The 144179-nt window shown below is 42.2% G+C and overlaps 1 protein-coding gene across 1 annotated transcript; it reads right to left on the bottom strand.

The window, feature by feature from the left end:
- Nucleotides 1–47462: 47462 nt before the first annotated feature.
- SLC1A3 (solute carrier family 1 member 3) lies at nt 47463–139706 on the bottom strand. Its single transcript, XM_048850011.2, has 10 exons — nt 139548–139706; nt 137503–137782; nt 117673–117810; nt 72848–73052; nt 71027–71069; nt 57858–58153; nt 54907–55140; nt 54302–54496; nt 52904–53038; nt 47463–50275 (listed from the first exon to the last, which is right to left on the bottom strand). The coding sequence occupies exons 2-10, from the start codon at nt 137681–137683 to the stop codon at nt 50071–50073; spliced, it is 1632 nt and encodes a 543-aa protein (XP_048705968.1). The 5' UTR covers nt 137684–137782; nt 139548–139706; the 3' UTR covers nt 47463–50070.
- Nucleotides 139707–144179: the final 4473 nt, after the last annotated feature.

Genomic DNA, 144179 nt, shown 5'->3' with positions numbered 1-144179 from the left:
GGGTGACTTACAGTGTGTACAAAGTATTATTTGTAAACTTTTTTTGTACTCACATTTAACTGTAAGAGCAAAAGGTTGTGTGTGTTGTCATGGTTGATGTTTGTTCTTAAAACATAAAAATAAAACTTGATACTTTTATAAGGTTAACTCAATAAATACTGCTTTCTTGATAGTAGTAGGCTACAAATGCAGAACCGAGCACATGTGTAAAATATACAGTACATACTAATGTAATACTGTAGCAATAATAAACACACATTGCATTTTTACAATTATAGATTGTTAGCATGTACTGTAGCTGTTTTATGAATCAGAAAAAGCAGGCTGCCTTCAGTGAGATAACACTTCCCATAACAGCAACAGCCACTTAAGAGCAACATAGCAAAAGGACACTGATATGTTGCTACTAACGAGCATCTACTGTATTAGGGAAAAACTTTCTAACTTCGTGGTAGTTAAGTTCTGGAGGAGGCTTCGAAGGGAGGTTGTGGAATCCACATCACTGAAGGTTTTTGAGAACAGGTTGGACAAACACCTCTCAGAGATGGTCTAGGTTTACTTGCCCATGCTTCAGCACAGGGGCTGGAATTGATGACCTCTTGAGGTCCCTTCCAACCCTACATTTCTATGATTACCACTAGGGCTGTCAAGCGATTAAAACATTAATCATGATTAATTGCTCTGTTAATAATAGAATACCATTTATTTAAATATTTGTGGATGTTTTCTACATTTTCAAATATGTTGATTTCAATTACAACTCAGAATACAAAGTGTACAGTGCTCACTTTATTTTTATTACAAATATTTGCACTGTAAAAAAAATAAGAAATAGTATTTTTGAATTTGCACTAGAGTACTTGTATGAGGTAATGTCTTTATCATGAAATTGCAACTTACAAATGTAGGGTTTTTTTTTTGTTACAGAACTGCACTGAAAAACAAAACAGTGTAAAACTTTAGTGTCTACAAGTCCACTCAGTCCTACTTCTTGTTCAGCCAATCGCTAAGAGAAACAAGTTTGTTTACATTTTTGGGAGATAATGCTGCCAGCTTCTTATTTACAATGTCACCTGAAAGTGAGAACAGGTGTTTGCATGGCACTGTTGTAGCTGGCATTGCAAGATATTTATGTGCCAGATGCGCTAAAGATTCATATGCCTCTTCATGCTTCGGTCATTGTTCCAGAGGACATGCTTCCATACTGATGATTCTCATTGAAAAAATACTTCGTAAATTAAATTTGTGACTGAACTCCTTGGGGGAGAATTGCGTGTCTCCTGCTCTGTTTTGCCTGCATTCTGCCATATATTTCATGTTATAGCAGTCTCAGATGATGACCCAGCACATGTTGTTCATTTTAAAAACACTTTCGCTGCAAATTTGACAAAATGCAAAGAAGATACTCATGTGAAATTTCCAAGCTACAGCACTTGACCCAAGATTTAAGAAGCTGAAGTGCCTTCCAAAATCTGAGAGGGCGCATGCTTTCAGAAGTCTTAGCCCTGGTCTACACTTGGGAGGAGTGGGGGGGCGGATCGATCTAAGTTATGCAACTTCAGCTACGTGAATAACATAACTGAAGTCGACGTACTTAGATCAACTTACCGTGGTGTCTTCACCGCAGTGAGTTGACTGCTGCTGCTCCCCCATTGACTCCGCCTGCACCTCTTGTGGCAGTGGAGTACAGGAGTTGATGGGAGAGCGCTCGGGGGTCGATTTATCACATCTAGACTGACGTGATAAATCGACCCCCCGCTGGATCGATCGCTGCATGCCGATCTGGTGGGTAGTGTAGAGATGCCCTTAAAAGAGCAACACTCTGCTGCGTAAACTACAGAACCCAAACCACCAAAAAAGAAAATCAACCTTCTGCCGGTGGCATCTGACTCAGATGATGAAAATGAACATGCATCGGTCTGCACTGCTTTGGATTGTTATCGAGCAGAACCTGTCATCAGCGTAGATGCATGTTCTCTGGAATGGTGGTTGAAGCATGAAGGGGCATATGAATTTTCAGTGCATCTGACATGTAAATATTTTGCAACGCTGGCTACAACAGTGCCATGTAAATGCCTGTTCTCACTTTCAGATGACATTGTAAACAAGAAGCAGGCAGCATTATCTTCTGCAAACGTAAAAAATCTTATTTCTCCGAGTGATTGGCTGAACGAGAAGTAGGACTGATTGGACTTAGGCTCTAGAGTTTTACATTCTTTTATTTTTGAATGCAGGGTTTTTTGGTACATAGTTCTACATTTGTAAGTTCAACTTTCATGATAAAGAGATTGCACTACAGTACTTGTATGAGGTGAATTGAAAAATCATTTTTACATTTTATCATTTTTACAGTGCAAATATTTGTAATCAAAAATAGTATAAAGTGAGCACTGTACACTTTGTATTATGTGTTGTAAGTGAAATCCATATATTTGAAAATGTAGAAAAACACCCCAAAATATTTAATAAATTTCAGTTGGTATTCTATTGTTTAACAGTGCGATTAATCACAGTTTTTTTAACCGTGATTAATTTTTTGTGTTAACTGCGATTAATTGATTGCCCTAATTCCTACATTACTGCAGTTCTAATGGATTCTGAGATATTTCTCTTCTGATTCTCACTGATGACCTCAGTCTGTGTTACTTCCACTGTGCAAAGCCTGCAGTGATATTCATTATTTCTCTCTTTCTCCTTGGTTGACAAGCCATTTTATAATACTCCTACATATATTAGTACTAATACAGATATTACATATCTGCACAAAATAAGCAGTTATACCTGATGTTTATAAAATGTAGTTGATTTAATCAGGCATTGGGAACCCTGCATACCCATCAATAGAGAGTGTCTTCCATTCTGACAGATAAGATATATTCCTATGTCTCATATTGTTCCCCTCCAACGTTATTCCCTTAATACAACTCTCATGTCTCACATGGACTTCAACTAAATCCTTGGGGCTAATTCTCCTCATTTACACTGGTATAAATCAGGAGTAACTCTACTGAAGATGATAAATTACACTTTTATTAAACTGGTGTAAGCAAGAGCTGAATCAGATCCCCTGGGATCCAAACACTCCCAAATTTTGGAGATTTTGAAGTGTGGATCTAAAACTTGATACTGTAGTCTGGGCCTATCTGTAGTTTCAACCCAAGAAGCCTAGAACCTGTCAGAGTGATTAGTCTTAAGTGAATTTCTGGCCCCAGTTGAGCTGCATGATGTAAAATGAATATCAAATCTATGTAAATACTGGTTCTGCAGCCCATCCTGCTTTCCTGATTATGGTGACTCACACCTTCCTCTAACCCCAGCATTCTTTTCTGGGAAGAATCTGAGTGCCATCTCTTCAGCCCTCTCTAAATGGCATTTCTTGATAATGCAATCTCAGGGTTTATCTTCACAGTAAGGTAATGTGCTCTACTGGGGAGCGATTTCTAAAGTGCACTAACGTGTTGCGCAGTAATTGGTCCATGTAGACCTTGCTGATGTCCTTTAACATAGAGCTGTTTGAAACAGTACATCATTAAAGCACACTAGAGAATATTTAGTGCACACCAGCAGGGTCTACACAGACCAATTAATGCACATATTAGTGTGCTTTAGAATGACACCCCAGTAGAACACATTACCCCACTGTGTAGACAAGCCCTCAGTCTTTCTAGGGCCTAAAATGGAAATCAAACTAGTCACTGCATACAAGAGAAATAAAGTGATGATTTAAATCAGCAGCAATGGCCAATGCATATTTTTCTATTTTTGTAAAAATAAAACCCAAAAAATTCACTGCACTTTTTTAGGCCCCAAGTTTCCCAATTCTAGTCCATCTCGTTCTTTCCTTACACAGCATCAATTTCCCTGCTCACATCTGAACAGTCATCTCTGCACTAAACATATTGCTCCAAGATTTGTTCTGCAAGATAGTGTTTGGGTGCACACTGGTTGAGATTATCTCTGGATATAAGTATCTTTACAGAGGCAGCAAAGGCATCACATGCTTCTGTATTTGATTGTTGCAGATCAATAAAAGTTAGAAATTAAAGATTACATTTTGCCATCAGTTACACTGGTGTCTCCGAGTAACGCCACTGAGAATTCTTTCCTGGGTATCTGGCTGGTGAATCTTGCTCCCGTGCTCAGGGTTCAGCTGATCGCCATATTTGGGGTCGGGAAGGAATTTTCTTCCAGGGCAGATTGGTAGAGGCCCTGGGGTTTTTTTTGCCTTCCTCTGCAGCATGGGGTATGGGTCACTTGCTGGAGGATTCTCTGCACCTTGAAGTCTTTAAACCATGATTTGAGGACTTCAATAGCTCAGACATGGGTGAAAGGTTTATTACAGGAGTGGGTGGGTGAGATTCTGTGGCCTGCATTGTGCAGGTCAGACTAGATGATCATAATGGTCCCTTCTGACCTTAATACCTATGAATCTGTGAGATCAATAGAGTTACTCTTGATTTATAATTGAGGGCAAATTTGGTCCTGAAGAAGAATATCTTATGTCTAGTGGGAGCATAGCCTGGGGAGTAGGCAGTAATTGATCTCTCTAAATATCTTCATAGACCCTCTGGAAAGTTAAGCACACTGAAGGGAGTGCATATGTAAAAGAGCCATAACAGCTATAAAAGAAATATATAAACAGGAAGAAACTTATCTGAAAGCAAAAGGGGTAAGAAAAACAGGAAAAGGGAGATACTGGAAGAAGAGACAAATCGAAAAAATAAGAGGAGATGGGGCAATTACAGAGTCAGATTAAAAGAAGCAGAAGGAAAGGTGACAGAAAGAGACAGGATATTCTAGAAGTGTTTGGGAGGGGAAAATGTTTCCCAAGAAATCTCACTGCAAATAACCACCTCTCCCTATGGATGCAGGTGTCACAACTCTCCTCAATGGGACTCCTATGCCTCCCAGACTCAGTTACTTACTACTTTCATCCCCTGATTATCTCTTCGGGATACAAAATCAGCAATTGGTCATCAGCAGGAATTGTTGCAGATGCCCTGTTTTTGTCATATCCTTGAGAGCCTTGAATGTCATCTTTAAAATACGCCTCTCAGTCCTTTGTCTTTTTACTTTTGTATATAGTATATTCACCTTCTAAAATGCCCTGTCAAGCCCATTTCTTGTTCTCTTTGGTCATAGTTAGAATGCAGAGCATGTTGGATAGACTTGAGGAAAAAGTATTTTTAAATATGCACAATTTTTTTCTCCTGGAGTAAACTCGATCATGTTGTAGCAAAGTTTTGTAAATCAACCTTATTTCATTGCCCTCTGGTGGTGTTTCTTGGTAATTTGAAATAGTTTCAATGTAACTGGAAAATACTTGCTTGTAAAGCAGAGTAAGGAATTCATAGGAGAAAATTCAGTTAATCAGTCAAGGATATTACAGTTCCCCTTCAGCATGGGATTAGCTAATCAGGATTTGCTGCTCTTTCTCTGAAGGAAATAACCACGCAGCTAAATCAAGATTCTGTTCAACTGAACTCCATTACAAAAATAATTTTAAAAAATTGTGATAAGTTGTTTACCATTTTGGTAATGCCCTAAATTTTGCTTTTGTAATATGATGAAGATTTTAAGGGCATGACTTTATTTAAAAGGCCAAAGTAATTGTTTCAGAAGAGTTCTTATGCTCCAGGGCAGAATATTACAAAATGCATCCTTGTCAGGAAATGTTATTAAACTTAACTAGAAGAGATTTAAACAGTTAGTATAAAGGCCCTGATTCTGCAGTGAATCTTATGCAGGCAAATATCTCCACTAAGGCAGAACTGATTGTGGGACTAGGTTGCAAGACTATATTGTTAATCATCTTTATGATTACAGGGCCAGTATTATAAGTAGTTTTAAAAATGTACATGTGGAAAAATATCATGTACATACAAGAAATAATAAATAACCAATGATAGTATTCGGGGAAGTATGAAAGATTATTTTATTAATTATATTGCATTAGTGCCCAAAATGTGTTAGCTGGTGCACAGATGTATATAGGAAGACTCAATCCCTGCCTCAAAGAGTTTATAATTAAGAAGTTTGTATAAACTATTAACAAATTCCTTATCTGATGATCAAATTGAAAGGGAATTATTTGCTAACATTTGATATTGTTCAAAATTAAACATGATTTTATTGTACAAATATATTTTCAATGATTCTCTCACTTACACTGCTTTTCTATCAGTGTTCATGAACTGACTTCCGTGCAGTTACTTGTAATATACACCAGCATATGGGAGAAAAGAATCAGTCATACTGTCTTCTCATTCTATACAGTGGAATTACATTGCTGGAATGAAAACAAGTGGATAGCCAATATAAGCCCTGAACTTTCAATCCCTTATGCAAGTACTTAACTTTATACACATGCTTAATATGATACCTAAGAGAGTGTTAGGCAGACTCAAATATAGGAGTCACTACTGGTCTGTCTATAATATAGGTTTATGTATTACACATAAAGATAAATATACATATTTTTCTGTGCAGATGGATATATAGAGTATATAAACAGTAGGCCAGATTTTGGCCCCCATTCCTCCTTTGTGGTGCTCCAGAAAGTCACCTTAGCCAGCTGTATGGTGATTTCCCCAGTATAGGAAAATCCCCAGCTGGCCCTGCTATAAGAGGTGTATTGAGAGTGTGGCCATGAGAAAGGAGGCATGGCTTGACCACTGATGCAATCTAGCTATCCCTGACACTTAAAATGGCCTGTTGAGAGCTGTTGTAGCCACATAAGGCTGCTCTAAGTTGGGCATGGGTCTGAACTGACACCCAGCTAGCCCCAAGTATCACTGAGAACATAAAGATGGCATTACAGCCATCTTTGTTCTTCCCCTGCCCTTACCCTTCCTCTTCCAGTTACACCAGATGTAGCTGTAACTGGTGTCATGGATGATCTGGTCTACATTTAAAAAATATTCAATCTTCTAAAATATATAACAATATTCAGCCAATTTTATTGAATCTTAACACTGTTATAATACCTTGAACCTTTATGGAACTTAAAACAAACATTTGTAGGGCATTTTGAGACTTTTGTTGCTTTTGGCAATGGTTTAATCTTTTTCTTCAGCAAGATGATCCATGAACTGTATAACGAATGTGGAACTGTTTCAAGACATCTAGAATTTAAAGAAGAAATAAAACAAAAAACTCAACCAAAAAACCTCTGGTTAGGTAGGAGTGAAAGTGAAACCCTCAAAGGAACCAGACAGAGCTGACATTGATCTATCTCTGATCAAACTTTATATAAGTTGTATGTATTCAGAATGTTGTATTACAGAACCCAGCAAGCTATTCCCCCCCCCCTCCCAAAAAAAAAATGAAATAAAAACATTTTCTGTGTGATCACAGAAGGTGAAAACATCTGCTCTGGTAACAAAGTTTTTTTTTTTTTTTTTTTTAATTTGGTAAATTGTAACAGAATATCTTTTAGTCATTTCTTCTTTTATGATCATATACATAAGGCCTTTTAGTATGTGGCACTTAACAAAAAAAAATCCAAAGCCTACTTCATAGTGTGCCTCCGAGCTGGGCTCAACACAGCTCAGGAAAGTGGGCAAAGATGACTTTCAGCCACACTCGCACTCCTCCCCCTGATCGTGGGGCCAGCTAGCTGCTGGTGTAAAGCAGAGCTGCCTCTGGTTGCTTTACAGTGTGCTGGCTGTCAGCAGGCCCTGATGGCCCTTCCAGGGTTTTATGGAATTGCCCTAATTGTGCTACTTTGCTCCTAGTCACACATTCTATGCTGGGGGCAAGTGGAGGACATAGTTGCTGTTACAGAAGCTCCTCATGGACCAAGAATTTTCCCACACAGGAAGAATCCTCAGGATGCTGGATCTGCTGGTTTTATAGCTTTGAAAAGAAGCTGGACCAGGGGCAAGGATCTAGTACTAAGTATTTCCAGCATTCTTAAAAAATAGCTAGCAAAATACTAAAACAATGAAGATATTTAAAATAACCACAAAATATTATCCAGGTATTTGGTGAGGCCATATATTTACATCTCTTGTAATTGTTTCATGTCTGCAAATCCATTTCCTTCTATCTGTTGCTGTACAGTTGATAGGCATAACTGTGGAGTTGAATATGACAGTGGTGCAGCCAGGAGTGAAAATATGAGACCTGGACTTGTCTCCCTTCTCCCCCTTAGGGGTTTCACCTATGGAGGTTGGTGCGAAATTACATTGCAGATTTAAGGGCTTGAGACAGGATGAGAAATACAGTGGGGTTGCCACAGGTGCAACTGGATTAGAATTTGGTGCCATATTTACCATGAAGCTGATTGTTTTGGAGGAGAAGCTCTGTAACAAGAATATTGGCTCTCACTCAGAACCTTGTAGGGTCAGCCCCTCAGTCAAGATATCTGATTCCTTCTACTGGAAAAGCAGAACGTGCCAAACAGCAGAATGATGTAGTTTGCAAATAAGAGTATTTTTAAAAGGAAATAAGGGCACAAAATAGACCAAAATAAATGTTTCTGTTCATGCCGTTTGTTACATTTTGTCTAACAAGCCTCTCCCTTCCCTATCCCATCTCTGTCCCCTCCACTCTGTAACCTCACCACCCTGACTGGTATTGGGCTTGAAGCCAGGATGAAAATTCTGTTGTACTGGAATCAGCTACATTCTTCCAACTTGCCTCCCCTTATTTTTAATGAGTTTTGCTTTGCTTACTGAACACTCTAAGCTTCACTGACTACAGAGCAGCAGAGGCTGACCCTGGCCTGGCCTGCAAGACAATAGTTCCTAAAGCACTCCTAGTACAAGCTGGCCTGATTCTGACCCTTTAATATTAACAGTTAAAATAACCCTGTGTCTAGACAGCACTGGAGAGAACCATGATTTACTACAGCATAAAACTGATTTTGTTAATGAGAGGAAGGATTTTAGGCAGTTGAATGTTCTGTGATAAGCAGTATGTCCAAAATCATTGTAATAGTTATTTGGCTAACTACCTGGAACTTGAAGGATCAATAAACCAAACGGGCGATTTTCTAAATTATTGGGGCTTTTGGAGTAGGTACTCACACAAGATTCAGATAAACAGGCCTTCACCCCACAATCCCCAACTATTCTATGTCAAAGTAAGGGATGATGGAGTCAGTGTCACTGGAGAGCACATTGATTTCTTTCTCTAGATGCACAGATAAAGGAGTATTCAGACCTTCTCCATGAAAGAGATCAGTGATGGAATGGATTCTGGATCTTGTGAATGCTGACTGCTTACAACTCCTGCTGACTTTAGTTTCAGCTGGGAGTTCTCAGCACCTTGCAGCATCAGGGTCTGGCTTTATACTGGAAACAGAGAATCCCAGACATAACTGAACAAGTTGACATAGAGCACACTGTAAACAAAATCAAGAAAAAGCAGTGTTTATTCTTTGCAGCTATTGTTCCTGGAATTTAATCAGAATGACACAACAACAAAAAGAATGAGATATGACACACATAAATCCTTTATTTTGATTTAAAGTACACCTGGGAACTTATTCTCCTTTTACATTGCTAGAGTTGTTATAAATGAGAATCAGGCCCTTTGCATATGTAATTTATGTAGCTCTCTTTTCTCTTTCTATGTTGTACTGCTATTAGTATTTATGGAAATGCCGAGGAACCCCAGTCAACTCTAACTCCCCAAAGAGCTTACAATCTGCTCTGCTTGTAGTGTTGCTTGTACATGATCAGACTGAGGTTCCTACTGCTCTGTTTTGTATTTTCTTGAAAATAGAAAAACAAAAGTGGGTGGAGAGAGGGGTGAAGTGAGAACATACAATCTGTGAAGCAAAGAGAATATGACAGCTACACATTACTGTTTTAGTCCCAGGTGCAACCTTTTAAAGTGAACAAGTAATTTTCAAGTAACTTGCTACTGTGAAAACAAGAATTTAAGTTTTGATCTCCTCAAAATGCTTATTTTTGGAAGAAGCAATGTAGTGACCAGTGGAGAGCACTATGAGTTTGTCTCTTTGAGGAAGAGCAGTCTCAGCATTGTCACTCCTGCTGCTGCCAGGCAACTTGCACCTTGCTGTGCTAAACCAGACCTTCTGGAAGTTGCACGCACCATAAACCACTTCTTTGGCACTGCTTTGGAGAGTAGGGGGACAATATATACAAGTAGCAACAATACAAAACCATTAAAATCTCCTTTGGAGCTGGACTGGGGATGCTTTAGGGTGACAGGGTTTATTCATCCTATTTTATGTCAGCTCAGGTTCAGTAATTTGCAGACCTTGTAATCTATCTTTTCTAGTGTGTTTGAACTCTATTGCATCTAGTAGTTGTCACCTACTTAAAGACCATTTTATTGTAACCCTTCTGCCTGTCAGAGTTGGCAGCAACAAGGGCCGGGTTCAGTATCTAGGGGTTCCGTTTCAATAACACAATGCAAAACTGGCTCGAGCCGCCACCCAGTGACCTGGGACAATTACATACCACCCCCCTGGGCGCCTCTAAGAGGCAATACTTCCCCTCTCGCAAGCACAGAGTCTGAGTGTAGCAAAAGCCTTTTAATAAAGGAGGTAAACAATGCAGCATTATGTTGGGGAAACACCACAAACAGGATTCATAACACAAAACATGAGCAAAAGACCCAAGTAAGTTTGGCAGTGTCCTTTTCCCCTCAGGGTCTTAAGTCCAGCAACCCAACAGTCACCCCACCCACAGTTTCTGACCTTGGTCAGTGCAGCCCCCAGAGTTCAGAAGTTCATCTGCAGACTTTACCTCCCAGCCTGGGTGGAAGTGGAGGGAGGTACAGGCGGCATCTTACATGCCCCATGACTCAGGTCAATGGCCAAGTGCCACACCTCTCCATGGGGTTCTGCTGCAATCTTTACCGCCAGCTGCGCCTCTCTGCCAGCCGTCCCACTGTCCGCTCCTCTCCACCAACTCCTGTGCTATCTGCTCTGCTACGCTCCACGCTCCGCACCTCTCCACTAGCCGTCCTGCTGTCTGCTTCGCACCTCTCCGCTAGCCGTCCTGCTAGCCGCTAACCAGCTTGTCTTCATGCCCCACCGCTACTTAACACAGCTCTCGGTAACTTTAGCTCTTTAGTGACTTCAGCTCTCAGTGAGTTTAGCTGGTAGTGGGGAGCCTGAGTGCTGGTGCACCACTAGCCCAAAGTAGGATGCTTAGACTTGGGTATCAGTGATTTCAGCTCAGCAGCATGTAACAAGACTCCTAAGAGAGTCAAAATTAGTTCTGTTATTACACAGTAAAGAAGTCAAAGTAGCACTACAAACCCTCAGAAAGAGACCTACACTATCAGATACACATACCTACCACCCCCACAATTCACTGGGTTTTGGAACTCATGTCCCTTGCCTAGCGAGTGCTGCTTAGATTAGGGCGAGTCCCTCCATCATAAAATGCCAAGTACAGTTCTACTGTCCTTGATTCACATAACCAGCATAACAACCCTTTATTACTCCTTCCCCAATAACAAAAGAGTGGGGATTCCACAGCAGCCAAAGTGACCATTTGGGCAGGCAGTCCATCATGTTAGGCAGGGTGGGTGTGCCCATGCAAACGAGATCAGCCCCTGAAGTCCTTTTCCATACTCACCACCAGATGTCAGGGTAGAGCTCATTCTGACTCTGCTTACACTATTATAGCACTCATTTAGGTATAAAGGGGTGAACTCTGTTCCCCTGCACAATGCCAAAGTAAAGGCCTTTAGGCAAGATATATTTTTTGTGTATGGGGGCCCATAGATAACTAGATAGATAGACATAAAAATGTAGAGTAATTATGGCAGATACATACTGGGAACAGGAAAGTTGGAGGTTTATATTTGATTATTATTATCTGAGCAACCCAGTAAAGCCAAACCCCAGGTAGAGTGTATATTTGGGTGACATATACTGTGTCCATTCTGTTAGGAGCACATTGGGAACTCCACCTGCTTCCAGAGTCCTGTTCAGTGGTTTGACTGCAGGGTGCAGAAAGGCGCTTATCTCATTATTTAAACCAGAGAGGTGCTTCAAACTCCTCTCAACAGGCAGAATATATACTGCAATTCCACTGAAATTACTACTGGCCATAAATGCTGATTTAGAGTACTATACCCTCCCAATGAATTTAACATTCTATACTTGTAATTGAATGATTAGAATATTGCAAGGAGCTCTTTTAACTTTAGACTCCATAATTTCATCCTTGGGTGCCTCGTTTGCTGACAGGGCTTTTATTCCCGTGGCTCACAAATCTACCTGCCAACTCCCGATCCATATGCCTCCATGCAATCCCATATTAGTTTATTTCTTTTACGTTTTGCCATGAACTTAAATGTAACATGGCCAACCCTGAACTCTTTATCTTTCCTCCCAGGCCCTCTTCACTCTCCATATTTTCTGTCATTAACAACTCCACCATTCTCCTACCTGAGTCATCTCTGACTCCTTTCTTTCCCTTACCCCATACATCCATGCTGTATCCAAATCTTGCAGTTTCTTCCTCCATAGTGTCTCAAAGTGCTGTCCTTTTCTTTAAGTCCAAATAGCTAAAACTCTCACACAGGCCCTCATCATCTCCTGTCTTGATTACTGCAGTCGCCTTGCATGTGGCCTCCCCTACATCATTGTTGGCCATCTGCAGTCCATTGAGGGTCACCTTTCTTGCCTGGGTTTCAGGTCACATCATACCCTCCCCTCCCTGTGAATTTATCCGCTTGTTTCTTATTTTCCTCCACGAAGACTTTAAGCTTCCGGATGTCATATTCAATACCCTTTGGAATTCATCACATCTCTAATTACTTGCTATTGTCTCTTATTGTGTCACCCCTTCTCCTCCAATCTGCTGATGCCTTGAAGACGTCTGTGCCTCTCTGATAACCATATTTTCCTATCTCTAATGCAAATACCTTGCCTGATAAATTCTAGCATCACATTAGCCTTTTTCATGGCCCATCACATTGCTTGGCTTATGGTCCCAAGGGATGTTCTGACAATCAGACATAGTCACAACCCCTCTGAACTCTGGCCAATCCTCCTTTCCCCCAGGACTCACCCATTAATCTGGAGGGTCCAAAACGTGGTTGTCCAGAGTAACTATGTTAGGTCTACACTACCTGGGAATTCCTTGTGCACTGGGGAAACTGTGTGCTATACCCTGGGGTTTATTGAAATCAATGGATTTATCACAGGGATGAATTTGGCTCTGTGTATATTTATGAAGTAGAGATTTATCCTAGGGGATAACTAGGATCTCACAGCTGGAGAGCAGTAGGATGCAGGACAACTGAATAATATGAACCATGCTGTTTCCAGAGACACGTTCATTTACAGTTTCTTAACATTTAATTTTCTAGCAAATAACTGGCTCCTTGTCCCTGGGGAATAGAAGTTAATGGTGCTAGGATCATTTGTTTCCCTTGGGTGCCGGGGAAGCATGCTGAGGAATGTGGCTGTTCCCTCTACCCAAAGGCCCCTCTCACTCCCAGCTGCTCCCTTGGCCCTGAACATGCCAAAGTAATTTCAGTCTGGAAGCATGCTGCATTGTCTCTGCTCTTCCTTCCTGCTGATTCCAGGTCTTTTCTGCCCTATTTGATTTTTATTTACTCCCATCCACATCTCACAGCAGAAGGGAGCAGAACAGTCTTAATCAATGTTTGTAAAGCTTTTCAAAGATGAACACCAGTAAGTATTATTGCTATTATATGTATCTAACTTTAACTGCCCCATCCCAGGCATGACATGTTCAGCATCCACCTGTTTAGGAGTAGAAATCCCAACCCCTCACCAGAGCCTGTCCCTCCTGAATCACAGTGCACAGAGCTGCTGCTGCCCTGTTGGGCCTGCTTATTGAAACATTGCTTTTTAAATTCTGACTCATGCATTTTTATACTAGTTGAATATTTATCCCAGTTCCGTTGATATTAAAATTGTGCCAAACCGTGTGTGGCAGAGCTTTCTTTCTTTAAATTAGCATCGGATGCTGTGAGTGTTCAGGGAAGGGTGGGCAGAGGGAGGTTACTTTGTGTCATGTGATCCCCACATCACATGGTACGACAATAATAAACTTCTTGGTGTCAGGAGTTGGATTCTTGGCAGGATTTCCCAGGCCAGCAATGGAAGCAGCTGGCTTGAAAACAGCCATGGAAAGAAAAGGAGTACTTGTGGCACCTTAGAGACTAACCAATTTATTTGAGCATGAGCTTTCGTGAGCCACAGCTCACTTAATCAGATGTGTACCGTGGAAACTGCAGCAGACTTTATATACACACAGAGAATATGAAACAATACCTCCTCCCACCCCACTGTCCTGCTGGTAATAGCTTATCTAAAGTGATCAACAGGTGGGCCATTTCCAGCACAAAGCCAGGTTTTCTCACCCTCCACCCCCCCACACAAATTCACTCTCCTGCTGGTGCTAGCCCATCCAAAGTGACAACTCTTTACATAATCAAGTCGGGCTATTTCCTGCATAGATCCAGGTTTTCTCACTTCCCCCCCACCCCCATACACACACAAACTCACTCTCCTGCTGGTAATAGCTCATCTAAACTGACCACTCTCCAAGTTTAAATCCAAGTTAAACCAGAATATCTGGGGGGAGGGGGGGTAGGAAAAAACAAGAGGAAACAGGCTACCTTGCATAATGACTTAGCCACTCCCAGTCTCTATTTAAGCCTAAATTAATAGTATCAAATTTGCAAATGAATTCCAATTCAGCAGTTTCTCGCTGGAGTCTGGATTTGAAGTTTTTTTGTTTTAAGATAGTGACCTTCATGTCTGTGATTGCGTGACCAGAGAGATTGAAGTGTTCTCCGACTGGTTTATGAATGTTAGAATTCTTGACATCTGATTTGTGTCCATTTATTCTTTTACGTAGAGACTGTCCAGTTTGACCAATGTACATGGCAGAGGGGCATTGCTGGCACATGATGGCATATATCACATTGGTGGATGTGCAGGTGAACGAGCCTCTGATAGTGTGGCTGATGTTATTAGGCCCTGTGATGGTGTCCCCTGAATAGATATGTGGGCACAATTGGCAACGGGCTTTGTTGCAAGGATAAGTTCCTGGGTTAGTGGTTCTGTTGTGTGGTATGTGGTTGTTGGTGAGTATTTGCTTCAGGTTGCGGGGCTGTCTGTAGGCAAGGACTGGCCTGTCTCCCAAGACTTGTGAGAGTGTTGGGTCATCCTTTAGGATAGGTTGTAGATCCTTAATAATGCGTTGGAGGGATCCTGGACACTACAGTGCTAATAAACAATGGCCACATAAACACCACCCTATACCGGAAACCTACTGACCGCTATTCCTACCTGCATGCCTCCAGCTTTCACCCTGACCACACCACACGATCCATCGTCTACAGCCAAGCTCTGCGATACAACCGCATTTGCTCCAACCCCTCAGACAGAGACAAACACCTACAAGATCTCTGTCAAGCTTTCTTACAACTACAATACCCACCTGCAGAAGTAAAGAAACAGATTGATAGAGCCAGAAGAGTTCCCAGAAGTTACCTACTACAGGACAGGCCTAACAAAGAAAATAACAGAACGCCACTAGCGGTCACCTTCAGCCCCCAACTAAAACCCCTCCAACGCATTATTAAGGATCTACAACCTATCCTAAAGGATGACCCAACACTCTCACAAGTCTTGGGAGACAGGCCAGTCCTTGCCTACAGACAGCCCCGCAACCTGAAGCAAATACTCACCAACAACTCTGAAATGAGCAAACAACCTGTTCAAACAGCCAGACAGTTATTTCTGGGTAGGCCAACAAATGCTTCACTGAGGACCTCAGAAATCTACTTAGAAAAATAAATAACTGTTGTAATGCTACATAACACTCACTGACAGAAACGGGCATTTCTGATCTCCAGCATAAATATGAGGAATTATAAGGGCATGTTGCCATTTATACTCCATTTTAGTAAGATACTTAAGATCATGTCTAACTTTAAACAGGTGAGTTGTCCCACTAACTTCAGTGGGGACTAACAGGCCAATCCTGTGAGGGGCTGAGCACCTTCAACCACTATGAATGTCAAAAGGAGATAAGGACACTGGGCACCTTTGGATGAGGTGCTTAGCTCATTGCAGAATCAAGTTTATTTGTTCCCTGTAAATACTACTCACTTTTTGAATTGTGACCAAGCATTGATTACGTGAAGGGAATTCCATGTAGTCCATTTTTGGAGATGGCCTTACTGTAAAAGCCCAAATAAAAAGTATTTCAATATTTTGTGCTTTTCCCAGGCTGCAGTGTGTCCTGAAAATATTTGTATACCCCATCTCTCTTCTACCACCCTTCTCCGCTTGATACTGAACCCAGCTTTCATAAATACGCTGCTACCAGTAGAATGGCAGCTATATTTGTTTAATGAACCCAATATGGTGTTTAATTGCTGCATTATTTCCTTTGTCAGCACTCCGGATAACAAAGTTATTGGTATTTGACTAATTTTTCATGCTTGGCTTAAAATATATCAGTAAATATGATGTCAGCTTGAAAGAGGAACTACCAGGCAAACTATGGGGGATTTAAGAATTGCTTTTTTCCCCCTGAGCAGTAATTACTGGAGGTAAATTAAACTTCTGGGAACTGTTATTTCAAATTGAATTGTAACTGTTTGCTTCCCAGTAGGAAAAACCTAAACTGTACTGTTTGAATGAAGCAGAAACGAGGAATAAAGAAGGAGGTTAAGGGAGATGTTACAGGGGAGGTGATGCAGGTAGAATTTGTGTGGAATAATAGTTTTTAAGACAATATATTTGGGTAGCAAAATCCATGTTTGAAATGATTAATAAGATCAGTTAATCTCTACTAATGTAATGGTGTTTATCTGGAGGAGGATCTTCCCTTCCTGTGGGGGAAGGCCCATAGAGCATTGTGTGAGGCTCACCTCTTGGAATTTCTTTCCTGTCGTCCTTGCATGAGGGAAGGATGCATAACCTGGCCCTGGGGAGAGGTGACCTAGGACTCCATCACAGCCTTAGGTTCCATGAAGAAAATGTGCTAAAATCCCATGGATATGGGATCTGTACAGCAGAGAATAAGTCTCACTCCTTTAGCATGGCTCCGTCACCACCTTAGTATGGCTCCCTCATACACAGCACACACAGGGGCTTGTTCAGGGCTGGGCAGGCACTTGACAACTGTTTCCATTCTGCAACCTCCTCTCCAGTTCCACCTACTTAGTTCCCTATGAGCAGTGCAGATCTATCCATAAAAGAAATACTTGCTTGGAAAACAAACATGGATTAAAGTGCAAACTGGGCTCCCCATTATACCTGTACAATCCTATTAAAGTCAATGTGGTCACACAGGTGTAACTGAGAGTAGAATTTGGCACTATTGACATTAATCAAACATGATTAAAATAGCAATTAAATTCAATAAAATCATGAATGAATAAAGCCAGGCCAGAACTGGGTGCTGAGCTGAAAAAAAGGCATTTTCAAACAGGGCTCGTCTCATGACAGAAAGGAGGGGATTTCACAGCCCTTTAGCTACAGAGGCAAAGATAGAGAAAGTATCCCTCCCTCATGCCCTTGCAAGTCCAGACTCCTGCAATCTCATTCCCTCGAGACATCATATAGCAGGTTAGAATAAAGCACCATATAGCAAGGAGCCAGAAATTCAGAAAGGTGTCTGGGACTGAATGCGTCCACACTATGTAATCTGTGATTACCACTGGACGCAGACCTGTGGATGTAGTACTTGTGCTTTCCCAGCTTGTTATTTTGCTGTACCATGCAGCAGAAGGAAGGTAAGATTATAACCGGTCACTGAAAATACTAGTGCCAAGCTCAGAATAATGTATATCCCAAAGAGTTTGCAGCATAATCTGGTACAAACAGGTTTGCACTAAGACATGGTGAATCAACTTGATCAGTCACTCGAGGACTACGTTCTTGCATCAGATAGTTAGACTCTTTCATCACACTGTGCTGACAATAAGATTGGAATCCAAGCTTGCAAACTGATGCAATAGCACTTATGGAGCTGGTAGCAAGGGAGTTAGTTAGTTACCCCTGTGACAGAAAGGACTGAAAGGAAAATTTATAAACAAAATATCCTTTAGGCTCTGAAATAAAAAATGAAGAAGCAGATCTCCTGATGTAAATCAGCTAATACTTTAAAGTAAATGTGAGATAAAGTGACAGAATTGTGAAAATGTCTTCTGTCAAAATGATAGGAGCACCCATGGGGAAAAACTGGGCTGGAGCACCCATGGGGAAAAACTGGTAGGTGCCCTGTACCCACCGGCAGCCAAGCTCCCCTCCCCACCACATCTCACCTCACCTTTGCCTCCACCTCCTCCCCTGAGCATGCCCCGTCCCCACTTCTCCGCCTACCTCCCAGCGCTTGCTGCTGCAAAACAGCAGTTTTGCAGCGTGACAAGCTCTGGGAGGGAGGGGGAAGGAGTAGGAATGCGGCGCACTCAGGGGAGGATGTGCGGAACAGGCGGGGCCGGGGCGTGGATTTGGGGAAGGGGTTAGAATAGGGGCAGGGAGGGGGCAGAGTTGGGGCAGGGACTTTGGGGAAGGGATTGGAATGGGGGCGGGGCAGGGGCGAGAGGGGACAGGGCAGGGGTGGAGTCGGGGTGGGGCTGGGGGCAGACGGGGGTCGAGCACCCACCGGCACCAGCACCAGCAGAAGTTGGTGCCTGTGCAGACAAGACTTTCTCACAGTAAGGGCAGGTGGTAGGTAGCAATGTGCCTCACAACCCTGGATACTCCTGGGAAGTGTCACAGCCACCAAGGGTAGGGAGAGCCTGCTTGAGGCCAAGAGGCCAGCTCAAGCGAAAGGGAAGACCAGCAGGGAGACTGGCATCTCAGGACCCAAGGCATGAATCTGCCACCCTCAAAATACCCCAGAAGATCTCAGGACGGAGAGTGGGGTTTGCCTTATGGGGAAAGATCAGCCAAAAGCATTGGGCCAGACTCTGTTCTCGTCCATCATCTGCTTTTCAGGGGCACCCTAATCATCTTTGCTGAGACTATCCATACATGGAATCTCATATCTTACCTTATCCCTCCAACCATACTCAAAGCACAACACAGTGTGGGAAAATCACACCAAAATGAAGATTTCTTTTCTTGGGGAAGAGGGGGAAGTTGACACCTGCTGACAGTACCCTGGGTACTGTCTTGAGCGGGAGGGTGTATGATGGGGTATTCAAACCCCACACTGGAAAGGAAAGTGTTAATGAGTTGATGTGGGCTCAGTCAGCCCCGCTTTGCTAAACCTGCAGTTGGTGTCAGGCTTGGTATCAGGGAGAGTCCAGCTTCATTGGGTCTGACTGGGAAGGGGGCCATATTTCTAACTCTTACTTGTGAGGGAGGCCTGACTGTGGCTAGGAACAACTTGAGAGACTGCTGACTGCCAGAACCTCCCTGAGGAAAAATAGGCCCGAGTGGGATTACAGCTTGATTTGTTACCAGTGACCTACCCACTCACACTGAGTAAGTCTGCTGCATGCAGGCGGTACTCTGCCAGAAGGGGGCAACAGCTAGCTAAAATATCTTTTCCTTAAACCCAGCCGGGGGCCTGGCGGTGGTTGGTCTTGAGCCCAGAAGTGCTCACACTCTGCTTTTGCTGACACCTGTGCAACTCCTCAGAAATTATCTTCCTTTCCCTAAGAAAAGGGAGTTGCTCCAGTGTGTGTAGAGTGACCATCTTTGCTGTATTTTAAGGGACATTTGGTGCCTATTGTATAGGAACCAGTTCCCAATTGGCAGTTATACTTTCATTTGATTTAATATCTCTTAATATTTTCAAATATTAATCATGCAAAAGACAATATGGCCAACTCCCAAGGACTTAAAAATCATGGGTCCAGTCTCAAAAAATCATGATATTTGCTTAAAAATCATGAGGGTTTTTTAAAAAAAATAAATTATAAATGTGAGGTTCTTTTTATTGGCTTTCTGCATCTTTAGGGTGCACTCTGGTCACATTTTCAATTTTTTATTTGCATCCATGAGGTCTAGAAACTTACTTTTTTAAAACAAAAGCTGAGATTCTCACTAGATACCAGGAGCTGGGACTGTATTAAAAAAGAAAAGAAAAAAAAGCTAATGTCATGTTCAAAAAAACCTCACAATGTTAGAAGCTGTTATGAAAGGGATAAATAACAAGAGAGTAAATATCATAATGCCACTATATAAATCCACGGTACGCACCCACCTTGACTACTGTGTGCAGTTCTGATCACCCCATCTCAAGAAAGATCTATTAGAATTGGAAAAGGTACACACAAGGGCAACAAAAATGATTAGGAGTATGGAACAGTTTCCATATGAAGAGGGATTAAAAAAACTGGGACTGTTCAGTTTGGAAAAGAGATAACTAAGGGGATATTGCAGACGTCTATAAATGATGAATTTTGAATTCTCAAAAAAACCCAACCATAACAAAACTCAAACCTTGCAATGAACAGTTATGCACAGTCTATTGGCTGGAATTTTTTCACATAAACATTCACTGAACAATTCTAAACAGCGAATCTATTGGTAAAAATGTCAGTCCATTCATGGACAAATGTAGAAGAGGATAAAATGCTAAATGTACTTAATAAATGATTTGGACAGCTCCATATATTCCTTTTTCTAGTATAGATTTATGCATGTGGGTAACTTTATTCATCTGAGTCGTCCCAGCGAATTCAAACATTCTACTTATGTGAGTAAAGTAGCTCATGTGCTCAGTAGGATCAGAGTTTTAGATACAAAGGTGATATGAACATTATAAATATCTCAAATAGGCAGAGTGTGTGTGTGTATTGCTTAAGGAAACAATGGCTATATGGGGTATCATGGAATTATTCATATGTGGAACAGGAATAACAGGTCTGTCAAGAGTATACTGTAAATAATAATAATAGGTTAGGACAAACAGCTTAAATATTTTAAAAGTTGCCATTAAAATGTAACTTAATACATAATTGCACAGGTGCATTTGAGATGAATGTAGTGTGCATTCATATTTTCTGTTCCTTAGCACTCTTTTACATGCAGCTGGCAAACTTAGGAACATAGGAATTACCAGACTGGATCAGATCAGATCAGTGATCCATTTAGTTCTGCATCCTGTCTCTGGCCAGTACCAGCTGCTTTAGAGGAAGATACAAGAATCCTGAAGTAGGTAGTCAGGGAAGAACACACCCAAAAGGAAAATTTCTTCCAACCTGCTTCAGTTAGATCAGGAGTGGCCAACCTGAGCCTGAGAAGGAGCCAGAATTTACCAATGTACATTGCCAAAGAGCCACAGTAATATGTCAGCAGCCCCCCATCCGCTCCCCAGCCCCCAGAGCCTCCCGCCTGCTGGCAGCCCCCACCAATCAGTGCCTACTTCCCCCCTCCCCCAGCCCACCGCAATCAGCTGTTTCACGTGCACAGGAGGCTATGGGGGATGGGAGGAGCGAGGGCACAGCAGGCTCAGGGGAAGGGGCAGGGGCCTTGGTGGAAGGGGTGGAGTGGGGACAGGGCTTGGGGCAGAGCAGGGGGTTGAGCAGTGAGCACCCCCCAGCACATTGGAATGTTAGCATCTATAGCTCCAGCCCCGGAATCTGTGCCTAGGTAAGGAGCCGCCTATTAAGCTCTGAAGAGCCTCATGTGGCTCAGGTTGGCCACTCCTGAGTTAGAGGTTGGCTTATGCTCTGAGACCCGAGGATTTATACCTTTTTCCAAACCTTTTTTGTAAATAAGCCTATCTAATGTACCTATGGATGTTTTTATTGTCCGTATAAACATCCAGTCTTTGTTTTTAAATCTGCTGAACTCAATGATACTGTGGCAATGTTTTCCACGGGCTAATTATGCATTATGGAAATCTGATGCCTTTCTGTTTCATCCAATGCACCCTTGTGTTCCTATTGTGAGGGGGGTAAATAGGAGTGCCCAATTTGCCTTCTCCTTACCATTTACTGTCTATATTGCATACCTCTATCACATTTCTTCTTTATCTGCTTTCTAAACAGTCTTTTCAATCTCTTTTCATGCCTCTAGTCACTTTTGCTGTCTCTCTTTGAATGCCCTTATGGCCTTTATGGGTGACCAGATACAAACACAGTATTGCAGGTGATGGGATACCATTTACTATTTAACAGTTTCACTATTTTCTCTGGTATCATCCCATCTATTACTTATGTATCTTGACCTGTTCGCTTTTTAGCCTGATTTGGCACATTCAGCAACCGTTTTCAGCATCCACAATGACGCCTCTGTCTCTTTTTTGAGGTGGACACTAAAATGTCATTAAGAAAATTAAAGTTGCAAGGTTAGACACATGAAAGCCTGGAAATGCCAAGATAAAAGGTTGTACATCTTATGTGTGTTAAAATGGCATAAGGCAGTATTGTTATACAAGAAAATCTGTATCCTGACTTGTTTTCAAATACGGATACTGTGACAATGCGTCTCTTTCATCATGTCAGGACTCAGCTTTTCTCCCATGGGTGTTGAGGAGGCCTGGGGCAAATCAGTCCCACTCCAGAGGCTTAGTATTTCACATTGGTTTATTTACAGTGTTTTACAGGGTAAGCCTTAGGGGTGGCCCGAGGGCTTCTTTAAACAAAACCCAAAACATTACATTTCCTAACTCCCACTGGAGTACTGCCTCTTCTTATGCTGGCTACCAGTCCCCAGCCATTCTCTCTAACCTATGCCTGGCCTCTCCCCAAAGAGAAATAAACACAATATTTCTCTTTACAGGAGAAAACAGCTCTTTACCTAAGAAGCAGCCTTTTCTCTCACTTCACACGACCCTTCTACACTTGCTTCCCATCCCTCCTCTCTTTTCTGTCTCATTGAAGAGGTTTTTAAAGGTTACAGGCTGCCCTTGATTTGACGCAGGTGTCCATAATTAACTTGAAGTAACCTCTTTCAGTTTATAGGAAAAAGACCTTTAACCATTCTAAGACTGATATACCGGTTTCAACCACTCTTCCAGAACTGTCAGGTCTGACTTTGTCACAATACAGTATGGATAGATATTATTTCACTTTTCATGTATCCAGAGCTGCTTTGGTTTCCATTTATGTGCATGTGTACCTTGTTTCTGTTTTGCATGGATTTGCATTCCCCTGAGTTTTAGTCTAAGTTTTTGGCTTCCTTTGAATTCTAAGTGAGATTCAAACCAAAATGCTGTTTTGCCTGAGCTGGGGCAAAAATATGAAAAACCACCAAGTTTCAAGTGGTTTCAGACTAAAACTATAACTCAACACAGGTTCATGTGAAACTCAGTGCAAGCCCAATGTCTCCTGATTTCTAGGTTTAATTATGAAGGCTTTGCACAGATCTGAATCACCACATCACTGAATTTCCTCACTTGATCAATCCTTATTCCCTATGTACAATTTAATGAAATCTGTAGGAAACTTTCCTCTAAACTTGTACTTTAAACATGGGTAAAACTTGAAACAAAAATAATTTGATTTGTTTAAAACAGCTTTCTACTCATGTCCACTAGATGTCAATGTAAACAAAGAATTAGCACTTCATGAGTTAGGGTGGACTTAATCCCTATCTACTGGGTTGGTGCAAGGCCTGTGAACCCTCTTAAACATAAAGAGGGAGATAAGAGCATGGTCTACACAGTAGGTCTACGTAGCTCTAGTGCTCAAGGGTGTGCTGACCTAATTCCCAGTGTAGACACAGCTAGATAGATGGAAGAATGTTTCTGTTGAGTTAGCTCCCATTGCTCGGGGAGATGCAGTTCCTTCAGTGATGGAGAACCCCTTTCTATCACTGTAGGAATTATCTGTACTATACCACGACAGTGGCATAGCTATAGAGCTGTAGCACCCACAGTGTAGACCTTAAATCATTTGATTGGCCTTCTGCACAGGGATCCAATTCACTCATAAGGAACAAGTGCCACATCTCTCCCAAACACATCCACTATTTCAGTGGTCGATATGGAGTTCCACTTTATTATCAATGATAATAGTAATAATTATTATATTTGTTTTACAAAAGGTATTCTTAGGAACATCAATAAAAGATCAGAGCCTCATTGTGCCAGGTAGTAAGACTTTCTAATCTGCACCCTAGCAAATGATTCCATTGTAAAATGCAATATTGCCAAGTCTGAGTCTCAAAAAATCATGAGACTGGTTCGGGGGGGCGGGGGTGTCAGGAGGAAGATCTTTCTTTCTTTCTTTCTTTCTTTCTTTCTTTCTTTCTTTCTTTCTTTCTTTCCAGGAGCTGAGGCTTTCAGAAAATCACTAAATATTGAGAGACTTGGGCTAGATCACAAGAGTTGATAACACTAAAATTGATTGTGTAAAATCTTCATCAGAGGGCAGTAGGGTGACCAGACAGCAAGTGTGAAAAATCGGGACGGGGGTGGGGGGAAATAGGAGCCTATATAAGAAAAGGCCCTAAATATCAGGACTGTCACCATAAAATTGGGACATCTGGTCACCCTAGAGGGCAGAATTATTTTGTGATCATAGAAAACAGCAGGTTCAACTATTCCTTGACTTACATTGGTGCCATAATTTACATGTCATAAAGAACACCCTCGGAACTTTTCACATCCTGTCACATTTATTACAAACAGTTCAAATGTATTTCGGAATGACATCACTGTAACAAGGCTAAATTAATAACAAAAAAACCCCATGCTTCAGGGTATAAACAAGTCACTGAGACTGGTCACAGCAGGAGCTGGGAAGGAATCTCCTCCTTCCCCCCACATACAGTATTGGCTAGGTGCAGCATGAAAATGTTTCATTTTCTGCTCAACCATCAGGACAGACACGTCATCCCTCCAAGAGCACAGAAGGCCTGACAGGCGGCAGAATCAATGTGCATTCACTGTGCAGGGGCAAGAAGGAGATGAGTGGAGCCCATGCAGCAGGTCCAAAATCCCTCTATATGTCAAAGTTTTGCTTTACAGGAGTTCATCTATATTACTTAGCACCATTTTAGGATGGGTTAGAGCAGGCTGGTCAGGATAGCATGGGGCTAAGGCAGGCATGATCACTTAGGGATCTGTTTCTATACAGTTTCATCAATCAATCCCACTCATGGAAGCAACAGTCTATCATGGAGGCTATTACAACCCTGAGGCTGTACTATTGTCCTCAAAGAGGCCTAGAGGAAGGATTCCAATCCCCCTGTCCAACACAGAACCTTCCTGTACCAACCTCTTTACTCAGGTTCGGTGTAGGGACTAGGAAATGGGCCACAGGTGTGATGTTGGTGAGGGACTAATGGTCTGATGTGGTGTGGGAAATGGCATTGTTCCAATGGCATTTTGGGATGTATAAGTAGGGGCATAGCGAGCAGATCGAGGGACGTGATCGTCCCCCTCTATTCGACATTGGTGAGGCCTCATCTGGAGTACTGTGTCCAGTTTTGGGCCCCACACTACAAGAAGGATGTGGATAAATTGGAAAGAGTCCAGCGAAGGGCAACAAAAATGATTAGGGGTCTGGAACACATGATTTATGAGGAGAGGCTGAGGGAACTGGGATTGTTTAGTCTGCGGAAGAGAAGAATGAGGGGGGATTTGATAGCTGCTTTCAACTACCTAAGAGGTGGTTCCAGAGAGGATGGTTCTAGACTATTCTCAGTGGTAGAAGAGGACAGGACAAGGAGTAATGGTCTCAAGTTGCAGTGGGGGAGGTTTAGGTTGGATATTAGGAAAAACTTTTTCACTAGGAGGGTGGTGAAACACTGGAATGCGTTACCTAGGGAGGTGGTGGAATCTCCTTCCTTAGAAGTTTTTAAGGTCAGGCTTGACAAAGCCCTCGCTGGGATGATTTAATTGGGGATTGGTCCTGCTTTGAGCAGGGGGTTGGACTAGATGACCTCCTGAGGTCCCTTCCAACCCTGATATTCTATGATTCTATGAAATGCTACGTTTCTAATCTAATTTCTTCTAGGAATTCACTGAAGGGAACGGAGGGTCTATTATCAACTTGATACTTGAAGGATTTATATATATAACTTCTGTTAATGTAAAAGGGAGTTCTCTACATAAATGTTCTGCCCACCAAGACAGTAACTGTCACCACAACTTGTGAGTGATGGAATTAATTAATTAATTCCTTAGCCTTAAGCACACTTGGTTACTACCCTTTACAATTTGCAATATATACATGGCATTATTCTATTTGGCCAGCCAAAAGAATGCTTGTGGGTGAAATAATAGGCACTGGAGTCACTGCATGTTGATCTCTGCCTTGTAACCAGACTATTAGCCTTTTGTAATCCTGACCCACATAAGGTGAATGGGTGCTCGTGTGTGTCATGGCCTTATTTGATTTTGATTGTGATGGGGTGAGCACCCCACACTAGCCCTGAAAGGGTTAAGGAAGCTGAGAAAGGGCTAGTTAGTGAGACAGCTACACATGAGGGGATTAGGCTGGGGAAGCAACCCCTGTTTGGAAGATGGAGCTCAGCTGAGCAGGTTTTGGCAGGCTAGTCTAAAGCTAGGGAGCTGGCAACAGAAGTGGCTGGATTGAAGAAGTCTGCAGCCATCCTCTGTGTACTAGAGAGGGAAGGAGGGAGTCTAGGAAAAGAATAGGACCCCAGGAACCTGGCCCTGAGGAAAGGAAGTACCCTGACGAGACAAGGGTGGGGAAGAGAGCTTGTGGGGAGGCGAGTAGGAAGCAGGCCAGGGAGAGAGCAGCAAGGCTGGGGACTGAGCAGATCTTGGCTGCATGCTGTAGGGTCCCTGGGTTGGAACCCAGGATAGTGCGTGGGTCTGGGTTCCCCTACCAGCCACTGATGGAGTGGCATTGCCCGGACATTAGCTCCAGTGAGACTGGAAGGGGAAACCACCTAGTGACCTGGCCAGAGGGCTGAGTCATGAAGAAGAAGCTGCAGCTCCCAGAGTGAGAGAATGGCTGCAGAGTGAGTGAGAGAGAGTGAGCCCTGGTCTACACTAGGAGTTGAGATTGAATTTAGCAGCATTAAATCGATTTAACCCTGCACCCGTCCACACGACGAAGCCCTTTTTTCGACTTAAAGGAGTCTTAAAATTGATTTCTTTACTCCACCCCCGACAAGTGGATTAGCGCTTAAATCGGCCTTTCCAGGTCGAATTTGGGGTACTGTGGATGCAATTAGATGGTATTGGCCTCTGGGAGCTATCCCAGAGTACTCCATTGTGACCGCTCTGGACAGCACTCTCAACTCAGATGCACTGGCCAGGTAGACAGGAAAAGGCCTGCGAACTTTTGAATTTCATTTCCTGTTTGGCCAGAGTGGCAAGCTGCAGGTGAGTGCAGAGCTCATCAGCAGAGGTGACCATGCAGAGCTCATCAGCAGAGGTGATCATGATGGAGTCCCAGAATCACAAAAGAGCTCCAGCATGGACCAAACGGGAGGTACGGGATCTGATCGCTGTATGGGGAGAGGAATCCGTGCTATCAGAACTCTGTTCCAGTTTTCGAAATGCCAAAACATTTGTCAAAATCTCCCAGGGCATGAAGGACAGAGGCCATAACAGGGACCTGAAGTAGTGCTGCGTGAAACTTAAGGAGCTGAGGCAAGCCTACCAGAAAACCAGAGAGGCAAACGGCCGCTCCAGGTCAGAGCCCCAAACATGCCGCTTCTATGATGAGCTTCTATGATCAGCCACCACTATCCCAACCGTGTGCTTTGACTCCTTCAATGGAGAGGGAGGCAACACTGAAGCAGGTTTGGGGAACGAGGAAGGTGATGATGATGATGAGGTTGTAGATAGCTCATAGCAAGCAAGCGGAGAAACCGGTTTTTCCGGCAGCCAGGAACTGTTTCTCACCCTGGACCTGGAGCCAGTACCCCCCGAACCCACCCAAGGCTGCCTCCCAGACCCGCCAGGTGGAGAAGGGACCTCTGGTGAGTGTACCTTTTAAAATAGTATTCATGGTTTAAAAGCAAGCGTGTTTAATGATTAATTTGCCCTGGCATTCGTGGCCAGTACAGCTACTGGAAAAGTCTGTTAATGTTGTCTGGGGATGGAGTGGAAATCCTCCAGGGACATCTCCACAGAAGGTTTCTGGGGAGGGCAGCCTTATTCCGTCCACCATGGTAGGACACTTTACCACGCCAGGCCAGTAGCACGTAGTCGGGAATCATTGTAGAATAAAGCATTGCAGCGTATGTTTGCTGGCATTCAAACAACATCCGTTCTTTATCTCTCAGTGTTATCCTCAGGAGAGTGATATCATTCATGGTCACCTGGTTGAAATAGGGTGCTTTTCTTAAGGGGACATTCAGAGGTGCTCGTTCCTGCTGGGCTGTTTGCCTGTGGCTGAACAGAAATGTTCCCCGCTGTTAGCCACGGGGAGTGGGAAGGGGTGAGGGGCTAGCCACGCGGTGGGGGGAGGCAAAATGCGACCTTGTAACGAAAGCACATGTGCTATGTATATATTGTTAACAGCAAGGTTTACCATGAAAGTGTGTACCCATTGTTCGATAAGATGTGTCTTTTTAAATACCACTCTCCCTTTTTTTTTCTCCACCAGCTGCATGTGTTTCAAGGGTCACAGGATTTTCTCCTTCCCAGAGGCTAGCGAAGATTAGAAGGCGAAAAAACGCACTCGTGATTAAATGTTCTCTGACCTCATGCTGTCCTCCCACACTGACAGAGCACAGACAAATGCATGGAGGCGGACAATGTCAGAGTGCAGGAAAGCACAAAATGACTGGGAGGAGAGGTGGCGGGCTGAAGAGAGGGCTGAAGCTGATAGGTGGCAGCAGTGTGATGAGAGGAGTCAGGATTCAATGCTGAGGCTGCTGGAGGATCAAACTAATATGCTCCAGCATATGGTTGAGCTGCAGGAAAGGCAGCAGGAGCACAGACTGCCGCTACAGCCCCTGTGTAACCAACCGCCCTCCTCCCCAAGTTCCATAGCCTCTGGCCACCCAGCAACTCCATCCCAGAGGATTGCCCAAGCAACAGAAGGCTGGCATTCAATAAGTTTTAAAGTTTTAAACTTTTAAAGTGTTGTGTAGCCTTGTCCTTCCCTCCTCCACCACCCTCCTGGGCTACCTTGGCAGTTATCCCCCTATTTGTGTGATGAATTAATAAAGAATGCATGAAAGTGAAGCAACAATGACTTTATTGCCTCTGCAAGCAGTGATCGAAGGGAGGAGGGGAGGGTGCTTAGTTTACAGGGAAGTAGAGTGAACCAAGGGGAGCGGGTTCATCAAGGAGAAACAAACAGAACTTTCACACCATAGCCTGGCCAGTCATGAAACTGGTTTTCAAAGCTTCTCTGATGCGCACCACGCCCTCCTGTGCTCTTCTAACTGCCCTGGAGTCTGGCTGCGCATAACCAGTGGCCAGGTGATTTGCCTCAACCTACCACCACTCCTCCTTACTCTCACAGATATTGTGGCACGCACAGCAAGCAGTAATAACAATAGAAATATTGGTTTCGCTGAGGTCTAACCGAGTCAGTAAACTGCGCCAGTGCGCTTTTAAACGTCCAAATGCACATTCTACCACCATTCTGCACTTGCTCAGCCTGTAGTTGAACAGCTCCTGACTACTGTCCAGGCTGCCTGTGTACGGCTTCATGAGCCATGGCATTAAGGGGTAGGCTGGGTCCCCAAGGATAACTATAGGCATTTCAACAGCCCCAACGGTTATTTTCCGGTCTGGGAAGAAAGTCCCTTCCTGGAGCTTTTGAAACAGAACAGAGTTCCTGAAGATGCGAGCATCATGTACCTTTCCTAGCCATCCCATGTTGATGTTGGTGAAATGTCCCTTGTGATCCATCAGTGCTTGCAGAACTATCGAAAAGTACCCCTTGCAGTTTATGTACTCACCGGCTTGGTGCTCCAGTGCCAAGATAGGGATATGAGTTCTGTCTATGGCCCCACCACAGTTAGGGAATCCCATTGCAGCAAAGCCATCCACTATGACCTGCACATTTCCCAGGGTCACTACCCTTGATATCAGCAGATGTTTGATTGCGGTGGCTACTTGCATCACAGCAGCCCCCACAGTAGATTTGCCCACTCCAAATTGATTCCGAACTGACGGGTAGCTGTCTGGCGTTGCAAGCTTCCACAGGGCTATCGCTACTTGCTTCTCAACTGTGAGGGCTGCTCTCATCTTGGTATTCATGCACCTGAGGGCAGGGGAAAGCAAGTCACAAAGTTCCATGAAAGTGCCCTTACGCATGCGAAAGGTTCGCAGCCACTGGGAATCGTCCCAGATCCGCAACACTATGTGGTCCCACCAGTCTGTGCTTGTTTCCCGAGCCCAGAATCGGCGTTCCACGGCATGAACCTGCCCCGTTAGCATCATGATGCCCACATTGCCAGTGCCTGTGCTTTGCGAGAAGTCTGTGTCCATGTCCTCATCACTCTCGTCACCGCGCAGATGTCGCCTACTCGCCCGCTTTGCTTTGCCAGGTCCTGGTGCTGCATATACTGCTGGATAATGCGCATGGTGTTTAATGTGCTCCTGATTGCCAAAGTGATCTGAGCGGGCTCCATGCTTGCCATGGTATGGTGTCTGCACAAAAAAAAGCGCGGAACGATTGTCTGCCATTGCTCTGACAGAGGGAGGGGCGACTGATGACATGGCTGACAGGGTTGGCTTACAGGGAATTAAAATCAACAAAGGGGGTGGCTTTACATCAACGAGAAAAAAAACAACAACTTTCACACGGAATGGCCCCCTCAAGGATTGAACTCAAAGCCATGGGAAAAGCAGGCTAATGCTCAACCCAATGCTCAACCCACTGAGCTATCTCTCCCCCAAGTATTTCAGGCAGGACTGAATCTCTATTAAACTTTTCAAGGTGCTCCTGACAGACCTCACTGAAACAATTGTGAGCCATTGATTTCACAGAGGGAGGGAAGGAGGGGGGAGCAAATGAATACAAAACAAATCTGGTCTATTTCTTGTTTTGATCCACTCCATCTATCTTTTACATCTTTGGCTGGCAGCAGACGGTGCAGTTGGACTGTTAGCCATCCTAATCTCCTGTCTGCTTGGCAGAAGAGAGTGCAGTAGGACTACTAGCCATCCTCTTCTCCTGGCTGCTCACCAGAAGTCAGTGCAATAGGACTGCCAGCAGGACTAAAGAGAACGTCCTGGTCGAGTCACTCCTATTTCAGTCCCTGCGCCCATGTCTGCCCAGGCGCTCCTGACCGACCTTACCGAGGCAGCCAGGAGCACCTCAGACATGATGATGATGGTTATCAGGCCTATTGCACCATCTGCTGCCACAAGGCAATGAGCTGCTGCTGTGTAGCAATGCAGTACTGCGTCTGCCAGCACCCAGGAGACGTAGGGTGACAGTGAGCTGAGCGGGCTCCATGCCTGCAGTCGTATGGCGTCTGCACAGGTAACTCAGGAAAAAAGGCGTGAAACGATTGTCTGCCATTGCTTTCACAGAGGGAGGGAGGGCCTGATGACATGTACCCAGAACCACCCGCGACAATGTTTTTGCCCCATCAGGCATTGGGATCTCAACCTAGAATTCCAATGGGCGGCAGAGACTGCAGGAACTGTTGGATAGCTACCCACAGTGCAACGCTCCGGAAGTCGACGGTAGCCTCGGTACTATGTAAGCACTCAGCCGAGTAAATGCACTTAATGCACTTAGAGCATTTTGTGTGGGGACACACACTATCGACTATATAAAAATGATTTCTAAAAAACCGACTTCTATAAATTCGACCGAATTTCGTAGTGTAGACATATCAGAGAGTACAACTGCAGGAAGGGGTGTTGGCCTGGCAGAGCTAATTCCCAGAACAATCAGGAGGTGGTGCTGCCTAATGGTGAATAGAGCACCCTGTGACAGGGATATATCTTATCTATAGTATCCAGAGCTTTACTGCTCAAGATCTTTCTTGCCATCATGTATTCCCCCAAAATACACATAGATTCAAATCAAACTTATAGGCCTGATTTGCAATTTAGCTTTCAGCTTCCACAGAAGTTGATGGTAGTGCAGAGCACTCAGCACCTTGCAGGAGATTGTTTTGGTCAGAGGATATTTAGAGATCTTAGTGTAGCACTTTATATGACCCACCACTTAGTTTTCTAAGTAACTAGCTTTGGAATAATGTTTCCTTTAATTTGGCTGCGTTAATAACCAAAGGTGGTAAAATCAGTTTAAAAATTTCCATAAACACAGATTTTGTGCAAACACCTCAATTATTTTTAACAGTTTTCTTAAAATTAATATAGTTTGATGGTTTTAAAAGAGCACTCACCACACTTTAAGTGTACATCTCTGGCTTGACAGAAGGGGTCACTGAAGAACTGTTAAAAGAGCAGGAGTACTTGTGGGACCTTAGAGACTAACAAATGTATTAGAGCATAAGCTTTCGTGGGCTACAGCCCACTTCATTGGATGCATAGAATGGAACATATAGTAAGAAGCTATATATATATACATACAGAAAAGTTGGAAGTTGCCATACAAACTGTGAGAGGCTAATTAGTTAAGATGAGCTATTATCAGCTGGAGAAAAAAACAAAAAACTTTTGTAGTGATAATCAAGATGGCCCATTTAGACAGTTGACAAGAAGGTGTGAGGATACTTAACTTAAGGAAATAGATTCAATATGTGTAGTTTCAGAGTATCAGCCATGTTAGTCTGTATCCGCAAAAAGAAAAGGAGTACTTGTGGCACCCCAGAGACTAACAAATTTATTTGAGCTGTAGCTCACGAAAGCTTATGGTCAAATAAATTTGTTAGTCTTTAAGGTGCCACAAGTACTCCTTTTCAATACGTGTAATGACCCAGCCACTCCCAGTCCCTATTCAAACCCAAGTTAATGGTATCTAGTTTGCATATTAATTCAAGCTCAGCAGTTTCTCGCTGGAGTCTGAAGAATTGTTGGGAGCACATCCCTCTTTCACAGCTGGAGGGGTCTCTGCAGAACTGGCGAACTCCTAATGCAGTGTTATTTCCTCAGAAACATTGTGCCATTTGCTTGAGCAGGTTTTGATGGGCCATGTATTGTGGTTCAGTATCACCAACCACAGGTGTTCAAAACTCGTAAGTCAGGCCTCCCAGAATCCTGAGACTTGCTTAAAAATAGTAAATTTGAGCTATTGCTTCTTTGCCTTGTGATTTTTGAGCCTTTAGGTTACACTTGAGTTATATTTTCAGGCTCTTCTCTGCAACCATGAGGGCTAGAAACTAACATTTAAAAAAATAAAAACAGATTCTCCTGCAGTCACTTGACTCAGGGAGTTTGAAGTACAAACACCTATTTCCATAAGAGTTGGCAGCACTGAAAGAGGAGGCAACACAGGCCTTGATCCTGTACTATGCAGTGGCCACTTTGCACCAGCACAAAGGTATAGCCAATGGATCTAGCCCTAGAATAGCTCCCCTGCCCAGGAGAATTCTCACGTGGGCCTAAGTTTCTTTGTCACTTCTCTCCTGGCTGCCAGCATGAGGGCTGCAGATGGAGAGAAGGCGTGGTGACCAGGGCCTTCCGTATGGTCTGGGGATACCTGGCTGCCTTCAGGGGCCCTTGGCAGCTGGTGGAGGCTTGAGCATCTGTGTTTGGGGACTGGCCTGGCACAGACCAGCCCCTGGCAGAGTTAAAGCTGGTTGAAAGGAGTTGAAGACTAAGCAAATAAAACATCTTCAGTTGAAGCCAGGTCGGTGAGGGGAGCAGGTTTCAGCCCCTCTGATTGGCTGCTTCCCCTTTTCCCGCCTGTTGGGGTTATAAGCAGCCAAGCAGGCAGTGCTCTCTCCTGCTTCCCTCCCCTCAGGAGAACTACTCTCAGAGGAGGGGAGGAGGGCTGTGAGAGCTAAAGAGCCCAACAGTGCAGAGCAGTACTGCTCCCTCTTCCCTCCCCTCCTGTAAGCAAGGGACTGCTCCTCCTTCCTGCAACACTCAGCCTGGGAAGGGGGAGAAGAGCCCCCAACTGCAGCCCTCCCCTCCCCAGGCCTGGGAAGGGAGGTGAAGAGCTCCTATAGCTTCAGGAAGAACAGAGTTGAGCAGAGAGGGCAGGACTGGGGGGTGGGGGGAGGGCAAAACAGATGTGGTGATGTTTTCATTTCTGTGTTTAAAAAAACAAACCACCATTTTTTTCAGACTACTTTAGGCACTGGGGGAATGAAAAAGGCCTTTGTGCTTCTCTTCTTCAGATGCACTAAGTGTTCCTTGGCCACAGCTAAAGACCTGAATCTTAGTCTATTGATTCATTCCTAATGTGAGGATTTCTCTGAAAAATCTTTACAGTGGTCAAGCACAAGCCTCCTGCTTCTTTGCTCCTGCTCCTTGTGGAGGCAGGGTGTAATTGTTACACCTTATTTCAGTGTTCTGCCCCGTTCCATCTGTAAGGACTGTGCTGCCTGCTGCAAACTTCTGCTTTGTGGATTTCAACCTGTTCCAGAAGCAAGACACACTGTATGCTTGCTAATGGAGACATCATCCTTGTTCAGTCTTCTCTTGTTCTCTTAATATAAATAAAGTTTGTTCTGTCTAAAAGTATATGGAAAAGCAAATGTGCTTTCCCCCTTCTATAGGAATAGGTTCGAGCCCTGTCTCTAAAACACCAGGATTCCAAATGCAGAAAGTTTCCAGTGCTAAAATTTTCATTTAGCCTGTTCAGTAACAATTGACTGACAAAAGCAATCTTGTTTGATCATTATAAAGTAAAATGGAGGCTTTGAATGATGCTTACATAAGTGTTGTTGCATCTCCTATCTTGAAGTGCTTTCCATCACATACAGGGCTTACAGTTTGGTTCAATGGCTCTCCGCACCCCCACCTATACAAATTGACTAACCAATTTATTTGAGCATAAGCTTTCGTGAGCTACAGCTCACTTCATCGGATGCATACTGTGGAAAGTATAGAAGATCTTTTTATACACACAAAGCATGAAAAAATGGGTGTTTACCACTACAAAAGGTTTTCTCTCCCCCAACCCCACTCTCCTGCTGCTAATAGCTTATCTAAAGTGATCACTCTCCTTACAATGTGTATGATAATCAAGGTGGGCCATTTCCAGCACAAATCCAGGGTTTAACAAGAACGTCTGAGGGGGGTGGGGTTAGGAAAAAACAAGGGGAAATAGGTTACCTTGCATAATGACTTAGCCACTCCCAGTCTCTATTCAAGCCTAAGTTAATTGTATCCAATTTGCAAATGAATTCCAATTCAACAGTCTCTCGCTGGAGTCTGGTTTTGAAGTTTTTTTGTTGTAATATCGCAACTTTCATGTCTGTAATCGCGTGACCAGAGAGATTGAAGTGTTCTCCGACTGGTTTACGAATGTTATAATTCTTGACATCTGATTTGTGTCCATTTATTCTTTTACGTAGAGACTGTCCAGTTTGACCAATGTACATGGCAGAGGGGCATTGCTGGCACATGATGGCATATATCACACTGGTGGATGTGCAGGTGAACGAGCCTCTGATAGTGTGGCTGATGTTATTAGGCCCTGTGATGGTGTCCCATGAATAGATATGTGGGCACAGTTGACAACGGGCTTTGTTGCAAGGATGGGTTCTTGACGGCTTGTAGTCCATCTTTGTGTGGAATGTTGGTGTAGAGGGCTTCTACATCCATAGTGGCCAGGATGGTGTTTTCAGGAAGATCACCGATGGATTGTAGTTTCCTCAGGAAGTCAGTGGTGTCTCAAAGATAGCACATCGGCAGAAGCACTCTACGTAGAAGTCCAGTCTGCTGTCTCGACCTTCAGGAGGAGTCCACCTAGAATCCTTCTTTTTGTAGTGTTGGTAGGGAGGTCTCTGTGGATTAGTATGTTGTTCAGAGGTGTGTTGGAAATATTCCTTGAGTCGGAGATGTCAAAAATAGGATTCTAGGTCACCACAGAACTGTATCATGTTCGTGGGGGTGGAGGGGCAGAAGGAGAGGCCTCGAGATAGGACAGCTGCTTCTGCTGGGCTAAGAGTATAGTTGGATAGGTTAACAATATTGCTGGGTGGGTTGAGGGAACCATTGCTGTGGCCCCTTGTGGCATGTAGTAGTTTAGAAAGTTTAGTGTCCTTTCTCTTTTGTAGAGAAGCAAAGTGTGTGTTGTAAATGGCTTGTGTTGTAAATGGCATTTGCTCAAAAAGCTCCCTGAAAAAGCACAAGATCAGATCCGCACAGACACACCCCTGGAACTCTGACCTGGGATATTCTATCTACTACCCAAGATCCATAAACCTAGAAATCCTGGGCACCCCATCATCTCAGGCATTGGCACCCTGACAGCAGGATTGACACCCTGACAGCAGGACCCTCCTCAGGCCCTACGCTACCAGCACTCCCAGCTACCTTTGAGACACCACTGACTTCCTGAGGAAACTACAATCCATCGGTGATCTTCCTGAAAACACCATCCTGGCCACTATGGATGTAGAAGCCCTCTACACCAACATTCCACACAAAGATGGACTACAAGCCGTCAAGAACACTATCCCCGATAATGTCACGGCTAACCTGGTGGCTGAACTTTGTGACTTTGTCCTTACCCATAACTATTTTACATTTGGGGACAATGTATACCTTCAAATCAGTGGCACTGCTGTGGGTACCCGCATGGCCCCACAGTATGCCAACATTTTTATGGCTAACTTAGAACAATGCTTCCTCAGCTCTCGCCCCCTAATGCCCCTACTCTACTTGCGCTATATTGATGACATCTTCATCATCTGGACCCATGGAAAAGAAGCCCTTGAGGAATTCCACCATGATTTCAACAATTTCCATCCCACCATCAACCTCAGCCTGGACCAGTCCACACAAGAGAGCCACTTCCTGGACACTACAGTGCTAATAAACGATGGTCACATAAACACCACCCTATACCGGAAACCTACTGACCGCTATTCCTACCTACATGCCTCCAGCTTTCACCCTGACCACACCACATGATCCATAGTCTACAGCCAAGCTCTGCGATACAACCGCATTTGCTCCAACCCCTCAGACAGAGACAAACACCTACAAGATCTATATCAACCATTCTTACAACTACAATACCCACCTGCGGAAGTGAAGAAACAGTTTGATAGAGCCAGAAGAGTTCCCAGAAGTCACCTACTACAGGACAGGCCTAACAAAGAAAATAACAGAACGCCACTAGCCGTCACCTTCAGCCCCCAACTAAAACCCCTCCAACGCATTATTAAGGATCTACAACCTATCCTGAAGGATAACCCAACACTCTCACAAATCTTGGGAGACAGGCCAGTCCTTGCCTACAGACAGCCCCCCAACCTGAAGCAAATACTCACCAGCAACCACATACCACACAACAGAACCACTAACCCAGGAACCTATCCTTGCAACAAAGTCCGTTGCCAACTGTGCCCACATATCTATTCAGGGGACACCATCACAGGGCCTAATAATGTCAGCCACGCTATCAGAGGCTCGTTCACCTGCACATCCACCAATGTGATATATGCCATCATGTGCCAGCAATGCCCCTCTGCCATGTACATTGGTCAAACTGGACAGTCTCTACGTAAAAGAATAAAAGGACACAAATCAGATGTCAAGAATTATAACGTTCATAAACCAGTCGGAGAACACTTCAATCTCTCTGGTCACGCGATTACAGACATGAAAGTTGCGATATTACAACAAAAAAACTTCAAAACCAGACTCCAGCGAGAGACTGTTGAATTGGAATTCATTTGCAAATTGGATACAATTAACTTAGGCTTGAATAGAGACTGGGAGTGGCTAAGTCATTATGCAAGGTAACCTATTTCCCCTTGTTTTTTCCTAACCCCGCCCTCCCTCAGATGTTCTTGTTAAACCCTGGATTGTGCTGGAAATGGCCCACCTTGATTATCATACACATTGTAAGGAGAGTGATCATTTTAGATAAGCTATTAGCAGCAGGAGAGTGGGGTTGGGGGAGAGAAAATCTTTTGTAGTGGTAAACACCCATTTTTTCATGCTTTGTGTGTATAAAAAGATCTTCTATACTTTCCACAGTATGCATTCGATGAAGTGAGCTATAGCTCACGAAAGCTTATGCTCAAATAAATTCGTTAGTCTCTAAGGTGCCACAAGTACTCCTTTTCTTTTTGGAAAAAGGAACTTTTACTGTAAAAATGATCTTTGCCACATGATGGCAGCAGAATCCACCCTGACCAAATTTGGCTATCATTGCTGGGAAACATTTACAGCTTTTAGCAAGCTGATTGTTAAAGAGCCACAGTACATCAAAAAATGAAGCACTGGCAGCATTTGAATAGCTTTTTCTCATTGTGGGGGCTAAGTGGCACAGTGGGTTCATGCCATAGTCTTTTTCTTCTGGAGACCTGGGTTTACATCCTGGCTTAGCTCATAAATGAAGGCAAGTTGGGTGGTCTCATCCTAGTTCCCATGTGTGCACATCACAAAATCTGCCACACAATTTGGCACTGCTGGCAGTCTCTGCTTGGGAGAGGAATAGGATTAGAATAGCCGGGGTGCCACAGGTCAAGAGCAAGGTGAACTGGCACAACTGCATGGGGAAACTTGTACAGCACCTGTTTACACTGAGCTAATGATAGGCACTCTTCGTCAGTGGTACTAAGTTTATTCTCAATTTTAAAAACACTTTCATTTTGGTTTATCTTCTATGAGCCAAGTCCAATGGTCTTGGCTTTGTTGTCGCTCCAGTTGACATTAATGCAAGTTTTATCTGAGTAAGGAATGTAGGATTTGGCTCTGTTTTCATGCATAGCAGCAAGGAACAAATTAATTTAAAATTTATTTTAAAGTGAACTTAGTTTAGCTGTTCATACACAGAGCACCAATAGCACAGTCAATGGCAGGTCAGGCCCCCTGAGCATCTGCACTGGAGGCACCACCTCTCTGGAGGGTTTAGAGGGTAGTCAAGTCTCAAAGTAGGTATTTATATCTCCTTCATTACCATAGTAGCTGCATACCACACAATCTTTAGTGTATTTATCCTCACAACATCCCTATGAGCCAAAGAAGTACTACTATCCTCATTTTACAGATGGGAAACTGAGACACAGAGAGGCTAAGTGACTTGCCCAAGGTCACACAGGCAATTTGTGGTGAAAAGAATTGAACATGAGTTTGCCATGTCACACTCGAGTGCCATACCCAGTGGATCATCTTGCCTCCATGTCCAAGTCAACCGTTGGCTTCTCAATGCAGGACATTAATTACAATAACTTCTATGTCTTAAAAAGTTGTAAGTCACACTCTATCTTGTATGGTATGTTCAAAGAAGAGTTACATATGTAATCCAGTATTTGGCACAGAAAAAATGGATGCTCTCAAGCAACAATATGCTTCTTCCTTTCTCCATCTTACTTCATCTTCTTCTTGGACTGCTATGTCTCTCTCCAAACAGCCATAACTCCGCAGAACAATTTCTCATTTCTGAAGAGGATTTGTGTTTCCAGTGTAAGAGGACAAACATCCTTAGCTGGAGATGTTCCCTGAATGCTTTACAGGTTCTTTGTACATTTGAAAGTTCATATTTTTAAAGAAGGGAGAATTGTATTTTGTATCTTTCTCCAATTTCACAAAGAAACAAAACATAGCCAAACTTTTTAAAATCAGAAATAGTTTCTGGTATCATGCATGTAGATCCAGAGTAACTCCATTTGTTTTGGATATCAGAGGAATTAGGAGAATTAAAGGAGAAACTATATTGAGATGAGATTTTTCCCTTTGGGAAACAAAGACTTAGAGCTATTCTGATGAGAGAAGAGAGGCAATAGTGAGGGAGTTTGCAAGAGAGGGAAATTGGAGAAATGAAGAGAAGAGGAGAGAGAAAAAACAGGAAAAGGAAAGGGGAATATGAGTAATGGAGAGGCAAGGAAAATGAAAGAGGGATTGAGAAGAAGGAAATGATGGAGGAATGGACATAAGTTTTTGTAGCCATATAAATCATAGAATCATAGAATACCAGGGTTGGAAGGGACCCCTGAAGGTCATCTAGTCCAACCCCCTGCTCGAAGCAGGACCAATTCCCAGTTAAATCATCCCAGCCAGGGCTTTGTCAAGCCTGACCTTAAAAACCTCTAAGGAAGGAGATTCTACCACCTCCCTAGGTAACGCATTCCAGTGTTTCACCACCCTCTTAGTGAAAAAGTTTTTCCTAATATCCAATCTAAACCTCCCCCACTGCAACTTGAGACCATTACTCCTCGTTCTGTCGTCTGCTACCATTGAGAACAGTCTAGAGCCATCCTCTTTGGAACCCCCTTTCAGGTAGTTGAAAGCAGCTATCAAATCCCCCCTCATTCTTCTCTTCTGCAGGCTAAACAATCCCAGCTCCCTCAGCCTCTCCTCATAAGTCATGTGTTCTAGACCCCTAATCATTTTTGTTGCCCTTCACTGGACTCTCTCCAATTTATCCACATCCTTCTTGTAGTGTGGGGCCCAAAACTGGACACAGTACTCCAGATGAGGCCTCACCAATGTCGAATAGGCATAATAAATAATAAATAGTAATAGTAAATAATAAATAATAGTTAGCTAACAACAGGGAGAATATTAGCGAAACAGGAAGTTATTTATTGCCATTTCTTAAAGGAGTCTTGCGAAACTACTGAAAAACCAAATGACAACACAGAGAAAGGAAATAAGAAATAGTAGCTGTGGGGAAATCAGAAATACAAGGTGCCTGGAGAAAAGAGGTTGTGTAATGACTTCAAGTCAAAGTTGCAGAAACTATCAGAAGCCTGCATCCCAAGAAAGGGAAAAAATTCATAGTCAAGAGCTGTAGACCAAGCTGGATGAGCAAGCATCTCAGAGAGGTTTCAGAGTAGCAGCCGTGTTAGACTGTATTCGCAAAAAGAAAAGGAGTACTTGTGGCACCTTAGAGACTAACAAATTTATTTGAGCATAAGCTCTCATGAGCTACAGCTCACTTCATCGGATGCATCAGAGAGGTGATTAAGAAAAAGCAGAAAGCCTATAAGGAGTGGAAGATGGAAGGGGTTAGCAAGGAAAGCTACCTAACTGAGGTCAGAACATGTAGGGATAAAGTGAGAAAGGCCAAAAGCCATGTAGAGTTGGACCTTGCAAAGGGAATTAAAAACAATTGTAAAAGGTTTTATAGCCATATAAATAAGAAGAAAACAAAGAAAGAAGAAGCGGGACCACTTAACACTGAGGATGGAGTGGAGGTTAAGGATAATCTAGGCATGGCTCAATATCTAAACAAATACTTTGCCTCAGTCTTTAATGAGGCTAATGAGGAGTTTAGGGATAATGGTAGGATGACAAATGGGAATGAGGATATGGAGGTAGATATTACCACTTCCAAGGTAGAAGCCAAATTCTAACAGCTTAATGGGACTAAATCGGGCGGCCCGGATAATCTTCATCCAAGAATATTAAAGGAACTGGCACATGAAATTGCAAGCCTGTTAGCAAGAATTTTTAATGAATCTGTAAACTCATGGGTTGTACCGTATGGCTAACATATTTCCTATTTTTAAGAATGGTAAAAAAAGTGATCCAGGTAACTACAGGCCTGTTATTTTGACATCTGTAGTATGCAAGGTCTTGGAAAAAAATTTTTAAGGAGAAAGTAGTTAAGGACAATTGAGGTCAATGGTAATTGGGACAAAACACAACATGGCTTTACAAAAGGTAGATCGTGTCAAACCAACCTGATCCCCTTCTTTGAGAAGGTAACAGATCTTTTTAGACAAAGGGAACGCAGTAGATCTAATTTACCTTGATTTCAGTAAGGCATTTGATACGGTTCCACATAGAGAATTATTAGCTAAATTGGAAAAGATGGGGGTCAATATGAAAACTGAAAGGTGGATAAGGAACTGGTTAAAGGGGAGACTACAGCGGGTCACACTGAAAGGTGAACTGTCAGACTGGAAGGAGGTTACTAGTGGAGTTCCTCAGGGATCGGTTTTGGGACCAATCTTATTTAACCTTTTTATTATTGACCTTGGCACAAAAAGCGGGAATGTGCTAATAAAGTTTGCGGATGACACAAAGCTGGGAGATATTGCCAATACAGAGAAGGACTGGGATATCATACAGGAAGATCTGGATGACCTTGTAAACTGGAGTAATAGTAATAGGATGAAATTGAATAGTGAAAAGTGCAAGGTCATGCATTTAGGGGGGATTAATAACAAGAATTTCTGTTATAAACTGGGGACGCGTTACTTGGAAGTAACAGAGGAGGAGAAGGACCTCGGAGTATTGGTCAATCGCAGGATGACTGAGCCGCCAATGTGATATGGCCGTCAAAAAAGCTAATGCGGTCTTGGGATGCATCAGGCGAGATATTTCCAGTAGAGATAAGGAGGTGTTAGTACCGTTATACAAGGCACTGGTGAGACCTCATCTGGAATACTCTGTGCAGTTCTGGTCTCCCATGTTTAAGAAGGATGAATTCAAACTGGAACAGGTACAGAGAAGGGCTACTAGGATGATCCGAGGAATGGAAAACCTCTTTTATGAAAGGAGATTCAATGAGCTTGGCTTGTTTAGCCTAACTAAAAGAAGGCTGAGAGGAGATATGATTGCGATCTATAAATATATCAGAGGGATAAATACTACAGAGGGAGAAGAATGATTTAAGCTCAGTGCCAATATAGACACAAGAACAAATGGATCTAAACTGGCCATCAGGAAGTTTAGACTTGAAATTAGACGAAGGTTTCTAACCATCAGAGGAGTGAAGTTCTGGAACAGCCTTCCAAGGGAAGCAGTGGGGGCAAATGACATATCTGGCTTCAAGACAATGCTTGATATATTTATGGAGGAGATGATATGATGGGATAACCTAATTTTGGCAATTAATTGATCTTCGACTACTAGCGGTAGATATGCCCAATGGCCTGTGATGGGATGTTAGATGGGGTGGAATCTGAGTTACTACAGGGAATTCTTTCCTTGGTGTCTGGCTGGTGAGTCTTTCCCACATGCTCAGGGTTTAGCTGATTGCCATATTTGGGGTCGGGAAGGAATTTTCCTCCAGGGCATATTGGCAGAGGCCCGGGTTTTTTTTGCCTTCCTCTTCAGCGTTGGGCACGGATCACTTGCTGGAGGATTCTCTGCTCCTTGAAGTCTTTAAACCACGATTTGAGGACTTCAATAGCTCAGACATAAGTTAGGGGTTTGTTACAAGAGTTGGTGGGTGAGATTTTGTGGCCTGCGTTGTACAGGAGGTCAGACTAGACAATCATAATGGTCCCTTCTGACCTTAAAGTCTATGATATCTATGAATGAGCCATATTGCCTGTTTTCAGAGGCAAATGTTCCTGCAGTGATTTTGGGAGTTTCACACACTTCTGATGGATGCATTTGGGAAATTTATTTGTAAGGGCTCAGTCCACCAATTGTGTGTATTGGGACTAATGTTTCCTCTGTTACGGCTGTGAATCTTGCTGCTTTTGCTGATGTCCTATTTTTTGTTGCAAGTCTGTGTTTCTGGTGTTACATGATGCTACACACCATGTGTCCTGCTTTCTCTTTCTCTCCATTTGTTAATCCATAGTTGCACTTTATGCTGATCTTTCAATAGAGTGATGCCATTAGGAGCTGCAAGGGGCTTAGCCACCCAGCTCTCATTTATTCTACACTGGGAAACAGTGCAGTTCGATCACACTGGAAGTAAAGTGTGCTGCTGAATAGATGGTTGGCACCAGGCACAGTGTAACTTGCTATTTTATGAAGGATGTGGTATGGTGTTAGTTGAACAAAATGGCATTTCTCATAATGGAGTGCAAATGTCACTGTGGAATTTGTGCGAGTACAGTACTTCAAACCGGGAGACAGAAGCACTTTGCTCTCCCCATAATTGATTTTCTACATGAATGATCATTTTCCTTTATGCTGCCCACATGCTGCTTCACAGACATAAACTCTGAATAGGGTGTTCATTATGTACCCCAACTCCCAAATAAAAGCGCTATTGAAAAACTGTAGAATGTCAAGGCCCTTTATCCGGTGAAGGGGGCACTGTTTAACAGGTAGAGCAATTGTGCGGGTAAGACTGCCAAGTGATAAACTAAACTCTTTAGCTGTGCCAATGATGGTAGTAACTCCAGAAATAACAGGCCTTTTAATCAATCTGTAAGCAGGAATATAATGGTTTATTACATAAAGTTGGAGAAATCTCACTGGTTCAGTTTATGTACATGATTGCTCTGCAAAATTTCATACAAAACATTTTGCACTTTCTAATACCTTTCAGCCAAAGTGAACGTATTTCACAGTCAAATTAAATTCTACACGCCCCCCCCCCGAGGTAATTATTATTTATTACTATTAACACTACCCATTTTACCAATGGATAAACTTCAGTAAGTACAGAGCAAGTAAGTGGCTTGGCCAGTGTCACACAATGAGTCAGTGGCAGGGCTGGGAATAGAAACTGGACTATCCCAGACTCTCAGTCCCTCTTCTAATAGCATTCCAAAAGCAAAGGCATTCCCATGAGTAATGTATCCAGAATATCTATGTGCATATGGTTCCTTCATTAACAGAAAAAATTCTTAGCAAAAAAGGGAAGAGGCACAATTATAGTTTTAGGTAGAAAATCCTCTGGTTCCCCCCTCTGTTGGAATTCAGGCACGCAATCCTCAAGGGGTCTTCTGGAGGGGTAAGCTACATTTAGGATGAATCCAGTGTGCTCTACCACAGCGGTTCTGAACTTTTTTGGGCTCAGGACTATTTGTAAATGTTTATGGCCTGTTGCGCCCCAGTAAATAGTCTGGGGGTGAGGGCCCAGCAGTGGTTTTGGTCAGATCCTGCCCCCCAGAGGGGATTGGACCCTGCCTGGCACTCACCCCACAGTGACGACTCCTGCAGCTCCTGTGCTGTGGGGCTGGCTGGGCTTGGCTCTCCGCTCCAGGCGTTGCAACCACTGGGGTTGCAGAGCCACTCAGGTTTGGCCCTGCCCCTCTGACTAGACCAAATTTGTGTGACCTGGCTCATGGGGTTTCAGTGCCACTCACTCAAATTTGGCCTCCTCAGACTCCTGTCATCATGACGGCTGGGCCAAACCTGAGTGGCACTGGGACCCCAGAGGCTGCAGTGCCTGGAGCAGGGTGGTGAGCCCTGCCAGCCCCATGGGACGGAACCACAGAAGCTGCCACATGACCCTTTGAAACATTCTGGCGACCCAATTTTGGGTCCCAACCCACAGGTTGAGGAGCCCTGCTCTAACATAGCCTGAGAAACTTTGTTTTCTAGCCCCACTGCATGTGCTTTGGTCAGCATCATTGGGTCAGATCTCTGGCCCTGCTACAGCTTGTTTGTGATGTTCCAGAGCTACAAACAGCCTCAAACTTAAGTTAGAGAGCTCGCCGAGAATTCACCCTCCATAAGGGAGTACCTATGTGGTACAGCAACTCTTATACCAATCTATTAGGGGCAGAGGCAGGGCTACATTGTTAGACAGTAATATGCTAATGTCAATGGGATCTAGGGAAAAGTTTGCAGCAGAGTGTGGAAGTTGGGAGAGTTTGACTACTGTGTCTTTTTCCACTACAGTAGGAAATTATACAGCTGCACTGGTGCAAATTTCTAGTGTAGACTTGCTGCAATGGTATAAAAAATGGCTTGCATTGGTGCAGTTTACTTCTGTCCATTGGGGACTGTTTTGAGCTGGTGTAGTTGGATCAGCCTTGGTGCTGCTCTAACCTGTGGTGAGGCCAGCTCATGTGCACCAGGAGAATCAGAAAGCTGTAACCAGCTCCTTAATGCCCCCACCTCCTCACCCGTACCCAGTGGATCTCTGCACAGGAGATGATCTGAGCCACTGCATTTATTGCCACTACAAACTTGGCATCAGTGTTTGAAATGTCTGAAGCAGTTTTTCAAGTTCACATGCAAGAATTCACCTTAAGTCTGTTAAACAGCATGAGAGGAGTGTGATTGTTGGTTTGCAGTCTTTTCTATTAGATACTGTACAGCAAATAATGTCAGATGCTATGTTACTTTTCATCAAGACTGTCTTCTCCAGAAGCAAACACAGAAGTTAAAATTTTAATTAACATTTCAAACCCATTTTACAGCTTATCGTAATGACAAGTGCATCTCACCATGTTAACATTCAGGATAGCATACTAAGAAAATGAGCACAGACATCATTGTAAAAGGAAATTCTGACAATTGTGGGACTGGAAAGGTAACCTACAGTAATATTCTTCTGGGTTCTGTTGGATTTAAATTACCAAAGAAAAGTCAGTTGAAGGAAAACAATTTTGAGGACCTTTTATTATGGCCTACAGCTTAAGAGGTCATTGTGGAATATTTGTTTTAGGACCTAGAGGCAAGATGGGGTGGGAGAACACCACACCCGAACAAACTTTATGAAAGAGGAGTGATTTTAAGCCACTCATCACTCCTAAAGAGACATCAAGGAGGAATTATCTAAAATTTGAAATCTGGGTGGAAGTATGAGAGCATCCCAAAGCCCACTCAGTGGTGTCGAAGATCCTGATCCTGCATTATTAAAGTCAATGGGAGCTTTGTTATGGACCCTTTTTCTTTTACTTCTGCCTCTTGCAGTCCTTTAGACTGTGTTAGGGATACATTTGTAATTTTTTGTATTAAATATTAGTTTCATTTTTTTCTTATTAATGTGTTGTTGCTTGTTCAGTTCTGCAAATAAGTAGCCTAAATTTGATCTACCCTTGACATCTGGTCATGTTTCAACCAATACATGAGAGACTAGGGAGTTTCCATTCTGCTCTGAACAGTTATTAGTTAAAAAAGTGGATGATGGAAGCTCCTTGGCTGTGGATGAATTCTCCAGTTAAGAAGATGTCTTTGAAACCTGCAAACTAGAGGTAATCTACTTAGGGAAACACTTTCCATGCACAATTCTAGTTATAGTTCGAATGACCAATCATGTGGCGTTACATCTAGAAAAACTCCCTACTTTGACCCACCAAAGGAAGTAACTATTTTTGTATTTTAGGTCATGAAAACTAAACTAAATCACTAGACAGTAGAATTGTTGAAAAAAAACTAATACACCCATCAGTGAAAGTGTAATTAAACTACTTCTCAATTATGTTGTAATTCGATGGGATTGTAAAGCAGAACTGAGTTCTAACCATCACAGCATACTCTTTTCCCCCCCAGATTTTATTTTTCTTTGCTTCATTGTGGTAATACCCTAATTAAATCTGTAGGCTGTGGTGGAATCGGTGTTAGAATTATATTTTCTAAATGATTTCCCTGCATTGATCTATGCAATTTACAAGTCATATGAAAGCTCTCATTATACTGTATCTTCAGATTCACACATCTATATGAATTTGAATTTGAACCAAAATAAACTTAACTTGAATTAACATTTCTTTCTGGGTTTTTTTACATCTTTTTTTTCCTTTGTCACATTTTTCTTCCTTTAATCGCCTTTTGCATTCTGTGGAGGCTAACCGTTTTATTCATGTGAGAGTTTAAGAAATGGGCATTTGAATTCTTGAGAAGTACTGATGCATTAATAAGCTTCTGCTGGGTAAAAAGTACAGGATTTCCTGAAACCGTACAATATGAAAGTTCAAATCTTTGGAGTGTGTTTGAAGATTTCCCCACTACAGAGAATTTGAAAGAAATCACACAATACCAGAATAATGTAAAACTATTTTTATTGAAAATACATCTACAAAGTAATGTTTCTCAATCCACATTGGGTGCATCTAAATGCAGAGCCAATGAGAGATGGGGAATGGAATCTTTCTATAGTAATTGATTTCCATAAGAAACAAAGTTAGTAAAAAAAAAATCACAAACTTTGTGACAAAATTCATTTTTCTCAACTTATGTCATAGAAAGACAACCATTTACATTATATCTTTGCAGGGTATTTCCAAATAGAGTCTCAACAAAAATTAAACTGTTACTCCAGACATTCTAAAGTTAACTTTTATAAACACACACTGAATACAGGATCTATATAAAAATATCTCTAATTACATATCCGAAGATGCCTGTCTGCATTCTAGGTTTTCATTCTGTTAGCAAAAAAAGTTCACATTTTATCACTTTCAGTCAGAGATTCATCTAGAGCTTTGAGGTGATTAAAGCACTGACTGCTGAATACTCTCGGCTAAATTCTGCTCACTTCACTCATGAGTTGTTCCTGCTACCATTGGCTGGCCTGCTAAAAATGAGTGGTTTCAGAGTAACAGCCGTGTTAGTCTGTATTCGCAAAAAGAAAAGGAGTACTTGTGGCACCTTAGAGACTAACCAATTTATTTGAGCATGAGCTCATGCTCAAATAAATTGGTTAGTCTCTAAGGTGCCACAAGTACTCCTTTTCTTTTTTCTAAAAATGAGTAGGATTTGTCACTCTTGGAAAAAGAAGCCTGCCTTGTTGCTTTAAAAATGGGAAAAGACTGCCTTCAATCATCACACTCATATTTTCACCACAGTTACATTGACATTTACATATCAATTCTTATGGTCTTCTGGAGACAAAAGCTACAGATGTTTTTGAATGTTTGGCAAGTGGCAGTTGTGGTATGACATGGGAAGTCTCAGTTCTGTCTCTCTCTCTCTTAGTTCAGACCAAATCCAAACATTTAGTTCAGAACAAATCAAACATAAAATAGACCACTCAACTAGTTTTGTGCTTGTGGATTTGTATTCCTCAGTTACCTATCTCTAACTGCACCATAAATCTTTCCAGTTTGACTCCTACAGTAATAGAAGGAGTGGAAAAGGAAAATATATACAATTAATATTTTTCATACAAGGGTTTTTTCAGGGAATAATCTTGAAATGAACAAAAAAAAGCCATAGGATTCGGAGTATATTCCCCCCCCCCTTTTTTGTTTCCTTCTCTGTGTCTTGAAGGAGATCTAAAATATTACTCTTAAAAATCTTTTCTTATTATATTTTTAACATTTATTAAATGTATTTACTATTCTTCAGTTTATATATATTTTTCCTAGTAAGTAATAGAGCACCCATTAGTTTTGCTTTCTAAAAATTTATTTTTTATATTTGAGTTGCTGCTGGTAAACCCAAAAAGATATGGGAACCTCCCAGTGAGATGCAGAGTTCTCTCCCCTATGTAAAACAAGGAATATTTGGCTAATAGTTTTACTACTTATTCATGGAATGACACCAGGCTAATTGATGACAATATTTCCATTTTTTGAAAGTGACCTCTTGGTCACAGGTCTTCCAGCAATGCAATTTCAGCAACACAGCAGGTTTAGAGCCCCATCCAATTAGGTTCGGAGCATCTCTTGCCAGGTATGAAGTACCTCTTGCAAAGTGCTGGCCCTCTCTGCTATTTTTATTACATATTATTTAGATTGTGAATGCACCCACAGTGTGCTATGTGCCTTCTGAGCACAGATGAAGTACACCTCCCACCCCAAAAAGCATACAATCCTTCAAGCACTTCTCTGCATATGTGTAACATTGCTCATGTGAGTAGTGGCATTGAAGTTAAGGGGACTACTCAGGTGAGTGAAAATACCCATATGCATAAGTGTCTGCTGGTCAGTGGGAGCTGAAAGTGCTAAGCACTTGTCAAGAACTGGCCCTCACTGACCCTAAAGTGTCCTACTAAGATGAAATCACCTCCTCAGAAATGACATTTCAGCTCAGCTGATAAAAGTGCTGATTGTGGGTATTTTTTTTACCTGAACATCTCTACTTTTTTTTAAATTTAAAAGTCCTCCTTTTTATTGTCCTGCTAGTAATAGGATAAAGAAATAACATATCACCAGAAGGGAAAAAAAAGAAATCCTGTTAATTTCCTTGTTTGGGTGCAGTTGTCAAGTTAAAAATGTTGATTTGTGTGCTTACTGATGTTAAGAAATGGGCAATAGGTATTTAAAAAAATAAAACCCTTTTCAGGCTGTATTATCTATTGTGACTTTCCAGCTTATAAAAACGAGATCACATTTACAGGATTGAGTAACATATACACTGGTATGTTTTTTAATGATTTAATAGACACTCTCCCTCTTCCCCCTCTCCCCCGCCCCCAGTTAGCACATGTCTAGCAGGACCAGTATGATAACTCGCCAATTTTTTTTTAAGTGGGATGCAAACACATACCTTGGGCACTGCTAATTCAGAATGTTTTTGATCAACTCTGTTCCAATGCTATCATATGGGGGAAAGCAAGATATAAATGGACTTCTTGAAAACAAGATATAAATGGTTGTAGAAAGTATGTTTCCCACACTCCTAGTGTTGGAATCATGCCTGGTCTATCCTACATCTTGGTTTCACTGTCTAATGGTTTTTCGCTCTCATTTTCCTGTGAGATCAGTTGGTATGGTTTTTTCATTTCATTCTCCTCTATCACAGAATTACCCATCTCAGCATCCCTGTTCTTCAGCTCATTCCGTGACAAATGTTCAACAATCCCTGCACCAATGGAGTCACCCAAGACATTTGTAGTGGTACGAAGACGGTCCCTGTGGAAAATAGTTGCGTTAGTCTTGTTTTCCCCACTTGTTTAAGTGAAACATTCAGAGTCTCTGTGTAAAATAGCTTTTGAAAATAACCATGAGATGATCCAATACTTCTATGTGTATTCATCTATCAGAAATGTTAATAGCATTACTCCATCTTTGCGGAAACTAACAATTGTACCAGAATTCTAAGCCTAATGCAGTGACCTGAAACATAATGTTACTAGCCATTTCACAGGATGATATGATTGCTATGTTATGAAGTGATCTGAGCAGAGTGGGCCTGTGGGGGCTCATGTTTGGGGGCTTGTGAGTATGTTACAGTAAGTCAGGTGTAATGACCTCCTGATATCTGAATTGACTGAATGTTGCCTTCTTAGCTGTCATTCCCAGAATGAAAATAAACTATTGTAAATAATCTAGGCTGAGATTCATGCGTGCTGCAAAGGTCCAGAGCAAGGGCCTTTGTATCTCTTAAGACTCCCCAATGATTGCACATGGAGACTGCAGGCAAGCAGCCTGTCACTGTGTGACTAGCCCCTTTAAGGGCAGATGGGCCCAGCCCTGCCTGTGACTGATCAGCTGCATCCCAGTTGAGGTTTTGAGTAATTTCAAAGGGAGTTAGGCACTTAAATACTTTTGAGGAGCTGGGTGCTGGTCCATATAAAGGCCAGCAAAAATCAGTTGAGCTGTAGGATGGCAGGAATGCTCCTGTATGAGTTCCTGTGTTAGGAGAAAGATCTGGAGTGGCTGAGATGTGAAGGAAAAGCATCTGGGAGTTATAGTCCATAGTGGTCACAGGAAATAATTTTTGACATTTTTGCTTAAGGTTTGGTTCAGCCAATACTCTGTTGTGACATTAGTTCTTCTTGGGCTAGTGGACAGCCCAGCATCTTACCCAGCTCTTCAGGGGTGTAAATATAACCCCTATGTGCTGTGAAAGGGTTGCACAGAAGGCCCCAATGGTAAAGGGCTGGAGGAAGGTCCACAGAGGAGCTACTGAGGCATGTTAAACTCATAACACAGCCCATAGGCTGGAATAACAGCTGGAGGGGAGGAAGAATGCACAGCAATCCTGGAGGCAGGCTGGGGCTGGATTTCACCTTCTCATCACATCCACCTGTCTAGACCTTAAATGTTTGGGATCTATACACATGGTGAGAATTTCGCAGAGTTAGTGATACCCTTAAAAACTGAACATTGTTGTCATAAGTAACACTACTGTTGGGGTAAAGTTCAGTTTTCTTTCTGGTACTCACTGAATCACAACATGAGCCACGGTGCTGCTATATTTTCAGTCCTAGAATAGCACCATCCATAGGCAATCCTGTGAGGAATACTGTAAAGCATAGGGATGGGCAAATGACCCTAGTATTGGGAAACTGTTAACCTCGCATATATTTCATCTGAATTTCCCTGTATTCCCTCTCAATGGGCTCAAACGCTTCTCTACACTTACTTTGAGCTGCTGTCAGGAAGTGGGGGTGGTAATAGGAATGAACAGTTAGGTGAACTCTCATCCCTCTCTGGATGTCTTCCATGGGAGAACAACAGCCATTTCATCTCTCCCCTGCCTTCTCACTTTTAGCAGCATTCCCCTTTACTCTATCTAGATAAGAAGTAGGACTGTGAAAAGGACATAACATAAGAAGGGCCATACTGGGTCAGACCAAAGGTCCGTCTAGCCCAGTATCCTGTCTTCCAACAGTGGCCAATGCCCAGTGCCTCAGAGGGAATGAACAGAAAAGGTAATTATCAAGTGATCCAAACAAATACTCTCTGAAGAGCTGGGATGGAGAAAAGGGGAAAAATGGCTGCTATCCTTCCCTGACAGACATTGACATGGAGTGGAGTGGAGGAACACCTACCTCTTCAATTACCCTAGCCCCACAAAGGCATCTCCAGGTAAGTGGATCAGCCTGTCTGTCACCCTTATTTGCACTAGCAGACATGGAAAGGTTCTTGGCTTCTGCTGCTGACAGTGATGCTGTTCTATCCCTATAACCATGCACAGAGAAATGCAGCTGAGCCTAAGGGGATTCCACAGGTACTTACAGATGTAGGAAGGTTGCTCAGTGTTCTCCTCCTTTAGCACAGTGGTTCTCAACTGAGGGTCCATGGCAGCTGAAGCCTGGAGCCCTGAGCCAGCCCCCAACTCCCTTTCTCTGGCCTTGGAGTTTTTATAGCATTTTGGGGAGACCTCAGAAAGAAAATGTCGAGAACCACTTCTCTAGCAGGCACAGAGGTGGGGAAACAAATGAGTCAGCCACATTAGCCAAATGTCTGGCCATATTCAGATGGCTGATAAGGCTAATATTCATATTATTCAGAAGACTAACTATTCAATTCATCCATCCTTAGGGAAAGCACACAAACCTTCACTGGTCTGGACAGCCAGAAGGGTTGGGATAAATCAACTCTAAACTGATCCACTGAATTTTCAGACTTTGAGCCTCCTTCATGGTAGGATAAAATTTTATTCTTCAAAATAACCACATTTTTCAACTATTTTCAGTAAAGGAATAAGCCAACTAATCACATGATCACAAATCAGAAATTATCAGAATGTCCCTGTCCAATGTATTTTATAATATGCTATAGCCCTTTAAGGACTCTGTAAGAAATACTCACAAGAACCAGTCTACTGCAATGATAAGAGTGATGTCCTCTGTAGGCAAACCAACAGATGTCAACACAATGACCATGGTGACCAGTCCGGCTTGAGGAATTCCTGCAGCCCCAATACTGGCAGCTGTAGCTGTGATGCTGTGTAGAGAGATGACAGTGAAGAAATAAGTCAGTTTCCAAAAAGAATCCTCCTTACTATTTAGTAAACATTTTAAAAGTTATGAAGAAAATTACTGATTTTAGGATGAATACATGTTATAATTATGATAGCAACTAGCAGCCCCAGGGATGGAGCAGCACACCATTGTACTAGGCACTGTACAAACAAAAAAGGAAAAGACAATTTTCCCAATTGTATAAAGGGCTCTAGAGAAAAATCTGAATCAAGGCAGGCATTCGAGTGGGTAGTTTTCTTTCTGATTTTTCATACAATTTCACATTGTTGGAGAAACACATGGTGCAGAGACCTAAGGGGTCTTTAAGTAGAAATGCCTGTTTTAGAGACGGGTCTGAACTAAATCCCCAGTCTGAACACATGCAAACTTTATGAAAGTGTGGATCTGGATCCAAACTTCATAGTTAGCCCTTATCTTAATAATGGCTGAAACCCTGGATCTAAGCACCTTTTGGGCTTTAGAGAAATGTGGATCTCGATCTGAATTTTCTTGGTCTCATCTCATCCTTGTTTGATAAATAATCTTCTTTATCTTATGGAGGAATCACGATTTAAAGCACAGATCTAATGATAACACATCATTTATCATCCCTATGTAATACTAGAGAACTTAATCTAAAAGACAGTATGCATATAATCCATGGCAAGTTTCATATATGTACTGGAGAGCAGACATCCAGAACCAAAATGAGTCATGAGGGTCTGAAAGCAGAATTTTCCCTTGTCTTGATTGAATATTGAACTAGGATGACCGTTTTTAAAACTAGAAATGCTTCTTACAGCACAAAGTTCATAATGAACAAAATCTGAGATTTCTCCAATTCATTTGTATTCCCTTAGCATTAGTATTGTAGCATGTTACTGTGTTGATTGCTTATGGTGCATACTTCACATGCAGCTGAATCACAAATAGAAAGAGACAATTAGACAACACCAACTATAGTACTTTGCTATGTCTCAGTAACACCTTTTCTGCTCCTAGCATTCTTCATAGTAACAACTTACTCTAACACAAATTGCAACTGGAGTATGCACCCACTGGACAGCACTGTGTAGAATATAAACCTACAGCTCTTAAGCGCTGCACAGATACTTAAGCTATCTAAAGTAAAATACTTTTAAAATGATGGCTGTTGCTGACCCTCTTAAATGCAATGATCAGTTGTTCACACCATTGTTATTTAAAGGCACGTTGAATCAAAGTATATCGATAATGGTTTCTGTACCTGATTGTGATAATCTGCCCAAAGTTCAGTTCAAAGTTGTTAACCTGTGCGATGAAAATTGCAGCCAAAGCCTCATATAAAGCAGTCCCATCCATGTTAATTGTAGCACCCACTGGGAGCACAAATCTTGTAATACGCTTGTCCACTCCATTATTCTCTTCTAGACATTTAAATGTTATGGGTAGGGTGGCAGAACTAAAACAAGAAAAAAAGACAATATACATACTCATTTATATAATAATCTTCTATACTAGAGAGGAGTAGGCCTGAAATAGTGTCCAAAAGCATAAAAAATTAGTCTATGACAATGAATTTATTCAGTTATATCAGCCTATGTTGTTCATCATACCAATAATATTATAGCGTAGATTTCTCAGACGTAGATATTGTTTTAACTTTGTGGGCCTAGTAATTACAGCAGTACCTCCAGTGATATTTGTAAATTTCTTCATGGCAGAAAACCATCTTTTCTAATGCTGCATGGTATTTGTGTAGACTAAGGCCCTCTCATTGACATCCGTTGGAGATTTGCATATGGACTGCAGGATCGGAAACATTTTGGTCAGATTTTATTTATAATTGGGATTTAAAATTTCATAGCGTACCTTGAAGATGTTCCCAAAGCTGTGATCAATGCCTGCAGAAGTCCTCCAATAAATACCCAAGGGTTCTTACGAACAACCAGGAAGTAGAGTAGTGGTAGAACAATAATAGCATGAATGAGCAAACCAATGATAACTGTTACAGTGTACATGGCAAGTTGTCCACCAATCACACCCATATCTTCCATCTCAACAATTTTCCCAGCAATCAAGAACATGATACCAAGTGGGGCATACCTACAAATAAGTAAGCAAATCAATATGTGTGAACAAATAGATGTTTGTTTGTGAACAAAGTTATACTGATATAATGACCATAAACCGTCCTGGACCCAATTCAAGATCCTGGGCAGTGGCAAGTCAACCTGGTGGAGGCTACAGCAGTGAAAGTGGCTGCAACACTTGCATGGCTCTGCTGGGGTCAGGGACAGCAAAGAGGAGGTCAGGAACAGAATGCAGTCAGTCCATCTCCCAGCCATCGACAGCTGATGGACTCCTGTGGAGTCCTGACTGCCATTTAAAAGCCACTTTAAACAATTCCCTGAGGATTCCCCCTGTGGGGGAATGCCTGGGTTGTGTAGGGCTGGCGTAGTGGCTCCTTTGCTACCTGCCTCCTGGTTCCCAGTGCTGAATGTGGTTGGGGAAAGAGGTACAGCCAGAAAGCTATTAGGTTTGGCTCATGCCAGGCTGCTTCAGTCCATAGGCAGCTGGGCATAGGATAGGTAGAGCCACCTGGAGGCTGATTTTATGATGGAGACTGTGCACATGGCTGGGGCTTTGCAAAAGTAGCTTAAACCACTTTCCTCTGCTGTGCCAAATACTACTCAGCCAGAGCTGAGGTCAGGTTCTAACACTCAATATGGCAACCTGCTAGTTAAGGTATATAAAAGATAATCTTAACTGCAGCTGGACTTTTCACAGGGTCTTATTTACAAAGTTGTTACCTGTCATTTTACTACACTCATGTAAAATAACGTAACTTGATTATTACATTGATTATAACATTACTCTCAGCAGCCATCAAACCCACCTTGAAGTTTTCCCAATGTAATAATTCTCTCCCCATATTTTAAATTCTCAAACATTTCCAGTATAATAATAATAATTAATAATGTTTAGAGATGTGATTGTAAAGGACAAAATATATGAAAAAAATATTAGAAATTTTTATAAAAAATAAACTTTATAGCTTTGCATCCATTACTTAAGGAGTTTCCATGACACTGGAGATGTATATGTGTGTAAGATGATCTGCTGTAGCAAATGAGGGAAGATGTCATTTCATAAATGAATTGTTGTATTTGGCCTCTGACTGAGAAATGTTGCATCTTAGACTTTGTAAAGATTTTATGGTAACCCTTCTGAACAGGGATTTCATTTTTATTTGTCTGTGGAATACCATATAAAAACTAACAACAATTCACAGGAGAATGAACATTTGTGAATAGTAGTGACATATTACTATGCTATGCACATTGCAAACGCAAATAGTGTTCTGAACTAATGAAAATAATGGGCATATTGTTGATGAATGGGATTGTGACAAGGTGCCTATCTCTTCCTCCCTATAGAGTTAGAGGGAAGGAGTGATAAGAGTTAGGTATGGTAAGAGAATCTTTATATGCCAAGAAAACTCTGTCATGGACTCTAAAGAGTATATTTACCTCTTAATGGTAATGACAATTGGAATTACTTACATGCATCAAGAGATGAATATACATTAAAATATTTAGATCCTTTTCAGATGATCAGTGTGCAGAACTCAATTTTAAAACATTATGTTTAGTTATAAATAGCTAAACAGGTATTATCCTTCAGGACTGGATCCTCAGCAGCTGTCAGTTGGGGTAGGTCTAGTGAAGTCAATGGAGCTATACCAATTTTCAGCAGCAGAAGATTCTTAGATTCATAGATTTTTAAGGCCAGAAGAGACCATGATGACCTCACTGTACATTAAGCTGTGGGGGCATTGTCTGGCTTGAAGGAAAAGATGTGTGGCCCTTTTTAGGCTGGAAAGGCTGCCCCCCTGGAAAGACTGCTGAGTGTGAGAGTGACTTGCTGCAGTAGCTTCAGACCAGGACAGTGTGCTGACCCATCCCCTGCCCCCAGTGACTGGAAAGAGAGGGAAGACTATTTAGGTCCGTGCTGATGCAGGAAAAGCCCTCTTTTTACCTGGATCAGGTAGAGCAGCACCAATCCTCCCACCCCCAAGAAATAGTTAAATACCAGGTTTTTCATGATCCGCTGTGCGGAGGACGCCAGTTGCTCCTTTCTCAGGGGTCTCGGAAGGCATTTTTCCCATACCACCAGATTGGCCAAGGCAAGGTGGGTTTTTTCACCTTCCCTTCAGTGGGTTGGGGGCTTAGTTGGGGCAAACATGAAATGACGGTTAGGCTACAATGTCTTGACTCATTATGTAAATGTGGGTGGATATCTAGTGCAGGTATTCAATAGGGAAGGGATACAGTGATCATATAAAATGGATTGGTAAAGGATTTAAAGGAGATATTCTTTAAATGAAGAGAAGGGGGGCTTCAGGGCTCCTATGACTAGCACAACAAGGAGCCAACCCCACCTCTTTTATAGCCCCTCTTAATCTACATTTGAGCGGCAGAGGTGGTGAGATTCCAGCAGTTGGTTGGCTGGGGACCAGGATGGGTAAAGGGGGAGGGCTGATAGCAGCGCCTCCCCCTCAGATATATGTAAACGATTATGGAATTACCTGCATTGTACACTTTTATCTGCCAGGTACTCACTGACATTTAGGAATAAACGTGTGGCCTAATTAAATCACAGCCAGTCTCTCCTGTCCTCCTTCCAGCAAAGCTGAACAATGAATTTCTAATCTGATCTCCTACAAAACACAGGTACTCAGTATCCAGCACATGCTGGTGCTGAATGTTCAAAACATTTTGACATAATAATTTAACATAGCACTTAACAGAGGCACTTACCACATGATTAGAGCTACCAATCTCATGATAGCTTCATTAAGGCTATCAAAGAAGTGTCTTAATGGCTGCCCTTGCTCCTTCATGTTCCCAATCACCAATCCGAAGCTTATTGAGAAGACCACCAGTCCCAGTGCATTCACTCCATTTACGGCACCTGGAACAGGGATCACCTCCTCTTTCATTCGAGTTAGGGTTTCCATTGCTTCTGATACATTGTTTATTACGGAAGCCACCACGGATGTTTCATTGGGTGGAATTGCTACTCTAAATATTCTCTTGTCATAGTTTGTTTTGAACTTAAAAAAAAAGAAGAAAAGACAGAAAACAGAGTGACTTACTGCAAAAACAGATGAGTACACTTGTCATTTATCACTCTCATGTGAAACTAGCAGTATTACTTCCCAATTTTAAAATGTCTTTTGAGTTATTAGTTTGTGTCATATTTAGGGGTAAAATAAAGTTTTAGGGTGAAATTCTGGATCTCCTGAAGTAAATGGAAAACCTCACATTGGCTTCAGTGGAGCCAGCATTTCATCCTTATTTTCAAGAATTCATGTGCTCAGATTAATATTTCAAACATACAGCTTTGATGAAAGTTGTATGCTTGATCAAAGCTCTATGTTTGTCAGAGATATGATTTTTGTGACAAAACTGTGTCTTTTAGTTTTTGTTTTTATAATGAGTCATGATTTTTTCACTGAGTTTGCCTACTACTCAGCAAGACTTCCATGAATTGGCCTTTTTTGGCTCTTTATATGCTTTTAAACTATTGATTACAGATATTTCATACTTTTCTACTGGAAAAATAAATGTAAGGATAATATAAGTATCATGACTTTTCCTTTTTTAAATACTGAAATTAGGACTTTTACATATTTTTTCCCTAACAAAGCCATGAATTTTTCTCTCTCTTTTTAACCATTTGTTATTGATTTACCTCTTTGTTTACAAAATAATTTTGTTTCGTGTGACCACTGACATCAGGTGGACAAATGAGATTCAAGTTCTCAGCATTCTCCAAATCTTTGCTTTGAAAACAATATTCCACAATGTATTCATTTCTATTTTTCCCAGGATAATTTCATATCCTGCATATTTATATCTGTACCAGAAAACAAATCACAGCCCTATCCTGTCTAAACACAAGGAACCTAATTTTCATTTACATAAAGGCATCTTTACACCTCTCTGGCTAACATTTTTTAAAAGCACCTAAGTGACTCAGGAACTTTTATCTCATTGCACCCAATGGTACTTAGGCATCTAAGTCACTTAGGCAATATTGATAATTTTACCCCATTACACCTACCCACTGATAATGAGGATCAGACCCAAGGAATTCAGTATTATTAATATTATTAATAGTTCAAAACTATTGCAAGACTTTGGAAGTTTTTAAGTGAAATGAATGCACAGTTGGCATTCTTGTGACTAAGAACAGGAACCTGAGTGTAGGGGAAGAAAAGAGTTCAACTGGTCTGAGGAATGGTTAGATTCCATACATCAGACACACACTCTTGATGCACTGCTCAAGAATATTTGCTTAACCATTGCAGTCAGGAAGGTGGATTCAGTCCTTAACTCCCAGTGGAAGTACCTTTCTGAAGATTTAGTGGAAACCTTTTATACAAGGACACATTTGTCAAAATAGTCAGATATTCAAGGGTTTTAAATAAAATTTGTAAAGAAACCACTAATCACTAATCATGCAATCTGAGAAATGGAAATTACCTAGAATTTATAATTAAAGGAATATTATTTATTTGACTCAGTAATATCTCGCCAGGTACCATCTAATGTGGTACTTCAAACATTTCCAACTCTTTTTCCATGCACCTAGCAATGGTAATTGTGACTTATGTATTTGTATTCTTGCTTTTAGGGGGAAAAAAGTGCCCAGGAGGCTTTATGAAAGCAACAGGTCTGCAAGCGGTGAATGTGCAGGAGTGGTGGGTATGTAAATTACACAATCATTTTTTTTTAAATTAGACTTAGGAGACACTGAGTTAATGTCTTCCATCTTGCACCAGTTCTCAAATTCCATTTCAATAGAGGGAAACACTTGATCCTTTATTAGATAATATTATCTTTAAGGGCATGAAATAGGGTATCAAGTTCAAGGACCGTACAGAGAGATTCAGAACTCTTCTGCTGATTCATCCTGATGTCAGGTGCTAGAACCCTGCACAGATGTAGAGCTTTTCTTCTGACTCACCCTGTCAGCCAGATTATGTCATCCTTTTAATGCCAGACCAGGATATGAAAGGGTCTGAGTGGATAATGGGTGTCATTCTGAGGCACAGAAAACTAGGGTGTAAGACACAGTATTAGTGCAGGGAAGAATTCTAGTTGGTCTCAGGAGAAAATATAGGCTGAAAATATAGGCTATATATATTTTATTGTTGCCTTTTAGGTTACAATCAAGGAAACCCCAAGAAGAGGGTAAGTTTGGCCTGAAGCCAATGAGTGTATTGTGTTAGGAGCAGGGTGGGAACTCCACCTGCATACAGATAGTGTCAGGGCAAGATGAAACAGCTTCTTCACAAAGGGAGTAAATGTAGGAGGTCTTGAAATCGATGATGGAATTGCTGAGTCATCAGCATCAACCGCAGGCTGCTGTTCAACAAGTCTTGCTGCCATTTATGTAGGAGTACCAACGGCAGCAACATTTCCAGGAGCAACTGCTTTGAAGTCTCTGTGATGGACTGTGTTCATTGGTGGCATCACCTAGTGGTTAGGGGGCTAGGCCTCTGCTTGCCCCACCTCCAATATTTCCCCTTGGCTACAGTCATGATCCTTCAGTCAAGTCACCCATCAGTCTTATTTATTTGCAGGTTGATAGAGTCCTAAGGAAGTCATGGTGTCCCCCACCCTCAGGATTGGGGGTGAGGGAACCTTTAGTCTATCTATTGATCCCTGTGGGTGTCCAATCCCTGCTGCAGGATTCTAAAGGTCTATATCCTCTGCTTCCTTCCCCGAGGGAGAGTCTGGAAGTGAGGATTTTCATGCCCTTCTTAACAAGCGGGATTCGGAAGGGAACCCAGGCCCCCTACTCCATTAGTCTGTGGCCCAGAGTCTTGTAAGAGGCACCAATGTCCAGCACCCAGGACTGCCTTTAAGCTGTCTCCCCAGACCACTTCCTACCACCCACTCTCTCACCAAAGCCTTGCAGTTTGCCTCAAAGTAGTGAAAGAAGAAGAGAATAATTGAACCTTCAGCCCCTCTGGGCTCAGCAGGCAGGCTCTTTCCCTCAGGGAAAAGGTTTCTGCAGAGCCCTTCTTCAGGAGCTCTCAAGATAGCTTTTTCTCCCTGCCCTATCAGGTCCCTTCTGCTCCACCTCCAGCTGGCACATGCTTTGCAGGTGGGGCTGGATAGAGGCACCTGGGCCCTGAGTTTCTCCTTAACCCCTTTAGTTCCAGTGTGGGGTTTATACAACAAATCACAGTCTCCTTAACTGAGATGCAGTGCCTGAACTGTTAATAAATCCCAGCCCTTTTCAGTCCAAGCTGGGAACCAGAAGATGGTCACTTTTAAGTAGACAGCTACTGCATCTCAGTGGGAGGATGACTAGGTTATCTGTGTGGGCCCTTATGTGAAGGGAAAGGCACAAGCTATATATTGGGGGCTGGGTGAGGATATTTCTATAAATTACAGTGTTAAACTGAACTCTGGTAGAGTTCGATCAAAGTGACATTTTAATGTCTTACTTCCTGATGCTGCAAGTCTTTATTCTTTTGACTATTTCTTCAATGGGACTACTCATGAGAGTTAAGGCTATTCATGTAAGAAAAGCATTGCAGGACTGGGGTATCAGGAAAACAAGGTTGTTATATTTTTGGCAGTAATACACCATGTCCAAGTTACCAATACATGATGGGCCAGAGATCCTCACAAGCCGATGGAGCTATGCTAATTTATACCAGCGGCGGATATGGCCCCTTCGTTTCAAGGTAGAGCCTTTTTTCCCTTGATAGCATTATAGAGATTAAAATAATGGCATTATTGGACTTTTGCAAACTATGGTGTTATTTCAGTAATAAATAATATATTTCAAGATGAATTTTAATTAAATTATCCTAGTATGAAAACAAACAGTATTGATTGCCTTACATACTAAAATGAATCATCACTGTATTTGGTGATACAAACCATTGAAAGCAATTTGATTTGTATTTACTGCATAACATTTAAATTAGCAAACTCGTACTAGTGTAGTCGAACACTTCAGTAATCAAATTGCAAAAAAGATAGTGACATAAAATGGTTACTATTAAAATTCAGTTTTTAACAACAGAGGTAACACCATGGTATGTGAGATAATGCAATTAGAATATAATGTAAATTTGGTGACTCGGATACGTGGTATAACTTTTGGTGAAATATTTTTTAATGGTGACCATTGTACCAGCTCAAACCTCCTAACCTGCCACTACCAATGTGAAATACACTATAAGAGCAAAAATGAGAAACACTTCTGTTCCATTGTGCAGGGACTTGCAGGAAAGAATAATAATAAATGGATGAACAGGTGCAGAAAAAATACAGTTAGCAGGATGAACCTTGCCATTCTCTTATGTCAGACTTTCTTGATTTCCAACATTAGGTGCCACAAATTTTTCTTTGTGATACTTCAATAGGCTTCAGGTTCCACTTATTTTCAAGTGAAAACCGCTAAAATGCTGACCATCCCACAAGCTCTTGTGCTTCCTTTCCTTCCCCATGGCCATCCAGTTCATCTTGGTCTCCCTCGCCCCTGTGACATAGCCTCAGAATGTGAACCCCAGCTGCAGGTTGCTAATTCTTCTGGGTCATACCATAGCCCTGGTCTACACTAGGACTTTAGGTCGAATTTAGCAGCGTTAAATCGATTTAAACCTGCACCCGTCCACACAATGAAGCCCTTTATTTCGACTTAAAGGGCTCTTAAAATCGATTTCCTTACTCCACCCCTGACAAGTGGATTAGCGCTTAAATCGACGTTGCCGGCTCGAATTTGGGGTACTGTGGACACAATTCGATGGTATTGGCCTCCGGGAGCTATCCCAGAGTGCTCCATTCTGACCGCTCTGGACAGCACTCTCAACTCAGATGCACTGGCCAGGTAGACAGGAAAAGAACCGCGAACTTTTGAATCTCATTTCCTGTTTGGCCAGCGTGGCAAGCTGCAGGTGACCATGCAGAGCTCATCAGCAGAGGTGACCATGATGGAGTCCCAGAATCGCAAAAGAGCTCCAGCATGGACTGAACGGGAGGTACGGGATCTGATCGCTGTTTGGGGAGAGGAATCCGTGCTATCAGAACTCCGTTCCAGTTTTCGAAATGCCAAAACCTTTCTGAAAATCTCCCAGGGCATGAAGGACAGAGGCCATAACAGGGACCCGAAGCAGTGCCGCGTGAAACTGAAGGAGCTGAGGCAAGCCTACCAGAAAACCAGAGAGGCGAACAGCCGCTCTGGGTCAGAGCCCCAAACATGCCGCTTCTATGATGAGCTGCATGCCATTTTAGGGGGTTCAGCCACCACTACCCCAGCCGTGTTGTTTGACTCCTTCAATGGAGATGGAGGCAATACAGAAGTAGGTTTTGGGGACGAAGAAGATGATGATGAGGAGGTTGTAGATAGCTCACAGCAAGCAAGCGGAGAAACCGGTTTTCCCGACAGCCAGGAACTGTTTCTCACCCTAGACCTGGAGCCAGTACCCCCCGAACCCACCCAAGGCTGCCTCCTGGACTCAGCAGGCGGAGAAGGGACCTCTGGTGAGTGTACCTTTTAAAATGCTATACATGGTTTAAAAGCAAGCATGTGAAAGGATTACTTTGCCCTGGCATTTGCGGTTCTGCCTTTGCAAAAGGTTTCTGGGGAGGGCAGCCTTATTTCGTCCTTCATGGTAGGACACTTTACCACTCCAGGCCAGCAACACGTACTGGGGAATCACTGTAGAACAAAGCATTGCAGTGTATGTTTGCTGGCATTCAACCAAAATCACGCGGTGGGAGGAGGCAAAATGCGACCTTGTAACGAAAGCACATGTGCTATGTATGTAATGTTAACAGCAAGGTTTACCCTGAAAGAGTGTAGCCACTGTTTTATAAAATGTGTCTTTTTAAATACCGCTGTCCCTTTTTTTTTCTCCACCAGCTGCATGTGTTTCAATGATCACAGGATCTTCTCCTTCCCAGAGGCTAGTGAAGCTTAGAAAGAAAAAAAAACGCACTCGCGATGAAATGTTCTCCGAGCTCATGCTGTCCTCCCACACTGACAGAGCACAGACGAATGCGTGGAGGCAAATAATGTCAGAGTGCAGGAAAGCACAAAATGACCGGGAGGAGAGGTGGAGGGCTGAAGAGAGTAAGTGGCGGGCTGAAGAGAGTAAGTGGCGGGCTGAAGACAGGGCTGAAGCTCAAAGGTGGCGGCAGCGTGATGAGAGGAGGCAGGATTCAATGCTGAGGCTGCTGCAGGACCAAACCAGTATGCTCCAGTGTATGGTTGAGCTGCAGCAAAGGCAGCTGGAGCACAGACTGCCACTGCAGCCCCTCTGTAACCAACCGCCCTCCTCCCCAAGTTCCATAGCCTCCACACCCAGACGCCCAAGAACGCGGTGGGGAGGCCTCCGGCCAACCAGCCACTCCCCCACAGAGGATTGCCCAAAAAAAAGAAGGCTGTCATTCAATAAATTTTAAAGTTGTAAACTTTTAAAGTGCTGTGCTTAAAGTGCTGTGTGGCATTTTCCTTCCCTCCTCCACCACCCCTCCTGGGATACCTTGGTAGTCATCCCCCTATTTGTGTGATGAATGAATAACGAATGCATGACTGTGAAGCAGCAATGACTTTATTGGCTCTGCAAGCAATGATTAAAGGGAGGAGGGGAGGGTGGTTAGCTTACAGGGAAGTAGAGTGAACCAAGGGGTGGGGGGGTTCATCAAGGAGAAACAAACAGAACTTTCACACCGTAGCCTGGCCAGTCATGAAACTGTTTTTCAAAGCTTCTCTGATGCGTACCGCGCCCTCCTGTGCTCTTCTAACCGCCCTGGTGTCTGGCTGCGCGTAACCAGCAGCCAGGCGATTTGCCTCAACCTCCCACCCCGCCATAAACGTCTCCCCCTTACTCTCACAGATATTGTGGAGCACACAGCAAGCAGTAATAACAGTGGGAATATTGGTTTCGCTGAGGTCTAAGCGAGTCAATAAACTGCGCCAGCGCGCCTTTAAACGTCCAAATGCACATTCTACCACCATTCTGCACTTGCTCAGCCTGTAGTTGAACAGCTCCTGACTACTGTCCAGGCTGCCTGTGTACGGCTTCATGAGCCATGGCATTAAGGGGTAGGCTGGGTCCCCAAGGATACATATAGGCATTTCAACATCCCCAACAGTTATTTTCTGGTCTGGGAATAAAGTCCCTTCCTGCAGCTTTTGAAACAGACCAGAGTTCCTGAAGATGCGAGCATCATGCACCTTTCCCGGCCATCCCACGTTGATGTTGGTGAAACGTCCCTTGTGATCCACCAGAGCTTGCAGCACTATCGAAAAGTACCCCTTGCGGTTTATGTACTCGGCGGCTTGGTGCTCCGGTGCCAAGATAGGGATATGGGTTCCGTCTATAGCCCCACCACAGTTAGGGAATCCCATTGCAGCAAAGCCATCCACTATGACCTGCACATTTCCCAGGGTCACTACCCTTGATATCAGCAGATCTTTGATTGCGTGGGCTACTTGCATCACAGCAGCCCCCACAGTAGATTTGCCCACTCCAAATTGATTCCCAACTGACCGGTAGCTGTCTGGCGTTGCAAGCTTCCACAGGGCTATCGCCACTCGCTTCTCAACTGTGAGGGCTGCTCTCATCTTGGTATTCATGCGCTTCAGGACAGGGGAAAGCAAGTCACAAAGTTCCATGAAAGTGCCCTTACGCATGCGAAAGTTTCGTAGCCACTGGGAATCGTCCCAGACCTGCAACACTATGCGGTCCCACCAGTCTGTGCTTGTTTCCCGAGCCCAGAATCGGCGTTCCACAGCATGAACCTGCCCCATTAGCACCATGATGCATGCATTGTCAGGGCCCATGCTTTCAGAGAAATCTGTGTCCATGTCCTGATCACTCACGGGACCGCGCTGACGTCGCCTCCTCGCCCGGTATCGCGTTGCCATGTTCTGGTGCTGCATATACTGCTGAATAATGCGTGTGGTGGTTAATGTGCTCCTAATTGCCAAAGTGAGCTGAGCGGGCTCCATGCTTGCCGTGGTATGGCGTCCGCACAGAAAAAAGGCGCGGAACGATTGTCTGCCGTTGCTCTGACGGAGGGAGGGGCGACTGACGACACGGCTTACAGGGTTGGCTTCAGGGAGCTAAAATCAACAAAGGGGGTGCCTGTACATCAAGGAGTATTTCAGGCAGGACTGCACGGAGGGTTCCAATAAGAAATGGTGCACCTAAGTTATCCTTGTTATTGGAACAAGGAGGTTAGCCTGGCCTCTGATTGATACATGGCTAGATTTACCTCGCTGCACCTTCTCTGTGAGTGACTGCAGTGTGACCTAGAGGAATGAGTCCCCTAGACAGGGGAGGAGGCAAATGAGTACAAAACAAATCTGGTCTATTTCTTGTTTTGACCCACTCCATCTATCTTTTACATCTTTGGCTGGCAGCAGACGGTGCAGAAGGACTGCATGCCATCCACATCTCATGGCTGCTCGGCAGAAGATGGTACAGTACGCCTGCTAGCCATCCCCATCTCTTGCCTGCCTGGCAGAAGATGGTGCAATACGACTGCTAGCAATCCTCATCTCTTGCCTGCCTGGCAGAAGATGGTACAGTACGACTGCTAGCAGTCCGTATCGCCTGCCTGCTCACCATAAGACGGTTCAATAGGACTGACTGCAGGACTAAAGAGAATGACCTGGTCAAGTCACTCCAAATGTAGTCCCTGCGCCCATGTCTGCCCAGGCGCTCCCAGCCGACGCGGCCAGGAGCACCTCGGACACGATGAGGACGACTACCAGTCGTATTGCACCGTCTGCTGCCAGAAGGCAAGGGGTTGCTGCTACTGTGCAGCAAAGCCGTACCGCGTCTGCCAGCACCCAGGAGACATAGGGTGACGGTTACCTGAGCGGGCTCCATGCTTGCTGTGGTATGGCGTCTGCACAGGTAACTCAGGAAAAAAGGCGCGAAATGATTGTCTGCCCTTGCTTTCACGGGGGGAGGGAGGGAACGGGAGGCTGACGATATGTACCCAGAACCACCCGTGACAATGTTTTAGCCCCATCAGGCATTGGGATCTCAACCCAGAATTCCAATGGGCAGCGGAGACTGCGGGAACTGTGGGATAGCTACCCACAGTGCAACACTCCGGAAGTCGACTCTTGCCTCGGTACTGTGGAAGCGCTCCGCCGAGTTAATGCACTTAATGCACTTAGAGCATTTTCTGTGGGGACACACACACTCGAATTTATAAAACCGATTTCTAAAAAACCGACTTCTATAAATTCGACCTTATTCCGTAGTGTAGACATACCCATAGGCTCTTCAAATTTAGGGGAGGAAAAGAAATGAAGGGATCAGGGTCAGAGACAGAAGGCAGTGCCAGGGATCTATTAGAATGTCACGAGTGAGAGAGAATATGGGGATTATGAATGGAGAAGAGTTTGAATAAATTCATCTAAGCTTCAGATAAGCACCCGAGCTATCTGGATACTGACTGGAACTGAATCTTTTGAGATTCATCCACTGCTAGTAGAAACCGCAAAAACAAGTTGTCAATGTACAGTGGAATGAAGACTGACACTTATCACATGGATGTACACAACTAGTGTAAAGACTCACACAATTTGGTTTAACCCTATGGGGCTAGCAGTGATCTGAACCTGTTATTGGTGCACTGGAAGAGATGCTGAGAGAGACAGGGAGGAAGTAATATATGTGTTCTTCCACAGTGGGAGAAGAGAGTAACGCAAAAAACAGTGACCTAGGCAATTCCCAAACATCTAGGGAAGTGTATTGCCTAGATTAGAATGGGATGTTGGTAGTGATGATGAACTGCCTGAGGAAAAGCAGGGAGCCAGAGCTGGTAAAACTGATTTATTGGGGAGGGGGAGAGCACTTTATATTTCCTGACAAAATCTATGTGTCAGCACCTTTCTTTCCAGCGTGACACACCAGGGCAGTGTGGGTCTTTGTCCCTCTCTAGTGCCTGGTCCACATAAAAGTCCACTATAGGCTCCCTCAGCCTGTGGGGCTAGAGCCCAGTGGTGGGGGCCTGACAACCTTGTGCTACATTTTTGCTGGGAATTTGTTGGCAGGGTTTTCCCAGCTCTGACGAACATCCCACGCATGCACCCAACAGGAACTGAGGAGGGCTTTTTTGCCCTGTAGTGACTCCCCCTGCCCACCAGTGGCTGCTATGGTGCTGGCGCTGAGTGCAGAGAGACTGTCTGCTCCACCACTCCTCTTGCTGGTGCAGCTCTTGTGGAGATACCTGCCGGCAGAGAGGGGGAGTGCAGGGAGAGGAGGCAGCAGCTTGTTGCCTCGGGGTTTTGCTGATAGAGCAGGGAGGGGGACAGAATAGGAGGTGGGGGTGGTCAAAGGGCTGAAGGGTGGAAAGGAAAGCGGAAGCAAGAGCAGAATGGGGATTATGTTCCCGGATTACGTTCCCCTTTCTCCTGCTTTCCTCAGTCATGCAAATGGAAAACAAGCGTCCACCTCAAGGAAACGAGTCACAGTAAGGACAATATAATGTCGTATATCACAGTATTGTAGCATACCATTAATAGTTGATATATATGTGAGCATGGGCTGTAGCCCATGAGAGGACGGAGTACAACATTTGGAAATAACTGGTCTGCTCCACTGCTGCTTAATAGAGCTACTCTTTTAATTCAAAGGTAAAGGCTCATGTTTCCAGTGCTGAAGGTCATAGATTCAAACCCCAATGATTCAAACAGAATCATTATACAGTACTTCTATGTAAGGCAGGGGGATAAAACCTCAGTATATTTCATTACATTATTTCCTGTGTGGGCTAGAAGGATAAAGAAAGAAAAGGCTCTAGTGCATATTCGGCAAATCTCTTCAAGCAAATACATTCATTTTTGAAGGAGACAACGGAGCTGAGAACCGTGTGACCACAGAATTCACCACATAATCTTATTTTTCAAAAGATTATCACAACTGCTTGATTTTGATGCAGATTTGATGCCAATTTGGATATTGAGTTGTTGGCAATTATGGTTTCCATATTTCTGCAGCCACACATCATTGTAATCTCTTGGGAGCAAAGGATTATGAAATATATGTATCAGAATTTTCAGTCTTTATGCCAATATTTAGAATGTTAGTGAACCGGACTATGCAAGTTAAATAATACCTTCTTCACAAGTCTTCTGAGAAACACACCAAAAACCCTTAAGGTAAGTTTTTGAAAAGAAGTCTATAGGGCCATTGTATTTTGATGTCTAAATACCTTTGTAAATCTGGTCCATAATTACTTCTGCTGTGAAATGGATTGATATTTTATATTACAGATTTGATGATAAAATAATTTCTAGTTTCTAAAAGTTGCACTGTATTGTATCTATCTTACTTGATTTGAAGTTCAAGGGTATGATTTAAACATTAATAATGCCGATATGGACAGATTTAAAGAGATGCTTTCTCAGTAAGCACAGTCTAATGATGAAAGGGACCAGCCAGAAACAATTGTCCTTAAATATCTCCTATTTATTCAGCTATTTCTGGCAACTCTTCTATACTGTAAGTAAATTGTGAAGCATGGTATGTTTGTCAACAAAACCTACAGAACATTTTTATTTGCATAACAGTTCTTGCATTGTATAGAGTGGAAATTGTGCATTTAAATAAAAATTTAACTCTCATACTTAAGGTAAAATCTCCTTGCATATATTGGGTTTAAAACAACTAATATGAACTATTTTGCTGTTCACTGCTATCAGTCATTTAAACTAGCCTCATTGAGGTGTTTGTTCAGAACTCTTTTCCACGGTAGCTTGGAGTGTTACTGAGACTATTTAATAAGACTAGACCCCTTGAGTGCTGAACACATGAAGATGAGACATTTTAAAGATATTGTAAGGCATAGAGAAGCCTCAAGATACAGCTATGGCTCCAGGCAAAGTTTCTGATACATAATGAGGGGTTCTCAGACTGGGGGTTGGGACTCCTCAGGGGATTGTGAGGTTATTCAACGGGTGGGGGGTCACGAGCTGTCAGCCTCCACCCCAAATCCCGCTTTGCATCCAGCATTTCTAATGGTATTCAATATATTTAAAAGTGTTTTTAATTTATAAGGGGGGTTGCACTCAGAGGCTTGTTATGTGAAGGGGTCACCAGTACAAAAGTTTGAGAACCACTGCACTAATGAATGGTGTATAGCATCAGCTAAAGATGAGAAACTGCAGTATCAGAAAGAAATAATCATATTCATGGCAATATATATGTATATGTAGAAAGCTCACTGTATTCATGTATTGCCCTCCAAAGTTTTTTAAGGGAATTTAAAAATCTCACTAGTCTCTTTTATTTTTCCCTTTTAACAGGAATGTTGGTTAGGGCTAGACTACAGGTGGAGGAACACAATAAGTAACAATTAAGTGGCATTCCTGCCTTATCATCAGGCAGTAAGTGAGAAGTACAAGCAATGCTTTATATTAATTTGACCTATATGCTTTGCTTTTGAAGTGTGCAGAGTTGGCTCCTCTACTTCCAACCTATGTTCTTTGCAGACTTCCCATGTGATATTCCTGGATGTGTTCCAGCCTTTGTACCAATAGTACATTGATTATTCACCATCTCTTCATCCCCCTGAGCCCAATATTGTCTTTGAAAAGAAAATTCTCCATTGATTTTCATTAAGCTTGCCTTTGGCTCATGAATCACGCAAATCTGGAGAAGTTTTAATTTTTGAGCTTGCTGGCCCAGGTGGGTTTTCCCAGTTCTCACAACAAGTACCACTGTACAAATGAACAAAAACAAACACCCATTTTAGTTCATTTTCTTTAGCTGAAAAATAATAGTGCATGTAAGATCCATGACTGCTGTAAGGACAAGCAAAATCATTGGCTGTTCCTTAAAAATACATTAATAACATTTCAGTCTTTAATTTACTACATGAAAGATACCACACTGGAGTTTCAATTAGAAATAACAGCACATTTTTACCTGTTTAAAGCAGGCTTCCACCAAGTTTGGAGGGAACATGTTTCTGTGAAAAGGAGAAAAAATGTCAGAAATATTAATCACATTCTAGCAACATATTAACCAGTAGCTCAGCTGATGGGGATAAACTGATTACTGAAGGATCACTAAGATGAAAAAATACATGTGTATATGTTATAGTGAATAGGGCCTCATTTATAGTATTACCTTATTACCTTTTCAGGACAAAATTTTGGATGGTTTGGGCAAGTGAGTAAAGAACTGTGTTTCAAATCCTACATAACAGAATGTTGGTGGGTTTGCCAAATGAACACGATTAGAGGGTCTGTACTGACTCTTTTTTGGTATAGGTATTTATTAAAATGATCTGCATACAGATTAACTTTGCTCAATATGTAATGCAACTCCGCTTCTTTTCAAATGAAAACTGCTGACATTTTGACAGTCACACAATCTAGGGTATTGTGATTACTAAAAGGGAATAATCAGTATGTTTTCCTAATTAGAGCTGGATGAAATTTTTTGACCAAAACATTTTTTTCAGCAAATGATGCAGATTCAGTGACACTTAAACATTTCACACATTCACGTCAATTTTGCCAAATTGTTTCAGTAAAAAAAAAAAAACAACCTAACAAAATTCCCCCCAAAATACTGAAACATTTTGTTTTGACACTTTCCAAACAAAGTGTCAATTTTTTGATCTGTAATGACTTTTTGTTTTGAAAGATCCTTTTATTTTACTTTTTTTAAATTAAAAAACATTAATGTACAAAAATGAACAAAAACGTTTCATTTTGTTTGACCCAAAGCAATTTTTTTTTCAGTTTTCAGTTTGCCTAAAATTTTGAAAAATTTTATTTTTCATTTGATCCAAAACAATTTTTTTATTATTTTTTGCAATTGCCAGCAAACTGAAAAATCCGTTCATACAGCTCTCTTTCTAATGTTTAAAGTACATTTGACGTGGCATACAGTATTTTAGAGTAATATTTTATACGTATTACAAGTGTTTTTTCCACAATGCTGAAATTTAATTATCTTGGTGAGTGAAAGCCTCTTCTTGCTCCATTCTGGAGACCCCCTTCCTGGCAGCCTGGGTCTCGGAGGCCTCCATCCATGTCTGTGCTCTGTGACCCTCTCCGCTGGAGTTAACAAAGCATGAACTTCTTCTGAATTTCTTGGTGGTAAAGCCACTGGGTTCACATTCATTATCTGCTTCCCCACTTCCTGGCACACCTGTGGAACATCGGTTGGACAGAAATGGCACTGCAGAGTTTCTTTTAGCTTGGAGAAAACAGGCTACATTGCTTCTGCTCCATTCTTCCATGCATTTTATCTACTTTCCCCTAGTTTCTCTCTCTTCTCAATGCAAATTGAGCAGAGGTAACCATATGGCCCCAAAGCAGGGGCCGCCATGTAAAGGAAGATGAATGACTAAATGAATAGATTCAGGTGGAATGAGATTCTTGTTGGAGATGGGGGTAAAGGAGAGGAGAGGAACTTGGTGTTAGAAGATGTAGTATGGGGGCAAGGAGAGGAACTTGTGGAGGCAGTAAAGCAGGTTTCTGAGCACAACATTGCTTTGAATTTTAAAAGCAGTTTCTTTCCTTGCCACTTTGTTCGGCTGCTTATTTGAAAGTACTTACTGTGCTAGTTCTGTATTTTGTAATGACACTGTTGGCATCACCAGCTTCAAATGAAGTTTGGCTAGTTTAGCTAGTCACTGTCCGAGATTTTCTGTGTTAATTTTCCTTGTGATGTACATCTAAATATTGCTGTTGTTGCCATTGCTACAGAAGATGTACAATATAATAGCCGTACCTGATTAAGTCAAGAAAGGCATCTGCTGCTGTTACTTGCATAATTTTGCCTTCTCTGTGCATATTTTCCTTTGTACCTTTCCCAGGGTGGATGATAACCACAATGATTATGCCAATTATTACAGCAATGATCGTAGTACTCATGTAGTAGACAATTGCTCGCATTCCCATCTTCCCTGATGCTTTACTATCCAGGGCAGCCGTTCCTAATAAATTTAAGCACAAGGACATTCACCTCATAAAACTGTGCGTGAAGATTGTAAACTCAGCAACCTGAGGCTTTGTGAGAGGAGTTCTAATAACAAGTACATTTAAAGCAACCAAAGTTATACTGGCCTAGTAAAACTACTCTGTTCCTCTTCACAGGTAGTGCTGCTATTGTTACATCCCCCGCCCCCCCATGCTTGTTATTACATAATTATCTGTTAGGAGAGCTTAACTCTCCTCTGAATTATCTGGTTTTAGCAACTGTTGGAATCAGGATAGGGAACTAGAGTGACCATTGGTCTGATCCGATGTGGCAATTCCTTTGTACCACAGAGATAATACATTGAGTTTTGGTTATCAGATTAAGTGTAATCCAAAAATGCTTCATAGAAATCTGCTGCACTTAATCTGGAATGGCAGGGAAGAAATCACAGAGTATCTTCAGACAATATTGGCTACCTGATGTGTTTATAGAAGTGTGGGTGCATGGAGTGCCGTTCTTAAATGTTTAGTACAATGACCTGGGTTTACCTCTGGCCCAAGCCATGGGAGATTCAAATAGATTAAGTGACATTAGTTTAATTCAGAAAATCCTTGCGATTGTATGAATTAAACATTTGGAGTCTTTTGTAGGCATCCCAAAAGTTTGAGATATTAATCCTAACACTTGGCTGATCTTAGTGCAATTCTGATTTAATGTGGATACCAGGGTGCACAATGTGGCATCTACTTAATCATCTGTTGACTGGGTTGCACAAACAGGGTCAGATTGTGGTTTTCAAGTGGAGGAGCCTTTCTGTAGTAGGAGGCCAAAGAGGAACTGTGGCTCCCTAAGTAAGAATTTCCCAAGGATCCTAGGAAGTGCACAGTTGGGGTGGTTGATCCATCATTCTTTCAACAGATATGGTTACTGCTCCTCCTGTAACCACTTTAAGGGGTGAAACGCCTTCCCAGTCTGCATTTGGAATGCTAACACAGCTATTTAAAATCAGTAATAATGCTTCCATTGAATTTGTACCTACCACCTGTGGAATGATGCAAGGGATGGGCAAGGATCTCTATACCCTCTCCATCTCCTCCTTATGGACTCATATAGTGTTGGGCACTATCTAGCCTAGGGTATCTACTGTTTTTGTCTGTCTGCCTTTCTAGATTCTTACATTGATACCAATCACCATAGTATCTGAGCATTGTCTCTTCATTTATATCTGTCTTTGAATTTATGAAGTACAGTGAAAGGCACCCATTTTGTGCTCAGAGAACCTATCTATCTCATAGGTAAAACATGCAACATATAAAAAAGGGACTGCCATGAATATAAAGAATCTGAACATAAATAATATGCAAACCTAAAACAAGAACCATAACCTAGTTAAACTGATTAGTTTTTGTAAAATTTATTATACATTGTAATTGCTGTAAATATGCACTGTTTGGAGTTACAAGGGAATTACCCTAGATGTACACTGATGTAACTAAGATCAAAAGAGAGATCTGGGTTCCATTCCAGGCTCTGCCATAGACTTCTGGTGTAAATTTGATCATGTCACTTAGGCCTAACCTTTCATTTGCACTACCTTTTTTATGTAAAAATTGCACCCACAAAATGTTGCAGAAGAAGATTGCTATACTGACATCTTTAACTGCCTGCATTATACTTCTAATGCAAGGACAAAATTTTACAGGCACAAATTGCATTGTCAAATGGGAATCCAACCTTTGGAATATATGGCCTGTCACTCCTCTGTGCCTCAGATAATTTGAGGTAATAATGGGGTAAAATGGGGTAATAATACTTGCCTATGGTACCTCACTGTGATGTTGTGAAATCTAATTCCATATTTGTTATGTGCTTTGAGATCCTTGTATGTTATATACTAGTGAGTTCAAAGTATTACTATTGTTGTTTTAAACAGGAAGTAAATCATAAAAACCCTTTTATCTAGGAATGGGCATTGCTTTCTCCCCCCCCCCCCCGCAAAGTTCCACAAAAGAATTCAAATATTCACCCTACTTTACTAATATGTCTAATCACAAACTTAGTAATTGTTGGCCCTTTCTGGTTCCATAATGCACATGTGCAATTTTTATACCAGATGGGATTTGTTAGGATTATGTTATTTTTAGTTCTTCAATGTGATAAAAAATGTATAATTAACAAAGATAGAAAGAAAATGTGAGATTAACAAAATCAAGAATAAATTTATATTCACTTTTTAAGTCAATTTGTTCAAAACTTTGCTTATGTATTTTGAGTTTAAATGATCATATGTTCTTATTCCCCTTGTACTATATTACAAAACAAGTAACAGTATGCTGTGTATTTTTTTCCTCTGCATTTTAGCTAAGATCAGGTATAGTCTCTGTTATATCCTCTGTCAGGAGATACTGTCCTGCTCTTGCCAGGTGACTGGGGGCTAATGCTGAGTGCATTTACTCCCGGAGATTTTGTAGGTTTGGCCTCTTGATGCTTTTATAGGTTTTACCGTCTCCTTGTACCACTGGCCAGATACCCCGGGACTGAGTGGCCTCAGCTCCCAAAGTCTGTGGGAATTGGGGCTGCTCAACACCTTTCTGGAGGTGATCAGCACTTTTGCAGAATCAGACCCTATGATCATATTTCATTGTTGGACTGGCATGGGGGGAGTGTGATGAGCTGGATTTGTTGTCTTACAGTACGTCTACACTACAATAAAAGACCTGTGGCTCAGCTGCAGCCGGACCAGGTCAGCCGACTCTGGCTCATGGAGTTTGGGCTGCTGGGCTATAAAATCGCAGTGTAGATGTTTGGGCTTGGGCTGGAGCCTGAGTTTTGAAATGCTCCCCTTGCAGGTACTCAGAGCCCAGGTTCCAACTCAAGCCTGAATGTCTACACTGACAGGTTTCAGAGTAACAGCCGTGTTAGTCTATATTCACAAAAAGAAAAGGTGCCACAAGTACTCCTTTTCTTTTTGTGAATGTCTACACTGCAATTTTATAGCCCTGTAGTCCAAGCTCTGTGAACCTGAGTCTGCTGACCTAGGTCAGCCCTGGGTCTTTTATTAGAATGGACATACCCTAAGGGGCTGATCCAGAGCTCAGTGAAGTCCATGGGAGTTTTTTTCCATTGGCTTCAGTGGGTTTTGGATGAGACCCTGAGTAGGTACCAGGAGTCATATTCTTTTCTGACTAAGCTGCATTCCAACTTGGCTTCCTCTTCCGCGTTCATGCTGTGATGTTGCCTTGTATTTAAGTTGTTCTGGTCTTATTCCTGCTCTTCTTCTTCAGACAAAGGATTTTCGAGTTTGAGGCAAGGAGGGACTGACTGCTCTGCCCCCTGTTCTTGACCTTTAAGAGTACTAAAATAAATGTTCAAGATAGAGTGTTGAGAGACAAATATTAACAAACGATCATGTTTCGCTATATGAGGAGAAGGCAAATTTCCACCTCACAGCACCTCCTGGGCGGTACTGAGTATCCTCACCTCTTACTGAAGTAATTGAGAGCAAAGGGCACTCAGCACCTCATGAGAAGCTGCTGGCACTTTGCAGGATTGAGCCCAAAGCTTTCAATAGCTTTCATCGTGTCAACACTAAAAAAATTATCCAAAATAATTCAGATTTTTTAAAGCAAGAAAGAATGAAAGCTTTTATTTTCTTAATTATTTTTAAGGGTTGATGAAGCTTCTTAGGGCTGAATGGGTCTCTGGCAAAGTCCTTAATGGAGAAGCAATAAAGTTAGCTCTGAGGCTTTTATGTGTCACAGGCCATTGTGTACATATTCTTTTCTTCCATAGAAAGCCAGCAAAAGCTCCCATTGTTCTGTGGAGATGTATGTGCCCCTTTAATCCTGCTCGCAGCTCGCTCTCCCACATGGCTGCTGGCTCTCAACTGCTTTGCCATCTCATTCATCTCTGCTCCATCTTCTTCTTCTTCGTATGCCCTCCCCTTCCCCATGGGCCTGGGAAACTTGCAGGCCCACTGGTCACCATAAACAAGAATGCCTTGATGTTGTCAAGGCAACCGTGAGCAGAGTGCCGGTAATTTTTGTATCCACACACACACAGGCTGAATGGGAATCATGTTTAGGGGAAAAGAGGTTTCTAAGATTCAAAACAAACCCAAATTCCTGCCCCCCACTTCACATACTCTCTGCCCCTTTTCTCCTGAAATGAGTGTGAATCAGTCATACTGTGGCTGAAATAAAGACATAACACGCAGTTCTCCAGAGTGCTTGGAACAAAGAGCAAAGCAGTACATCACTCCCTAACAAAGGTGCTAGAGAGGAAATTGAACAAAATGTTTTGAGAACTAGGAAAGGTAGCAACAAGTATGGTAATTGAGAGAGAGTGCAAAGAGTTGCAGTTAATTATGGGCATACAGTAATTACAGACTGCACCTTACCAAAAATGGTTGACTACCAGCCACTATTTTATTCCTTCCCATCCAGATCACAGCCATACAAATTAGCCTAGGGCTGTGCTTTGGTGATTTTCTTGAACCCAGTTGGATTATTATTATTTATCATTATTATTATTTATCATTATTTTCTTTTCTTAATCATTGCAAACAGGGCTCAGTAAAGTTGTTCTGAGATGGGTGTAAGCTAATTTGTAGTTTTGTGTTGTGATAAGGTAAAGAACTAACCAGAGACTGCACTGAATACAGCAGGTATGATTACCTGCCTTGTAAGCCTTGTAAGCAGGTGGCATATGTGTTGCATTCAGTCCAAGGAAAAAAAGCTCTCAGAGACCGAGTATGGGCTCTTGAGAACAGAGTGGCTGAATTGGAGGAGCTAAGGAGACAGAGAGATACACAGATGAGACTTTCTGGGACACAGTAGACCGGTCCCACCCCAGTCTGACAGCCTCTGACAGTGCCGTTGAGGAGGATGAAAGTCTCGGGCAAGGAAAACATCAAACTGGAATAGAGGGAAATGATCCCATAGTTGGGACCCTCCTTTCAGATGATGTCATGGTATCATCTCAGAGTGAGGATACTTCTCAAGGGGAGGGAACCCAGTTATTAGGAAGCAACAGGTAATAGTAATGGGGGATTTGACTATTAAAAATATAGATAGCCGGGTTTGTGATAACTGGGAGATCCTCATGGTGAATTGCCTGCAAGGTGCAAAGGTTGCAGATCTCTCGAGACATCTTGACAGACTTATGTGCAGTGCTGGGGAGGAGGTGGTCATGGTAACAATGACATGGGAAAAGGTAGGAGAGAGGTTCTGGAGACCAAATTCATGCTGTTAGATAAGAGATTAAGGTCCAGGACCTCCAGGATACCATTCTCTGAAATGCCTCCAGTTCCATGCACAGGGCCAATTAGACATGCAGAACTGCAGGGTCTCAGTGTGTGGATGAGACAATGATGTAGGGAGGAGGGTCTTAGGTTTATTATTTGGGAAAGGAGGAGCCTATAAGGAAGGATGGGCTCCACCGAAACCAAAATGAAACGAGATTGCTGGCATGGAAAATTAAAAAGGTCTTAAAGGAGTTTTTAAACCAAGAGCTAGAGGAAAGCTGACAGCTGCAGAGGAGTTCAGAAAGAGACAACACATGGGGAGGATCTACTACTGGGGACTCTCTATATTCTAGTAAAGAGGAGAGGATAGAAGTTGATAAAGTACACTTAGGAACTGAAGAGAAACAGTCAAATGAAAGAGTCCAATTCAGTTACATCACATGAAAGCAGAAAACTAAAAAGTGAAAATTATAAATATTTGTATACTTATGCTAGAAGTCTAAAGAGTAAAATGGGTGAATTTGAGTGCCTGGTACTAAGTGAGGTTATTGATATAATAGGCATCACAGAAACTTGGTGGAAATCAATGACTTGGAATCTTGGAATACTAGGGTACAAGATATATAGGTACTAGTATCTTGGAATACTAGGGTACAAGATACATAGGAACGACAGAATAGGTCGTTCTGGTGAGGGTGTGGCACTATATGTGAAAGAAAGCATAGTATCAAATATAGTAATAATCTTAAATGAGTCAAACTGTACCATAGAATCACTATGGATAGAAATTCCATATTTGACTAATAAGAGCATAACAGTAAGAATATGTTACTGACCACCTGACCAGGATGGTGATGGTGATTGTGAAATGCTCAGGGAGATTAGAGAGGCTATATATATATAGGCTATATATATAAGAATGGTCATACTGGGTCAGATCAAAGGTCTATCTAGCCCAGTATCCTGTCTTTCAACAGTGGCCAGTGCCAGGTGCTTCAGAGGGAATGAACAGAACAGGTAATCATGAAGTGATCCATTCGCTGTCACCCATTCCCAGCTTTTGGCAAACAGAGGCTAGGGACACCATCCCTGCCCATCCTGGCTAATAGCTATCGATGGACCTATCCTCCATGAATTTATCTAGCTCTTTTTTGAACTCTGTTATAGAAAACTCAATAATAATGGTGGATTTCAACTATCTCCATATTGACTGGGTACATGTCACCTCAGAACAGGATGCAGAAATAAAGTTTCTAGACACCATTAATGATTGCTTTTTGGAGAAGCTTGTTCTGGAATGCACAGGGGGAGAGGGAATTCTTGATTTAGTCTTAAGTGAAGCAAGGGATCTGGTCCAAGAGGTGAATATCAGTAATAGTGACCATAATGTAATTAAATTAACATTCTTCTGGGTGGTAAAATGCCAAAGAAACCCACCACAGTAGCATTTAACTTCAGAAAGATGAACTACACAAAAAAGGGAAAGCTAGTTAAATGGAAATGAATAGGAACAGCCACAAGAATGAAATGCCTGCAAGCTGCATGGAAACTTTTTAAAAAGACCCTAATAGAGGATCAAATTAAATGTAGACCCCAAATTAAAAAGAATAGTAAAAGGACCAAAAATAAATAAAGGAATAAATAAATAAATAAATAAAGCCACCTCTGCTAAACAACAGAGTAAAAGAATTGGTCAGATGCAAAAAATCATCGTTTAAAAACTGGAAGTCAGATCCTACTGTGGAAAGTAGAAAGGAGCATAAAATGTGCCAAGTCAAATGTAAAAGTATAAGTAGGCAGACCAAAAAAGAATCTGAAGAGCAATTAGCAAAGGACTCAAAAACTAACAGAATTTTTTTTAAGTACATGAGAAGCAGGAAGCCTTTCAAACAAAGGACGATTGAGGTGCTCAAGGAGCACTGAAAGAAGGTAAGGCTATTAAAGAGAAGTTAAACAAATTCTTTGCTGTGGTCTTCACTGCAGAGGATGTGAGGGAGATAGCCACACTTCAGCCATTCTTTTTAGGTGACAAACCTGAGGAACAATCCCAGACTGAGGTGTCAGTACAGGAGGTTTTAAGGAACTCAAATATGAAATTGCAGAACTACTAACTGTAGTATATAACCTATCACTAAAATCAGCTTCTGTACGAGATGACTGGAGGATAGCTAATGTGACGCCAATTTTAAAAAAAAAGACTCCAGAGGCAATCCTGTCAATTATGGCTGATAAGCCTAACTTCAGTACCAGGCAAATTGGTTAAAACTATACTAAAGAACAGACATATTAGACATGTAGATGCACACGATTTGTTGGGGAAGAGTCAACACAACTTTTATAAAGGGAAATCATGCCCCAGCAATCCATTAGAATTTTCTGAGGTAGTCAACAAGCATGTGGAGAAGGGTGATCCTATAGATGTAGTGTATCTGGATTTGTGGAAAGCCTTTGATAAGGTCCCTCTTAAGGCTCAAAGCAGTCCAAAGGCTCTTAAGCAAAGTAAGCAGTCATGGGATAAGAGGGAAGGTCCCCTTGTGGATTAGTAATTGCTTAAAAGACAGGAAACAAAGGGTAGGAATAAATGGTCAGATTTGAAAACGGAGAGAGGTAAATAGTGGTGTCCCCCAGGAATCTGTATTTGGACAAGTGCTGTTCAACATATTCATAAATGATCTGGAAAAAAAGGGTAAATAGTATGGTGGCAAAGTTTGCAGATGTTACTAAATTACTCAGAATAGTTAACTCCAAAGCAGACTACAGAGAGTTGGGGATCTCACAAAACTAGGTGGCTGGGAAACAAAATGGCAGATAAAATTCAGTGTTGATAAATACTAAGTAATGCACATTGGAAAACATAATCCCAACTATACGTACAAAATGATGGGGTCTAAATTAGCAGTTACCACTTTAGAAAGAGATCCTGGAGTCATTGTGAATAGTTCTCTGAAAACATCCAGTCAATGTGCAGCAGCAGTCAAAAAGCTATCAGAATGTTAGGAACCCTTAGGAAAGGAAAAGATCGTAAGACAGAAAATATTGTAATGCCACTATATAAATCCTTGATATGCCCACACCTGAATACTGCATGCAGTTCTGGTCACCCCATCTTAAATATATATATTAGAAATGGAAAAGGTACAGAGAAGGGCAACAAAAATGATTAAGGTTATGGAACAGCTTCTGTATGAGGAAAGATTAAAAAGACTGGGACTATTAAACTTGGAAAAGAGATGAGTAAGGGGGAATAGGCTAGAGGTCTATAAAATCATGAATGGTGTGGAGAAAGTGAACAAAGAAGTGTTATTTACCCTTTCATGTAATACAAGAACCAGGGGTCATCTGATGAAATTAATAAGCATCAGGTTTAAAACAAACAAAAGGAAGTACTTTTTCACACAATGCACAGTCAACCTGTGGAAGTCATTGCCAGGGGATGTTGTGAAGACCAAAACTATAACTAGATTCAAAAAATGAATTAGATAAGTTCATGGAGGATTGGTTCATCAATGGCTCTTTGCCAGGATGGTCAGAGATGCAAGCCCATGCTCTGGGTGTCCCTAGGCCTCTGACTGCCAGATGTTGTGATTGGACAACAGGGGATGGATCGCTGGATAACTGTCCTGTTCTGTTCATTCCCTTTGATGCTCTGGCATTGGCCACTGTCAGAATACAGGATACTGGGCTAGATGGACCATTGGTCTGGCCCAGGGCGACCATTCTTGTTCTTATGTAAGTAGCTTCCTTACTTGGGGTTTGCCATATGATGTCAGTGGAAGAAGCATTGTGCTCTTGGTATAATTACTTTTCTTCTTTAATTTGGGAATTTGGGGTAATCCTCAGCTCCTAATGTCACCTGTTAAATCACACTTTCAGAGTTTTTCTGCCTCTCTCTAACAGAACCTATTGGTGAAAATAAGAGACTTACTTCTTTGCTCTTCTACAATAAATAAATATCATCTGAGACAAAACACAGCAAAGATTTTGCCCCAAACCTTTTAAAACTTTTTGCTTTAAAAAAAAAGTAAAGCTGTTGTAATAACATAGTTTTGATGTATAATTATAAAGCACTTGACAGGATCCATGTTTAATTTTTAAAATTACAAACTAATATCCAACTGATGACTGGTAATAGAGCAAAGTCATTTATATTTTTCATGAATATTTAATATGGTAGATAAATAGAAAGTCTAGGGGCTATTTTAAATTAATACTGTCTCCACAGTCTCAGTTTTTCAAAACATGACATGGAAAACAGAATCTTTTTGTTGCTGTTTATTTTCCTGTTTATCCTTTTACAGACTCTTCATTATGAGGCTGTAGTTGCTAGGTAAACTGTTTGATGGTAAAACAGTGGTAAAGCCAAGTGATGGTTCATGAATGTGGCCCTAATTTTGTTTTTTTTTAAGTTGTCTTTCCCTAAAAAGCAGTCTTAGGCCTCATCTACCATGCAGGGACTGTATCAGTAAAGCTGTGGCACGATAGCTATGCTGGCTTAACCCCTTAATGTAGACACAGTAGACAGTGACAGAAGGGGTTTGTCACACTTCAAGGCAACTGCTCCTATATTTCCCCTCAGTGGGCTAGCAAGGGCACCCACTCACAGGCTTCCAGCTTCCCAGAATGGACACATGCATCTCTCTCCCTTGTGACTGGGGTATTTCCGGGCTGCACAATTCCCTGCCCTCACTATGTTATTCACAGCACAGACAGGTTGCTGAAGGGCACCTGTTTGCTTCGTCTTCAGAAATGGGTAACAGTGTGACGCCCACAATTATAGTTACCACACAGGTCTTTCTGAGCAAGCCTACTTTAGTCCTGAGGTAAAAAGAGAACACATAATAAATATTAACAGAGAAAACATACCAAAGCAATGAAAGAACCTACACACATGCTAATGCTCTTATCAGAGGAATTCTTTCCCCCCCCACTCCCATTCTAAGATGGATTCTGGGAGGAGCAGTCCTTCAAATCCCCACCCCAGAGGATTCATTGTGGTTACAAGTTCATCACAGCACCCTCAAAATAGGTTTAGTTTTCCCTTTATACAGTTCAGGGGGGGTTGATCTGAAGTTGTCAGGAGCAGGTCATTAGAAGATAATTCATTTTCCTCCCCAGAGCTTAGCTTCAAAAGGGTGGATTCAGAGTGGGTCATTTGCATTCCCCAGGTACTTCCTAGGAAATCCATTTCACAGGTATTGTTCCAAAGTCTTCTGAAATTCCTAATACCTTCCAGAAATAGCGTTAATCAGTCTCTTACAGAAGGTGCATACATACAATCCGACAATAACATGCACACAACTACATGTTTAATACAATGTACCCCAAAGGTATTAACCCTAATTCAATAGGGTTTAAATGAGTTCAGTAAAGTTTATCTTAATTCTGTAAGGTTTGTTCAGGTTATTACAGGATATTTTCAGTCTGTCATATGGTTTTTCTGTTGTTGTAGGAACACAACCTCTTGAGTACTGGAAGATAGGTTGACAGAAACATTTCTTGTGTTGACCTAGTTGCGTCTACGCTTGGGGGTTAATTTAGCACTGAGGGGTGTGGATTTTTTGCACTCCTAAGTGCCACCATAGCTATGTTAGCCTAAATTTTACATGTAAACCACTCTCTAACCCTCACATCCTTCTGAGCACTGCAGGATGAGTAAGCTGACATCTTCACACTATAAGAATGATTCCCACTGTGGGTGATGATGACGATATGCGGAATGAATAACAAGATCAGAGCGGAATGAATAACAAGATCAGAGCAAGTATCTGCCTGGAAAAGTTCTAAAGCAAAGTCATTAGTTAGTTGAAACCAGTGGGAATTTTTGTCTGACTGTAATCAACATGCTTGGGCTCAGAAAGCCTGATCCTCAGTGGCATTGAGTGTCTCCTGGGAGGTACTGACCACCCCTCACTCCCACTGAAGACAATGGGAGTGGAGGGTGCTGAGCACCTTGCAGGATCAGGCCCTAAATTAATACAGAGTTAGACACAACTACACTCCAGACTTAAGAAAACTAATTAATCAACATAGAAGGAAATAATGAAATAGCAAAGAAGTAGAACATTGTTAATGTTTGCAGATACTTAATACTGTAGCTTCACATTAACTCAGCAGTGTGAAAATTAATACAGTTGATGACAACCTGAATTTCACATAAAAGATGTGTCTAAAATGCAGCACTGTGTGATTTTTGCTGTGTGGATCTGCTTCATGATGAGAGATGTTGACAGGACCCTTGAATTTCTCAATTTCCCTTATCTTTACGTAGCTAGAAGTTTTAATAATCAGATTACACATTTCAATAGGTTTTGCCAGCTTTATTCAAACACTGCACAAGAAAAGCCTCACGAAAAAATAGTATTAAAGTAATGTAAGTAAATTCAATCCACACAACATGGTTGTGACTAATTCAGTTGCCCACCTAATAACTGTGTGCAGGTGTTGCCAGTGAAAATCCCACGGCATGTAAGAAGAAGTCCCATTCCATGAGACAAAGAAAGAAAAGACCGTAAGAAAACCATGGGAATTGACAGGGTATGGAAAAGCCCAGATGAGCAGCCAAGTAGAGTGATGTGCTCTAAGTGACTCTCTCAGTCCCTTCCACCACCAAACTAAAGGGATCATTGGGATGATTCCCTGCATATGATGGAGTGACCCCCTCTCTGGAGGCTGCTAAATCATCCCTCGCAGAGATGACTAATCCCTGATGATTGTACAAGTACTTTTGAATAACTCCTTTTAAATGCACCAGATTGCACTAAATGCCAGATATTTTTGCCAGCAATGGATACCTCTGGATATTTCTGCAAAGTGTACGCATGTGCGCACGCGCACACACACACCATCTCACATGACACAAGTAGGAAGAACATTTGCTCTGCTATTAATAGGTTCAGTATTTTTTGTCAGACAATAAAAGTACTGCTACAGTAGCAAGTATGCCTAATATAGGGTGGATTGCCAAGTGGCGTTTCATCCATCCCTCGTTGGTTATTGCTATGAGAATATGTTTAAATGGCTAAACATCTGAACAGATTTCCCAGTCCTCCATCCCTCCTGTCTGCAAACACATGCACTCCTGGCTACACAGAATTTTATCACAGGAAGGAACACTTGTGTGGTAGCCTCTTCTTAAAATATTGGCAAGACATGAGTGACTGAATGTACACTCTAGGCACTAAACAAAACTCAAGTGGTTTTATGCTGCTTTTTGCCTTTTGATACTTTATACCACACCAAAATTAAATGCTATAAAAGTATTTGTTGTTGTTGTTATTGACCATTAACATTTAACATCGTTATTGCTTTCTTTTTGGACTGTAAATCTTATAAAACCATGTTTGGTGTCAACGCAAGAAAACAACCAATTTGTCAACTGCTGGAAATGGCCCATCTTGATTATCACTACAAAAGGTTTTTTTTTCTCTCCTGCTGGTAATAGCTCACCTTAACTGATCACTCTCGTTATAGTGTGTGTGAGAACACCCATGGTTTCATGTTCTCTGTGTATATATATATCTTCCTATTGTATTTTCTACTGCATGCATCCGATGAAGTGGGTTTTAGCCCACGAAAGCTTATGCTCAAATAAATTTGTTAGTCTCTAAGGTGCCACAAGTCCTCCTGTTCATTTAATATAGTAATTTACAATAACAATTGTGCATGATTTGCTTGGAAATGGTTTCAGTTTGAATATTGCAGCTTCTTAATTAAATATTCTTTCTATTTTTCCTGCATGAGTTGTGCATGCTGTACATAAAATAAATAAGGAACTATTTTTTTAAGTTCTTTGTTATATGTTCATCAGGACAGAATCTATTAATGAAGGCAGGGGAAAGTTAAATAAACCTATCCAGGGAATGACCGGTATTATGAAGTAATTAATCTGAAACTAGAGTACTCTACCTCTCAATTAAATGAAGGGTATACTGTATATACAGTGCTCTCAAATGCTGCATCTCATTGTATGTAATTGATGTTCCTGTTACTGAAGGAAACTGCAGTGCAACTGTTGCAGGAATATATTGTAGTGTTTTGCAGACCAGAAATGATTTACTTCGAAGTGCTGCAAGGTAACAGGAAACTTTTGGATAACCAAATGCTGAAGTACATTTCCTGAAACCCACATCTGCCAGAACAGGGCCCTGCTGTGGGGCTGTTTAGATACCCATTTAACTCTTTGCATTATTCCATCCTTTGCTCACAGTATTGGAATGTGCCAAACAATATGGTTTTTGAAGGCAAACTAGGGAGTAATTTATCTTCTTTATGTGTGCTAAGCAGAGCAGGAGGGAGAAGCAAGTGGGGATTCACAGCAAGCCATGAAGCAGTGATTAGTAACAGCTGACAATCTCAGACCAAGACTCTTTTTTACTTTGGTTACTTCATTGTAATAACAGAGTACAAAGGACTGACTGTCCCAGTGCCAAGAATCAGAAACCCAGGAACACAGAAAATAGCTGCTCAAAATGTTTGTTGGTAACAAAACACTGCTGCTACCTGCGTAGTGCAGTTCTAAAAAGCATTAAAGACGAGACTAGTATGTTCTCCTAGAAATGTGATTTTTCTGTTTAGGTTTAAAGCTTCCCTTTCACTAGAACAGTGGCAAAAAATCAACCAGAGAACATTTGCTTCAGAAAAAGGATTGCCAGTTGATGATTTGTTTGGCTCTACTAATGTTAAATAAGCGTGATGTAACATGGTAAATTACTTCAGTTTAATTAGAAGTAAGTTCATAGTAGTAATTGGCAAGGCGAAGCACATTAACATAATTTGAAACCCACAAAGTTTGTAGTTATAAGACAAAAATAAATATCCCAGTAATGTAAGAAACATCTAAAGTATGAAAAATAACCAAATGAAAAATATTGCCTTCCATTTATTCTGTAAATCATTGCCAAAAATAACGCATTTATATTCTGGCAAGATACTACAGTTCAAGAAGATGTAGGCAACTTGTTTTCCCAGCTGTGTTAAGCATATTCCACCTGTGTTCCACTGGCTTCTAAATGCAGTTCAAGGTATTGGATTTAATCTATTAAGACTTTGATCTGGATTCTGGCAAATTAAGGCCCTGATCCTTCAAAGACATATGCATGAGCTTAACTTTAAGTATGCATGTATTCCCATTGAATTTGGGTTTCAACAGCTGAACCTGAAAGTGTGAAGAAAAAACTTATTTTGCAAGGCAAATTAAACACTTACGATACACAATACATTTTGAACATATGAAGCATGACATTCTAGGAACAGACAGTGCAAAAGTTATCTGACTGGATAACTCATGATGAAATCACAAAATGTGACATTTCTAATACAATTGTGAGCTTAGTGTATTCCTAAATTAACAGTACCTACTGTATGTTTATAATATAAAAGTATATTTGCTTTTAGATCTTTATTTTGTGATACATATATTAGCATACATTTATGTTAAATTACTTTAAAAATGAAATGAATTCAGTGCTTCTCAGAAAGGTGCTGATTGAAAGGAAACTGAGATTCTCTTTCTAAAGAAAAGATATGTATATGGGGTACAGGCATACAAGATTTCCTATACTCTATCCTAATTCGCCTCAGCTCTGACCTGAGGGACCACTTTAGGGTTGAGAAGCTAGTTCAGTCTCGTTGTCAAGTCTCCTTTGCTGCATCTTCCAGTTGTAGTGACAGTTTCCTTGGCGAGGCTGCTTGTCCACTGGGAACTGGACTGACACTACTAAAACTCATTTTACATAGTTCACGGAACAGCCATAGATTGGATCTTTTGCTCAGTCACAAGTGACTTAATCAGGATTTGAACAACTAGAGCAGGAAGGTTCTGTATCTCATTATCAAATGCAGAGCCATTTTTCCCTTTTAAGCTAATTAATGTCAACCATGACATTGGTTCTGAGTTTACACAAAGGACAATTTTACCGTCCAAAAAGTAGACTCTTCACCCAGAAGCGAAGTAATTCTGAATCTTCTATATTGGGTCAGATTCTGATGTCACTTATCCTGCTGTAAACCAGGAATAAATCCACTGAAATGATCTAATATGTGTTGGTGTAAAGCTGGTGTAACTGTGATTACAATTTGGCCCTAGGATTTCTACTTCCAGAGTTTAATTCTTGACGCAACTAATAAAGCTCTGAGATGTCACCTTTCTTCTGTAATTTAACAATATTAAGATGACCTGAAAAAAGTGTGGTGCTGAGAATTGTACACGTATTCTCCCAACTACATTTTCTCCCAAGGGTGGTGTTTAATTATGTATAGTGAATCCCTAACCCATGTTTTCTTGTGAAAATGTCTTTATTAAATCCAACAGACTTGAGTCTTGGATTCTAGTAATTACCACTCAGTGGGGAATCAAATATAAGATAAAGATTTTTAATGGTGTAATTGTAGTTTCTCATCAGTACAGGATTTGTTAATACATGAACGTATGCTATCCCATTCCTTGGGTTTTGTTAACTTGATCTCATGTTATGTTATGTAAATTCTTAGGGTTATATTTGTCTCTTCTCTTTCATTCTGTCCTCAGGCCTAGGCTCTCATGAAGTCTTGTTGCTTCTCCCTCTCTATAACTTTAAAAATCCACCTCTTCCTCATCCCTCTTTTGAAACCCTGGTTTACGACCTGGTTCTCTCTCTCCTAGACATTTATAACTTTGACCTGGCTAGCTCTCTCCTCTTCAACATTCAGCAGCCAGAATAAAGTTCCTCTTTTACTGTTCTCAGCATGTCATCCTGCCCACCTCAAGTCCCTGCACTGACTTTCTGTGATTTTCTAAATTCTATACAAATTCCTTATCCTCATTTTAGGTCTATGCACAGCTCAGCATCTGAGTACATCATCTCTTATATGCTGCTTCTCCCCATGTTACCTCCTGTACTCTGCCCACTCCTTATATCTTGTTGTTCCCTTTGTTTCCTCCTCCCATTTGCACCTTCAAATCTTTCTATCTTAAGGGGCGCAGCACAGAACTTGCAGCTCTTGAGGAGGAGGGGCTAAAGTGGGTTTATGCCTTAACCCTTTGTGTCCTCTCAATCCAGGGCTGCTCCGGAGGCTGGAGAGGCCACTAGCATAACTTCGACAGCTCTGGGGTCCTGAGTTACAGCAGTCTCCCTGCACTGTTCTATGGGCTGCATGCTGCAGCCCTATGTCAACATGCCCCTCCCATCCTGGCACTTGCACTGGGCACCTCAGGAGGCAGCCTTAACGGAGTCTTTCCGTTGACTTCAGTAAGCTTTGGAACAGGTCCGTACTGAAAAAGGGGAATATAAATACACATTTACAGTTGTTCTAGATGACACAATTGTTAAAATGACAGTGGCTGCTGCTGCCTTGTCTGCACTAGGATACATTGTTGCCACCAGTTGAGCTACTCTAGTAGTAGCAATAGTAGTAGTAGGCATCCTTTAGTCTCAAGAGACCATGGATATCTGCCCCTGAGAGGTCAAGAATTTACTCAATTGTTTTTATGGCAACCATAGCTGTGGCTGAAGAGATCCATTCGAGAGAGACAATTTCTGCTGCATCTGTCACATTTAAAGGTGGTGTTTTGACCCTTTGGGCTCTTCCTTCTGCAAGCTCTTTTCTCCTCTGCTAAGCTGGACAGCTTCCTCTTGTAAATCCAGAGACCTTTGTTAAGCTTTGTTTCCAAAGGCTGCGGACCTGAGTGTGATCTTGCCAGTTATCCACATCCATGTCCATTTCTTTGAGGTCTCACTTGCACACATCTTTGAAATGCAATTTTGGACATCCTTTGGATCTTTTTTCAGATGCCAGTTTGCTATAGAGGATGTCCTTTGGGATGCGCCCATCATTCATTTGGCACACATGCCCATACCAGCGGAGGCATCTCTGTTTGAGGAGTGTTTGCATGCTGGATATACTGACTGGCTTGAGCACCTCAGTGTTGGTGACTCTGTCCCTCCAGGAGATTCCAAAGATTTGATGAAGGCAACATGTATGAAAGCTGTTGAGCCTGTTTTCCTGATGAGAGTATACAGTCCATGACTCACTCCCATACAAAAGTGTGCTGATAACATGCATGATACACACAGATCTTTGTGTGCTCTGTCAGTTGTTTGTTTGGCCATACCCTCTTGCTCAGTTTAGATGTTGTTGTGGCAGCTTTTCCGATGCAGATGTTGAGTTCCATTTTAAGTGAGAGGTTGCCTGCGATAGTGGACCATAGGTATGTGAATTTGTTCATCACTTCAGGTTCATAAATGTTGATTCTGATGGAGGGTGGTTCTTCAGCTCCTTGGCACATTATGTTTATCTTTTTTAGGGTTATGATAAGCCCGAAGTCTTGGCAGGCTTTGGAAAAACTGTCCATGAGGTTTTGGAGCTTGGCTTCTGTGTGGGTTGTCACTGCTGCATCGTCAGTGAAGAGGTGGTGTTGGATGAGGGCCTCCCGAGTCTTGGTTTTAGATCTGAGTCTTCAGATTGAACAGCTTTCCATCAGATCTTGTGTGCAAGTAGGTTCCCACAGTTGAGACACCAAAAGCTTGTTTCAGTAGCAAGGAGAAGAAGATCCCCAATAGAGTTGGGGCAAGTACACCCCCTTGCTTGACCCCGCTACAAATCTGGAAAGCCTTGGAAACTGAGCCATCATATTGGATTGTGCCGTACATGTTTTCATGGAAGAACTAAATCATGCTTAAGAGCTTGGTGAGACATCCAGTCTTTACTAGAAGCACAAATAGTTCACTTCTACTGCCTTAGCCCTGGTCTACACTAGGACTTTAGGTCGAATTTAGCAGCATTAAATCGATGTAAACCTGCACCCGTCCACACAATGAAGCCCTTTATTTCGACTTAAAGGGCTCTTAAAATCGATTTCCTTACTCCACCCCTGACAAGTGGATTAGCGCTTAAATCGGCCTTGCCGGCTCGAATTTGGGGTACTGTGGACACAATTCGACGGTATTGACCTCCGGGAGCTATCCCAGAGTGCTCCATTGTGACCGCTCTGGACAGCACTCTCAACTCAGATGCACTGGCCAGGTAGACAGGAAAAGAACCGTGAACTTTTGAATCTCATTTCCTGTTTGGCCAGCGTGGCAAGCTGCAGGTGACCATGCAGAGCTCATCAGCAGAGGTGACCATGATGGAGTCCCAGAATCGCAAAAGAGCTCCAGCATGGACCGAACGGGAGGTACGGGATCTGATCGCTGTTTGGGGAGAGGAATCCGTGCTATCAGAACTCCGTTCCAGTTTTCGAAATGCCAAAACCTTTGTCAAAATCTTCCAGGGCATGAAGGACAGAGACCATAACAGGGACCCGAAGCAGTGCTGCGTGAAACTGAAGGAGCTGAGGCAAGCCTACCAGAAAACCAGAGAGGCGAATGGCCCCTCCGGGTCAGAGCCCCAAACATGCCGCTTCTATGATGAGCAGTGTTGTTTGACTCCTTCAATGGAGATGGAGGCAATACAGAAGCAGGTTTTGGGGACGAAGAAGAAGATGATGATGATGAGGTTGTAGATAGCTCACAGCAAGCAAGCGGAGAAACCGGTTTTCCCGACAGCCAGGAACTGTTTCTCACCCTGGACCTGGAGCCAGTACCCCCCGAACCCACCCAAGGCTGCCTCCTGGACCCAGCAGGCAGAGAAGGGACCTCTGGTGAGTGTTCCTTTTAAAATACTATACATGGTTTAAAAGCAAGCATGTGAAAGGATTACTTTGCCCTGGCATTCGCGGTTCTCCTGGATGTACTCCCAAAGCCTTTGCAAAAGGTTTCTGGGGAGGGCAGCCTTATTACGTCCTTCATGGTAGGACACTTTACCACTCCAGGCCAGTAACACGTACTCGGGAATCATTGTAGAACAAAGCATTGCAGTGTATGTTTGCTGGCATTCAAACAACATCCGTTCTTTATCTCTCTGTGTTATCCTCAGGAGAGTGAGATATAATTCACGGTCACCTGGTTGAAATAGAGTGCTTTTCTTCAGGGGACACTCAGAGGAGCCCATTCCTGCTGGGCTGTTTGCCTGTGGCTAAACAGAAATGTTCCCCGCTGTTAGCCACAGGGAGGGGGGAAGGTTGAGGGGGTAGTCATGTGGTGGGGGGAGGCAAAATGCGACCTTGTAACGAAAGCACATGTGCTATGTATGTAATGTTAACAGCAAGGTAGAAAGAGTGTAGCCACTGTTTTATAAAATGTGTCTTTTTAAATACCGCTGTCCCTTTTTTTTTCTCCACCAGCTGCATGTGTTTCAATGATCACAGGATCTTCTCCTTCCCAGAGGCTAGTGAAGCTTAGAAAGAAAAAAAAAACGCACTCGCGATTAAATGTTCTCCGAGCTCATGCTGTCCTCCCACACTGACAGAGCACAGACGAATGCGTGGAGGCAAATAATGTCAGAGTGCAGGAAAGCACAAAATGACCGGGAGGAGAGGTGGCGGGCTGAAGAGAGTAAGTGGCGGGCTGAAGAGAGTAAGTGGCGGGCTGAAGACAGGGCTGAAGCTCAAATGTGGCGGCAGCGTGATGAGAGGAGGCAGGATTCAATGCTGAGGCTGCTGGAGGACCAAACCAGTATGCTCCAGTGTATGGTTGAGCTGCAGCAAAGGCAGCTGGAGCACAGACCTCCACTGCAGCCCCTCTGTAACCAACCGCCCTCCTCCCCAAGTTCCATAGCCTCCACACCCAGACGCCCAAGAACGCGGTGGGGGGGCCTCCGGCCAACCAGCCACTCCACCACAGAGGATTGCCCGAAAAAAAGAAGGCTGTCATGCAATAAATTTTAAAGTTGTAAACTTTTAAAGTGCTGTGCTTAAAGTGCTGTGTGGCATTTTCCTTCCCTCCTCCACCACCCCTCCTGGGCTACCTTGGTAGTCATCCCCCTATTTGTGTGATGAATGAATAAAGAATGCATGAATGTGAAGTAACAATGACTTTATTGCCTCTGCAAGCGGTGACTGAAGGGAGGAGGGGCGGGTGGTTAGCTTACAGGGAAGTAGAGTGAACCAAGGGGCGGGGGGTTTCATCAAGGAGAAACAAACAGAACTTTCACACCATAGCCTGGCCAGTCATGAAACTGGTTTTCAAAGCTTCTCTGATGCGTACCGCGCCCTCCTGTTCTCTTCTAACCGCCCTGGTGTCTGGCTGCGTGTAACCAGCAGCTAGGCGATTTGCCTCAACCTCCCACCCCGCCATAAACGTCTCCCCCTTACTCTCACAGATATTGTGGAGCACACAGCAAGCAGTAATAACAGTGGGAATATTGGTTTCGCTGAGGTCTAAGCGAGTCAGTAAACTGCGCCAGCGTGCCTTTAAACGTCCAAATGCACATTCTACCACCATTCTGCACTTGCTCAGCCTATAGTTGAACAGCTCCTGACTACTGTCCAGGCTGCCTGTGTACGGCTTCATGAGCCATGGCATTAAGGGGTAGGCTGGGTCCCCAAGGATACATATAGGCATTTCAACATCCCCAACAGTTATTTTCTAGTCTGGGAATAAAGTCCCTTCCTGCAGCTTTTGAAACAGACCAGAGTTCCTGAAGATGCGAGCGTCATGTACCTTTCCCGGCCATCCCACGTTGATGTTGGTGAAATGTCCCTTGTGATCCACCAGAGCTTGCAGCACTATTGAAAAGTACCCCTTGCGGTTTATGTACTCGGCGGCTTGGTGCTCCGGTGCCAAGATAGGGATATGGGTTCCGTCTATGGCCCCACCACAGTTAGGGAATCCAATTGCAGCAAAGCAATCCACTATGACCTGCACATTTCCCAGGGTCACTACCCTTGATATCAGCAGATCTTTGATTGCGTGGGCTACTTGCATCACAGCAGCCCCAACAGTAGATTTGCCCACTCCAAATTGATTCCCAACTGATCGGTAGCTGTCTGGCGTTGCAAGCTTCCACAGGGCTATCGCCACTCGCTTCTCAACTGTGAGGGCTGCTCTCATCTTGGTATTCATGCGCCTGAGGGCAGGGGAAAGCAAGTCACAAAGTTCCATGAAAGTGCCCTTACGCATGCGAAAGTTTCGCAGCCACTGGGAATTGTCCCAGACCTGCAACACTATGCAGTCCCACCAGTCTGTGCTTGTTTCCCGAGCCCAGAATCGGCGTTCCAAAGCATGAACCTGCCCCATTAGCACCATGATGCATGCATGGGCAGGGCCCATGCTTTCAGAGAAATCTGTGTCCATGTCCTGATCACTCACGTGACCGCGCTGACGTCGCCTCCTCGCCCGGTATCGCTTTGCCAGGTTCTGGTGCTGCATATACTGCTGGATAATGCGTGTGGTGTTTAATGTGCTCCTAATTGCCAAAGTGAGCTGAGCGGCCTCCATGCTTGCCTTGGTATGGCGTCCGCACAGAAAAAAGGTGCGGAATGATTGTCTGCCGTTGCTCTGATGGAGGGAGGGGCGACTGATGACACGGCTTACAGGGTTGGCTTCAGGGAGCTAAAATCAACAAAGGGGGTGTCTTTACATCAAGGAGTATTTCAGGCAGGACTTCACGGAGGGTTCCAATAAGAAATGGTGCACCTAAGTTATTGTTCTTATTGGAACAAGGAGGTTAGCCTGGCCTCTGATTGATACATGGCTAGATTTACCTCGCTGCACCTTCTCTGTGAGTGACTGCAGTGTGACCTAGAAGAATGAGTCCCCTAGACGGGGGGGAGGGGGGAAGCAAATGAATACAGAACAAATCTGGTCTATTTCTTGTTTTGATCCACTCCATCTATCTTTTACATCTTTGGCTGGCAGCAGATGGTGCAGAAGGACTGCATGCCATCCACATCTCATGGCTGCTCGGCAGAAGATGGTACAGTACGACTGCTAGCCATCCTCATCTCTTGCCTGCCCGGCAGAAGATGGTACAGTACGACTGCTAGCAATCCGTATCGCCTGCCTGCTCACCATAAGACGGTTCAATAGGACTGACTGCAGGACTAAAGAGAATGACCTGGTCAAGTCACTCCAAATTTAGTCCCTGCGCCCATGTCTGCCCAGGCGCTCCCAGCCGACGTGGCCAGGAGCACCTCGGACACGACGAGGACGGCTATCAGTCGTACTGCACCGTCTGCTGCCAGAAGGCAATGGGTTGCTGCTACTGTGTAGCAAAGCCGTACCGCGTCTGCCAGCACCCAGGAGACATAGGGTGATGGTTATCTGAGCGGACTCCATGCTTGCCGTGGTATGGCGTCTGCACAGGTAACTCGGGAAAAAAGGCGCAAAACGATTGTCTGCCCTTGCTTTCACGGAGGGAGGGAGGGAACGTGGGCCTGACGATATGTACCCGGAACCACCCGCGACAATGTTTTAGCCCCATCAGGCATTGGGATCTCAACCCAGAATTCCAATGGGCAGCGGAGACTGCGGGAACTGTGGGATAGCTATCCAATGCTCCGGAAGTCGACTCTAGCCTCGGTACTGTGGAAGCACTCTGCCGAGTTAATGCACTTAATGCACTTAGAGCATTTTCTGTGAGGACACACACACTCTAATATATAAAACCGATTTCTAAAAAACCGACTTCTATAAATTCGACCTTATTCCGTAGTGTAGACATACCCTTAGAAGGTGAAAAGCTTTTGTGAGAGGGATGAAGGCTACGTAAAGGGGCTTTTTTTTTTATCTCTGCATTTCTCTTGTAGTTGTCTCAGCAAGAAGATCATGCTGATAGTAGACCTTTCGGCTCTGAAGCTGTGCTGTGATTTAGGATAGATTCTGTCTGCAAGGGTCTGAAGTCTGTTCAGGATGGCTCGGGCAAAGGCTTTTCCCATGATACTAAGAAGGGAAATGCCATGATAGTTGTTACAATTGTTCCTGTCACCCTTGTTTTTATACAGAGTGTTTCCCATTTCTTGTGGTACTTCACCTTCTTTCCAGCACAGGTAGAACAACTCGTGAAGGTGTTGCAGTAGGATAGGTTTTCTGCATTTTATGACCTCTGACAGTATGCAGTCTTTTCTGGGGTTCTTTCCATTGGGGGGACGATCTATGGCAAGGCTAAGCTCCTTGACTGTTCATCATCGAGTTGGTTCATAACAGGCAGGCTTTCGATGGTGATGATGTCTGCATCTGTAACGATATTTTCACGAGAGTAAAGCTCACAGTAGTGTTCTACCCAGTGATCCATCTGCTTGGTGGGGTCATTGATTGTTTCCCCTGTTGTTGATTTCAATGGGGCTGTCTTCTTTGAAGTTGACCCAAGGTTTTCTTGATCCCAGCATATTTGTCTCTGATGTTGCCTGTATGGGTTGCTACTTGGATTCTTTTGCATAAGTGCAGCCAACAGTCATTTGTGCAACATTGAGCAGTTTGTTTTACCTTGGTTCTTGCCACTCTCAATGGTTGTAAGGTTTTTTCATTTGGGTCTCTCTTGTAGTTGGTTTGGGCAGTGTGTTTGGCCTCTATGCCTGTTGTCATCTCACTGGAATATGCATCAAACCAATCATTAGTCTTGTTTTCCTTCTTCCCAAAGACTGACAGAGCTGCATATTAGATTGTGTTTTTAGTTGCTCCCATTTCTGCTGGGCGCTTGTGGCACAATCTGGAATCAAGGGTTTGTTGTAGTATGTTCTTATACTGCTGTGACTTTTCTTGGTCCACTATGTTACTGATATTAATATGAGGACATCCTTTTGCTTTAGATCTCTGTATTTTCTTTGGTTTAAGTCTAACTTTGCTGCATACCAGAGAGTGGTCTGTGTCACAATCAGCACTTTGATATCTGTGGGTAATGAGGATGCTGTTAAGGTTGTTATGCCTTGTGATGATAAGATCCAGTTGGTGCCAGTGGCCAGATCTGGGATGTTTCCAACACACTTTGTGTTGTGGCTTTGTCTGGAAGAATGAGTTTGTTACACAGAGGTCATAATAAGAACAACATTCTAGCAGTCTCTGACTGTTTACATTCATCTTATCAGTTCCATGTTGACCAAGACAGTCCATGCTTCATGATCAGCTCCCACCCTTGCATTGAAGTCCTCTAGCAGGAAAACATATTTATGTTTTGGAATCATGCTTATAGTGGTGTTCAACTGGTCGCAGAACTGGTCTTTGATTTCAGAAGACGAGGAGAGTGTTGGGGCATACACACTCACAAGGTTGACTGGGCCCTCAGATGTGAACAAGCAGAGTGCCATAATTCTCTCTGATCCATTTGTAGGTGGCTCAGTCATCCCCAGAAGTGAGTTCTTTTTGGCAAATCCCACTCCATGCTCTTGTGTTTTTTCAGCAATTTTCTCCTGCCAGAAAAATGTGTAGTCTTTTTGCCTGAGAGATCCACTTGATGCTAGCCATGTTTCTTGGAGGGATGCAATATCCACATTGTGTCATTTCAGCTCATCATTGATCACGGCAGTTTTATGTGCATCATGATTTGTTGGAGGTCCTCAGATAATCTGGTTGTCATGATGAAAACATTCCAGCGCCACTGTTCCTTCTAGGCTGTGCGCGTGTGCGCGTGCACACAGATCCTAAACCCTGTGCACACGGTGAAACACCGTGCACACAAAAATTTGCACAGAAGCACAACAATTTGCATAGAAGAAATTTTTTGTGCACATGGTCTGTCAAAAATTTGCACAGAAGAAATTTTTTGTGCACACAGCCTGTCAAAAATTAGAGGGAACATTGTCCAGGGCCCTATCTTTAAGGGTGTTACTTTTCTTTTGCTTCATTTGCCTGGTGCATTGGTTAAAATCCACTTGTCAAGTTATAAAACTCTAAGCTTCAAGCTCCCCTAGTCCTCAGTGAAATGGTGTGAAATTTGAAGAAAAAAAATGTACTGTAGAGAAGACTTACGTACTTTAAAGTTTATTACCAAAGACAGTCGGATAACAAAACACTAGTTCAGATTCCCGAGTGGCTGTTCTTAATAGTAAATAACCAAGATGTCCTGCACCTAACTCATTTTTTCTTTTTTCCTCTCCCCCGCCCCACACCCGTCAGCCCACATAAGTAAATTACAAATACAACCCCACTGTATTTTCAACTGATAACGATCAAATGGGATTTAGAAGAAAATTGTTTCTTATTTCTGTGGTTAAGATCGTCTGACAATGTGCCACAGTAATACTAAGGTGTCACATTGTTTTAGCTCATTACTTTTCTAACAGCACTTATACTTCAGTTATTTTGTAACTCAGTAATGTTGTTTATACTGTTAGCAGAACTCATTACAAAAGTGCAAGCTTGACATTTCTGTGAATGGGCTTTTGTTTTCATTTTCCCCTATTCTTTGTTTTAGTGACCCTTGAACTTCAGGTCACTAATGCAGTCAAAGCCTTACATGATCAAAGACCTACATTTTTGCTTTATCTTTCTACACATGCTTGTAGGAGGCAATGGGAAGAAATGAGATTTCCTCCAGAATGTATGACAGTAGCATTCAGTGCTTTTTAATGGTATTATTCAGCTTCTTTCCAGGTCCTGATGTTGCTAAATAGGGCTGAAAAATATGTTTTGGCTTACACAGTTCATGTTGCCATGTATGCAGGACCCAGTTAAGGCCAGCGTAAAGGATCAGAAGTTCTAGGGGGTCTGAGGTCCCCCCAAAAGTTGGTGATTTTTGAGGAAAACAGATGAAAGAGAAGGTATTTTTAGAACAATATTATTATTAGACTTCTGAAGTTATGCAGAGCAGATAGGAAGACTCTTCGCATATTTCAAGATATTGAACATTAAAAAGCAATATTTAAACATCCTATCTTGATTTTGAGGGCCTGATTCTCTCCCCAAATCCACTCCCTTTGCGTCACTTGTACAGTGCAAAAGGGCAGATATGGGCTACATTTAGTCAGCTGAGAATTCTCCAGATCAGTTGTTTTGAGTGATTTAAGGGTTAAACTCACTGCAGTTGTGAATATGAAATAAAGTAGACTACTGGAGTAAGAACATTTTGTTAATAAAATGGCCATTCATTAAGTGAACTTTTGACCAAAACCTACTTTATTCTAGCTCTGAAAAGAGTCTCTTTTCATTGGAGAATCCCTGATACTATCAAAATATTTGCATGTACACTAGGAGTAGGTGGGTGAAATGGCTTTTATAATGTAATTATTGAATTTTGCTTTATTAATTGTGGTGTTTCAATAGGGGAAAGATAAGTATTGGTGCCCAAAGTGATGGCATCACAGCCTTTTTTAAACTACCACCAGTGAAAAGTGGTGATATTGGATAACCAACTATTACCTCCCACTGTGGAGAAATCTGAGCACATAACCACAATTGTCTGTGGGATTACGATAAGATAGGGCCCTGAATCTGCAAACATTTACTCATGTGCTTCAAGTTAACATACCTGTAAGTGTTTTCAGGATCATGGCCTGGGATAGACCACAACATTAAAAAATATTGCAAACATATATACAGTATAATCACACACCCTGTTTCATATATCAATGAGAACAGACCTGTGAAATACTCTTTACCATTGCTGAATTCAAGTGTCCAAAAAAATCACTGGAACATTTTTTTCCAGATAATTAGCATTTAGTTTGGTGACTCTTTAAGTGTTTCTTTAACCAGTGGTCCTCCTAGAGGCTCATGTATGTGACTTTTTCATGTACCACAAGCAGCTCTATCAAATCCATGTTTGTTTGGGCTTCTTTCACTCTGCTTGATTTCAAGCAGAATAAGAAACATACTGAGCCTCTTCCTGCACTCAGTCACAACCATATAGCTGAAGAATAACTCTACTGAAGTAAATGGGGTCACAGTGGTGCAAAACTGGCATTCTTTTTCTTCCAGCATTTGCAATGCTTGCTGAGTCACCCGACAGCACCTTCATCAGCAGTATGAAGAGCCCTAAGACCACCATGAAATCTAGTCAGTCAACACTCGTCAATAGTGTGCACCATTGACTAAATGGGTTGTTGCACAGACCATATACATTGAGATTAGCTGTGCATATTCCTTGGCAAGTTCAGAACCTGTTCAGCAGAGTCCAAAGGTGATGTGGCAGGTCAAATTCTGGCAGCCAAATGGTTGGATCAGCGACAAGGAAACATTCCAAAGGTCTTTAGCCAACCACTCATCATGCCATATGGTTGCTGCTGACAGATTCCGGTTTGGCAGTTGAGACCACAATGGACACCACAATGTAAGTCATGCCCTGCAGTGACTGAAAATGTCCGTGTACAGTGAAAGACCTGGACTGGCACAAGTTTTCTACTAGTCTGGCTGTAGACGCTCTGTGATGAATGTGTGGAGAAGCTTTGTCGCTCAGAATTGGTAGCCATGGGATAGGAGTGGGGCATGAGTGCCTTTGATAACATGTATGATTGAGTTCAATTCAACGTCTACCAATTTAGTGTAAGGTGAATGATGCCACACAGGGGCACAGTTTTCCACTGAGGAATAGCACTGTGCTAGAGCTGATATGTGAAGTGTCTATGTGCTTGCACCCCATGTTGAACTGGCTAATTTGCTGATTAGATTATTCCCGGTCCTGACTTTGGCAACGGTCTTTTTTAGATGGTAGTGGAAAGTCAAAGAGCAGTCCAGTGTGACACCAAGGTAGACCAGTTTTGCCTCGTGTTTCAGTCATTTTCTGTTGAGGAAGATGTCTAATTCATGCTTGTATTGTGGAGGTGGAAGATGCCTGAAACTGTCTTGGTCACACTTGGTTGGAGGAGCTAACTGTTAGAGTAGGCTCCCATCTTGGTCAGGTCAGCATTTAAGATGTTCTCCAATTTGGTGAAAAAGTGCCACTAGATATTGCAGCAGATGTCATCTACATAAATAAACTTGCATGACTGAGTCAGTGGCAGGCCATTTGTGTACATATTGAACAGATGGGCACAAGCACAGAGTCTTGGGGTAAGGAATTGGATTGTCTTCTTCATGCACCTGTTCTATCACCCATAGATACATGAAAATGCCTGTCATGAAGTAGAAGTTCAACTATGACCACCACCAATGCTGGGAGAGCTCTTGACATTTTTACCAGAAGACCAGTGTGCCATACTGTATCGTAGGCCACTGTCAGATCCAAGAAAACAGCTCCTGTCTTCGAGTTCTATTGAAACCCATTTTCTATATATGTAGTGAGGGCTAGGACTTGGTCGCATACACTTTGACCCTTCTGGAAGCCAGCTTGATTGACACTGAGAATTGTCCTCACCTCTGGAGATATAAGCTGGAGGATAAGCCACTATAGGACTTTAAAGACGAAAGATAGCAGAGAGATTGGTCAGTAGCTAAGCCTCCCCAAACAGCTGGCCCGCCACCTTTGGAACGCACTGGCGAAAGGGAACTCTGACTGTGGTCCTGCCTGGGCTCTGCCCCAAGGCCCTGCTCCCACCCATCCTCTTTCCCCCCCGAGATCCTGCCCTCCCTTTGCCTCTTCCCATCCCCACTCCACCCACATGGGAGCCTCATAGGAGGGGGCGAAGAGTTGCATGTGAGTGATGAGCAGCCGGCCAGCTGGCGGGAGCTTGGGGGAGGGGGCAAAGAGGCGCACAATGAGTGGCTGGCTGACAAGTGAGGGGCCCTGAGGGAGGGGGTGAAGAGGCATGAGCAGCGGGCTGGGGGGGGGCCTCGAGGGAAGGGGCCAAACAGGGCTGGGGGTGGAGCATGGGCTCAGCTTCGGTGGGAGGAGGCCGGGCATGGGCAGGGCCAGGGTTCAGGAGCATGCAGCCTCCCCAAATGGAGGAGTCATGCAGCACCCATGCTTGGCAGGCCACCCTCATTAACAACAGGCATTGGTGCCAAGATGTTTCAGAAACTCTGGCAAAATATTGTCATATCCCTCCATCGTTCTGGGGTTTGATGTTCCTCAGTAGAAATTTGACACAGAATTCTAGCCATAGCTAAAGTTATGCCCTATCCTACTTCTCCCTGCCCTTTGGAAGTCTTTCGCTAGTGATGGCCCTGCAATTCAAATCCCAAATGCTGATGGCCCTTGAGTACATTTCAAATCCCATCAAATCTCCTCCCTTTTTTTTTTGAAGTTCAGGTGTCCCTGACCTGATCATCTCCTTTTCTCCTTCCTTTCTTCTCCACTCAACACCAGGACATAATGATTTCTGTAATATGGCTTTCAATGGTATATACTTTTTCCACCTTGGTCAATTTTGCCCCCTAAACATATTCAAGAAAGTGCCCATAAGCAAATAATTTTCCAGCACTTCTTTCAATCTGCCTGTAATTCTGTTGTATTTTAAGTCAGCGCTTTGGAAGTATATGGCCACTGAGTGATGGGACAGCCCCCCACTCATGCCAGCTTGCTTTGACTGAGATCTTGAGCTGTTTGTTAATTTCCAAATATTTTAGCACTAGTGCTTCTTGGACTCCTTTTTAAATTCCCCAACGCTTTTATCTTGCCATTTTCTACCACTGTCAAGCAGCACACTGAGTGAAACACTTGTGACAAATTAGGGTACATCTTGGGATTTTCATTACATCATTATTAGAGTTCAGCACTCCCACACCATGCACAGTACTGCACACATCAAGAGGTGCATTGTAGAATGTTGGGGTTGTTGCCTGTTTCTGAAACATCAAATCATTGGTGGAGACTACCAGACTTGATGCAACTATTAGTCTAAACAGGTATTGCAAACCCTGTGTTCTTGTGTAATTTTGCCCATGGAGTTTTATCCGTCTGACTTCTGTTTCCATGGAAATGAGGTCCAAAAGGTTGCTTATACCCAGCAGGCAGTCAGCCTAGCAGCTGAGCATCAGAAGTCTTGTTGGTAGATTTCAGCTGCTTACTGTCAAGTCAAAGCTGCTATAAAAGTGCTAGTTTGCAAAGAAATTGCTACAGAGTATGGACTCAGTCCTAGCAACCTTTCTTCACATGTTCTTATTCCCACAAATAGTCCCATTTAAATAAAGATTGGGAGTGGGTCCTTTACAAACAAAAAGATTTGTATGACCAGATTTTTACCTGGCTTCAATTTTGTGCAAATGCAGGCATTTCTGTGTGTGCACAAACAAGCATTTGGACAATCAGATCAAATAGTACAATTGTCCAGTTATGCAAACTGCATGAGTAAATGCTTGTGCACATACAGAAATGTATATGCCCCTAAAATGTACAAGGACACAAAACAGAAGCTGCCTGACAATTTGGTTTCTACAGCTATGGAATACTTGGGAATATACTGATATTGTAGCGGTGGGGTAGGCGGAAGTTAAAAGTATATTAAATACGTTATGTTTTTGTTTTCTTAAGACACATTTTAAAACACTTTGTTGTATTTTAATTAATTTACAATGTGTTAAAAAATGAATACACTCTAAGTTGGACAATTTTTGTGGATACTGACATCTAGTGTGGTTGAATAGACTGTAGGCTTGTGTGTCTGCTATAGTCTCAGACCTTATCATGTCACTGATTACTTGTGCTGTCAGTGGGCTGATTAAGCTTACTTTATAAAGTAGGCAGACAACACAAAACACATTGGGAGACCCAAAGGAAGGGTTAGTTATAGGGTCAGATCCTGCTCTTAGAGCTGGGTTAAAAACCCAGCAGAAAGCCTCCCATGAGTTTCAGGCCCTAAGACACTACTGTAAATCTGGAGTAGATCTGGTAAAGGCATTAACTAAAATCAGAATTTGACTCAAAAAAGGGATTTTTTTTCTGCTTTCACTCCCTTCTTACCTATAACGGGTCACAAGATTAGTATTAATGGGCGTTGTGGAAGGACGTTAAAGAAGATTGGCAAAAAAAATGGGCCATCCTGATTATCACTACAAAAGGTTTTTTTCTCCTGCTGATAATAGCCCACCTTAATTGATTAGTCTTGTTACGGTTGGTGTTTGAAATGGGCCATCCTGATTATCACTACAGGTTTTTTTCTCCTGCTGATATAGCCCACCTTAATAGATTAGTCTCGTTACAGTTGCTATGGCAACACTCATTTTTTCATATTCTCTGTGTGTGTGTATATCTTCCTACTGTATTTTCCACTGCATGCATCCGATGAAGTGGGTTTTAGCCCATGAAAGATTATGCCCAAATAAATGTTAGTCTCTAAAGTGCCACAAGTACGGCTTGCTTTTTTTGCTGATACAGACTAACACGGCTACCACTCTGAAAGAAGATTGGAAGAGCACTGGGGATGGCATGCTAAAAAACAAAGATAAGAGTGAAACAACAAAACAGTGAGAAGTGAGGCAGGATTCAATAGTGGAATGACTGTAACTGGGACTTCTGAGGCAGCAGTTTGGCAGCTGGGATTGCTGATTGAGAGTAGAGATGCAGGCAGAGGTAGAGTTTTGAAGGGCTTTGAAGTAGAGAAAATTATGTTTTGTATTCTCTGATTCTGAATACAAGAAATCAAATTATTCAAATAATCATATAAGTGTATAGATTAGCATCAAGATTCAGATGTCCAGAATCTTGATGTTGATAAGTGTACATATTGGGGGAGATTCTACACAATTCAGGTATTCCTACACCCTGGGAATTCTCAGCTGGTTGATAAAGCCAACTTTTTATATGAGCAGCACAGTACAAAGGTCTTTAACTGAGGTCAGAATCTGACCCAATATTTCAAATTCTAAAACCTATAACATTCCAGAAGGCTCTAAATTATGGAATTTTGTTTTTCCTCTTCCTAGATGGGACCAGTATGTAGATCATAAAACCATATTAATTTCAAATAGATAATTCTTTTCAGTAGAACTGGCAAACACTCCACATGCTGACGCTGAAGCAAAACAAAATAAACAGCTCTTATATTATTCTGATAAGTAAACAATTGGATTTCTCTACCAGGTATTTTATTTCTCAGTTGACTCTGCACTTAGATTTTTTTAGGGAGTTTTTTTAGAGCCTATAAAAGAAATATGTGAGAAGTCTGTGAAACATATATCACCTATGATCTACTGTACAGGGCAAAATATTACCCAGGTGTTTCTCAGTTTTCATATATGTACTATATGAGCTGGAGTAGGAATGTCAGCTTCTCTTAACCTGAAACACGGAAGGCAAGGACAGAGTGGTGCTCCAATATATTTAGCTTCCATCTCTGTTCTCAGTACCCAAACTGTTACACATGCAGCATACAGAGCCAATGGTCTCCTCCAAAATATGCATGGAAGGAACTTTATTGCAGTGCAACGCCTCCTTCCTTCATGTAAGAGGAGGAATATTGGCTGCATGACCCTGGATCTCCCTCCCTGAAACCCTGTGGATGCCATTCCACGAGTGCTCCTGGGACTGGATGTTTATGGAGTTTTGGAGCAGGCACCCATAGACTTTAAGGTCAGACGGGGCCATTATGATCATCTAGTCTGACCACCTGCACAACGCAGGCCACAGAATCTCACCCACCCACTCCTGTAACAAACCCCTGACCTATGTCTGAGCTACTGAAGTCCTCAAATCGTGGTTTAAAGACTTCAAGGTGCAGAGAATCCTCCAGCAAGTGACCCATGCCCCACGCTGCAGAGGAAGGTGAAAAACCCCAGGGCCTCTGCCAATCTGCCCTGGAGGAAAATTCCTTCCTGACCCCAAATATGGTGATCAGTTAAACCCTGAGCATGTGGGCAAGACTCACCAGCGGGACACCCAGGAAAGAATTCTCTGTAGTATCTCAGATCCCACCCTATCTAGTGTCCCATCACAGGCCATCGGGCATATTTAACACTAATAGTCAAAGATCAATTAATTGCCAAAATTAGGCTATCCCATCATATCATCCCCTCCATAAAGTTATCAAGTTTAGTCTTGAAGCCAGATATGTCTTTGGCCTCCACTGCTCCCCTTGGAAGGCTGTTCCAGAGCTTCACTCCTCTGATGGTTAGAAACCTTCATCTAATTTCAAGTCTTAACTTCCTGATGGCCAGTTTATATCCATTTATTCTTGTGTCTATATTGGTACTGAGCTTAAATAATTCCTCCCCGCCCTGGTATTTATCCCTCTAGAGAACAATCATATCTCCCCTCAGCCTTCTTTTGGTTAGGCTAAACAAGCTCTATTCTGTTCAATCTGTGGATTTATATATGGAAATCAAGGAGGGAGTTAAAATCTGTTTTGAAGCAGCATTAACTGTTTTGACTGAGACTAAGCAGATGCAGCGGGCCTTAGCAAATAGTAGCATGATTTCTCCAAGGAGACTTGTTGCCAGGTGGAGATAAAACCATCGGAGCTACATAAAAGGGTTGAAACTCATGCAGCATAGCTCCGGTCTCTACAGATCTGGGGGTAGAAGGAAGATTCCCTGCCTTCCTTGTTTGATGGATTGATTCCTAGAAAACATCACAAGGTGAACATCCTGGAGTTTTTTGCCTTCTTTAGCACTCAAGGATGTTACTGCTTAGGAGGGGGGAATCTGTTCCTTTATGTTGTCTACTAATACTCATGTCCATGTGTTAGAAAAGGATATTTATGACTGTCAGAATTATAAAAAATTATTAGAGGACTGTCACAAGGCACCTCCATCGCTAGCTGGTGAACCACACTTCCTGGCCAGTTCAGGTAGTTTCACAGTCACAAACACACACTGGGTTTTTTTTCTTACATAGTAACACACTGCAATGCAGATTTACAGCAAGGGTAGGCTTCCCTGCAGCCCTCATGCCTCAGCCCTGGCTCACTCTCTCAGCCTCCTTCTGAGCTGCCCCTTGCTTCCTGTTTCATCCACTTACATTCTCCCAATTACCTTGTTAGCTCAGTGATTGCCACCCAAGTATTCTCAATCCCCCAACAGAAAGCCTATAACTAATTCCAGCTGGGCCTGCAGCCTTCTTCAGACTGCAGCAATGTCAGTGTCAGGGTGCTGCCAATAGGGCCCTGTCACACACCTCCCCCCTTATTTCACGTGAGGCCTTTTCTTGCCTCTGAAAGAGGTCCTCTTTGCTGCCCATGCACTACCATCTTTATGGGGTTAGGATTGTACTGGGGGTGTCAGTGCCCTTTGGGGATAGCCCTTCATGGACTACCAGTGAGGGTCTCCTGCCTTCCATTCACAAAAAATACATTTTGACAATGGAGGTTATCCCTACAGCTCCACCTCAGCCCATAGGTTATTGCACCAGTCACATCCCACAAGTGTTTGGTCCAGTTCACTTGGCTCTGGGCTTATATCTACCCACATGAACTGTCCCTCTAGGGCCATAATTTTGGGATCCCTCTCTTCCCCTGCCTTATCTTTCCCCTGGTTTGGGACTGCCAGGGTGGGTTGGCCCACCAAGGCTTCCTTGTCAGGAATCCACCTTCCTTCAATTCAGCTTGTTCTTCGGGGGCGGGAGGTGAGGAGGGGCGGGTTAGCTGAGCCTCCACGCTCTTTGTCCTCTAGGTGTCACTGCTTTATCATCCCAGCTTCACTGTCCTCTCACATTCCCCCTCCCCCCGAGTCCTCCAGTGTAATACGTCTTCCTGAGTCTGTTTTCTTACATCTAGAGTTATCACACACTGGACCTGGAGGACTCCCTGGAGGGTGTCCACTCGTGAGCTGTTCATGCTGACCCATCAGTTAGGGTCCCTTCTCCCACTTTCTACCCTTTCTACATAAGAGGAATGGGGTATAGTCAGTTCCTAGCATTACTGTGTAAGACAATGACTTTACTATCCCTACTTCCTGCCATCTAAACTTCCCCGCTACTTGCAAGGGGATTAAGGCCACAGGATAAATGCTCTTTTCCCCATGTATACAATAGATCACGATGATCACCCCCTCCTGTCGTCACTGCTGCCTTACCAGGGCACTCCATACAAGGGAACATGCTGCCGCTGAATCCACAACACCCCTTGTTGTTCTTCTGCCTACTTTGATAGAAATCATTCTTATCCCAAGTCCCCTTTTGACACCTGTCCACTCTCAGAACCTGTAGTCCATGTAGGGATAGTCACTCTTTATGTGTCCTTTGCCTCCACACTGGTAGCAGACTACTGCGTGGGCATCTGAGGCACCATCATTTGCTCCCCGCGTTCCCTTCTTGTGCTTCACTGTATGAGATTCTTCCGCCTTCTTTTCCCTGCCCTTGGTCATCAGGGAACCCAGATCTTTTATGAAAAGTCCACTTCCACATACTCTTCTGTTAATTTCACCACTGCCTCTAATGATTCTGGCTGGTGCCTGAACTCATCTTGAGTAGGCTCTGTGTAAACTGCTCCAGAATAATGGAGTCAATTAGGGCCTCAGCGCCCTGTTTATCCGGCTGCAACCACTGTGTGGCCCCTGCTGACAATTTCTGCACAAAGGCCCTGGGATGTATCCTGCTGTTCCATCTGGCTGTCCTGAATTTTTGGTCATATTTCTCAGCTGACAGGCCAATCCTGTTCAAAATAGCAGCCTTCAGTGTATCATAGTCTTTGGCCTGGTGTTTGCTCAGGGCCACATAGGTTTCCTGAGCCTCGCTGGCCAGATAAGAGGCTAGCCAAAGTGTCCATAAACCCTTGTCCATTCTGGCGCTAGTAGCTACCCACTCAAAGGTTAATAAAAAGGTGTTGGGGCCATTTCCCATTCACCTTACATAATCATAGGCTCACCATTCAATCTCCAGTTCCTTCACTGGAACTAGGGTGACCAGACAGCAAGTGTAAAAAATCAGGACATCTGGTCACCCTAACCAGCCCCTGCAGGAGCAGTTGCTGTACCTCAGCCTGCTCCTTGATTAATTCTTGCAACGTTCACTGCTGCTCTGCCTGCCAACTCAGAAGTGCTTGCCTCTCCACTTGCTGGTCTGCTGCATCTCCTTTTGTTGTTCCACTGGCCAGTGCAGTATCTTGTTCATGGTGCCTGGATCTCTTGTCTTCGTGCAGGTCCCCTCAATAGGCTTACAGCAAGGGTAGGCTTCCCTACAACCCTCACTCCTCAGCCCAGGCTAACCCTCTGAGTCTTCTTCTGAGCTGCCCCTTGCTTCCTGTTTCTTCCACTTATATTCTCCCAATTATTTTGGTGATTGCCATCCAGGTGCTCACAATCCCCCAACAGAAAGTGTATAATTGCCTCCAACTGGGCCTGCAGCTTTCTTTAAGCAATGTCAGTGATCAGGGTGCTGCTGATAGTGCCCACAGGTGTCATCCATAGAACCTACTGGAGTGGAGTTTCATCCAGTTAAGCCTTAGAGGCATATTTATTGCCTGATGCCAAAGGTAATGTTATCAAAACTAAATTAATACATATGATGCATGATTGTCTGATGGCTCCTTTTTAGAATAATGTCCTTAGACAAATGGAATTAGTAAAAGAAACCAATTTGGACAGAGATGCAGCAGACCTGGTACTAAGATACACCAGGACAAATTCTCTGTCATAAATAGGTATAACTCCATTGATGTCCATGGAGTTTTGTTCGCTTACACCAGCATAGAAAATAGCCCATCAACTCTAGATAATTTGAGTAAATGTGGAATGAGACAGCTCCTGAGCACAGAACTAGCAGCCTTAAAAATTATACCAGTAAACTGAAAAACCAAAACTACACCACATACTGATGTATGAATTGTTGTCTACTGTACAGAGTGAAATGTGAATGCTCCCTTTTTTTTACTTGAATAATATAAACATATATGATCTTATGTGCCAAACCATTTGAGAGCATTCTACCTGTTTGCTCATCACATTTGTTCAGATAGTCCATTTGTTTTGGAATTTGGGTACAGCTAACAGCAATCAAGATGATTATGTATGCTTGGATAACCCTTCCATACCCAATCTTCTACACTGCATTGTTACATAAGTATCTTTGGGTTAAGAGAATTCTATAGCATCTGGAGAAATATTTTGATCTTGTGGAGAGAGCAGTGGGACTGGGAGTCAGGAGATTTGGTTCTATTTTCAGTTTTGCCATTGACCTGCTGTGTAATGTCAGGTAGTCACTTCATCTCTCTGTACCTCTGTTACAACTCCACGTGTGTTTGTCTTATTTATTTAGATGGTAAGTTCTTTGGGGCAGGACTGTCCTTCAGTACTTGTTTGTGCAATGCCTAGCACAATGAGGCCCCAGTTTTGATTGCGGCTCCTTAGCTCTACTATAATACACATAATAAATAATACTAAGTGTTAGTGAAAGATTGTGAAGAGTTAGGCATGCTGTTTAAATCTACAAGTGTCATTCCTTCTTTAGACAGCCATATTACTACTGCATGTCTCCTTGTATCTGGACACTAGGGTAACCAGATAGAAAGTGTAAAAAATTGGGCAGGGAGATGGGGAAATAGGTGCCTATATAAGACAAAGCCCTGAATATCAGAACTGTCTCTATAAAATCGGGACATCTGGTCACCTTACTGGGCCCACTCATTGCCACCTTTGTGTCCAAGATAGGATATTTCAACATGGGAGGACAGGGAAATCTATGAAGAAGATGCTTGGAAGCCCATGGTAGCAGAGGACCAATTCCCAAATTTGTGAACTTGCTTTGAAGCTACCAAACAGCCAAAGAGTCATAACCTGATTTGTCTTGATTGCTTTTTGTTGGATGTTCTTTCACAGTTGGAGAAAGGAAAAATAAAGTTTGTACATGTTGCATTCTGTCTAATTCTTTCCTCATGCTGTGATTTTGTGGGGCAAATAGAAGAGAGGTCAAGATACACTTAAAGTGTCTTGGGAGGGTGAGGAAGGGAAGGACACAGTTCTGACCATCCACAGTCCAGAATTTGGAAATGCTTGTTAGCAGAGCCTTTAGATGTAATTATAGGAAATTGTATGTGGCTCATTAAGGGCAAATGACTGCAGTGGTGTTGACATCCTGGGTTTTCTTAGAAGTACACGTTCAGTTCAATCGCAGTATGTTTGTACAATGCTGAACACAGTGTTGTGATCATGAAATAATTGTGTCATCTGGTGTTAATAACCTTCCCCATATGTTTGCTGAGCCTGTCAGTTCTACAGTACTCTTTGAAGTGCTGCAGCAGATAGGGACATTATTTTGATTCCTGATTCCATTTTCTAGAATCTTCAAGATTAAGGTCTACAATACCGTAAAAGCCTGATCTAAAGCTCACTGATGTCAATAATAGTCTCCGTAGGATTTGGAGCAAATCCAAAGTGTGTAGGCCTGTGGAGCTTTTGCAGAATCTAGAATTGTTACCTTTAGAAAAAAACTTATTTTTTTTCTTAGTGCTTTTTTAGTATTTTATATCACATTTGATAATCCCTAAATAAGTTTAGGGAGCTGCACAGATTTGTCACAAGGGTGGCAACGGCCCTTTGGCCCTGCTCCTCACCTGTGACTGGCCAACTGACCCCCAGGTGAGCTTTAAAAGAGAGCACCTGGGCTTAGAGAGAGAGAGAGAAAAACCTAATGAAGGGGAGCCTGAGAGACAGTCAAGAAAGGGGTGCAGAGAGCAGACATGGCCTTCACTGCCTGCTCTTTGGGAATAGGGAGTCTTGAAGAGCAGCAGGACTGCCAGAGTCCCTTGGGAGGGAAGGCTGGGAAGCAGAAGCAGCCGATCTGTTGAAGTCCCCAGGACTTAACAGGGCAGAAGGAATCTGAGAACTAAAGAGGGAAACACCCTTGGGAGATGTAGCCCAGAGTGGGCCGAGGAACTGTGTTTTTGTTGATTTGATCTAAGTTTGGACAGTAAAACAATCTGGACAGAAACTGTGGGCATGGCAGTGAGCAGGGGAAAAGGCCTGTTTTGTTACAAGGATTTAGTCACAAAAAACACTTTTAAAAATCAATGATGTCTGTATAACTAAATCCCAAACTACTACAAAAATGTAAGGGAAAGAGTTCCACAGGCTCCACCAGTCTGGGATACATTTAGAGCTTTGCAAAAGTTTGCAATGAAATTTTCACAAAACTCCTTGGATTTCAAATTTTGTCTCAGACTCTGCATAGAGACTATGTTCTTTAAAAAGACTGCTCATGAATAATTTGGGTGAATTTTCGCTCAGAAATGTGTGGCTTAGACATTAAACCATACCTCACTATGATACCATTGCACACTGAATAATTGTCTCCCTGTTTGAAATACTCAGACAAATCTTGTAGGGCAAAGTTTAAAGCTTTATATTTCAATGTAGGCATTTTAATTGCATGGTGATCCTGATGTAATGTCTCAAAAATGTTGGTACATAATCCTCATAAAAAGTATTGCAAGACTAATGACCCTTGCAAAGTATATGGTCAATAAAATTGCTTTTAATAAATCCATATATGCTTATTTCTGTTAAATATTACAATAGCCAAAGAAAGGAGGTTCTGAATTGTTTCTTTTGGAAAAAGACCAAAATAGTCTCGGGATGTGAATGTACAGCCAATATGTTGTCTTCAGCCTTTGAAGTTTATTCTCCCATGAATTTATGTGTATAACTTTCAGAATTATGTAGATGTATTGATGGAAGATTAGAACCCTTCAATTTCTGAATTCATCTATTACCTGTGTAACAGCCAGAAACTATTGTGTAATTATGACTCAGTTTTACACTCTTGTAACTTCTTCTACACCTCAGTAATCCTCAACAAAATTAAACAGCCCCAATCTATTTTATAGTGTATGGGCAAATATGTCACCATATACACCTCCTGGGATTGTCCACACATCCAAATATTTTGGTCACACATAACATAAAAGTTTGCAGAAACCCAGAGCATTATGTTCTGTGAGACTCTCTCCCAAATCTACAAAGAACAAAGGTATATATTCAAAATACTAACAATAACAGCTTGGATTATATGATACCAAGTCTGGTTTGAGAAGCATTAGGCTTTTAGCTAGTGAGTTACTTATAATACACAAAATATGAATTTAATTAAAAATTACATCATACTATATCTAGAAAGATGATACTCTGTCATTTATAAATTAAATACTTACTGCATACTTACCTGAGTGTAAATGTGCACCAAATCCCCATGTGTATATGTTTATAAAACCTCTATGCAAACAATTTGCAGAACTATCAGTTTAGATAATGTTGCACCAAATATCTATGTATATTGTTATTTGTAGCACTAGAGCACCAAGTAGTATCACTGCGAAAGTTTAAATCAATGGTTCTCAACCCGGGGGCTGCTTGCGGCCCAGTCAGCACACAGCTGCAGCCTATGTGACATTCTCAGAGCCATCCGGGGAGTATATATATTGTGTGGATGCAGCCCACATAACCATAGAGAGCTGCATATGTGGCCTACAATGGTAAATAGTTGAGAACCACTGGTTTAAATTGATAAAAAATGCGTAAAAATAAACACTGATATTATCCAATGAATTTATTAAAAAATAAAAATATATAAGCACTTCCTTGGAGAATCAAATCTGTCCCTTGTGGCCTGCATGGAGTATTCTGCTCTTCTCCCGACCCTGGTTGAGGTACTGTGGGGTTTTATTATATATTATATTAATTATATTATATTATATATTTAGTTTATGTTCAAAGCATAGAGCATGGATTAGCCCTACCTCGCAGGAGTGCTGTGAGGATAAATACATTGAGGCACTTAGCTCCTATAGTGATGGCGACCATATAAGTACCTTAGGTGGATGGATAGCTTGTCAGTTTTAGCCAAAACCTTTAAATGTGGTAATATTAATGCCTCTCATGAAAAGGAGAAGACTAAAAAAAGTACAAGGCTCAGAGGAGTGTAACAGGAAAAATATCAGCCATGAAGATCTATAAAACTAGGAGTTGCTCATATCAGGTGATGTAAGGTTCTTTCAGAAGACACGGGGCTGAGAACCCATTTAAAGACTGTTGTTTCACAAAAGCCTCTACTGAGGCCATGGACGTTGTGCAGAACAGGCTCTCTCAATCAGTCTTCTTTCTTTTTTATTTACACTTTTGAAAATAAGACAATGCAAATCACTACATGGGCTTTCTTCCAAATGTCTTGCTTTGCTGTTCCAGCTCCAATTAGAGTCTCTCTCACTCACCCAGCAGGGATGAAGGGATACAGGGACTGAGCAGGGGTTTTATTCCTGCAGTGATTCATCCAAGTCACTGGGGTTGGCAGTGGTCTCAGCACTGAGGGCAGGGAGATTGACTCTCCTCTTCTGCTTTCAGTGCCTTCCCATGCTGGTGGGAGGAGGTGAAAGGGAGAGAGTTTGAGGGGCAACAGAAGGATGGAGAGCAGGTTGGGAGAAACGGGAATCAAAGGAAACAGGATCCCAATTCCCGTAGGGAGATGTACAACTGAGTCTCTAGTTTCACTTTGGGTCAGACTTTCCACATCTGTATAAGCTATGTACATAGAAACAAACTCCTCTATCTCACTAACATTTGTCAAAATAAATACTATTCTAACACTACATACTTTAGCAATCTAGTTTTTCATTAATAGCTGATATATATGAATATTGTCTCCTGGGCATTATTTCAGAAAAATTCAAGGAGTGCAAAGTTGTGTCAGCATCCCTACTTCTACCTCCCCACTGAGGCTATGGCTCATTGTAGGGAGTTAGCAGGCCATTCCCAACCTGGAGGTGGCGTCCCTGTCTTATCCCAGGAGGTGAAGGGCTGGGAGGGTGTCTCATTGATGGCTGTTCCATGGCAGGGATCGGGGCCTGGGTCACTCTCTGCTCAGTTCCAGCCCAGGCCATCGCTGCTGCTTCCTGTCTGGCTAATGGGGACCATGGGGTGATACTGACATCGCGGAGATTTGGCCTCTGGTCTGGCCTGTCCCACAGCAGCTCTCATGGGCCTGGGGGGAGATACCACAGTGCCAGCTGGCAAAGAGCTATGCAAAGTCAGGAAGGGGGGCAATTCCCCCTTTGCCCCATAGCAAAAAGAACCCATAATTCTCTAGCACTTGTGAAGGTGGAGTCTGTGCTCATTTTCTTTCAGAAAAGTGGGTCTTCCTGGTAAAAAGTTTAAGAACCACTAGAACAGAAGATTGCTGTACTCAGCGTATGGATAGGGTGACCAGACATCCGGTTTTAAAAGGAACAATCCCATATTTAAGCCCTCCTGGAGGTGTCCCGACTTTTTCTTAAAAACGGGCAAATTGTCCCGTATTTTCTGTCTCCCCCTCATCAGAACTAGCAGGTCCTGCTGCTGGCCGGATCCCTGCTTGCCAGCTGCCTGCCCACCAGCGGTGAGTGGGGGGGAGGGGAGGTCCAGTGGCCGACAATGGGGGAGGGTTTGCAAGGCTGGTGGCAGAGTAAAGCTGCTGCGTGTGGGGTCGGACGCTCCCCCTGTTGGTCCGTCCGTGCAGCCCACTCTGCAGACTGGCTCTTGATCACCAGAGTCCTGTCCCCCATCCTGTTTCTGGCTGGCACTGCACTGCGAGCTGTGGTGGCTGGTGAGTGTGGGCAGGCGCCAGGCAGCAGCTGGTTATGTGTTGCCTCTGGCTCCCACCCATCAGCCCTTTACATGTTCTCCCTCTTGCTGTCCTCTCCCTGTTTTGTCCCTTTACCCCCAACCCCGCTGCCCCTCCATATCCCTCTCGGCGGGGCACGTCCCGCTCCCAGCGCTGTGCGGAGAACCAGCCCCTGGTCGGAGTGCTCAGCGCACCAGCAGCCTCGCTGGCAGGCTTCTTCCTTCCTTCACTGCCTCTGGCTGCGCCGGCGCCCCAGGAAAGCCCAAGACCCTTCGGCCCAGGGCACTGGCCAGGAAGAACCGAACCCTGGATGTGACAAAGTCCTGCACAGCGCTGGCACAGGGAAATCTCGCCACCCCTCAGCTAAGCTCTGGAGTGGTGTGGGGACGGGGGGAAGCAATTTCCAGCCTGTTCGTGCCCCGACCCTGCAGGTTCCACAGAAGTGCCCTGGGCAGGGGCTTCGCACCCTCTTCACCCGCCCCTCCACCCTGTCCTGGGTCCTGCCCCACAGGGAGTGATGGGCTGCTCGGTCCCCTAGGCACCTGTCCCTGCTGAGCCAACTCTCTGGCTGGGTTCGCTGAAGCCCCAGTAGTCAGGTTCCCTGGGTCCAGGTGCACAATTCATCCTTAGGGCTTAACGTCTTCCTGCCCGTGCTGTAGCCAGGGGACAGGAGGCAGCTCGGTTATGTCGGTAGCCAGCAGGAGCCTGGAGGTGTTAGCTGCCTTTCGACACTGTGCGGGCAGGAAGGGACAAGCTCCTTCCAGTCACAGGGAAACAGGGGAGGGGTGGGAAGAGATGAGCTCTGCAAAGACATGGGCCAGGTCATCCCTTCCCCACTCCTCACCCCTGTGGCTGGAAGCATCTGAAAGGCTGCCGCTGGCCACATTCTGGTGTGAACCCTGGCAGAAATCTGGGGAGGGAGGCATGTGACCCTGCATGTCCCCTCCCCCCCCATGAGTTGCCTCAGGAAGATGTGGGGCCAGGTACCAGGAGAGGCGGGTCTGTCCCAGGGGCTCAGCCAGGCATGGAGGGCAGAGAGTGCAGGGCAGGGAGGGTCAGGTTGGTCAGTTACCTACCCTGTGCGAGAGAGGTGTATGGGAGAGTGTGTGTGTTACCTCTCCCTGTGTGAACCTTAAAGATAAGAAGGTAAATAAAAAGAATCCAATTACGCAGTATTTCTTTTTAACAAGGGCTCAATCAACTTGATGTTAATTTGAACATTTGTACTGCATACTTCTGATTGATTGCCATTGAATTCGCTTGAATATGAGTAATTTTACCAGGTGTCCTGTATTCAGCAAAGGGAAATATGGTCACCCTATTTATGGATCTTATACCAGTAAAGCTAGTGTGGCCTTGTGCTTAGATCATAAAATGGAGTCATATGTTCTGGGTTCCATTCCTAGCTGTGTCACTGAGTTGTGGTGTAACATTAGAAATCGTAAACCTCTCTATTCCCCAGTTTCTTCTTCTATTAAATAGGGATAATAATACTTTCCTACCTCACATATATGTTGTGAGCCTTAATTAATTAACATTCAACCTTGTAAGAAAGTCACTAGAAATGGACAATGCATTATTTATTTTTATTATTCTCCTTATCTGCAACTTCATCATCATTAGCTTGACTAATATCAGGAGCAAGTTAATAATGGGGTCTTGAGGCTTAGAAGAGCCTATTGGGTGGAAAAGGGAAACCAGAACTGAGGAGGAAGTTCCACAAGTGATGGAATGGAGGCTGAAGTCTCTTGCACAACAGATACATATTTTCCTGGCCTCCATCCTGCCACTGAACAGACTGGAGGTAGACAAGTATGTGACAGAGGAGTGGCAGAGGTACCTGCCCAAACTCAGCACAGAGTAATTTAAATCTCCACCCAGTCTTGGAACAACAGTGGAATATAGACTATTCTCTTGCCCTTGATGGCAGTAGGACATTGTGGAAGACAGTTTCTGGGCAGGATGTAAGGGCAAGGAAGAAGAGTACAGCCAACTGCAACTTGATAGTAGATATGTTGTTTTGTGTAGTTACAATGACTTTGGCATTTGAAAAATCCAGCTTTTGGATCATTTGGCTGTTTTTTGAGTGTGGATCTACTTTTTTGTGAGCAATACCTCATGTTGCAGGTTAGTATAATTTATTATATAGCTTTGCAATGCCATGTCTGTCTAGATTATGGAGTGTACATTTTTTTATGACTTCATGTTTTTATCTTTAACAAATTCATGAAGAGGAGAGAAAACTTTTAAAAAGTTGATTAGGCTTTTGTACCTGTAACTAAACTGGATACGATGAGTGGTAAGACCAACATCTGCAACATTCTCATCAGTAGTTCTCCTGGAAAGGAAAAGTACTTGACTTCCCGGTAGCTCATTTTGTATGGTCGGAGACAAAATCCAAGGATTATGCCTGAGGGAAACAAAAAGCATGACTTACTTTTCTAGGTTAAGCACTAGTAACATAATCTGAACATAAATGTGTGTGCAGTAGTTGCCATTAGGTGTCTCAGTAGAACATACAGAGTTTATTGTGGACCAGATTCTCATATCCTTACTCACATTGAGTAGTCCCATTGAGGTCAATGGAATTGCTTCTGAACATGAGTAAGAATATCAGAAGGTGGCTTATTGCTTGCACTATAATTTTATTTATTTATTAAATTTATAGAAAATATTATTCAGTCATTAGGTGCCCAGTTAATGCTCCAGGTCCCTTTACAATATTAAAATATACAATTTCAAATAAAAAACAGTAATGCACTGAATATTAGGTCATATGGCCTGGGGAGAGAAGGAATCTATGAGGTTACCTGGTCACAAAGCATGTTATAGAGTCGGCACCTTGCTCTGTGGATGGAGCTGTCCTTAAATTCTCCTGCAGTATGATTGTGGTTGTTCTCTTCAGAGGCGATGTGTCTGGGGGGGTATATGTGAGTCAAGTGCCGCCTCAGATTAGCCTGCTGGGGGTGGGGAGGAAAAGGGCTCTGTCGTTCTCTCTCTGTGCCTCCCTCCCTGGCACATTTGGCTACTCTCTCTGGCAGCCGCGTGGGGGGCGGTATGGAGCTGCTTCTGCCTGAGAGAGCCTGGCTGTGAGGCAGCGGTGGCCCACACCCTACCCAGGCTCGTCTGCTGGGGACAAGGGACAAGCATGCCGGGGCGGGGTGGGGGATCCCTGCTGCCTCCCAGCCAGGCTCTCTCAGGCAGAAGCAGCTCTATCCTGCTCGCCGCCCGGCTGCCAGGGAGAGCGGCCAAATGTGCCAGGGTGAAGTGCGGGGAGAGAAGGACAGAGCCCTCTCCCTCACAGGTAATGTGGGGCAGGGAGAACACAGCAGCCTGGGTTGGGCTTAGGGTGCGGGGGGTGTCACTGCGCAGAGGAGACACATGGAGCAGTCATGTATTCTCCCCTTTAGATTGTGCTCCCCCACCCCCCAGTATGGAGAGGCATGAGTTGTCTGTGGTTCTCTTCTTTGTATGGAAAACACAATTCTTGTGCATAAAGAATCTATTGGAGTAATGTATGTGGACACTTCATTTCTACACTTAATAAGCACCGTACTGAATAATAAGCAAGTAGAATAGACGGGCTTCTTACTTAGGCTCTGATCCTGTAATTATCTTCAGATGGAGGCATCCTTTTGCCCCACAGAAATCAGTAAGGAAGGGTCTTTGAGCATGTCAGGATTCAAACCTTATACAGTGTTATAAGGGCTATATTTTCTGTCCACTAAGGCCATTTTTTGCACATAGTGGAGACTTGGGGCTTCAGTGAATAGTTCTGTGAATATTATCTGAATGTGAAAGCAGTTACTGCAGCTCCTGAAACTTGAGATGCCAACTTTCAGAGTGGCAGCCGTGTTCGTCTGTATCCGCAAAAAGAAAAGGAGGACTTGTGGCACCTTAGAGACGAACCAATTTATTTGAGCATGAGCTTTCGTGAGCTACAGCTCGCTTCATCGGATGCATCCACGGCATGCATCCGATGAAGTGAGCTGTAGCTCACGAAAGCTCATGCTCAAATAAATTGGTTCGTCTCTAAGGTGCCACAAGTCCTCCTTTTCTTTTTGAGATGCCAAGAATTTCTGCTGATTTTTCTGTGTTATTTAATATGCTGTTCTGTAAACCACTGTATGCGATATTACAGTGGTTGTCCAGCATTACACAGTAGAAGGAATCAGAACTTCTGAGGCGCAGAGAATGATCTAGGGCTGAGCAGAGGCCTGGGAGCTGTGAGATGAGCTCTAATCTTTGCTTTGCCAATGACATCATGTATGGGCTGAGGCAAGTCATTTAACCACTCTGGATCTCACTTTCCCCTCTTGTAAAACTGGTATAATGATACATAATGTACCTGCTGGAAAGGTTTGTTTTGAGGATTAATTATGGTCAGATAATGTTATTAGCAGTGCAGGAAAGGATTTAAAAGAATAATTCCCTCCAGTGCAGGAGTCACTAGGGTGAAATTTTATGGACTCTGCTGTGTAGAAGGTCAGTCCAGGATGATCATAATAATCCCATCTGACCTTAAAATCTATGAAAAATAAAAAAGATATTTAACATGAACTTAGTAGTGATTTTAAATATTTAAATACCACATTTTATATCCTTGCTATAGAACATATTTACAATGGTTTTTTAAAGTGACTAATAAGTCTGAAAAAGATATGGCAAATTTTCTTAACTTGTTTCAATTCATCTGTAGTGCTATCTTTTAAAAGTCTTAAACAATGAGACAAAGCAGCTTATCGATGTAGTGGACCTTTAAAGATAAAGTATAGTGATAAGGCTATCTATCAAAATCAAATCAGGAAGCAGGGCCTGATCCAATGTTGCTGTGAAGCAGGGTGCTTAACACCTCTTAGCAGTTTCTAGTACCCTGCAGGATCAGGCTTGAAGAGGCTGAATGCTGGAGCTGGCCTTTTTCAGTAAGAGTTTCAGGTTTCTGATTCCGTCTGAACATTGGACTGAAACAAAGCCTCACATAAAACGTCCCGCAACCTGTTGCACAGGTTTTTCCTCTACCTTTTATATAAGTAAAGAGCAAGCAATCTATGATATCAGAAGCCAAACTTTCTGAATGGTAAAACGGTGCCCCACTTCTGCATTGTAGTGGAGAACCATTTTGTAACAGAATCTTTTGGCTTCTTCAAGACAAAAATCAATACTGTTTGTTAAAGTCAGTGAGTGGAATTTTAAAAGGTAACTATAGTACTACAACAAAACCAGACCCTTGGTTGAATTGTACAGTTATTCTTGTAAACAGAAAGAACTGAGGTTAGGAATAATCAGAGACGGGTTTTAGGATGTACCCATCACAGATGCAACGGAATTCCTGGAAAACTCCCAGCTTGTGGGACAGTCCCAATGATGGAGTCTTTTGCTGTCTTTCTGCATTAGTTGACATTTCACTAATGGCCTAGCAATAGATAGTGCTAAAAGTGCGGAGGACAGTGTGATCTCTGTTGGCCAACTGTGAGAAAACACCCAGCTGCTAGAACTTCTTCCTTTATTTGACTAGAATGTGGGGATGGAGGGAATTTGATGCTGTGCCCCAATTTCCCCTGGGACACATGAGGAAGAGGAAATTTGAAGAAAGGAGATACAAGATGAAAACGTGGTTGGGAGGGGAGGAAGGAGAGTAAATCTGCCATGAAGAACGTGGGGCTTACAAAATCCTAGACCCAGCCTTGGGAATATTTTATTGCAGTTTTTTTTAGTGATTATATTCAAATGAGATTCAGCATGTTTAAACACAATGGACAAAATGGTCCAAAACACAAATTATTCATAGAAAGAAAAAATTAATAAGGCTGACAGTGGCATAGGGATGAAAGTGGGTAAAATAGTTAGATGTGATCTCATAATACAAATGGCATCAAAAAAAGGCAAACGTGCTTTGGGGCTGCTTATACAGAGCCATGATATCATAGGACAGGGAGAAGCATGACTCTGGTGAAACTAAAATTGGAATACTGCATTCAATTCTAGACACTTTCGCACCAAGAAGATGTAACAAGTTTAGAGTGCCCATTTTCCACATTCATATCTTAGAAACTATACCTGTTTCTCTAGTGGCTAGGAAACATGACAATTATCTATAATTATCCAAAAGGTATAAACACCAAGTGGAGAGTAATTTAGTGTGCTACAACTAAACTTTCTGCTAGAAGGGAGACCAATTAATTAATTAAAATTAATACATTTTAACTAATGCATTTTTGAGAATAATTTATTTATTAAAATGATTCTTATTCTTTTTCCTTTGAGTAACAGTGAATATAACGGATATATTCTTCTATGTGGGCAAAACAAAAGGAGTCTTCTGAGATTCTACGAGAGGAATCTAAGCACCAGCAGTTTATTTTGAAAGACAAAATTTATGCGTCATTTTGTAAAATGAATTTTAAAAGGAACATAAAAATCCCCTCATCGAGCAGATAAAGAACTTCTTATAGTCCTGTCTATACTTCAGTATGGGCTTGGTCTTGAAATGGTAGAAAACTGTTTCAGCACCTGGCTCATAGTGTTGTATAGATGGGATGGATGGCAGGCCACACACCTTCAAACAGGATTTAGTTTCTACATCAGTAGAACCATCCGGTCACAGTTAGAAAATTAGAGGTCGACCCTAACCCACTACGAAGCACTTCTGAATTCTAGGGAAATTTAAATCTAATCTTCTCTCTAATGCTGGGCTTTTTCCTGAGCTCATCACCTTGATATCTGAACTTTGTGGCTGGGTCCTTCACTAAGTTTTGTAGCTTCAATAGATTTCTTCCCCTGAAATAATTGAAATATTGAAACTAGCACAGAAATTCTCAAAGATAAAAAGACAAACAATTTTGAAATGAACATTAACAGGAACTCAGTTTTGTAAAACCATTGAGTTTCCAGTTTTTAAAAGTAATAGTGAATCCCTAACCTGTTTCTCTATTTCAGAAGCATGCAGTTGTGGACATAAAGGACTGTAGATTTATTTACAGTGCATATTTCTTAAATAAACTTTCTTTGTGGAATATTTCAGAACAAAATATAAAAATAAATGATTTTTATTTTTGACATGATCAAAAGCCAGACCTAGCTGTTTTAAACTGAAAACATCAACATGTATTCCACAAGAAAATTACTAGACAGTGCTTCCATTACAAGGTACAAGATCTGAATTTTCCTTCCTGGTGCAAACAGAAGACACCAAAACCTGACACCTAACTGAGACAGACGTTCTTACTCTTCTACTAGGTAAAAATAACGCACCAAACTGAGGGTGGCTGTTAATGCTGATTCAGCATCAATTCTGGGAATAATGTTCTGTTTCAAATAAGACATAATGAACAACTGCATGCCACTGATTTACATGGGTAGTAACGGAACCTGCCAGGTCAGATCTGAGCACTTGTCTAGTACTTTGTTTCTCACAATGACCAGAAGCAGTTGCTGAGGATGGTGCCAGTTCTTAATTAGAGACATATATGGAATGCAATAAACCTCTTTCTCACTCTAAAAAGTTAGTGATTGGTTTATGACCTGAAGCGTGAGAATTTCTATATTTTATATGACTGTGGATGTTTCCACAATCCATATAAATTTGTAATCCTTTTTTTGACTTCCATTAACCTCATGGATCTAATGATATCTTGTAGCAGTGAATTCTGTACGTGGATTATGTATTTCATAAAAAGTTTCAGAGTAACAGCCGTGTTAGTCTGTATTCGCAAAGAGAAAAGGAGTACTTGTGGCACCTTAGAGACTAACCAATTTATTTGAGCATAAGCTTTCGTGAGCTACAGCTCACTTCATCGGATGCATACTGTGGAAAGTGTAGAAGATCCTTTTATATACACACAAAGCATGAAAAAATATCTCCTCCCACCCCACTCTCCTGCTGCTAATAGCTTATCTAAAGTGATCACTCTCCTTACAATGTGTATGATAATCAAGTAGGGCCATTTCTAGCACAAATCCAGGTTTTCTCACCCCTCCCCCCCCACAAACCCACTCTCCTGCTGGTAATAGCTTAAGCAGGAGAGTGGGTTTGTGGGGGGGGAGGGGTGAGAAAACCTGGATTTGTGCTGGAGATGGCCCAACTTGATTGTCATGCACATTGTAAGGAGAGTGATCACTTTAGATAAGCTATTTGCAGCAGGAGAGTGGGGTGGGAGGAGGTATTTTTTCATGCTTTGTGTGTATATAAAAGAATCTTCTACACTTTCCACAGTATGCATCCGATGAAGTGAGCTGTAGCTCACGAAAGCTTATGCTCAAATAAATTGGTTAGTCTCTAAGGTGCCACAAGTACTCCTTTTCTCTTCATAAAAAGTGTTTCTATTAATAATTTTAATGTGTTTCATTTTTGTTGAATATTCCCTTGTTCTTGTGTTACAAGAAGACAAATAGGAGCGCTTGATCAACAGCATTAGAAGCATTTGATTATTTTCCCTGCACTATTCATCATTTTATATACCTCTACCCTGTCCTCTCTCTCTTACTCATTTCCTCTCTGAACTACACAGTAGTGTTTGAAAATCTCCATGCCTCTAAATAATTTTTATAGACCCTTTCTATATATATTTTACTATTTCTGTGACCTGAGCAAAGCTTTCACATTAGCTGTCCACATTCACCACTAGACCTTTCCCCTTGGGGTTTACACTGAATTTAGAACTAGCAATGAGTAGTTCACATTATTCTTTCCAATTACTTTGCATTTGTCAGCACCTAAATTTCATATGCCACCATATTGTTCATTCACCAAGATTTTGTTAAGTCTTTTTGAAACCCTCACAGTTTTCTCTAGGTCTGACTATCTGATATGTTGTAGTTTACTCCCTTTTCCAGATCATTAAAAAGTATAGTACACCACACCAGCCCCAGTAGAAGATATTGGGGCACCCTGCTGTTAATCTGTTACTTTATTGAAAATTGACCAATTATTCTTACTCAAAGGTTTTGAAAGGTCAGATAAATTATACATGCTATTTCCCCTCTTTTAGCATGTGTAAGGTTTTCTAGTTGATTTTCCTTTACTAAAGCTATGCTAGTTTGTCCCTGTCCTGTCATGTTTGTAGTCTGGGAGTATAATGTAGCAAAATCTCATTCCATGGGCAAGTTATTAATAGAAGGCTAAGGGAAGTGTCATTTGATTTGTTAGCATCTACAGAATCATAATTTCAATGGTGTCACTGTCTAGGGCATGGCAGGGAGGGCTTGCTGCCTCCCCCTATCCTGCACCCCCGGCTCCCAGCTCCAAGTCCTCCAGTTCATAGACATTTTGATAATAGAGTCTTTGGAAATGGGTTGAATTTGGTATCATTTGAAAGTCTTTTCTCACATGAACACAGTAGTACCAAACATGACAAATCTAAAAGAATTATGTAGATATATTTGAGAAAATATTTAAACATCAACTTTTAAAAATTGTACTTTAACACAGGGTTGTACTGCTTACATTGAAAAAAGGTCTTTGGGAATCCTAGAGAAGTTAGCCTTGACAAGTAGGACTGAAAACATTTATTCATTAACATCATCTTCAATGTCATCTCCATCTAGGACATCACTGCTAGAAAAATTGTCACACTAATCCTTGTCTACGCTACACTCACACAGGTCCATACAAGGTAGGCTGCTGGCTAAACATTTGCTGCGTGGTGAGCATTTGGATTTGATTAGCTGCAGGATTGATTTGGAAGCACATGGTATTTCACACATAACTGGTATCATTGGTCCATCTTTCAAGACCCATCCATGCCTGATAGGGGAGGGTAGTTTTGGATGAACTCAATCATCCTGGAGCCATTCCATTGCTTGATAATTTGCCCCCTTGAAGCAGGTATAAATGCATCCCTTCTTGGTGGCAATTTTGCTGAGTGAACTGAGCGATCAATGGGGCTAACAGGTATGATTGGCAGGATGCATACACAGGTCATTTGCTCCAGTACCTCGTATGGTGCTGAATTAAAGGCTGACCAGGTTGGAATGTACCTTTCTCCTTAAATGGTTTGGTATGATATGTCCTGGGTGTCTAGATCATTTGATGGTACATCTTCTGTCTCTTCATCTGAAGCCATACTCAATGATTTTTAACCTCTGGAGTGCATCCCAGTTTTGCACAATAACCAAGTGAGATCAAAGATAGTGAATATAGAAAACTCTGTTACAGTCAATTTAACTGCTGCTTCACTGAAAACTGGACTTCTTGGCTTCAGATTTTTTGGACCTTAGTAGGAAAGTGAGTCATTAAGTCAGGAAGCTCCTTCAAGGAATTGTTCTTTGATAGTCCAGACAACACTTGAGGTTGAGACTGGTTCCCATTAATATACTCCTGACCATGACAGTAGCATAAAGAGTACCGTTGCCATCAGTTGTATCTTCAAGGAAGTCTAAGTTATCGGCAGCACAAAATATAAACTTACCCTTGATGAGGTCTGGGGGAATGGACAACCCTTCATTCAGTTCCACGCAGCAAAGAACTTTGTTTGCAATTGCAGTCTCCAGGTAGAATACTTTGTTACAGTCAATGGAGAAGCCAATGCTCTGCATATGTAACACTGATAGATCTCTCTCTCTCTCTCAAACCAACAGCTACTTGTTATGGTAGACTATACATATGATGCGCAGTTATGTATGTGTTGGAAACCTGCCTTGCATTGAAGCACTTGTATATGAGGCTGTCAAGGTTCCTTCCCCACTCTGAACTCTAGGGTACAGATGTGGGGACCTGCATGAAAGACCCCCTAAGCTCATTCTTACCAGCTTAGGTTAAAAACTTCCTCAAGGTACAAACTTTGCCTTGTCCTTGAACCCTATGCTGCCACCACCAAGCGTGTTAAACAAAGAACAGGGAAAGAGCCCACTTGGAGACGTCTTCCCCCCAAAATATCCCCCCAAGCCCTACACTCCCTTTCCTGGGGAAGGCTTGATAAAAATCCTCACCAATTTGCATAGGTGAACACCGACCCAAACCTTTAGATCTTAAGAACAATGAAAAAGCAATCAGGATCTTAAAAGAAGAATTTTAATTAAAGAAAAAGTAAAAGAATCACCTCTGTAAAATCAGAATGGTAAATACCTTACAGTGTAATCAGATTCAAAACATAGAGAATCCCTCTAGGCAAAACCTTAAGTTACAAAAAGACACAAAAACAGGAATATACATTCCATTCAGCACAACCTATTTTACCAGCCATTTAACGAAAGGAAATCTAACGCATTTCTAGCTAGATTGCTTACTAACTTTTTACAGGAGTTCTGAAGAGCATTCCTGATCTGGTCCTGGCAAAAGCATCACACAGACAGACAGACCCTTTGTTCCCCTCCCCAACCCCCCCTCCCCTCCAGCTTTGAAAGTATCTTGTCTCCTCATTCGTCATTTTGGTCAGGTGCCAGCGAGGTTATCTTAGCTTCTTAACCCTTTACAGGTGAAAGGGTTTTGCCTCTGGCCAGGAGGGATTTTATAGTTCTGTATACAGAAAGGTCATTACTCTTCCCTTTATATTTATGACAGAGGCTTTCTGATAAAATGGCAGCCTTGTTTTCCACTTGCTTACTTTCATTCTCATTGGTGCTGAAGTCACTGCAATCACCAATGCACCACTTCAGGAAGTAGTACATGTCATATGGTATTATTTTTCAGGTTTGGCATCAGGTTTTGATCCCTGAAACTCCCACATACTGCAGGACAAAAAGCTCTTCTACAAAAATTTAGCAGCTGCAAACAGTCTTCATATTACTGTTGACATCCGTGCTTTCTGCCACTTTTGATAGAGCCACATCTTTTGCAGCTTTTAAGGATATGCATTGTGATTCATTTCTGCAGATAGGATTGCTAAAAAGTACGTCCCTTTCCCACAGTTCATCTTCAATAAATGCTCTAAGAGCCTTTCTTGTAAGCATTTGTTTGTCTTCAGTGCCATTCAAAGCACATTCTTCTCTGTACTTAGCTTCTGCATCAGCTATTGACACCACTTCACCATCCATTTGAGCCTTTTCAAGGCAATTAATGATTTCAGCTGTGGTGCAGTAGAAACATGGGTATTTGTTTCTGTTGCTTTTTACCATTTGACACAACCCATTACATACATTCTTGGTGTAGGATTCAATGTGATACACAATGTCATATGTGTAGGCATCTTTTGGGTCAATGCACCCACTTAACTTTACTTTCCATGCAATGTTCATGAAAGCTCTACAACCTCATCCCCATGAACCCATCTGAGGGACCTCCTACATGCTTCCCAAGATACACAAACAAGAGGAGCCAGGCAGACCCATCACAACTGGCCACCGTATTCTTAATGAAAGAATATCAGGAGTCCTAGAAACCATCCACCAACCACTCACAGCAGAAAGGCCCAGCTTCCTCCAGGACACAACCAGTTTCCTCCAGAAACTCTGCAACATTAACAACCTCTCTCAGAACACCATCCTTGCCACCATGGAAGTCACCTCCCTATATACCAATATGCCTCACTATGACGGCATTGCTGCCTGACTCAAATATTTACAAGATAATGGACAACCTTCAGACATCTGCCCCAAACACATTGCCAAACTCATCCATTTCATCCTTACCTATACAAATTTTACATTCAAGAACAAACCATGGGAACAGCCATGGATACTAGGATGGTTCCCCAATATGCCAACCTCTTCATGTGCCTCCTTGAAGAAGAATTTCTGGACAAATGCACCACATAACCAATGATATATCTGAGAAACATCTATGGTATTTTCATCTTCCGGACAGATGACCTAAGCTCCCTCGTAGATTTCCACCACAACTTCAGTGGCCACCACCCATCCATTAATCCCTCTCTAGAACACTCCCACCAACTTCCCATACACCACAATCAGCTTCAGCAATGGAACCCTACAGACAACTATATACAAGAAACCCACAGATTACCATCCTTACCTTCACAGATCCAGGAACCACCTCAACCATGCCAGGAAACCTGTTATCTACAGCCAGGCACTCAGATACCACAGAATATGATCCGAGGAGAAATTCCAGGATATACACCTTAACACACTTAAAACCAACTTCACTAAACAACGCTCCATGAGAGAAGTAGATTGCATCATGGAATGGGCCACCCTAATGCCCTGATAGAACCTGTGTTGATACAGAAATAAAACTTCCTTCAACTGCACACTTCTGGATGTCATCTACCACCCCACACTGGAACCCATACTGGGTATCATCAAACAGTTACAACTTATACTCAATAGGGGCCACATCCTGAAAGAAATCTTTCCTGGACCCCCTCTTCAGACCTTCAACTAACCCCCCAACCTTGCTGAGCTCATCATCAGAAGCTAGGTCCCCACAGACCAGGGCATACCAATTCAAAATGGCACCAGACACTGCCAGAACAACAAATATAAAATGTGTGAACCTAGCTCCACTGTTATGATGATCAACACCCCCCACAACACACCTTTTGAGATCCATGGGTCCTACACATGCCTATCACCACATGTGGTGTAGCTCATCCTGTCCACTAAATGGCCCAATAACAACTAGGTGTGTGAAATGAGATGGTTGCTATGCTCTCAAATGAACTCACACAGAAAAATGATAAAAGAGAAAATCATTATATCACCTGTGGGTGAACATGTTTCACAAAGTGATCACAGTCTGACCTCTCAGTCCTCATCGTCAAAGGAAACCTGTACAACCCCTTCAAAAGATGAGTCTTGGAGCTTAAATTCATAAATTTGCTAGATACTAAAAATCATGGTCTGAATAGATTTATGGCTTATTACAACAATCTATGACCCAATTAAACCCTCCTCACAGCTCCCTCCCCCTTTTCTCCCTTATGACTGGAGAAGCGTTAATAGGCTACTTCACCTTGAATGGTTCCTTGAAATATGTATTAACTACTTATGCTAAACAATCTATTCCATCTTGTATTTAGTTGTGACTCTCTGAGTCCCTTTCCCAGACCTGAAGAAGAGTTCTGTGTAAGCTCAAAAGCTTGTGTCTGTCACCAACAGAAGTTGGTCCAATAAAAGATATTACCTCACTCACCTTGTCCCTGGGATCAAGATGGCTACAACAACACTGAATATAAAGTCGTTGATTTATTTACCCTTTTTATTTCCATCTTACATGTTATCTGCCCTAGTTTATGTTTCTTTCTATTGGCTTCATATAGGTTTGATTTTTCATCTGAAATGACCTCCTGTACATTGCCATTTAACCCCATTACTGTTTTTCTTGCCTTCTTGTTTCCTTTGTTATTTAGGGGTCGGCATACTTTCTGTGACTCCATTATGATATACTTAAGTAAATGCCATGATGAACTTAAGGATTTTAATATACTCTTTACTTTAGGAACTTTTTGACTAGATTCTCACCTACAGATTAACTTGATCATATTGTTATCAGTATTGCTCAGTGGCTCGACTATAGTTACTTCTTAAACCAACTCTAGTTTTCCTTAGGACTCGGTTGAGTATAGTCTTGCCTCTTGTGCGCATGAGAACTAATTGTTCCAACATGCAATCATTTAAATTGTGGAGAAATTGATTCTCTAAACCTTGTTTCACTGTGACATATGACCACTTTATATGTGATTTCATACCCACATCAAATAACCTGAGTAGGTTAGAGCAAGGATTTCCCTTCACAAACGTCAGGCTGGTTTGTCCTTATTATATCATGCTTATTAAGTGTTTTTATAATTTTTAATGATCATTACAATCATATCTCCTGGTATTGAAGTACAGTAAGACTTTCTGATCTGTAATTCACAAGATCACCTCTAGCAACTTATTAAAAGATAGGTAGGTTCCTGTACAACGCTTGCAACCTTCTAGCCCTCTGGTATAGTAGCTGATGTTTAATAAGTTGCATATTTTTGCTAAGCCACTTCATTCTTAAATTTCTTAACAATTCTTGGATGAATACTGTCCAGTATTACTGACAGTTCAGTCTGTTTAATGTATCTATTTGTTACAGCACTTCTGTTGACACTTCAGCCTCAGAGTCTCTCATCTGTATCTTCCCAACATTCTCTTTGGTGCTCAACCTCTTGAAGGATCACACCTCTAGGAAGGGTGGTCCATGAATCATGATTCTATAATCCTGTTGCATACAGGATCAATGAATGTATATTCACATTACCTGCAGATATGGCATCTGCAAATAAATCTCCTGATCTGTTAAACGTTTTTCAGAAAGGGCTACAACTCACTCATCCTAAAGGCTACCCTAATGGCAAAAAAGGTTAGGTGAAAATAATTGTAAGAAACACCAAAATCTGTGCACTAGACAGTGTCATATGTGAGTTGCCTTTTCTGTACTTCCAATAATATCTGATTAAGTAGCATCTTGATAGATTGATACCCAGAGAGGTATATGGCATTTTTTGTTTTTTTTTGTTTGTAAAGTTGGTCCTCATGAAATTGAGGAACGGATATAATGAACTAGATGCAGTTAGGTATAAGTAGACACCTAACTTTCTCTGTATACAGTATTTCACCTAAGGCATATCAACCAGGATGCACAACGCATCTCTTATTCGATCTTATACCTTTCTTGAACAAACATTGTGTCAGTTCTGCCATTTTGCAAAGAAATGCGGAAACCATGCCAATATCTACTGAGAATAAGGATAAGACCATCTGACTGATTTCTATTTATGACCTAGAACCCATCCCAATAGCCAATCTCCAGATTTGTAAAAAAATCAAACAAGAAAATGCATAGAAAACACACCTACTTCTTCTATACATGAAGATTTAATGTTAATTGTTTGAACTACCTCCAATTTCCTTTATCTCTTCTCCTACTTACAACCCTGCAACTCTTTCCAGGTGTACTTTTCACCTAGAACTATCCTTTGCCCCAAATCACGTCTTTCAAAAATTTCCTCAAAATGCAATTATTTTGGACATCTTTTTACTATTAGTTCGCTATCACTGGCTGTCTCTCAGTGTATCTTATGTAGCCAAGGATATACTAGATAGTCCCAGAAATCTAACAATTTTCTTTTTCCTTTTTTTCATGATTCATACTAAAATCCTTAAAACCAGGAGCCCTTTATTTACTTTCCAAAATACTTTCTCCCCCAATTCATCTGTAAACATAATAGCTACATATAAAACACTATTTAATCTGCCATATCATGGTGTCTTTGGAATTATCCTGAAATACGGTTTAAATATTCATATAATCTTTTAGATTCTAGGTTATGTTAAAGAAATGATAGTGAAAATTTCAGCCTGAAAAATGAAAGTTTCAGAAATTTGTAAGCAACTGAATCATAGATTAGAAAGGGTCAAGCAACATTAACAGTAGTTTTTACAATAGCTCCTGCTAAAATAGTGTTTTTAATCCCCTTTAGGCATATGCTGGGTGTCATGCAAATATGCAGCCCATAAAATGACCTTCAGACAAAAGAATGGGTGACCGGAACATCTATTAACATATTTTTTTTCATAGAGCCTTTGCCCTGTCCTGCTATCTTTTCACATAGAGAATTTCTTATTGAAATCATAGTTAAAGCCACACTTACATCTTTAACACTGTGCTCATGCCAACCTCTCACGTTCCATGCAACACAGCCTTCAAATCTAGTCTGTAAGTAGCCTTAAATCAGCTTAAAACAACTTAGACTGAGTTTTTAGCAGCTCTCTGACATCTTCTATTTAGAAAACGTTATGATATTAGCATAATTTGTATGTAGAGTGCAGTAAATATGTACTTCCACACACAGATTTTGTGACGGCTCCAAAATGTTATTTTTCAGCACTATTCTACCCTATGATAGTTCCAGGGTTTGGAGCACAGGAAGTTTGTACATATAGTTATGTATCTAAGAGCACTTGTACCTTGGTTGATCTGTCCCCAATATGTACATTTTTGATTCCCAAATTGACCAAGTATGTGATTTCTCTGTACTGCATGTGGCTTTAAATAAAATAGTAGTCATTTGAATTTTTAGATGTTGGTTTTTTTCAAAAGATGAGAGTGTGCAATAACTGCAAAATTAAAAGTATGGTAGTATTGTAAAAAGAAGTAACTGATAAATCAAACTTGGTACATTTGAACTTTCAGGTTTTGTTCTGTTGTAAGAAAATTAAAGTGATCTTTGACATTTTTTTCCCATAGTGATTTTTTTTCAATCTTAACTCCAATTTAAGTGTTTGCCTGGGAATATGCTTGAAGCATTTTTGAAAAGTTTGGAATTACTCAGTGAGAGGAGTCAGTGAGGAGCTTGTGAACTGTGCAGTTTCTTCAGCAGAACACTGGAACTGCACAGAGACTGCTCTATTGCTTCTGAATTCCGCGTGAGTGGAACTCAGTTCTTCATAGACCACTGCCATCTTCTTATGTGTCTCTGTCCCTTTTGCTTGCTTCCAGGTGAACCCTTTGTGCCCTATGTGATGTGCTCATGCCTGCTCACCTAAAACCACACCGTTGGGTTCCTTACTATCGTAGCCTGATGTCTTGGTCCCATATGAATTTTAAGCGCTCTATCTCAGGCACTTACAAAGTGTATATTTGGGTCATGTGCATCTTACATGGGGAAAATTATACCCCTCTTCTTGGGATACAGAGGCCCCTTGAGGAGCAGCTTCACCACACCAGGGAGGTAAAATTTGGGTATACCATGCTGAGGTACACATCACCTGTGTTCTACTCTTTTGTGGGGTGAGGCAGGAGAATCTTCTGCTGTGCACATGCTCTGTTCCTTCACCTGTTCCAGCCATTAGGCTCAATTAGCAGTCACAAAGCAGCACCGCTTTCACTCCCTGGACTGAGGAGTGGATTCCTTCCCTTTCCCCCATGGAGTGTCCCAATGCACAGCCAGATTAGTTAGGCTGAGCACTGTGAAAAGATTTTAGCTAGAGAATTCATTAGGGTCATGATCACCTCACAAAATATGCAGGAACTATTGCTGATCTTATGTACTCCCCACTCTCCTTTAGCACCACTGGACCTCTCAGTTTTAATAGCGCTCCCCTGTGACCAGCTTCACAAGAGTTCTACTCAGAGCCTCTGTGTGACTTGAGCTTTTCCCTTGTGTAGCCACCAAACTCTACGGGAGTTCCTGTGTGGTTTCGGGGTTCTTCTGGAAAAAATCTGGACTCCTGTGGACTTTTGGAAACTGGGTGGTGGACAGCAGGAATCAGGAGAGACTATACAAGGAGGTTTCAGAGTAACAGCCGTGTTAGTCTGTATTCACAAAAAGAAAAGGAGTACTTGTGGCACCTTAGAGACTAACCAATTTATTTGAGCATAAGCTTTCATGAGCTACAGCTCACTTCATCGGATGCATACTGTGGAAACTGCAGAAGACATTATATACACAGAGACCATGAAACAATACCTCCTCCCACCCCACTCTCCTGCTGGTAATACCTTATCTAAAGTGATCACTCTCCTTACAATGTGCATGACAATCAAGTTGGGCCATCTCCAGCACAAATCCAGGTCCTCTCACCCCCCCCCCTTTCCAAAAACCACACACACAAACTCACTCTCCCGCTGGTAATAGCTTATCCAAAGTGACCACTCTCCTTACAATGTGTATGAAAATCAAGGTGGGCCATTTCCAGCACAAATCCAGGTTTTCTCACCCCAACCCCCCCCCCCCACAAAACACACGCACACAAACTCACTCTCTGCTGGTAATAGCTTATCCAAAGTGACCACAAGGAGGGAAGCATGGGGAATGGAACAGCCATTGAGATTATGCCAGAGTTTTTGGTGAACATTTCAAAATCTGTAACACCTCCTGCAAACTTTCCAAAAGCCATCAGGACCTGCAGCACACCTTAGAAGTGTTACTGGTCATTTTGTCATATTCAATTCACTAGTGAACAACTTCCCAAATATGCCTTTCTCCATCTCAGAATAGGTCCTGTACCCTAGATCTTGCCAAGATCCACTGAAAAGCTCATTTAAAGTTTCTAGACAACTCATTTTGCAGACAAAAAAAAACTTCCAGGAGTTTTCAAAACTTTAGAATGACCTATTTTTTTCCACATCATATTTCTCAAAGATAGCTTGTTTGAAATCAGCTCCAATTTTATAAAAATATAATAGTAATAATGATCCCCTGGCCACAGACCATACATGCAGAATTTGATGCCAAAATTTTTTTACTTTAATTTGCTTTTATTTCAGCAGCTATGGAAGCCTTTTATCTGTACCCTAGCCATTGATTCTGTGCTTCCCCCTCAAAGAGAGTTGGCACTTTGCACTGCCTTCTCTCATGTTTCATGCTTTGCAATAGCATGTATACACCCATCCTTTTTAATCAGTTCTGTTCATTCTCTTCAATTTTCATTGCAGTAGCACCTGAAGTTAGAGGTAATAGATACACTTCCCCTTATCTTGTGAGGATCATGATGCTGTTTCCCTGTACACTATGCTCTTGCTTATAGGTGAGTACTAGGTAATGTCAGTTAAGTCAACAAAATATATGTGCACAAATCAGATAAATGTGTATCCACTTTGTATGAGCAAATATATATCTATGCATTCATAACAATTATTACACGAACTCAGAAGGACATTTGAAACTATGGTCCTGAAATTGTGGGCTAAGACCTATGATCCTACCAATTTAACCTCTACCAGAATCAGTCCTGCTTAGCAAATGAACTGGGAAGCGCCATATTAAACATGCTTTCTCACCTTGACAAAAAAGGCCTGCAGGAAAGTGTTGGTACACCAACATTCATACTTTCTTTTTTAACCTTTGATTTTACTATTAGTGAATTTAGTCCTTGTGAAAGCTGCTGTACTGACAGCCCTGGAAACTAAAGCCCTTGGTTTATTTATCTAATTGTTAGAGTCTGGGCTGTCAGCAATGAAAGCTTCCTCAAATGTGCCCTGCCTGCTACCCCTTGGTGATGTTTCAACCCTACCATGGCATAAAAACGCAGTTCATGTTCATTCAAACCTTGGTCCTTTTACTGAGACAGCTAACAAGGTTGTCAATTCTTGCTAACTGTGATTAGTTTTGTGATGTGGACTATTGTCCACTAGGAACTAAACCAAGCCCACCATCTGATTTTATGTAGATTGCCAAACAACTGATGGATGGTAACAAAATTTAGTCATTACCAACCTGAGCCAGATTCAGAGTGACAATTTAGAGATGTCCATACTCTTAAGCCATCCAGTCCCTTATTAATATATATTTCTACCTCAGCATACCAGTAACAGGAGGTCTACTTATTTATAACCACTAAAGAGTGAAGTTGCTCCTTTATTGAGAACCATAGATGTGCCTCCCCTTTATTCATGCATATACTGTAAGTTTACATATCATTTTACAAACAGAGGCAAATTCTGCTCTCCATTGCACTCGTGTATCCAAAGTAACTCTTCTGAAGGTGCTGGAGTGAGAGGTACTCCAGCTACACCAGTGTATGTGCAGTCATAATTTGTCACAGTGACCTTTTCTACACGGGGAATTTTCAGCAGTTCTAGCACCACTGCTGCTCCACCAGTGCTAGCAGCGGTGGATGCACGAGTGAACATGAGAGCCTACACTAGCGTTCCCACCATTGGTAGTGCTGGAGGAGCTGCACCAGCGCGAGACCAGCCCTGGGAGAATTGCTAGTGCCTCCGTGTAGACTTAATCAGATTCCCTGCTGTGAGCAGATTACAGTCTAAGAATTAGATTGCTTTAGAATTAGATCATATTTTTTAACTTTAGATCCTGTAATGCACCTTTCTCAGTGGACAACCAGTTAAAAACACTTTATGTTTTATGTTACTGATACTAGTTAATTTTTTTGTCGACTGTGGCAAATTCTTACTTAGAAATCAAAACACTGTTAACCAATTACCACCCGTAAAATGGGAATTCTTACAAATAATCCTACAGACATGAGGACCTTTAAAAGCAACAATGACGTCTGATTCCTAAGGCAGCTTAGGAAATGAAGCAATCAAATCCACATAAGAAAGCATCATTACAGCAGTTTCTACAAAGTGTTAATGGGACTGCTCACCCAAGCATGATTTGGCCTCATTTGTAAACTCTAAGATTTGGCATTTGGGTGAGCGGGTTAATATGTTTAGGCTTGAAATTAATCTGATCACAATTTTTTTTTATTACAGAACCAAAATCTACTTGCTCCACAATAGAAGGAATTGTTTTATTCAGTGCAAAATTATATTGTTCAGATAGCGAAGTTTCAGTTAAGAAAAATAACAATTATGAATAACGATAAAATATTTCTATATAGAGCACTTTTTGGTGAAAATTCATTGTCTTCAGATAAAAAATCTTTCCGTCAAACCAATCTTTTATGTAGCTAAAAATAGTTTAAAAGAATATTTTAAAATTTTGACACATTCTAAATCCAGCAATGCTCATTTTGCAGGCCAGACCCACTCCCATTGAAGTCAATGGAAGCTGAAAATTTTGGGCATGCTGTTTGATCTACTGAATTTCCACCATGTATAAAAAAATGTCTAATCAGGCACCATCCTGCAGTCCGTGAGCAAGTAGAACTCTCATTGTCTCCCAGATTGTATCTGAAAGATGCAAGTGTAAGAATAAGAGTTATTGAGAAAGCACGACTCTGGATTTAGGGTTGTGTTTTATTTTATATTCGCCAAGGGAAAGCACAAAAGTTTTAGACTCTGGGATCTGATCTCTGATATTTGGCTTGTCTGAGAAGTAAATGATCCTATAATTAATATTGGGGACTTCTCTCTCTCATTTCAACATGTTAATTGCATGGGTTAGTGGAAAGTTGTATTGTATTCTGTGGCATTGTATTGCAACTGCTTTTTGGCAGAAACAGATTTTGTTTGATTATTCATTCCTTTTGATTCTGTTATAGCAGGGTTGATTCTTAAATAGAGGAGTTAATAAAACAGCTGACTTAATGTCCTTCACCAAAATGATTCACCTCTTTAAATACTAGAATAACTAAAATTATACTTTCTCCAAAACTTCAACATACAACTTTCATAGCCAAAAATGCTGCAAGCCAGCAAGTTATTATCAGTGGAGAAGAATTTGGGATCTCTTTCAGAATGCTAATTGCTGAGGCCAAGTGACATTTTCTAAGGCTGTCAAATGCAATGGAGAAACAGAATATCCCTATTGATCAAATTACTCACCAACAATGACAGCAATGACGGTGAAGAGCACAAAGGCATTCCTCACTAGGTAACTTTTAACATCATCCTTAGTTATGCTCTGCACCTTCTTTTTTGCCAGTAATGTACGTTTCCGGACTCCTTGCTGAAAGCGCTCCATCTTATTTCCAGATCTTGGATCTTCTCCGTTACTTTTAGTCATTTATATTTTGAAAAGTGATTTCTTCTTTTATAATTTACTGCTGTTAAAATCTCCCCAGAAAGACAGAAGACCTTCTTCCTTGGGAAGTGCAGGAGGAAGCTAGAAGACAAGATATATCAAATGTCACAATAAGTTAAACTTCAGAGGAATAATCAATATCTGCACATGCAGGCAAATACTCATCATATAACAATCAGACTTGGATTATTTAGATTAATTAATTGATTGCAGTATGTGGTAAATAACTGCAATGTTGGGTGGAAACCTGAGTTTAAAGTACAGATTTTGTTCAGATCTGTATTTCTCGGTCTGCAGGGAATGGGCCTGATTCTTCTTTCACACTGGTATAAATGAGGAGTAACTTCACTGCAGTCAATGGAGTTACAATAATGTAAAATGAATGTCACAGGAGAATCAGATGCTGAATATCTATAACTATTGATCAAACCTCATTTTCATCTATTTAGCAGGCACACATTTATCTGAACAGAATCTGCCTATCCCACCTTCTAAATGAAACTTCTGATAAATAATATCTTTTTAAATCATAGTATTCAGAATACTATGTATTTCAGATGTTTTTAGATCATTTTAATGCTTTGTCCTGCATTGATATCTCTCCTGTTATATGGCAAAACACAGCAGGAATAGTTTATCTCTTTACTTACTACTCAGGAGGTATGCCTTTGATAGTAACATTCATCTTTGAAGTGTGTAAGCTACTCTGACACATCTGTAAAACATCAGAAGATGTAACCCAGTTAGCTTGTTACTTCATGTTTGTTACAAGTTCACACTACAAGATAATGCTTTGCATTGCCTGGCAAAGCATTGATATGATTTGATAATTATCACACTACAGATTTGGCTTTAAGGTTTTTTTTAAAAAGCTTTCATTAAAATAGTTGGGATATGTTCGCAAGATAATCTACTTTTTATTTCAAACACACTAATTTTTTTGACTGCTTGAAATTAATTTATTCTGCAATTAAATCTGCACAAAACTATTTTGCAAAGTGGGAATCTGCTTTTCCACAATGTTGGATAACACAACTATGCCTGCTACCTACTCCAGTATTTCTCTGGTAGGGTCACAAATTTATGAATGGATATAGCTGGCTTCAGCACTGAAATCCATTTTCAATTATATAGATCATTTATATCTTTCTGCCTTGCTACATCTATTGCCTAATTAGCTTTGCAGAAAGCATTTAGAAAGTTCAAGTTTTAGAAGAGGGATGATTGAAGGGGCTATCATGTTATTTAAAAAGGTAAAAAAATGTTTTTGATGGGATTTGGTGTTGCTTTTGGAGTTAAATATATGTTTAAAACTAGTATGCTAATATACTATTTCCCCTCTATTTTAACACATTGTAATATGTTTTTTAAAGAAGATTGTCTACACACACGCACACACACATCTCCCATTCCCCCTTTCCTGTCTCACCTCTCTCCTTTTTTTTAACAAATGTATATTTTAAATTGGAAAAAGCTATAATAGGTAATTAGTCTTTTCTTAATTGGCTGCAGAGTGGGGAAAAAATTCTTAGGCTGAGCTAAATGTATTGTGTATGGTATTTTTGATCTTGGAGGTGTGACTGCTGTGTGTGTCTCTGAAAGAGTTTTCTTCAGAAAATTAGTTTGCAGTATTTTGTAACAAGCTTATAGATTCACCCAGCCCCCTTTTCCCTCCAGGATCATTTAACACAATATCATCCCAATCTACGCTTTATAAGTAAGATTAAGATCAAGAAAGAAAAGTCAGTATACCCCCAAAGCATCATTATATCAAATGACCTAGAAAAGTATTTTACAAAGGAAGAGAATGAAAAGCGAAAAACACCAACAAAGTAAACAAACTCACCTTTTTAAATTCTGCAATGTTCCAAGCACAAAAGACAAGCAACAAGGTAAATTTCCCAGTAGGTACAATAGAGATGAAAAATTCAGTGAGCAAGAGAAGGAGAAGACTGACAATATGCATGTGCTCCGGATACACCAACTTACTATCACTGAAACTTAAGAAAAGGGGAGGAGTCTATTAATCCAACTCTGGAAAAAAATAAAAAACACAACTGAAGGGGGGAAAATAGCTGAGCTTCTGGAATATTGATTAGTCTTGGCACAGTAAAAACAGGGTTGCTTTCTTTGTTTTTCCCCTTTCGACCACTTTCACGCTTTGTCAGTTCAGCTTCATTAGAAATGCAAAATCAGGACTCAGGAAGAACTGAAGAATGACACACAACACAGAAGGCTGGAAGTCTTTGTGATTAGAGATTTGAAACCAGGAGTCAGTAAAAATTAAACATAATTATATAACATTATTCCACTACCTTTTCCAAAAAAATGGTGAAATATATGAGGATGTTAGTCTACTTTAAAAAGTGTTTTGGTTTGGGGTTTCAAGGCGTTTTCGAATCCTTAATGACAGTTATTTAAGGAAGCATCTTTCTGAAAGGTGGGGAAACAGCTTTACATCTCTCAGGGGTAACTGGAACACTGTCAAGAATAGATCAAAATATGATGAGATACAGTTCTTTGTAGTTTTCTTGTTACTCAAAAAGCAAGATGAGACTTGTCTGTAGTTCAGTAATTTAAACTCTTTTAGAGTCAACCCAGTTCAGAAAAGATTGTCTCAACAGCACAGTGTGACTAATAAAGGGAAAAGCACAAAAAATCCAGCTTTTCCTAAAAAATAAGTGGCCCTTTTTGCATTTAAAAGCTTGCACCATTGGAAGAAAAGCAGCATCTTTTACCTTTTCAGAATTTGAATTTTGATTTTAAATGCTGGTTGAGTCACTGACAGATGCCGGATGATAAATCATGTTGTTTAAATACTAGAGGATTACCTTTTAGCATATCTTTCATCAAATTCCTGAGCTGTGACTCCCGATTGAGATTATAGATGAAAAGTTTTAAGTATACTATGTACTAGATGCTAATATTATTATTACTATATCGGAGGACAGGACTTTCAGTTAATAAGCTTTCTGTAAAAAGAAAAAATATAAAATGTCACAACCGTCATACAAACTAGACATAATAAGGATAAATGTGGAGAATAAGTTTGATAGGATTAGAATTATTTGCCAAAAATCACACCAGTGTTTCTGCTTTCTTATTTAGGGAGTAAGTCTATATTCACCATGTGTACTGTGCCTGATTTCAGCTGTATTCTAAATAAAATGAGGAGTATCTAAAAAGATCTCTATCAAAACCAGGCAGAGTCAATGGATAATTACTGTCTACTCTGCTTAACAATGTTGCTTTTAGACACAAAGAATATTGGATTAAAGAACAACATTTGTAGTTAATTTAGGTCCAAATGCTGAGTAAAGCCTGAAGAATCTGGTACTTAGATATTTAATGCTGAGTAAAGAAAACAAACATCAAAATTGAACTCATTTTTAACTGCCAATAAATTGGATGAATGCATATGTCAGGGCTCCTTTCCCACTCTGAACTCTGGGGTACAGATGTGGGGACCCGCATGTAAGACCCCCTAAGCTTATTTTTACCGGCTTAGGTTAAAAACTTTCCCAAGGCACAAATTCCACCTTGTCCTTGAACAGTATGCTGCCACCACCAAGTGATTTAGACAAAGAATCAGGGAAAGGACCACTTGGAGTCTTATTCCCCCAAAATATTCCCCCAAGCCCTACACCCCCTTTCCTGGGGAAGTTTTGAGAATAATATCCTCACCAATTGGTACAAGTGAACACAGACCCATCCTTGGATCTTAAGAACAATGAAAAATCAATCAGGTTCTTAAAAGAAGAATTTATTTAAAAAAAGATAAAAGAATCCCCTCTGTAAAATCAGGATGGAAGATAACTTTACAGGGTAACAAAAAGATTCTAAACACATAGGATTTCTCCTCCAGGCAAAACTTTAAAGTTACAAAAACAGGGATAAACCTCCCTCTTAGCACAGGGACAATTCACAAGTTAAAACAAAAGATACTTTAACGCATTTTCTTGCTATTACTTACTATTTCTGTAATATTAGATGTATCATTTCAGTGGGAGCTGGATTACTTGCTTGGTCTCTCCCTTTGTCTCCAGGGAGAACACACACAGAGCACCAAAACAAAGCCTCCCCCCACCATCACAGATTTGAAAGTATCTTCTTTCCCCATTGATCCTTCTGGTCAGGTGCCAACTAAGTTATCTGAGCTTCTTAACCCTTTACAGGTAAGGAGGGATTTTATGCTACCCTTAGCTGTATATTTATGACATGCCCCTCAAATCACAGACGGTGCTGGACAGCCTGCTGCACACTGGCTGTGATTTCTTTCTGGAGCTCTAGGAGAAAACAGAATTAATAAGACACATGCACCTCTAGATACACTACTGATTATAGAAAACCTAACAGTATTTTCCACATTTCAAGGATGATTTTAACCAGTTGATTCTGGGAAACTTTCACAGGAGATTGCATCAGCCACTTCGTTAGAAGCTCCTGAAATGTGTTGTATTTCAAAATCAAAATCTTGGAGAGCTAAACTCCATCGAAGAAGTTTTTTGTTATTGTCCTTGATGGTATGAAGCCACTTCAGCGCAGCATGGTCGGTTTGCAGGTGGAAATGCCGTGCCCAAAAGTATGGGTGTAGCTTTTCCAAAGCGTACACAATGGCATAACATTCCTTTTTGCTGATTGACCAGTGACTTTTCCTCTCAGACAGTTTTTTACTGAGAAACACGACAGGATGGAATTCTTGATCCGGTCCTTCCTGCATTAAAACTGCTCCCACACCACGCTCGCACGCATCTGTGGTTACTAGGAACAGTTTGTCAAAGTCTGGGGCCCTTAGCACAGTGTCAGACATGAGTGTCACTTTAAGCTGGTTGAAGGCCTTCTGACACTCTTCAGTCCACTGAACAGCATTTGGCTGTTTCTTTTTGGTTAGGTCTGTCAGTGGGGCGGCAATTTGGCTATAGTACTGTACAAATCGCCTGTAATATCTGGCCAAGCCTAAGAAGGATTGGACCTGTTTCTTTGACTTTGGGACAGGGCACTTTTGGATAGCAGTCACCTTGGCCTGTAGGGGGTTGATAGTTCCTTGACCCACCTGGTGTCCAAGGTAAGTCACTCTGTTTAGGCCTATTTGACACTTTTTAGCCTTAACAGTTAGCCCTACCTCCCTTATGCGCTCGAAGACTTTTTGCAGATGCTCCAGGTGTTCTGCCCATGAATCAGAAAATATGGCCACATCATCAAGGTAGGTGACTGCAGATTCTCCCAATCCTGCTAGAAGACCATCTACAAGTTTTTGGAAGGTGGCGGATGCATTCCGCAGCCTGAAAGGGAGCACATTAAATTCATACAGCCCTACATGGGTGATGAAGGCTGACCTTTCCTTGGTGGGTTCATCTAGCGGTACCTGCCAGTACCCCCTTGGTTGAGTCTAAGGTAGAGATGAACTGGGCACATCCCAGTTTTTCCAATAGTTCATCTGTGCATGGCATTGGATAGTTGTCTGGGCAAGTTACAGCATTTAGCTTACAGTGGTCCAAGAAAAAGCGTATCTCCCCATCTGGTTTAGGAACTAGAACCACTGGAGATGCCCATGCACTGTTAGAGGGGTGGATTACACCCATCTGTAGCATGTCCTGGATCTCCTGTTCTATAGCAGTTTTGGCTTGAGGAGATGCCCAGTAAGGTTGAGCTCTAATTGGGTGAGCATTACTTGTGTCAATGGAGTGGTATGCCCGTTCGGTCTGTCCTGGGGTGGCTGAGAACATCGGCGCAAAGCTAGGGCACAGCTCCTTGATCTGCTGTCACTGCATACGTCCAAGGGTCACGGAGAGGTTCACCTCTTCCATGCCACCGTCACTTTTCCCTTCATAGTAGACACATTCAGGCCACTCAGCGTCAGCTCCTCCCTGGGCTGTAAACTAGAAAACCTTTAATTCTCTGGAATAAAAGGGCTTTAGAGAATTAACATGGTATACCTTAGGCTTTAGGTTTGAGGTGGGGAATGCTATGAGATAGTTAACAGCTTCCAGGCGCTCTTGGACCGTGAATGGCCCTTCCCACGACACTTCCATTTTATGGACCTGGCGCGCCTTCAAGACCATGACCTGGTCCCCTACTTTGAAGGAACGCTCTCTGGCATGTTTATCATACCAGGCCTTTTGCTCTTCCTGAGCATCTTTTAGGTTTTCTCTAGCAAGGGCTAAAGAGGTTCGGAGGGTGTTTTGTAGGTTGTTTACAAAATTCAGAATGTTAGTTCCTGGAGAAGGTGTAAACCCCTCCCATTGCTGCTTCACCAACTGTAATGGCCCCTTAACCTCGTGGCCATACAAAAGTTCAAATGGTGAAAACCCTAAACTGGGATGTGGTACAGCCCTGTAGGCAAAAAGCAACTGCTGCAACACTAGGTCCCAATCAGTGGAGTGCTCATTTACAAATTTATGTATCATGGCCCCCAAAGTTCCATTAAACTTCTCCACCAGGCCATTTGTTTGATGGTGGTAAGGGATGGCAACCAAGT

This window comes from Caretta caretta, chromosome 5 (genome assembly GCF_965140235.1).
Source record: "Caretta caretta isolate rCarCar2 chromosome 5, rCarCar1.hap1, whole genome shotgun sequence".
In the NCBI taxonomy this organism is placed as follows: domain Eukaryota; kingdom Metazoa; phylum Chordata; order Testudines; family Cheloniidae; genus Caretta; species Caretta caretta.
This window is presented reverse-complemented; position numbering and strand designations above follow the sequence as displayed.

Excerpts from the sequence above, each read along its gene's own strand:
- SLC1A3 (XM_048850011.2), bottom strand. The coding sequence starts at position 137,683 with ATGACTAAAAGTAACGGAGAAGATCCAAGATCTGGAAATAAGATGGAG. Across the intron at positions 73,053-117,672 it reads CGTATCCAGTTTAGTTACAG|GAACGGCTGCCCTGGATAGT; the intron begins GTACAAAAGCCT and ends TAAATTTATTAG. Across the intron at positions 55,141-57,857 it reads TTGGTAGCTCTAATCATGTG|GTATGCCCCACTTGGTATCA; the intron begins GTAAGTGCCTCT and ends ACTTATTTGTAG.